At 41.7% G+C, this 121,896-nt stretch overlaps 3 protein-coding genes and 1 pseudogene across 13 annotated transcripts; 2 read left to right on the plus strand and 2 right to left on the minus strand.

Moving 5' to 3' along the window:
* The first annotated feature begins 32,452 nt into the window (after positions 1-32,452).
* Positions 32,453-39,086, plus strand: LOC110524010 (PEX5-related protein-like). The gene is made up of 5 exons (XM_090236685.1): positions 32,453-32,640; positions 34,432-34,650; positions 35,504-35,666; positions 38,375-38,664; positions 38,885-39,086. Exons 1-5 carry the CDS (start codon positions 32,453-32,455, stop codon positions 39,084-39,086), a joined length of 1,062 nt encoding a protein of 353 aa, XP_090092811.1.
* Positions 39,087-49,905: 10,819 nt separating this feature from the next.
* On the minus strand, positions 49,906-110,593 carry LOC110522967 (ubiquitin carboxyl-terminal hydrolase 13). Of its 9 annotated transcripts, none has more exons than XM_090235146.1 (21): positions 110,437-110,593; positions 101,789-101,914; positions 99,497-99,557; positions 95,396-95,517; positions 92,473-92,615; positions 88,680-88,864; positions 88,377-88,471; positions 87,957-88,162; positions 87,380-87,451; positions 86,937-87,009; positions 73,804-73,929; positions 69,094-69,247; positions 68,619-68,793; positions 67,614-67,702; positions 65,076-65,198; positions 63,862-63,885; positions 61,110-61,253; positions 55,762-55,931; positions 54,160-54,367; positions 53,353-53,437; positions 49,906-52,936 (listed from the first exon to the last, which is right to left on the minus strand). In XM_090235146.1, exons 2-21 carry the CDS (start codon positions 101,885-101,887, stop codon positions 52,840-52,842), a joined length of 2,451 nt encoding a protein of 816 aa, XP_090091272.1. In that variant the 5' UTR covers positions 101,888-101,914; positions 110,437-110,593; the 3' UTR covers positions 49,906-52,839. The 9 variants fall into 9 exon arrangements, with proteins under 9 accessions (XP_090091272.1, XP_090091271.1, XP_036833664.2 ...); XM_090235145.1 differs by having other exon boundaries at positions 86,916-87,009; XM_036977769.2 differs by having other exon boundaries at positions 86,904-87,009.
* Positions 110,594-111,580: 987 nt separating this feature from the next.
* LOC110524012 (NADH dehydrogenase [ubiquinone] 1 beta subcomplex subunit 5, mitochondrial-like) lies at positions 111,581-118,440 on the minus strand (annotated as a pseudogene). Its single transcript, XR_016496135.1, has 5 exons — positions 118,303-118,440; positions 113,071-113,157; positions 112,839-112,900; positions 112,528-112,634; positions 111,581-111,789 (listed from the first exon to the last, which is right to left on the minus strand). The product of XR_016496135.1 is annotated as an NADH dehydrogenase [ubiquinone] 1 beta subcomplex subunit 5, mitochondrial-like (transcript).
* On the plus strand, positions 118,365-120,698 carry mrpl47 (mitochondrial ribosomal protein L47). 2 transcript variants are annotated; one of them, XM_021603287.3, is made up of 7 exons: positions 118,365-118,756; positions 118,930-119,069; positions 119,189-119,249; positions 119,348-119,444; positions 119,584-119,714; positions 120,023-120,118; positions 120,255-120,698. In XM_021603287.3, exons 1-7 carry the CDS (start codon positions 118,626-118,628, stop codon positions 120,364-120,366), a joined length of 768 nt encoding a protein of 255 aa, XP_021458962.1. In that variant the 5' UTR covers positions 118,365-118,625; the 3' UTR covers positions 120,367-120,698. The 2 variants fall into 2 exon arrangements, with proteins under 2 accessions (XP_021458962.1, XP_021458961.1); XM_021603286.3 differs by having other exon boundaries at positions 118,599-118,756; positions 119,557-119,714.
* The last annotated feature ends 1,198 nt before the right edge of the window (positions 120,699-121,896 follow it).

Raw genomic sequence — 121,896 nt, forward strand, 5'->3', positions numbered from 1 at the left:
TACCATCTACTGCATCTTGCCTATGCCGCTCTGTACCATCACTCATTCATATATCTATGTACATATTCTTTATCCCTTTACACTTGTGTGTATAAGGTAGTAGTTTTGGAATTGTTAGCTAGATTATTCGTTGGTTATTACTGCATTGTCGGAACTAGAAGCACAAGCATTTCGCTACACTCGCATTAACATATGCTAACCATGTGTATGTGACAAATACAATTTTATTTGATTTGATTTGAAAGGTTGGTGGATCGAATCCCCGAGCTGACAAGGTCAAAAATCTGTTGTTCTGCCCATGAACAAGGCAGAAGTCATGTTCCTAGGCTGTCATTGTAAATAAGAATTTGTTCTTAACTGACTTGCCAAGTTATATATATATATATTTAAACAGTGTGTGTGCTAGAGGGGGGGCTGTGTTAAGGGTACCTGTACAAGGAGAGACAGGCCAGGGCAGACGGTGAACAGATCACCAGGTGGAATCCAAGCAGCAGTGCAGCAGGTAACGGGAGTAGGTGTCACTCCCATCTGGGAGAAGCTTTTATTTCTGGAGGCAGATTTCTTGTAAATAATGCCAGGGAATGGTCTCTGAACAGCGAGAGGGGGCTTCAATGGCCTCTGGATTTGGGTGGGGCAGGCTGCGAGAGACTCCTGCCACTTGTTGGGCCCCAAATCAAATCAAATTTATTTATATAGCCCTTCGTACATCAGCTGATATCTCAAAGTGCTGTACAGAAACCCAGCCTAAAACCCCAAACAGCAAGCAATGCAGGTGTAGAAGCACGGTGGCTAGGAAAAACTCCCTACAAAGGCCAAAACCTAGGAAGAAAACTTTTTGACTTTGTCTGGACCTAGTGCTAGCGCCTCATGAATTTGGATTTGTGAAATTAACGCGCAAACAAAAAGGAGCTATTTGGACATAAATTATGGATTTTATCGAACAAAATAAACATTTATATTGTGGAACTGGGATTCCTGGGAGTGCATTCTGATGAAGATCAAAGGTAAGTGAATATTTATAATGCTACTTCTGACTTCTGTTGACTCCACAACATGGAGGGTATCTGTATGGCTTGTTTTTGTGTCTGAGCGCCGTACTCAGATTATTGCATGGTATGCTTATTCCGTAAAGTTAAAAAAAAAATTGACACAGCGGTTGCATTAAGGAGAAGTAGATCTATAATTCCATGCATAACACTTATATCTTTTATCAATGTTTATTATGAGTATTTTTGTAAATGTATGTGGCTCTCTGCAAAATCACTGGATGTTTTGGAAGCAAAACATTACTGAACATAACGCGCCAATGTAAACTGAAATTTTTGGATATAAATATGAACTTTATCGAACAAAACCTACATGTATTGTGTAACATGAAGTCCTATGAGTGTAATCTGATGAAGATCATCAAAGGTTAGTGATTAATTTAATCTCTATTTCTGCTTTTTGTGACTCCTCTCTTTGGCTGGAAAAATGGCTGTATGTTTTTCTGTGACTAGGTGCTGGCCTAACATAATCGTTTGATGTGCTTTCGTAGTAAAACCTTTTTGAAATCGGACACTGGTGGGATTAACAACAATTTTATCTTTAAAATTGTGTAAAATACTTGTATGTTTGAGGAATTTTAATTATGAGATTTCTGTTGTTTGAATTTGGTGCCCTGCACTGGCTGTTGTCATATCGATCCCGTTAGCGAGATTTCAGCCGTAAGAAGTTAAAACATCCTTCCCAATGAATTTCCTATGTGATAATTTCCAGAACATTCTGACATTCCAAAAATATTTTCTACTCCAGCTGACGTGGAATCACACTATATAAGGGATGGACTATAAACTCTTAATGGCTATTGACTATTGGGCAAGTCAGGAGAATGTTTTGGTTGTCCGAAAATAATGATCTAAATTGGATGTTGGACCGCAACTAAATTTATGTCCGAAACCATGTTTAGTGTTCATTGTCACTCTGTAGTATGACAGAGCTGTTACGTGCAAGATTAAATGAGGTTCTCTTATGGACAATATTTATGTAGAATTTACTTTGTATCATGTCATCATGAATTTCATGACTACCTAATATGTAGATTATAAATCTGTAAAAATGTTCAGAAAATTATGTCAGGAACTGTATTAGCCTCATGTCCCCAGTCTCCTAAATGATTTAACAGACTTGCCTACCCTTAATGAAAAGTTTCCCCTATGAAGTTCAATGGAGTTGACCTTGTTCATGTTCAAGATGGTCCAAAGAAAGATCAGGCAATTGCCTGTAATGAACAGATCATCTTAAAATCCATTAAGAGGTAACAGACGATTAGTTTCCCATTAGCAAGTTGAGGAGGTTAAAGTATTTTACTCTTCAAATTAGTTCTAATTATGCGTAGCAAGTAATTCATGAAAGAAAGTTTAAGTATAACCCTGGGTATAATTTACAAGCAAAGTTCATGTCCCTCTCATGACTCTCGTTTTTTTCCCCTTAGCTGATTGTGTTGTATTGTACCCTGCTGTTAGCTGATTTCTCCATGATTGCTCTTCCCAGTCATCATTGCCTCTCCTTTGGAGAAATGGGAGGAGCTCAACCTCCACCCTGAAAGAAACGGCAGCAGAAAGTGGAAATTGGAAAGACAACATTCATCAAGAAACTCCTCCAGCGAACATCTGTGGTAAGAAACCTTCCTGCACCTGTTATATCTAAGTCAGTTCCAAATCTGTTAAATTGCAGTTTGTTCACACACATGCATTTCCATCCCTCCCCCCAAAAAAGACAAGTGAGCAGTTCATAGGAGCATATTATATTAGGTGTCTAATGAAAGCTAAGAGTCTATATTTTTGAGAAATTAAGCCATGCAGTGCATCTGGAAAGTATTCAGACCTCTTGACTCTTTCCACATTTAGTTACTTTGGTCTTACTCTAAAATGTATAAAATGATTTTCCTTTAAATGTTTCTACAACTTGATTGGAGTCCACCTGTGGTAAATTAAATTGACTGGACTGTGCGACCTTATATAGACAGGTGTGTGGCTTTCCAAATCATGTCCAATCAATTGAATTTACCACAGGTGGACTCCAATCAAGTTGTAGAAACATCAAGGAGGATCAATGGAAACAGGATGCTCAATTTCGAGTCTCATAGCAAAGGGTCTGAATACTTGGTATCTGTTTTTTACCTTTAATACATTTGCTAAACATTTTTGCTTTGTCATTATGGGGTTAATGTGCATAGATTGATGAGGGAAATAAACTATGATCTATTTTAGAATTAGGCTGTAACATAACAAAATGTACTTTCCGAATGCACTGTATATACATTTTCCAACCATTTTCCATCCCCAAAAATTTGGAATAAGCAAAGGCTTTGATTTCTGGTAAAACAGATGGAAAATGACAGCAACCAGGAAAAACTCTTAAAGGTATTATAAATACATAAAATCCCAATAATATTGAAGTAAAGACCCCTGCCAACTAATAAACACAATTATTTGCCTTCTGTAAATTAAACATTGCCTTGTGCCTTTAAGACATTTAAAAAATGTATGTCCCTCATGAGGGAAAAGGAAAGTTCACAGAAGTAATATGTAAAGTTAGACCTACCAATTAGTGTTTTTACTGATAAAGTTTGTTTATGGATTATTAAGAGATTAAAACTGTGGTTTGTAACTACAATGGTTTCCTGTAACAGGAAACCATTGTAGTTACAAACCACAGTTGGGTCAATTAATTGTCTTTGGAGTCACTTTGATTGTAAGTAAGAATATAATATGTTTCTAAAAACACTTCTACATTAATGTGGATGCTGCCATGATTACAGATAATCATGAATGTGTGAGAGTTACAGAAGCACAAATATCGTACCCCCAAGACGTGCTAACCTCTCACCATTACAATAACAGGGGAGGTAAGCATTTTTCTTGGGGGGGGAAATACTGTATTTGTGTCTAACTTTCACACATGATTATTCACGATGTATGCAGGACTATCCGTAATCATGGTAGTATCCACATTAATGTAGTGTTTAGAAACATATTATATTCTTATTTACAATATGTAGCAAATTCTGCATATTGCACCTTAAATTGTTTTGAGGGAGTAATGAAATGCAGAGTGGATCTTTTTTTTTTTTTTACATTTATTGTTGATTTAATTGTCCTTTCTCTTTAGGTCCATAGACTGCAAAACACAACCAGAGGCAACCTCCATGAACTCATTGGAAGGGAATACCAAAGCAGAGGCAGAGCCAGCTCTAGCATTTCAAGTAAGCAGAGTCCTGAGTAGTCATTGCAGACCATTATTGTCTGTTCTGTCTGCACTTGAAATCCACAGTATTTGGAGTTTAACGTTTTTTCCACCTCAAACGGATGGTTTTGATTAGAAGCATGTTAGGCTGCTCTGTGACATGTTGAGAGGACTCTGCTTTGTTGGATGGAAGGGTTTTGGGACGCATAAACCATAGCGGTCATGCCAATCTCCTGATTCCAGTCAATGTACTAGATCCCTGTGTTGTGACCATGTTTCAACCTGCCATCTTCTGCTAACACCTCATATTCTTCCATTACAGCTCAACAGACAGTATATTAGAGGAAGACATGTAAGCTTCTCTATGCATCCTTTCCTATGATATTGAAAGACATTTGCACTGAGCAGACATCACCACAGAATGTGATGTTGTAAATAGTGGCAGGTGCTCACACACGCAATGTATTGCGAGAGGAATGCTTTGTTTGAATGAATTTTTGCCTATTGGTCTAGAAAAGAACAAAAGCTGTCTGAAAAACTACTTAAACCCTTCACACCTCCCTACAGCTTTACTGTACCTTGACATATTGTACACAATAGCATGTGGAACTGCCTGGAAAGTTTGGGAAGAAACTTGACCATTTTTCTTTTGGCCCTTATAAATTGCTTGACATAATCGGTGGCATTAACCTGGGTAAAGTTAATTCTCTGGAGGCCATTAATATCTAGATAAGCCAACTTCAATTAGACCTTGCATAAATCAGGTCTTTCTAATGACCAGCTATGGAAAATATGATGTTACAGGTAATGGCAGAGCTGACATGAGGCCTTACAAAACAGATTAGTCATCAGAATGCGACAGCCAGGCAACTGTGGTAGTGGGAGCCAACTGACTTGCATTCTACCATAGGGCTATAAAATGGCTCTCTGTATAGTAGAGCATGTTCGTAAAGGATATATCCACCACTTTAACCTAATTTTCATTATCTCCAGCACAATACCATGTGAAAATTGCACAATTCTACGTTTTGTAGAAAAACAACAAGTCAAAAAGTTCTAAACGATTACATCAAAGTAAAATCATTTTAAGAATCAGTGATTTTCAAACACTGAGATTAGCGGCGACGTAGGGAGTAAGAAAATACCCTCCCCCTGGCTAGAAACTCATCGCAGGTTTTGAGATTTCACCGTTTTTCCTACTTTTAATCCGACCTTGTGATGTCACAGAGAAGCATTTCTTAGCACCTTATGTTTTTTTAACTACACAGATCTAGCACTGGTTGGGTGTCGGAAATAATGAATGAGGTTGAAGAGTGGCAGAATTGCCTTTTAATTCAATTCCTTGGCCATTGCTAATTACAGTTACTCTAGTAATTGTCATGACTCTCTCTCCTTGGTGAGGGTCAAAGGTGCGAGGTCAGCAACACTGTTAAAACCCTTTACAATGAAGATCTGTGAAGTTTTGGATTTTTACGAATTATCTTTGAAAGACAGGGTCCTGATAAAGGCACATTTCTTTTTTTGCTGAGTTTGATTAAATATGAGAATACTTTTGTGAAGATAGCGGTGTGATTTTAGCCTTCCAAATGGAAATAGTTTTTCATATAAACTTGTGCCCAGTCAGTGGCCACGCCCAAGTGAGCCTAGAGTTCGTGTCAGCATGACGTAATGCCCCCTTTGGCTAGAGCGCTTAAAAGGACTCGCTAAGAATTAACATACAGACCAGAAAGCGTGGAGAGGTGGCTACACCGCTGAAAATGGTTGGGTTATTGTCCATTTGGAAGACCCATTTGTGACCAAGCTTTAACTTCCTGACTGATGTCTTGAGATGTTGCTTCAATATATCCACATCATTTTCCTGCCTCATGATGCCATCTATTTTGTGAAGTGCACCAGTCCCTCCTGCAGCAAAGCACCCCCACAACATGATGCTGCCACCCCCATGCTTCACAGCTGGGATGGTGTCCTCCCCCTTTCTCCTCCAAACGTATTGATGGTCATCATGGCAAAACAGTTCTATTTTTGTTTCATCAGACCAGAGGACATTTCTTCAAAATGTCCCCATGTGCAAGTTGCAAACCGTAGTCTGGCTTTTTTATGGCAGTTTTGGAGCCGTGGCTTCTTCTTTGCTGTGCTGCCTTTCAGGTTATGTCGATATAGGACTCATTTTACTGTGGATATACAGTGCCTTGCGAAAGTATTCGGCCCCCTTGAACTTTGCGACCTTTTGCCACATTTCAGGCTTCAAACATAAAGATATAAAACTGTATTTTTTTGTGAAGAATCAACAACAAGTGGGACACAATCATGAAGTGGAACGACATTTATTGGATATTTCAAACTTTTTTAACAAATAAAAAACTTAAAAATTGGGCGTGCAAAATTATTCAGCCCCCTTAAGTTAATACTTTGTAGCGCCACCTTTTGCTGTGATTACAGCTGTAAGTCGCTTGGGGTATGTCTCTATCAGTTTTGCACATCGAGAGACTGACATTTTTTCCCATTCCTCCTTGCAAAACAGCTCGAGCTCAGTGAGGTTGGATGGAGAGCATTTGTGAACAGCAGTTTTCAGTTCTTTCCACAGATTCTCGATTGGATTCAGGTCTGGACTTTGACTTGGCCATTCTAACACCTGGATATGTTTATTTTTGAACCATTCCATTGTAGATGTTGCTTTATGTTTTGGATCATTGTCTTGTTGGAAGACAAATCTCCATCCCAGTCTCAGGTCTTTTGCAAACTCCATCAGGTTTTCTTCCAGAATGGTCCTGTATTTGGCTCCATCCATCTTCCCATCAATTTTAACCATATTCCCTGTCCCTGCTGAAGAAAAGCAGGCCCAAACCATGATGCTGCCACCACCATGTTTGACAGTGGGGATGGTGTGTTCAGCTGTGTTGCTTTTACGCCAAACATAACGTTTTGCATTGTTGCCAAAAAGTTCAATTTTGGTTTCATCTGACCAGAGCACCTTCTTCCACATGTTTGGTGTGTCTCCCAGGTGGCTTGTGGCAAACTTTAAACAAGACTTTTTATGGATATCTTTAAGAAATGGCTTTCTTCTTGCCACTCTTCCATAAAGGCCAGATTTGTGCAATATACGACTGATTGTTGTCCTATGGACAGAGTCTCCCACCTCACCTGTAGATCTCTGCAGTTCATCCAGAGTGATCATGGGCCTCTTGGCTGCATCTCTGATCAGTCTTCTCCTTGTATGAGCTGAAAGTTTAGAGGGACGGCCAGGTCTTGGTAGATTTGCAGTGGTCTGATACTCCTTCCATTTCAATATTATCGCTTGCACAGTGCTCCTTGGGATGTTTAAAGCTTGGGAAATATTTTTGTATCCAAATCCGGCTTTAAACTTCTTCACAACAGTATCTCGGACCTGCCTGGTGTGTTCCTTGTTCTTCATGATGCTCTCTGCGCTTTTAACGGACCTCTGAGACTATCATAGTGCAGGTGCATTTATACGGAGACTTGATTACACACAGGTGGATTGTATTTATCATCATTAGTCATTTAGGTCAACATTGGATCATTCAGAGATCCTCACTGAACTTCTGGAGAGAGTTTGCTGCACTGAAAGTGAAGGGGCTGAATAATTTTGCACGCCCAATTTTTCAGTTTTTGATTTGTTAAAAAAGTTTGAAATATACAATAAATGTCGTTCCACTTCATGATTGTGTCCCACTTGTTGTTGATTCTTCACAAAAAAATACAGTTTTATATCTTTATGTTTGAAGCCTGAAATGTGGCAAAAGGTCGCAAAGTTCAAGGGGGCCGAATACTTTCGCAAGGCACTGTATATACTTGTGAAGATGCTGGGGGAAACAGGTACACACGGTCCTTTGCTGTTGTTCTGGGATTGATTTGCACTTGTCACACCAAAGTACGTTCACCTCTAGGACACAGAACGCATCTCCTTCCAGAGCGGTATGACGGCTGCGTGGTCCCATGGTGTTTATACTTGCGCAATATTGCTCGTACAGATGAACGTGGTACCGTGAGGGGTTTGGAAATTGCTCCCAAGGATGAACCAGACTTGTGGAGACCTACATTTTTTTTCTGAGATCTTAGCTGATTTCTTTAGATTTTCCCATGATGTCAAGCAAAAAGTTCAGGGTAGGCCTTGAAATACATCCACAGGTACACCTCCAATTGACTCAAATTATGTCAATTAGCCCAGTGTAAACTGCCTGTTACTCCAGAGTAAACTGCCTGCTACTCAAGTCCAGAAGCTAATATATGCACATTTGTAGATTTGGATAGAAAACACGCTGAAGTTTCTAAAACTGTTTGAATGATGTCTGTGAGTATAACAGAACACATATGGCAGGCAAAAACCTGAGAAAAATCCAACCAGGAAGTGGGAAATCTGAGGTTTGTATTTTTTCAACTCATTACCTATCCAATATACAGCGTCTATGGGGTAATATTGCACTTCCTAAGGCTTCCACTAGATGTCAACAGTCTTTAGAACCTTGTTTCAGGCTTCTACTGTGAAGGGGGAGACAATAAGATCTGTTTCAATCAGGTGTCTGGCAGAAGGCCATGAGCTGGTCACTCGTGTGGCCGTGAGAGAGACCTGCGTTCCATTGCAAGAAGTTAAGCTTTAATTTGGTGTATTGCACTTGTGAATGTATGAAAGTTAAATATTTCTTTAAAATATTTTAGAATTTCGCACTCTGCCTTTTCAATGGATGTTGTTAAGGGGCCTTAAGAAGTTTTATAGGCACAGTCAACTTAGTGTACGTAAACTTCTGATCCACTGGAATTATATTATATATTATGATACAGTGAATTATAAGTGAAATAATCTGTCTGTAAACAATTGTTGGAAAAATGACCTGTGTCATGCACAAAGTAGATGTCCTAACCGACTTGCTAAAACTATAGTTTGTTAACAGGAAATTTGTGGAGTGGTTGAAAAACGAGTTTTAATGACTCCAACCTAAGTGTATGTAAACTTCCGACTTCAGCTCAACGAGGTGCTGGAGTCCAAGTGAGTTTAAATGATGCGCAGGTGCGCGTAACGATGGTGACAGGTGTGCGCCATAACGAGCAGCCTGGTGACCTAGAGTCCGGAGAGGGAGCACACATCACAAAGAGAGAAAAAGAGATGGAAATGCATGGTGGTGAGATATTCTGTAGCTAAAAGGTAATGTGTCAGCCTATTAATTATGAAAATATTTTTAAAAATAACCTATTACAAGGCTATTCAAAATCAAAATCCGCTATTCATTCACTCTTTACTCATTTTGTAAGCCGCCCTGCACAATCAATGAACCAACAGAATCGCCTAGGCCTGTACGTTCTCTCCCAGACTAATGGATTGAAGGTTTATAGTGTAGAACAAGGTAACCAATCCATTCAGTATGCATAATAACAGTCCACACTCAAAGGCGATTACTAGAATTTGTTACATTTTGGAGTACATTCTAGACCAATTATGTACCAAAGACATCTTAAATCTATGCATTTTTAAAATGTTTTTCTACTGTGTGTAAGCTGGAGGCTATTTGGCTATGTATTGTATAACAGCACAATCATTATTTGAATTCAGTTTTTTTTTTCGGCTTTTCAGGCTTTTCAGTATATAGGCCTATGCATATGCATAATATGCGTATGGGTGTTTTTGAATTAATCATCAACATAGAATGCTCTGTCCATTTTGTTGTGTTTGGCTTTGAAACAACATCCGCAACGTCCATGTTTTCCACTCAGTTTCACCCAGTTGTTGAACTTTCTTCAAATTGATCATCACAGTGAGGGGAGTTTTAAAAGCATGATACTGTGTTTGATGTCATTTTCGATTGCATCGGCATTGACGTTAGAGTGGTTTGAGGAACAATAGAGCGCTGAGTACCAGGCTATTAGCGACCTGATGTCATTAGCAAGTTGGGTACTACCAATGCATGTCCAAGGAGCGTAAGAGGAGATTACCGTGACTCAATGGTCACGCGGAATTTGACTGTGGTCAGGACTCAAAACTGCCGGTGTGGCGGTAATACATTAACCGAAACAGCCCTAAGCACAATGTACTGTCAGATGCTATAACCAAGCTACAATCAGCATATTTCTGAGTTATAATAGTGCATGGAAAGTATACAAAAGGGCATGCGATGTATGACCTGGCCAACAAAGAGAGGAATGAATCTGTAATCGAGATGAGATAGTGAGGTTGGAGAGAAGAGTGGCGCTGATAAGTGGGAAAAGTGTTAGAGGGGGCTGAGAGACGCTGACGGAGGCACTCCTGCCAGCCGCTGGCCTTCTTGAGCATGTCAAAGGCTTTGCCGAGGCAGTGATATTTGCCACTCCAGGGGAAGGCAGAGATGGCTGACACTGCACCCCTCTCTCTCTGTGTGTGTGAGAAACAGGGCCGTTTGTGTAAAGAGCGGTTCGGTGGCGGTCTCCTGTCCAGAAACCAGTCCCTGGAGGAAGAGTTTGAGCGCGCCAAGGCGGCTGTCGAGGTAAGCGGAGGGGGATTTCAGACACATCACACATGTATAGGGTCAGACAACTGCACCTGGGCCTTTTCAAGCGCTTAACTCTTGAATTGCTCCTAAAGATAGACACAGGGTGGCTATATTTCTCAATATTATAGCAGAACTAGAGGGCACAGATTGAAATAAGATGACTGAACTTTGTTAGTAATACAAGGCATTGCTTCATGTCATACGTTACTTTGCCTCAGACCCGAAGACTTCCCAGCGCTAATGCATGGACTTTAGCATAGTGTGCCAACAGTCTTATGGTGTGCACGATATCGGGTTTCAAACCCTGCCCCGTCACACTCAAAGTAGAGCTTCTTCACCAGCACTGTTGAGTCTCAGTAGTCTGTGCTAGCTTTCTGAAGTTCCAGGTTCCAGGTTCCAGCTCAGGTCAGTGCTATTGAGATGCAGCCCTTCGGTTCTGGATATAGGCCGATGGATTTGCTGATTGGTTCATTAAGGTTCAAACCAATAAGTGACAGCGATATCACATATTGCAAAAAACCTGAAAACATTGGCAGAAGAAGTTTCTAATATCACCTTTCAACTTCACTTTAAAGCCCATTATTCTAACAGTCTTTGATAATAGCTGTTATGACACCAAAAGCTGCTTTGAGGTAGATTTATTTTTGACTCATCAAGCCCTCCTATCTCTGTGCGAAATGATCTCTATTATATCTGAGACTGTGTGCTCTCACTCCGATGACACTCACTGACAGCTTAATAGTCCATGCTAAATGCACCAACTGGGGTTCATTGGGGGTTTGACCTCAAATTATGCACAACCAGTGGATTCCCTACCTGTTTAGCACCCCCAGAAATATGGTTTCTTTGGTCTTTATTCTGGCATTAATTCGTGTCACATGTCAGTTTGCAAACTATATATATATATATATATATATATATATATATATATATATATATATATATATATATATATATAAAATTATAGTTATTTAATAAAGCTGCATACTGTACCAACATGTAAGGCACATGAGTAAGGCAACTCCAAAATGCAGCTGTTTCATCCCAGCTCGGTACTTTCTGTGGTAGAGGGGCAGCCAGCAAAAGCACAGTAGGCGTTGGTAATATTCTCTAGTTGCGCCATGATTGGCTCAGTGTTCTGTCACTCATGGGGACTTTACATCACTACAGAATCTACAGGGAGAGCGAGGCAGTTCAAGCCCTCTTGGGTGCTGCCGTAGATTTACAGTAGAAGCCCCGTCCAGGCTCAAGGTCATTGCAACAGATCACATTTTTATCTACCGTAGCTTTGATTGGACTGATCATGTCAACATCCTACTTTCAAAATCTTAGATGGCTAGACAAGCATTCATCATCATGAATCGCATCGATAATCTACCCAGCAAATCCCATATCCAAAAATAAGTGGTTTGGAAGGAATCGTGGCTTACTGTGAGCGTCGCAAAGCAATCACTATTGTGCTCACAGTAAGCGACGGATTCCTTCCAAACCATTTATTTCCGAATTTGCGAGTGTGTGTCAGTGGAGAGTGTGTGTGGTCCAAGTCCGGGTTCAAGGATTAAAAACATCTGTCTGAAAGGGTCTCTTTTCCAAGCTTAGAAGGACAAACATTCCCGCACCATACCATGGGCCAGAAAATGTTGAATAGATGGACTGTGCTGTCAATCCAGCATGACTTCATCCAGAGAATACCAGACTTTGATGACATAGTTTGATGACAAAGTTTGCCCACAAGGACCGGCACGCCACCTTCCTGTTCAAGTGAGCACAGCACAACAACGGTGAGTCCAAAAAATATGTCTTGTATGTTACTGCATAAATTATGTAATATGTCAGGGAGATAGTATTACTTTCTCAGTTACAGTATACATAAGTGTATGTTGTGTAGTAAGCTGTTAGTAGCCCATGTGTCTCACCATAAGAATTGGGTCCCTCTAAAGTAGCCTACTGTTCTGACTTGGTGGTGCACATGTAGCCTATAACGTTTGCCTGTTTTAGAGAAATGTCATAATTGAATATTGTAAGAGCTTTCATTGTCTGCTTATATGCCGTTATTTATCCTACGGTTCTGACTTGGTATACAGGGAGAATATTGTAAGAACCACCCATGTTCTGAATTCTGTCGCTGTCAATTTCAAAAGCCCTGAACAAATAAGCATATCGACAACGTCCCTCTTAGCTCAACTCATTATTGTCTTGATCGAAATTACGGCTTGCCTCTTATCTGCTCATCGTTCCTCTATGCTATAGTTTGTACATCTCCATTGTTATATTGCTTATATACAGTGCATCCGGAAAGTATAAACGGAAAGCATATATAAACACATTTCTGGGATCTTTTTTTTCAGCTCATGAAACATGGGAACGGCACTTTACATGTTGCGTTTATATTTTTGTTCCGTGTAAATTGAACAGGGAAGATCTGAATTCATTTCCTGGATATCAAGAGCATTGTGGTGTTGGAATTTAATTCCACCCTCCAAATATGAAGTACATCAGTCAATTTACATGTCTGAAAGTGTGTTTGATGTTCTTCAAAGAGCTTCACACGTCCAATCCTTTATGGCTCTATTGATGTGCAAAATCCCAGTCACAACAGGAAGTGGTTTGACAGATACACCTGCAGGGCTGTCCTTGGAGCCATATTAAGGTAGAAACAGATGGAATTAAACACTGAAACATACTGTACCGCTGTTGTTTGTGTAATTAGACACTATGACTTACTCTAAAACAGAACACTTGATAGTTATCCGATAAGAAAAATGAAAGGCCCTCGCTCTTTCATGTCTGCCTGACTATGGTTCCTTCCGTTATCAAGCATAATTGTAAAAATATACAAAATAAATTGCACAACCATTAATGTTGGAGAAGAAAAATGCCAATGAAGTCTAAAACAAAAACTGTACAGTATAATGCACTAAGTTGTTTAGAGCTATAAAATTCTACATTATAGAGGAGACGGCAATCATTTGCTCTCAGGAAATGACCTAGACTGTGTATAAAAATCTATTTTGACTGTATGAATTACCTCACTTGAGTTGGGGAAAGCACTACTTGCAATTAAGGGCCAAACTATAAGGCTCTTGATCTGTTCCTTGGGCCAAGGACCAGTATCATCTCTGGCTGCATTTCCAAATGTACTTATACTGGCAATAATATATTAATGAAGTAACGAATGGATCTCCTAAATTAACTTATGTTGTTTTGGCAGGCAGCGAGCACAAGCCTGAATTCTGTGCGTTTCACATTTACACTTCACCCGAGCTAGTCGAATTAGAGTCGCAGGCAGAGGCTTGCTTCATTTATACATGGGATAAAAATGACCTTCCTCTCTCAATCTCATTCCCAGAAATGAAAATGCTGATCTGTGTGCAAAATACACCATTGTCTGTATTGCAAACATTTCAAATAATCAGAGTGTGTTTGATTCCTTAGAATCTGTTATAAACGGCCAAAGTGTCTTTATTTTACAGAGACTGCCATCACATTGTCACATTGTCACGCTATTGAGGATTGTTTCACCCTTCACAACCATTCCAGTACCGTGGCACATATCATAATTGGTGCATGCACTCATGAAAGTAACATCCAAGAATGTAATTAGTTTGTCCGATTTTGTGGTGATGACACACAGCAATAGGACACTCGTGCACACAAGCAGATCTTACGTCTTACACGCAGTCTTTCTCTAGCTACATGCTTTGTTAGCTCTGGAATTAGTTAGGATGAAGCCTCTGCAGGGTTACTGTCGCTAAATGAAATATTGCACCATTCCTAATTGCCTTTCTCCCAGATGTTGTAATTTTAATCATAAAATGGCCCCAGGTCTGTGCTTGTTTAATCAAGGAATGACGTATGGTTGTATGCATATTCAATCTTATCAAATTAAAACGTGTTCTCTCCACATTACCTTGACCGTTAAATGACTCATAACTCTGGGCATTTCCTTGTATAAAAGCTCCATGAGCACTAACATGTGAGGTTCATATGAGCACATCAAATTAGGTGTCAAATGAAAGCTAAGAGTGTATCTTTGAGTTAAGTTTGAATTAAGGCATACAGTGGCCTTTAGAAAGCATCAAAATTGATTAAATGTAATCTCACCCGTCTACACACAATACCCCATTAATGACAAATTGAAAACATGTTTTTAGACATTTTTGCAAATGTATTAAATTAAATACAGAAAGATCTAATTTAAATACAGTGCCTTGCGAAAGTATTCGGCCCCCTTGAACTTTGCGACCTTTTGCCACATTTCAGGCTTCAAACATAAAGATATAAAACTGTATTTTTTTTTGAAGAATCAACAACAAGTGGGACACAATCATGAAGTGGAACGACATTTATTGGATATTTCAAACTTTTTTAACAAATCAAAACTGAAAAATTGGGCGTGCAAAATTATTCAGACCCATTACTTTCAGTGCAGCAAACTCTCTCCAGAAGTTCAGTGAGGATCTCTGAATGATCCAATGTTGACCTAAATGACTAATGATGATAAATACAATCAACCTGTGTGTAATCAAGTCTCCGTATAAATGCACCTGCACTGTGATAGTCTCAGAGGTCCGTTAAAAGCGCAGAGAGCATCATGAAGAACAAGGAACACACCAGGCAGGTCTGAGATACTGTTGTGAAGAAGTTTAAAGCCGGATTTGGATACAAAAATATTTCCCAAGCTTTAAACATCCCAAGGAGCACTGTGCAAGCGATAATATTGAAATGGTAGGAGTGTCAGACCACTGCAAATCTACCAAGACCTGGCCGTCCCTCTAAACTTTCAGCTCATACAAGGAGAAGACTGATCAGAGATGCAGCCAAGAGGCCCATGATCACTCTGGATGAACTGCAGAGATCTACAGCTGAGGTGGGAGACTATGTCCATAGGACAACAATCAGTCGTATATTGCACAAATCTGGCCTTTATGGAAGAGTGGCAAGAAGAAAGCCATTTCTTAAAGATATCCATAAAAAGTGTCGTTTAAAGTTTGCCACAAGCCACCTGGGAGACACACCAAACATGTGGAAGAAGGTGCTCTGGTCAGATGAAACAAAATTGAACTTTTTGGCAACGATGCAAAACGTTATGTTTGGCGTAAAAGCAACACAGCCCATCACCCTGAACACACCATCCCCACTGTCAAACATGGTGGTGGCAGCATCATGGTTTGGGCCTGCTTTTCTTCAGCAGGGACAGGGAAGATGGTTAAAATTGATGTGAAGATGGATGGAGCCAAATACAGGACCATTCTGGAAGAAAACCTGATGGAGTCTGCAAAAGACCTGAGACTGGGACCGAGATTTGTCTTCCAACAAGACAATGATCCAAAACATAAAGCAAAATCTACAATGGAATGGTTCAAAAATAAACATATCCAGGTGTTAGAATGGCCAAGTCAAAGTTCAGACCTGAATCCAATCGAGAATCTGTGGAAAGAACTGAAAACTGCTGTTCACAAATGCTCTCCATCCAACCTCACTGAGCTCAAGCTGTTTTGCAAGGAGGAATGGGAAAAAATGTCAGTCTCTCGATGTGCAAAACTGCTAGAGACATACCCCAAGCGACTTACAGCTGTAATCGCAGCAAAAGGTGGCGCTACAAAGTATTAACTTAAGGGGGCTGAATAATTTTGCACGCCCAATTTTTCAGTTTTTGATTTGTTAAAAAAGTTTTAAATATCCAATAAATGTCGTTCCACTTCATGATTGTGTCCCACTTGTTGTTGATTCTTCACAAAAAAATACAGTTTTATATCTTTATGTTTGAAGCCTGAAATGTGGCAAAAGGTCGCAAAGTTCAAGGGGGCCGAATACTTTTGCAAGGCACTGTAAGTATTCACACCCCTGAGTCAATACTTTGTAGCACCACTTTTTAGCAGCGATTACAGCTGTTTTTTTCTGGGTAAGTCTAAGAGCTTGTCCAACATTTGCCCATGTAGCTCTGTCAAATTGGTTGTTGATCATTTCTAGACAACCATTTTCCGGTATTGCCACTGATTTTTCGTAAGCGTAAACAGGTTTTTAGAAATGTTTGCAAATGTATTAAAATAAAACAAATACCACATTTACAAAAGTATTCAGACCCTTTGTTATGAGACTCTAAATTGAGCTCAGGTGCATCATGTTTCCATTGATCATCCATGCAATGTTACTACAACTTGATTGGAGGCCACCTGTGGTAAATTCAATTGATTGGACATGATTTGGAAAGGCACACACCTGTCTATATAAGACTCTCAGACCATGAGAAGCAAGATTATCTGGTCAGATGAAACCAAGACTGAACTCTTTGGCCTGAATGCCAAGTGTCACGTCTGGAGGAAACCTGGCACCATCCCTACGGTGAAGCATAGTAGTGGGAGCATCGTGCTGTTGGGATGTTTTTCAGCAACAGGGGCTGGGAGACTAGTCAGGTTGGAGGGAAAGATGAACGAAGCAAAGTACAGAGAGATCCTTGATGAAAATCTGCTCCAGAGCTCTCAGGACGTCACACTGGGGCAAAGGTTCACCTTCCAACAGGACAACGACCTTAAGCACACAGCTAAGACAACGAAGGATTGGCTTCGGAACAAGTCTCTGAATGTCCTTGAGTGGCCCAGCCAGAGCCTCGAACCCGAACATCTCTGGAGAGACATGAAAAGAACTGTGCAGCCACACTCTCCATCCAACCTGACAGAGCTTGAGAGAATCTGCAGAGAGGATGGGAGAAACTCCCCAAAAACAGGTGTGCCAAGCTTGAAGCATCATACCCAAGAAGACTCAAGGCTTTAATCGCTGCCAAAGGTGCTTCAACAAAGTACAGAGTAAAGGGTCTGAATAATTACGTCAATGTGATATTTAAGTTGTATTTTTTTATTATAAATGTGCAAACATTGGGTTTCCCTTTGTAGTCCGTATTAGTTTGCAAGCCCTACCACATCTGACAAACATCAGAGCCGGTGCGGTAGGATTCAATGTTAGTCCTGCGTTGACGCTTTGCCTGTTTGATGGTTTGTCTGAGGGCATAGCGGGATTTCTTATAAGTGTCCGGATTAGTGTTCCAATCCTTGAAAAGCGGCAGCGCTAGTCTTTAGCTCGGTGTGGATATTGCCTGTAATCCATGGCTTCTGGTTGGGATATGTACGTACGGTCACTGAGGGGACGACGCCCTCAATGGACTAGTGATGAAGCCGGTGACTGAGGTGGTATACTCCTCAATAGCATTGGAAGAATCACGGAACATATTCCAATCTGTGCTAGCAAAACAGTCCTGTAGCTTAGCATCTGCGTCATCAGTCCACTTTCTTATTGAGCAATTCACTGGTAGTTCCTGCTTTAGTTCTCTTGTATACAGGAATCAGGAGGATAGAATTATGGTCAGATTTTCCAAATGGAGGGTGAGGGGGAGCCTTGTATCCAGACCTTCTCCCTCAGTATCTCCGTATTTTCTTAACGCGAATGACGGGATGTGGACATGTTCTCCGGATGGCAGTATATCCTTCGCGTTTGGACTCGTTGAAGAAAAAATATTTGTCCAGTTTGAGGCAAGTAATCAAGGTTCTGATGTCCAGAAGCTCTTTTCGGTCATAAGAGACGGTAGCAGCAACTTTATGTACATAAGTTACAAACAATGCGAAAAAAAAAGCAAAATAGCACAGTTGGTTAGGAGCCCGTACAACGGCAGTCATCCCCGTCCAGTGCCATTATTTGTATCGTGCTGCTACAGTAGGAATACAGACAGTACACAATGATTGCCCATGAAAGTCCTTAATAGTGTTGTCATTTTCTTACAGACAATACCGCTTGGTGGCCTACAGATGCTTTTTGGAGTTTGTTCTACGTGGTGGAAAAGCTAGGCACAGGACACCAAATGCCCTTGCCTGCATGTGTTGTTGGGGCCATTCAAGTAACTCAAGAGGAGCTCTGAAAGGTCCATAACAACAATCTCCCCTTGTACAAAAGTGACTTTGAACACTTTACTGCATCCCCCCAAACACACCATATCATATGCAAGTAGTCCCTTTGTAGAATTGTAGTATTTATTATAGTAATTAGTATACTTTTCTTCTACTGTATACATTGCCATAACTGTTCCTGCATACTGCTTTGAAAATTAACCTGTCTCCAGAGCAAATAAACTTTGACTTGAATACAAGCCATGTCTACTTATTGTATATTGACCGACTTATCGGTTTCTATTAAAACTCCCGCCATTATTTGTTTTAGCAGTAAGATTGTAGCTAGTTAATGCTAAATATATTTCATGAATATCACAATGAATTGATCCTGAAGTTAACGTCAACACTATTGGTTTCGGATGCAGTTGGAATCATTTAGACCAAGGGGGGGCGAAGGCCGGAAACTTCAATCTGGCCCGCAAGACATATTAATAATATTTAGTGGTAGCCAATTGGTAGTTAGTCTTGTCCCATCGCTGAGAGGCGAAGGTCGAGAACAGTGGCATCCTCCAAAACACAACACAGCCAAGCCACAAATCTCTGCCTGCCAAACCCTCTCCTAACCCGGACGACGCTGGGCCAATTGTGCGCAGCTTCATGGGTCTCCCAGTCACAGCCAGCTGGTACTGAACCCTGGTCTTTAGTGATGCCTCAAGCGCTGCAATGCAGTGTCTTAGACCGCTGTGCCACTCGGGAGGCCCCTGCAAATTGATTTTAACAAACAATTGGTCCCCCAAAAATGCGTCCCTCCTATGAATTTCAAAATCCTGATGTGGCCCTTGAGCCCAAAAATTTGCCCACCGCTGATTTAGACATTCGTCAGTACACTTGCAGAAAATAAAACTATATCAAACTCCATTATATACATAAATGTACAGAGCTAGCAATATCTATACCACAATGAAGTTGTGAGCACATTAGGCATTCTATAACATCAGTCTTACTGAAAATTAATGGTGTGTTGGCTTTGTTCCAGACCGGGTCTGGAATGTTCTTCAGCTAGTGAACCTCGTGTTGGGCAATGTCAGCTGGTCTGTCAGAATTTAATGCGCTCATGACCTTGGATTCAGACTATACACTTTTGCTCTTGCCAGCCCTGTGCAGTCTTTTCCTCTTCCAAGTCAGATTATGTTGAGCTTGTTCCCGGCTGAAAGCTTTCATCCAATGGGTCTACAGCACAGGTGTCAAACTCATTCCACGGAGGGCCGAGTGTCTGCGGGTTTTCGCTCCTCCCATGTACTTGAATGATGAAATAAGGTCACTAGTCAGGAACTCCCCTCACCTGCTTGTCTAGGTCTTAATTGAAAGGGGGGGGGGGCAGCAGACACTAGGCCCTCCATGGAATGAGTTTGACACCCCTGGTCTACAGGATCTGTATTACTAAAGCTGGTGTCGTGTTCATCAGCAGTAGCAAGATTAGTCTGTAGAGCATACACTTGTCAGTGGTTAGCCAACATTTTGACTATTTTGTCACCATCAATACACACTCACAAGGTACTATATCCACCCATCCCCCTCGTGTCAATAGAACATGCCGACTAACCTTCACACACACAATACTGACACCAGTCAGTCAGTCACCCACACCCTTTCCTCCCTACTAAATAACAGATTTTCTCCAACATAGAACACGCTTTGCTTAAACAATCAACGAGGCCTCCATAACACGAAGTTGTAGCCTACTTATAAACTCACCAACTATGACAACAAAACACGGACCATGTTTATGCCCAGCTCCAGTGTATTTATATTTATTCATGGTGAAAAGATTTAGCAAGATGACTTCCACTAGTTCCTGGTGCTGCGCTTGATGTTGATGTCGCTACAGATGTTGATATAGGCTTGTCACGTTAGCCTCTGGGTAGTTAGTTAGCTAACGGTTAGATATAGTCCAGTAGGCTGTAGCTAATGTAACCTAAGGTAGCTAAAGTTAGCTTGCAAAGTTACAAATTACATAGCCAGATAACAGCTGGCTAATTACATTAATTTGCTTTGGAATGTCTAGCCAGCATATTATGAAAGCTAGGTAGCTAGATTTTGGTTTAGATAAACAAATATAGTTTGTCAGCTAGTTACCTCTGCTCGACTTCTTAGTAAGCTAAACGATTAAATGTTACCCTAGCAGCCTGTGCTTGCTTGTATCTTGCACATCCAGGTACTAAGGACCACACCATGACTTAGCTGTTGTCAACACAAAAATATAAATAAATAGTTCTTCACAAGCCAATGTTCTATGAATGAGTGGCTGGTCCACTGAGTAACCTCAAACGGATCCACCTTGACTGGGGCGGTACTACATCCTGGAATCGCTATGAATTGGAGATGAGGAGGTCCTGGACTGCCGTGGTTACACGTCGTCTGCGGTTGTGAGGCCGGTTGGACGTACTACCAAATTCCCAAAAATGACATTGGAGGTGGCTTATGGTAGGGAAATGAACATTAAATTATCTGGCAACAGCTCTGGTGAACATTCCTGCAGTCAGCATACTAATTGCACACTCCCTCAAAACCTGAGACATCTGTGGCATTTGTTGGGTGACAAATCTGCACATTTTAGAATGGCCTATTGTCCCCAGCACAAGGTTCACCTGTGTAATGATGCTGTTTAATCAGTTTCTTGATATGCAACACCCGTCAGGTGGATGAATTATCTTGGCAAAAGAGAAATGCTCACTAACAGGGATGTAAACAAATTTGTGCCCAAAATCTGAGAGAAATGAGAGATACGTTTTTTGGGCGTATGGAGATTCCTGGGATCTTTTATTTTACATGTTGCATTTATATTTTTGTTTAAGTATAATGTATCAGTTCAAGTAGCCTATGTAGGCTACAGAGCGTCTCGTGTGAATTCTGATGTGAATAATAACACATTTACATTTTTTGTAGGGGGTAGATGTATTTTTCACTAGGTGAAAATCTGTTTCTTTACACCAATTGTTTTATTATATGTTCAAGGCAAGCATTAGGCTGAATATATGTGGTAGCTTCAGTGTCTGTGTGGTCCTCAGGTTACAATCTAAGTAACAGTATAGATTTTCAGTACTCTACACACCTCTGCAAATTATACATAGCCTAACTATAAAACGTGGGTGTGTCACGTTCTTTCAAAATCGAACCCAGAAGCAGACCAGGACAAGGAGAGTAGGAAGAAGGTGAGTATTTATTTACAAGTGAATGTGAATGGGTAGATATATCCAGGTGGCGTAGCGGGCAGCGGTGGTAAGTTGATGGGAGTAAATAGGTGGATCCAATGGGGTAGCGGAATCCTCCGACAACCAGGCGGGAATGGGGTAAATGATCCGGGTGAGTAACTGAAGACAGAACAAACGGAGGTAAGTTTAAGGCAAGCAATACGTAAAAAACAACAAAACAAATTCTATCCAACTTGAGGCTGATACTATGGCACAACATACTGTTCATGGCTAACGATCCGGCAGGGAATGGATGTCAGGTCAGAGCTTTTGAAGGGGAGAGGTGATGATCAGGACAGGTGTGCAGATTACTGATGGGATACAGGTGCGGGTGAACATCGATCTCCCAACAAGCTAATTCGCCCGGCAACCAAACAGGGTGCGTTCCAGGACACCGGAAACACACTCCAGGACAGAAACACAGGCAAACACAGACTCAGGAAGCGGGATTCGTGACAGGGTGAATGTACACTGGAGGAAAGTTTATCATTTTACAGTAGGCCTACAAACATCCTATTATCGGTTCACACCTTTCATGATGTGACAATGGTTAACGGGTAGCCTACAAAATGTAGACTATTGGAATATAATCAAATAACAAGGGCCCTATTGTGAACATCGAGTATCGCCAGCTGATATCTCGTTAAACAATCAATATGCGCTAAATTCACCCACAGCTGATCTCAATTGCAACCATTAATGGTCACATCATTACCGCTCCCTAAAAGATGATGTCGGTGTTACCTTAGTCAGAGATCTGAAGATAATGACGAAATGCTCATGTCTCCACAAGTGTAGGTCTGCATATTAAGCCCATATAAATGCATTGAGCTTATTCTGGACAAATTCTGGCGAGAATGAGCCATCTTGCTTCACCTCTTACTCCCTGCTTGCAACCAAAGTCTTTCAAGATATGTTCGCCCTCTGGTTGGTATCGTCATCGGAACAACTTAGTCCTTTTTGAACAGAAAGTACTTCCTTGTTTACCACGGTAAATCTACTGTGGCACTTTACCCGACACTTTGTATGAATGGAAACTAATGTTGGTGTAGCCTACTGTTATTTTATTTGTTTACTATTTATGCTATCCAAAAAGTTTATTGTATGGTCATTTATTTTCAAGATCGGGGGTAAAATATCCTTGGACTGTTCATATTTGAAATGTGTAACTAAAAGAAGTCATTTGGGGGATTGAGTTATTTGTTCCAGAAGGGCTTGGGCCAGAATCAAACCTATACCTACACAGTAGGCCTATGTGTGTCCCCTGAAGGGAGCGTCCAAACTGCTAGACCACCCCAGGCCACAATTAAACTAAATGTTGACAGTTCATGCATAAACTTAGGATACACTTTGCACTTGTATATCGTAGCCTAGTGGAGACTAATATCTAATCTTGTTATTAAGCTATATAAAACAATGATTGTTATGTATGGCTCCCTTTCAGATGATACATTTTTGTACTTTTAAATGTTGCAGTAATAGGACCTAGGCCTAGTGTTTGAGCAAGTGAGAGATAATATATTATTTTGATAGCAGGCCTGATCCCAATGACTCAACTGCCCCTGCATGGAGATAAAGAGAACTGCACATTTTCAAGGAATAGCAAGGCTCATTTGAATTTCCTGATGCCGCAGGAAAATTCTCCTTGACAAAAGAGTGATTAAGTTAAGATCTGACATCTGTAGCCTAAAGTGTCAAATTTGTCTAGGCAGGAATTTGATTGGCAAGTCATAGACATGTCAAAATGCACTCTATTTTCGGGTTTCTGGAGGTGTCGGAAACGTTTGCTCTTTGAAAGCAGATGACTTGCTCACTTTTCTCTTTGCTCACTGGCCCATGGAGTTATCGAGTGACATGCTTGGAGGTCTTTGGCCTCAGCTGTACCTTAGCTGTAAGGTGAGGGCTAATAGACATGGCCTGCATGCTTGGACAAAGTCAGACAAAAAAAGCAACAGCAGCACAACACTTCTCATGACCGGTTTCTGTCCAAATGAAGAGATTCGATACATGCCGCAATTTGTAACAAGCATTTGATGTAATTGGTGTTTTCTGACCAAGTATTTTAACTCTCATTTTGCCATGATACCAAAAAATAACTAGAAAGACAGTAGATCATGAGACACATAATGCACTATTTGCCAAATTCCAACTATAGGAGAGACACTAAAGTACAGATCTCACCAGGATGAAGTTCTCTGCATCCACTTGATTTTCATTTGACGGCACTTTACGATCCATAAAATAATTTAGAGAACCGAAAAAGAACCGAAAAATCGGCAATCCCTTGAAAGGTTGGACCATAAAACATGCTAGCAAGAATCACAACAGTAACAATCCGCACCTGGAGAATTACCCAGACCAGAAAGCTTCCCTCTTTCAAACATATTTCCCTTTATCTAGGAATGATCAAGCAATTGAGTTCCATCCTCCCAATCAAAACCATGACAAACAATTGGTCAGCATTCCACCACTACAAATGCAAGAAGGTGTGACCTAAGGAAAAGGTGTGGCCTCTACACCTGCTAGTTTGGCATCAAAGGATATGTAGTTATAACACCAATCGAGGTGGCTGTTTGTTGTGTCTAGAGCTTTGCACATACAGTGGAAATTCCTCAACATCAATCCATCAACTGAAAGGTCAAAGGTCTAGCAAATTTTTGACATTTGAACACTGCATTTACATGTAATGGTGATTAGTCACCTGAAGTCCATACGTTACACAACCCGCCAATGAAAGAGTGAGATGGAGGTGACATTTCTGTGGCAGGGAAAAGCAGCGTTCTCAAAGTATCAAAGCTACCAGTCCTCTGTTTACTAATACGCCCACCTTTCCCTTTCTCCCACCCTCAAAACACCATCCCTCCACAGTCAGACACAGAGTTCTGGGACAAGATGCAGGCAGAGTGGGAGGAGCTAGCGCGACGGAACTGGTTAACGGAGAACGAGCAGGCCCAGACCCCCTCCAGTGTGTCGCCTCACGAGAAGGTTACTATTTTTATCTTTGACCTCTGTTATCATAGTACGCTGTCTAAACACCCTGTTTAGATGCCAATTTTTGTGTTTCCTTTGCATGTGGACATGTTCTACTTAATGAAGGGAAATATAGCCTATGAACTTGATGATATACAGATTTACTGATTTAACCCAGTGCTTCCATAATGTTAGAGACAGGTCGAAATTTACTGGGGGGGCTAGTCCAACTCAAGGTGTCATAAAAAGAATGCATGACCCTCCACTTGTATTGTAAAATAAATTGAACACCCTCGACCCTCATAGAATTAACTCAAAATAAAGTTTATAAACACAGGGTCTATAAACACAGGGTCAAGATGGAGCGGGAGAACAAGGCGTATTCCTAACCAATTGTGGTTTTTTTTTATTGTTTCTTTGCGTTGTTTGTAACTTTTTTTTTTTTTTACTTATTTTGTTCATAATGTTGCTGCTACCATCTCTTATGACTGAAAATAACTTCTGGACTATGATTACTCACCACGGACTGGCAAAATCCTTTTTTTCCTTTGACGAGTCCGACAAGCCCGATGTGAGTGATATACTGCTTTCCCAGATCCCCGTAATTTGCGTGAAGAGAAGGCGGAGAAAAAGGGGCCAGAGGGCGGGCTGCCTTCTAAGAATTTGTAGACGATCGAATAAACCCCACTTCCTTCCATTCTGCTAGCAAACATGCAATCTTTGTAAAATAAAATCTATGACCTACGTGGAAGATTGAACTACCAATGGGACGTTCAAAACTGTAGTATCTTATGCTTCATGGAGTCGTGGCTGAACGACGACATTATCAACATACAGCTGGCTGGTTAAATGCTGTATCGGCAGGACAAAACAGGGGCATCTGGTAAGACAAGGGGCGGCGGACTATGTATATCAAAACAGCTGGTGTATGATATCAGAACAGCGGATGTACGATATCTAAGGAAGTCTCGGTTTTGCTCACCTGAGGTAGAGTATCTCATGATAAGCTGTAGACCACACTGTCTACCTAGAGTGTTTTCATCTGTATTTTTCTCAGCTGTCTACATACCACCACAGACTGATGCTGGCACTAAGGCCACACTGAATGAGCTGTATTCCACCATAAGCAAACAGGAAAACGCTCACCCAGAGGCGGTGCTCCTAGTAGCCGGTGAATTTAATGCAGGGAAACTTAAATCCGCCTGACCAAATTTCTATCAGCATCTTAAATGTGCAACCAGAGGGGAAAAACTACGGGCCACCTTTACTCCACACACAGAGACGCATACAAAGCTCTCCCTCCATTTGGAAAATCTGACCATAATTCTATCCTCCTGATTCCTGCTTACAAGCAAAAATTAAAGCAGGAAGCACCAATGACTCGATTAATAAAAAAGTGGTCAGATGAAGCAGATGCTAAGCTACAGGACTGTTTTGCTGGCACAGACTGGAATATGTTCCGGAATTCCTCCGATGGCATTGAGGAGTACACATCAGTCATTGGCTTCATCAATAAGTGCATTGATGACGTCGTGCCCACAGTGACCGTACGTACATACCCCAAACAGAAGCCATGGATTACAGGCAACATCCGCACTGAGCTAAAGGGTAGAGCTGCCACTTTCATGGAGCGGGACTCTAACCCGGAAGCTTATAAGAAATCCCGCTAAGAACCATCAAACAGGCAAAGGGTCAATACAGGACTAAGATCAAATCTTACAACACCGGCTCTGATTCCCGTCGGATGTGGCAGGGCTTGCAAACTATTACAGACTAAAAAGGGAAGCACAGCCGAGAGCTACCCAGTGACACAAGCAAACTACTATGCTCGCTTCGAGGCAAATAACACTGAAACATGCATGAGAGCACCAGCTGTTCCGGAAGACTGTGTGATCACGCTCTCCGCAGCCGATGTGAGTAAGACCTTTAAACAGGTCAACGTTCACAAGGCCGCAGGACCAGACAGATTACCAGGACTGGAACTGCGAGCATGCGCTGACCTATTGGCAAGTGTCTTCACTGACATTTTCATCATCTCCCTGTCCAAGTCTGTAATACCAACATATGTTAAGCAGACCACCATAGTCCCTGTGCCCAAGAACACTAAAGTAACTTGCCTAAATGACTTCCAACCCGTAGCACTCACGTCTGTAGCCATGAACTGCTTTGAAAGGCTGATCATTCCTCACATCAACACCATTATCCCAGAAAACCTAGACCCACTCCAGTTTGCATACCTCCCTAACAGATCCACAGATGATGCAATCTTTATTGCACTCCACACTGCCCTTTCCCACCTGGACAAAAGGAACACCTATGTGAGATTGCTATTCATTGACTACAGCTCAGGGTTCAACTCCATAGAGCCATCAAAGCTCATCAATAAGCTAGGACCCTAGCACGAAACACTTCCCTCTGCAACTGGATCCTGGACTTCCTGATGGGCCGCCCCCAGGTGGTAAGGGTAGGTAACAACACATCTGCCACGCTGATCCTCAACACTGGAGCCCCTCAGGGGTGCGTGCTCAGTCCCCTCCAGTACTCCCTGTTCACTCATGACTGCAAGGCCAGGCACAACTCCAACACCATCATTAAGTTTGCCGATGACTCAACAGTGGTAGGCCTGATTATCTACAATGATGAGACAGCCTATAGGGAGGTCAGAGACCTGTCAGTGTGGTGCTAGGACAACATCCTCTCCTTGGTGTCCACATCACCAACAAATGAACAGGGTCCAAGCACACCTAGACAGTCGTGAAGAGGGAACGACAAACCCTATTCCCTCACAGGAGACTGAAAAGATTTTGCATGGGTCCTCAGTTCCTCAAAAGGTTCTACAGCTGCACCATCGAGAGCATCATGACCGGTTGCATCACTGCCTGGTATGGCAACTGCTCTGCCTCCGAATGCAAGGCACTACAAAGGGTAGTGCGTATGACCCAGTACATCCCTGGGGCCAAGCTTCCTGCTATCCAGGACCTCTATACCAGGCGGTGTCAGAGGAAGGCCCTAAAAGTTGTCAAAAACTCTAGCCACCGTAGTCATATACTGTTCTCTCTGCTACCGCACGGCAAGTGGTATCGGAGTGCCAAGTCTAGGTCCAAGAGGCTTCTAAACAGCTTCTACCCCCAAGCCATAAGACTCCTGAACATCTAATCAAATGGCTACCCAGACTATTTGCATTTCCCCCCCTTGCCCCTTTTACACTGCTACTACTCTCTGTTGTTATCTTTGCCACTTCAGCATGCTTTTGTGGCACATTCGATGCCACGCAGGGCTAAGGTTCGCTGACCACCACAGACGAGCTAACTCTCCCTGCCTGTTTCATTACACTACGAACAGAGCCGGCCGCAGACAATGATCAGCTATGGGGGAATCAGATTTTCAACATTTATAAATTATATAAAATATATCTAACAAATTTTCCACCAACAGGTTTCTGTGCCGATGCACCACAACCAATATACAAAGGATACCAACTTTGGACACTTCAATATCATGGTTTGCATTTTCAACACCACAATTAATAGACTATGTCAATCTCGACAAACAGAAAATACTTCCCTATCCTACCTTGTAGGCTTACCCAGTATTCGAAGGCTTGGCAATCTCTGAATGTCATTAAACATTTGTGTTTTTTAACAGATTTCTTTCTTTACATTCATAAATTGGCCACTGCACAGTTTGGAATGATTGATTTTATTTGTCAGTTAAACAAATACATATATATACAAATATTTTGCACAATAACGTCAGGGACTTATTTTTTACATATACAATTGCATAGATAGACACATTACAGATATAGAGATGAAAAAATGCTCAACCTCCAGATGAGTATGAGGGGGGAGTTTAAGTACAATTCTTACAAGCTGGTTTGGCTGGTAGCTTATTCTTTAGATGTTTGGGGCTGCTGGTGAACCATGATGTCGTAGGCGTAATCAAAGTGACACTGGACTAGCGCACTTGCCCGAGTATTTAGGGTGTCTGTTAGCGAGGTTTCCATCCAACACTTTCCTGTGTTTCAATGTGTAGCATATGAAACACCTTGTAGCCTATTATTCTTATTGGTTTTTAGGCTAATTTCCTAAAACAATGATTGTCCACCTCATGGTTCAGCTGTCAGAGATTTGAGCACTGAATGTATCAGGGCATTGCATACATGGGCATATAGGCTTAGGTGTCCACTGCATGATATTAATATATTAATAAATATATAGCCTATATAAAAGGAAGAGAAGATTCGGCCTAACCCCAGAGAGATAGAGATATGCGACACCGACATGCTTTCCTTTTTTGACATATGACTACTGCGTCTGCTATACAGATGCAACGGTACAGAAGGCGGTAATTCATACATTTTCGATCGAAATATTTTGTGTAAAGATAAGCATGATATTCTTACATTATAGGAGTAACTCTGGTGGACCTGAAACAATCTTTGTCCCCTCAAGTTCAACTTTCGATGTCAGTTGGAGCGCCAGTGTGCACTATCATAGGTCTGCAGTAGCTAAAGCGTAATAATAGCCACACCGTACGAAACTTTCACAAACGTTTCTAAACTTTATTAGGGTAATATCAAAAGAAAGTAAAGGCATTGTTTATAGGGAAAATACGAACAGAAGAGCAAATGTAAACGAGGGGAAAAATGCACTAACCTCCCCTGATGTCTTCTTGGGCACCTGTATTTGGGGAGTTTCTCCCATCCTTCTCTGCAGATCCTCTCAAACTCTGTCAAGTTAGATGGGGAGCGTTATTTCACAGCTATTTTCAGATCTCTCAACGACATCCCTATGGTGAAGCATGGTTGTGGCAGCATCATGCTGTGGGGATGTTTTTCTGAGGCAGGGATTGGAAGACTAGTCAGGTTTGAGGGAAAGATGAACAGAGTAAAGTACAGAGAGATCCTTGATGAAAACCTGCTCCAGAGTGCTCGGGACCTCAGACCGGGGCGAAGGCTCGCCTGACAGCAGGACAATTAACCTATGCACAGAGCCAAGACAACACAGGAGTGGCTTCGGGACAAGTCTCTGTCTGAGTGGCCAGGCCAGAGCTTGGACTTGAACCCGATAGAACATTCCCATTCTTCTCTACAGATCCTCTCAAGCTCTGTCAGAGTGTCACTTCACAGCTATTTTCAGATCTCTCCAGAGAGATACGCCATCCCATCTGGTTTGCGCTTAGTGGGACTATCATTTGTTTTTTTCAACAGGACAATGATCCAACACACCTCCAGGCTGTGTAAGTGCTATTTGACCAAGAAGGAGTGTGATGGAGTGCTGCATCAGATGACCGGGCCTCCACAATCACCTGACCTCAACCCAGTTGAGATGGTTTGGGATGAGTTGGACCGCAGAGTGAAGGAAAGGAAGCCAACGAGTGCTCAACATATGTGGGGATGCAAGACTGTTGGAAATGCATTCCAGGTGAAAGAATGCGAAGACTGTGCAAAGCTGTCATCATGTCAAAGGGTGTCTACTTTGAATTATATAAAATATATTTAGATTTGTTTAACACTTTTTTGGTTACTACATGATTCCATGTGTTATTTTATATTTTTGATGTCTTCGCTATTATTCTACAATGTAGAAAATAGTCCAAATAAAGAGAAACCCTTGAATGAGTAGGTGTGTCCAACCTTTTGACTGGTACTGTATATATTTATTAAAATATTCATATCATACAGTGGACACCTAAGCCTATAGGCCCATGTATGCAATGCCCTGATACATTTAGTGCCCAAATCTCTGACACCTGAACCATGCGGTGGACAATTATTGTTTTCGGAAAGTAGCCTAAAAAAACAATACAAATAATAGGCTATAAAGTTTTGCATATGCTACACATCGAAACACAAAGTGGTTTTGTAATTTGTTTTTGGCTGTATTTAAGGACATGTAAATGTCACTCATTTGGCCAACATTGGCATTGGCTGCGCCAGGTTGAATCTGAATGTATATGGATGTCCATAAAATTTCTCAAATGTCCAGTAAAGGAAAATCTTCCCTAAAGCAAACTCTGAAATGGCATATTGTTTTTTGATGATTTTAGAATATTTGCATTGAAAAAATCTGTTGTTAACCTCGCTATAGACACCCTAAAGACTCGGGCAAGTGTGCATACTACTGCAAGTGCTTAGATTTACCATTAGGTTTGATAAAATAGTGCCCTGGGAGTTTTGCTTAAATATTGTATTCTAGAGGAAAGTTGCTCAGGTTTGCCATTTTTTTTTAAATACAGCGTCAGAGCGCTGACATTGCTGATGTTCCCGTTACTGTTATTTTTCCCCCCATTGGTGACAGGGCTACTACTTTCACACGGACAACCCCTACAAGGACTGGCCCAACGCATTTGAGGAGGGGTTTCGAAAGTCCAAAGAGGGAGATCTGCCCAACGCTGTCCTGTTACTGGAGGGGGCCATTTTACAGGATCCGCAGGACTCAGAGGTGAACAGGCACAAGGGGGTGATGAGACACAGGCACAGTAATCACACACATTTCCAGCATGACTTTCACACAGGACCATAATATACTGGCACCAACTGCCAATCAGCCTGTTCAGATAACACCATACTCAGAACTTCACAAATCATGTGTACGGTCAACACTCAGAGAGTGCTAAGTGGCCGTCGCTGATTGCTAGTGGAGGACTGGGAATTCTGTTAAATAGAGTGGTTTACTGTAGCAAAACTATGCTGTCTTCATCTCCCAATGAGAATTGTCAATTTTCCCAATGGGTTGAGTAATAGCTATTTTCTCAGCTTTTTCTCTCCTGCTCATTTCCTCTCTATTAACAGCAGCAGTAACAGCAGTAATCTCTTTACCGCCTCAGAGAGCCCACATTAATAGAAAACGGAACTCGGGAATGGCCTAAAATTATTCCACAGTGTATGGAACTAATATGATCACAAAAGTCCTCCTAGCGTGCTTGGTTGCTTATCGATCTGCTGCAGAGACCTCTGGATAGTTTGTAGCTAATGTCACCCTTACATTGATACTCACAAATTCAGTATCAATGTCAATTCACAAAATAAACCAGAATGCAGATTAACCTGCATAGATTATATGTTTCTTCAAAGAGGTCTGAAAGATGCATGTAAACAAGTCTGTTTGGATTGCAGATTCAGCTAGCTGTCCAAATGCAATCCTTGGATGGTATGGAGATTCAAAGTTGGGTTTCAGAACTTATCAGGTACACCTAATGAATTTGGTTGGTTGCCAAGTGTCTCGAGTGAGCCTTTGCAAAAGTAGTATGTGAAATATGCCCCGCAACTTGATCTCATTAATTCATTCTTATTGGCTCTTTAGAACAATACAATACCATGATGCATCATCTTAATAGGAAACCCCCAATACCAGAGTGAGGAGGAGGCTCAGCAATCCTAAATGAACTTGGCTGGCAGAACACTACTGTTTCTGTCAGAAGACAAACCTCAAAGCTATTCACCTTGCGATATTCATTTCGGCAATTGTATTTTGATGTGTCCTAACTTCACCTTAGACAAACTTCAGACAAAAGTTTGTATTGCAGAGACTGTTTGAGATACAAGATGCTTCCTGACTGTTCTGTTCTTTACCAACGGCAGAAGCGCCTGTGTGAGAGGTACTTAGAGCATTGACTGCGAGTGAGTCATCCTGTGAGTCATCCTATGAGTCATCCTCAGAGTGTGCTGACCTCTGCATCTGAACCACACCGTCTCTCCTTAGAGAGGGTGTTAAGCCCAGGTGATGACCCTGTTGTTCAATGCTCCCTATTGTCTCCCCAGGCTTGGCAAGTGTTGGGGACCACCCAGGCCGAGAATGAGAACGAGCAGGCTGCTATTGTCTCCCTCCAAAGGTAAGGAGGTGTTACTGCGCAACGTGGACCCATAGGCTTCACCACAAACACGGCAATACACTGCATGCTCTGTAGTTTCGAATATTCCTCAACTGTTTTAGAAATGTATAGCCATCTGTGGTAAACCGTGGGGTGTTGGGTTGAGCGTGCAGAGATCAACACAGAGACCGGGAGGTTTTAGTCAGCAAACACGACTTTACTAGGCCATAAAATAAACAAAACAAAGAAAATCACGTGGGTTTTGCTTGGTCCTTCTTCTCAGCTTTGGCTCTGTGGCAGTCTCTCCCGGTTCTCTGCCGCGGTGTGCCACAGTGCTCCTTTTATGTGGCCTCCGTGGCTGGTTAGCACTTTCCCCTAATTACCTCCATTTGGAGCCATCTGTGTCGGGGGTCTAGCTTGTGTACTCCCAGCAGAGGGAGCCAACGTTGCAGCACGAAACTCCCCTCTATTACCACCCCCACCCCCGGGGTAAACCTCCCGGGATGCCACATATCTTAGATGAAAACCATTTTTTATGTTAACGTTAGATATTGTATCGAAGGTATTCAAAGGCCTGTTCCTGGGCTAAGCTACTACTACATTTTATCAACTGGCTCGGTCTACAGGCATGAAAAAAATACATTTTAGTGGGGTTTTTCTCAAATATGTTCTAGTGGATTCTATCAGAGAGCCAAAGGTGTCGGGCTCCACAAGTGTAAAGATGGCCCATTTTATATTACCTTGTCAGAAGGCACGCTCGGTCTGTAGATAGGATAAGCAACGGATCAAACAACAGCTTGATCCATCTGTGAGAATGTAAACACTGACAAAGAAATCAAAAGAGACACAGAACAGCAACACAGACAGTACTTTTATGCTCAATGCACATTCACAAATTGCTGATCCAATTAAATGTGCATTTCATAAGATCCTAGGCCGGTGCTTGGATTTCATTCACTGCAGATGAATGCAACCATCTTGTATTAAGGAACTAAATTAAATCAAGTGCATTTGGGTTAATTAATCATTGGTGTTAAAACCAATGGTTTAAAACTAACGCTTTTATATAATCTCCTCAGAATGACTCATCTCCTGAAATCCAGCACTGTTCTGTTATTAATACCACACTGCTTTTACATTGTGTTTTTGCTGACTTTTAGTGTAGCCCCATTGTTGATGTGTATTCCCGAGAAGCCTGGATTAGAGAACTCTGAGGGGAAAAAAGGAAAGTTGTCGCAGATAACATGTTATTCTTAAAAGATGAACGGAGCTTCTGCCCTGTATACCAATTGTAAACTAACTTTGTATAACAGTCAGAGACCCATGGCACAGTAGCAAGTCTGCCATAAATTATTTGGTTTTCCTGAGAGAACAAGGAAGTTGTAGCACCGACTGTCACAAATCTCAGTGGAACATTTGATGAAAGCCAAATCTGGGTTTGGCTCTTCCCCGAGTGCTCGCTAATCCTTGTTGTTCCTCCAGCATAGCTCTTTTGATATCTCATAATAATTCATAATTCTAGTTCTGATGCAACAGCAAAACTGCGAGCAAGACAAAACTTTTTCTAAGTTGAGAGTAACAATGACAATTGCAAGCCCCAATGTAACTCCTATGAACCAAATGCTTTTTAAGGCAATATGTTAGCCTGGGATACTTGCATGTCACCCCAAGAGGGGACTGGTCCTTGCCACCTGACCCCAGCCTCCTGATGTTCCTTAGCTGTGGCCTGTCCAAATTAGTGTCCGTCAACCGCTTTGAAGTGCTCACTACCCCCATTCACCCGCTCTTCGCCCCCTCTCTCTGTATCTCCAGGTGTCTGGAGCTCCACCCTAACAACCTCCAGGCCCTCATGGCCCTGGCGGTGAGCCTGACCAACACGGGCATGAGGCAGGATGCCTGCGAGGCGCTGCTGTGCTGGCTCCGCCACAACTCCAAGTACAAGCACCTGCTGAAGGGCAAGAGACACCTGGCGGGCTCCCCGGGCTCCCAACGTAGGATGTCTCGTGTCTCTACTGTGGGCAGGAATGAGAGGTAGAATATAAGGACCGGATAGCACTAGCAAAGATCCCATAGGTGTAAGTGCATGCTCATGTTGTAGGAGAATCGTATAAGACTACAATATCCATATTTTCGCCAGAAAGAGGAGAGATGCAGGCCATTCAGGATTACACAGTTAACATTGGAGAAGTATGCTCCAGGGCACCTTCATTCAAGAGCACTAAATCTGACATCTATTACTTTAAAGCACATTGCTGGCACTCTCTCTCTCTCTCCTTTACAATCTCTTAGCCTGAGCACTGTGACAATATTACGGAATGGCTCATTCATGCATATTTTATGCTACGGTGTGCTTTATTCTCCTGCTCAGTTATGTTATTTTTAACAGTTTCGTTTTAGAAACTCAGGTTGTTTCAGTGCAATGACTATTACCTCCTTTCGTAAATGAAAGGAAACGTTATTTCAAGGCTTTTCAACCACAGCTGGTGTGGGTGTAATTTTCTTGCCGATCGAGCAAGCATGCTTTCACTTGTATTCAATGTTAAAACGACCACAATTCAGGGTGCTCTTTCCTTTTAAAGGCATACTTTAAGGTGTCACATGAAAATAATTATCATTTAGGAGCCTATATAATGAATTCTCCAATGTATAGGAAAAACATGACTATCAAATCCTCTATTCAACAGTGAGATGCAGGTGCAGCCCCCTCTAAATCTCTCTCTCTATCTTCTCCCTTCCCCTGCACACAATCGGTGTGGAAAATGAATAAAGTGGGCGCAGGGGGACGAACAGCGCTGTGGCAGGACTCTCTCAAGAGCATTACTCTGCTGGTTGCCAGTGTGTCTCCACTCCATTTAGGCTCTAAGCCAAGTTTGTCTGCCCACAGCTCCCTATTGCTGGAGGTCAAGGAGTTGTTCCTGGAGGCCGCCCAGCACAACAGGGATACCGACCCGGACCTGCAGACGGGCCTGGGCGTGCTGTTCAACATCAGCGCTGAGTTCAACAAAGCTGTGGAGGCCTTCAATGCTGCCCTGTCAGTGCGGCCTGAGGTAGGGGGGCAGTGTAAAGACTTTACACACAAACGTGCGTATGAACGCACCCACACACACACACACTGATACGCCTACTATGCGCATGCATGCACACACACACACACACACAGATGACTGATCAAGGTCACGAATCCCCCAAAACACGACCCAAGATAGCGAGAGAAAGGGAGAGTTCATGCAAACAGAATCACTGAGGCACACCAACCTGTCACACAAATCACTGAAGCACTTCATCCCAAACTTGAGAGAAATCCACTCTCATGAACTCCTGATTCACCCTCCCTGCACTACAGCCTCTGTTTGCCGCTCAAGCTCCTATCCTTTAACACTAGGAGAGCAGAGAGCTTTGACTCAAAACAAATGCACTTTATTAATTACTCTGCCATTTTGTTACTGTGCTTTTTTCCACATTGTTGTTGTGTTACAGCCTGAAATGAAAATGGATTAAATAGTGATTTTTTGTCACTGGTCTACACACAATACCTCATAATGTCAAAGTGGAATTATGTTTTTAGACGTTTTTACAAATTGGTAAAAAACGAGAAGCTGAGATGTCTTGATTCGATAGCATTCAACCCCTTTGTTATGGCAAGCCTAAATACGTTCAGGAGTAAAAATGTACTTAACAAGTCACATAGTAAGTTGCACGGACTCACTCTGTGTGCAACAAGTGTTTAATTAACATGATTTATTTTTTTTACGTCTACCTAATCTCTGTATCCCACACACACTGTACAATTATCTGTTAAAGCCCCTCAGTCGAGCAACGAATTTCAAACATAGATTCAACCACAAAGACCAGGGAGGTTTTCCAATGCCTCTAAAAGAAGGGAACCTATTGGTAGATGGGTAAAAAAAAAAAGCAAACATTGAATATCCCTTTGAGCATGGTGAAGTTATTAATTACATTTGGATGGTGTATCAATACACCCAATCACTACAAAGATACAGATGTCCTACCTAACTCAGCTGCCGAAGAGGATGAAAACCGCTAAGGGATTTCCCAATGAAGCCAATGGTGATTTTAAAACAGTTATGAGTTTAATGGATGTGATAGGAGAAAACTGAGGATGGATCAACTACATTGTAGTTACTCCATAATACTTACCTAATTGACAGAGTGAAAATAAGGAAGCCTATAGAGAATAAAAATATTAAAAAACATGCATCCTGTTTGCAACAAGGCACTAAAGTAATGCAACAAATGTGGTGAAGCAATTAACACTGTATTCAGGACAAAGTTATGTTTGGGGAAAATTAAATACAACACAGTACCACTGTCCATATTTTCAAGCATAGTTGTGGCTGAATCATGTTATGGGTATGCTTATAATCATTAAGGACTGGGGAGTTTTTCAGGATAAAAAATTTACCAAATGGAGCTAAACACAGGCAAAATCCTGGAGGAAAACCTGGTTAAGTCTGCAGATACTGGGAGAGTAATTCACCTTTCAGCAGGACAATAACCTAAAAAACAAGGCCAAATCTATACTGGAGTTTCTTACCAAGAAGACAGTGAATCGTCCTGAATGTTACAGTTTTGACATAAATCTACTTGAAAATCTATGGCAAGACCTGAAAATGGTTATCTAGCAATGATCAACAAACAATTTGACAGCGCTTGAATAATTTTTAAAATAATAATGGGCAAATATTGCACAATCCAGGTTTGGAAAGCTCTTAAGAGACGTACCCAGAAAGACTCACAGCTGTAATCGCTGTCAAAGCTGCTTATACAAGGTATTGACTCAGGGGTCTGTATTTAATTTTCATTAAATGTACAAAATTGTCTAAAAACACATTTTAACTTTGTCATTATGGGGTGTTGTGTGTAGATGGGTGAATACGATAGTGTTCTTTGAAATAAAATATGTTATATTCTAAGACCTTCATAGACACAATCAAATGATTTTTTTTGCAATACCATACCTGACTGTAAGAATGTTGATGTTAAAAAAACGAAGTGGGGTCCAATGAGGCTTTTCTTATGTCAACCCTGTCCTGCAGTGGTGAGCACATCAGCACAAAAGCCAAAGCGCACCGTATCAGGCCGTGTCCCTGTATACGCAGATATAGCCCCAGGTGGGAGACGCGTATTCAACGAGAGGACTGACTTAATGATGCAACTGAACCGTCCTCAAAGGATCCATGGAACTTCAGCGTTGCTCGGTTTTCACAGGGTGTTTTGCCATGTGAGGTAGAAATAATGTACCACGGAGCATACAAGCCCAATCACACCACAGTACCTAAATTACAGTCATTTACACACCAAAGATACAGTGGAAGAACAGGCGCATTATGTACTGCTCTCAAAAATCCTTTATTGTAGTGTCGAAATTGACGTTATATCACAGACAAAATTCTACTTAATTTAACTTGCAATACTTCTCTACCAAAGCAGGCACTGTTAGTTTCTGATTGGACTTCGCATTACATTACACAACAATCATTTGCAACAAATATGTTCCAATACTAAACCATTTTAGTGATGCAGTGCCTGATGGAGTGAATCACAGTGCAAAAAAAATCTGTGGTTCGTTGGCCCCAAATCTGCCAACAAACCACATACGCTCAGTCGACAGTTGCCATGTCTGACCATGTCTGACACTGTCTGAAACCAAAAGTCAAAACCAACCACTATACTTACTATGTGTCACCATTCTCCCCTCCGGTGTTGACTCCTTCCCCCTGTCTGTCTCCTCTAGGACTACCTGCTGTGGAACCGCCTGGGTGCCACGCTGGCTAACGGGGACCGCAGCGAGGAGGCAGTGGAAGCCTACACCAGAGCCCTGGAGCTCCAGCCGGGTTTCATTAGGTCCCGCTACAATCTGGGCATCAGCTGCATCAACCTGGGAGCACACAGGTGGGTGAGCAAGGGGGCAAGGGGTGGTGGTGGTGGTGGGGGGGGGGGGGGGGGTCGTCTAACTGAGAGCCAGCTGGTGCTCTCGGACACAGCACCTGGCACCGCAGCAGAAGGCTTTGAGTTTCTGCTCTGGTAGAGTCATTGGAGGGGAGTGAGGCAGAGACACTGAATTACATTGAGCCTAATAATGCTCTCTTACTCTTGAAGTTCAACCACTGTAATGTTACAAGTATCAGCAAAGTCCCTTTTAATATGTCAAACATCAGCCCTGAACCTAGTAACACTCGCTCTAATGTAATGATAGCAAACAAACACAAGGTTCTCTAATGGTCAAGTCTTCCTCATCTTTTAGGGAGGCGGCCAGTAACTTCCTAACGGCCCTGAGTCTGCAGAGGAAGAGCCGGAGTCGGCAGCTCTCGCACCAGGTCATGTCGGGGAACATCTGGGCCGCCCTGCGGATAGCCCTGTCCATGATGGACCAGCCGGAGCTCTTCCAGGCGGCCAACATCGGAGACCTAGACCTACTCATGAAAGCCTTCAACCTGGACATGTGAGTGGAGATGAGCCATGGAGACAAGGCTCTACTCTCCTATCAACAGCCAAGAATCCAAAGTGTACAGATGGAAAGAGCGGTTTTGTCCAGTTGATGACTAGTGTGTGGTCTGTTTTTGCACGCACTACAAGAATTTGCCTAAGTACCTCTGCAGTCTTGAGTACTGCATGTGCTCGAAGAAGAGACTATTTTGCGATGGATTTGCACTGCAATTTGTGATTTTTCCAGAAGATCACAAGGACGGGCAAAGATTGTCCAAGTAGGGTAGAGTGGGGTAAGTCATGCCAATGGGTTGGTTGAGCCACCCCTTGTTTCTAGGAAACCAGACACAAAATGAATCATGTGACCAAATATTTAGGACAGGGTTATCATCTCATGAAGTCTGTGAAGAAAGAAAACACATGGAACAAGTGGTAAGGAAGTTAGGTCCAAGAAAACGATTTTCACAAAGTCAAATTAATGTATTATTATAGGTTTCATGATGCTTGTATGTAAAACAAAGTAGATAGTTTTAAGACTGGTTTATACATCAGTTTGGGTCTCTATGAGCTACAATATGAGGTCCTTAACCTAGCATGAAAGTGCATCAACGTAGCTGTGTGGCCTAATATAGTCAAAATGGTTGCTTTGGGGTAAAGTTGAGCCAATGGCTAATCAATACATCCCATACAAATGATGCATAGTATTTTGTCAGTTGTATGCATAATATTTTTGCAATTTGTCATGCATATGAACTCGATTTCTATTGTTACAGAGCAGACATCATCATGCCCTGTGTATACAAGCGTTTTTTTTAAAAGCAGGGATCTGGCCCCTCGAGGTTCTTGAAAGAGCAGCCAAGGAAGTGAGAGAAGGGACGAAGTCTATTTGAGCAGCAGCAAGGGATGAAAAAAAGACACGTAAGACAAAAAAGAAAACAAAGATTTACCTGTGTGCTATGATAGAGTAGCAGAGGCACATAAAGGTCTTGCCTGATGACATGGAGTCTGAGCTTGCTAAACAGACCCATTTTATGGGCTTAGTAGCCTCAAATGCAGAGAACTTGCTTACGAATTGGTACATCGAAACAAAATCCCAGTCTCTGACAATCTTACCCCAAGGTGTTTCCACTCACCCTGTCCCCTTGCTAAATTTACCCCATAAGTTATGCCAAGAGACCATTTTTTTTTTACATTCTGTTTTCAAAACATACTGTATGTTTACATGAATTCAGATTTTTCTAGGGATACACAACATCCTGAAATATATAGATATTTTGACAAAGTGATGCTGAATGTAAAAAAATGGCTCAACATACCCCACTCTCCCCTAATGCCTTAAAGAACACCGAACACCGTGGCACTGAGCTAGAGAGAGAAAGTGAAATGCTGAGAATACTGTTGCTGAGCAGTGTTGAGGTTTGACAAAAACCTCCTTCCTCATCCAACTACAGTACTTTCAGAGTGTTCGGATTGTCACACCCATCGACCTACAGAAAGGATTTAGTGAGTAAAATCAAGACTACACCATAGGAGGACTCAATCCGTTTTCATCAGAAAATCAATAGATCCTTTTAAGAGGTGGTTTTATCCTCTTTTAATTAAGGGAGGGAAAGCACTGCATGGAGACTAAAGCATTTCCCCAAAAATAATTCACAAACAAAAGTTTTGAATTCTTTAACTTTTCTTGCACTTTGAAAACAAACTGATAATTTCCTCCTATCTTAATGAAATCTGCAGATTGTAAAGCCTTTACTCGAAACGCATGCTAAAACAATATAAACATTCACACATTTTTTGTAAGTCAATTTCAGATTAATTTTTTACTTCCTTTAATACTTGGCATCCTCCGAATCCTTCATGTTTTGTGGTGTGCTCAGCTCCTCATTATATTTGCCAGGTTTTCCCTTACTCTTTCATTGGTTAGATTTTTTTTTTCACTCAGAGCTGCATATGTACAGTACTTCACGTGTCAGAAAAACACATTCTGTTGAATTTGTTCAGGTTTGTGCTTATGGCTGGGATGACATTCAATCTATTCTCTCATGTCACATTGCTAAATCAAAAGATTAAGCTTTGTAGTGAATGGATTGGAGGCATTCCACAATTTTCTAGAAGACAGCATCTTTGTGTAACATCTTGTAACACCTCAAAAGGTTACTAAACATGACAACATCTCATGTTAATGTCAGGTTTATCGAAACACAGCAAAAAAAAGAAACGTCTTCTCATTGTCAACTGCGTTTATTTTCAACAATCTTAACGTGTAAATATTTGTATGAACATAAGATTCAACAACTAAACTGAACAAGTTCCACAGACATATGACTAACAGAAATTGAATAATGTGTCCCTGAACAAAAGGCGGGGTCAAAATCAAAAGTAACAGTCAGTATCTGGTGTGGCCACCAGCTGCATTATGTACTGCAATGCATCTCCTCCTCATGAACTGCGCCAGATTTTCCAGTTCTTGTTGTGAGATGTTACCCCACTCGTTCACCAAGGCACCTGCAAGATCCCAGACATTTCTGGGGGGAAAGGTCCTAGCCCTCACCCTCCGATCCAACAGGTCACAGACGTGCTCAATGGGATTGAGATCCGGGCTCTTCACTGACATTCCTGTCTTACAGGAAATCATGCACAGAACGAGCAGTATGAGGGAGGGGGATGTCTTCCCTGTAACGCACAGCGTTGAGATTGCCTGCAATGACAACAAGCTCAGTCCGACGATGCTGTGACACACTGCCCCAGACCATGACGGACCCTCCACCTCCAAATCGACCCCCGCTCCAGAGTACAGGCCTCGGTGTAATGCGCATTCCTTTGACGATAAACACAAATCCGACCATCATCCCTGGTGAGAAAAAAACGTGACTCGTCAGTGAAGAGCACTTTTTGCCAGTCCTGTCTCGTCCAGCGATGGTGGGTTTGTGCCCATAGGCAATGTTGTTGCTGGTGATGTCTGGTGAGGACCTGCCAAACAACAGGCCTACAAGCACTCAGTCCAGCCTCTCTCAGCCTATTGCGGACAGTCTGAGCACTGTTGGAGGGATTATGCATTCCTGGTGTAACTCGGGCAGTTGTTGTTGCCATCCTGTACCTGTCCCGCAGGTGTGATGTTCAGATGTACCGATCCTGTGCAGGTGTTGTTACACGTGGTCTGCCACTGCAAGGATGATCAGCTGTCCGTCCTGTCTCCCTGTAGCCCTGTCTTAGGCGTCTCACAGTACGGAAATTGCAATTTATTGCCCTGGCCACATCTGCAGTCCTCATGCCTCCTTGCAGCATGCCTAATGCATGTTCATGCAGATGAGCAGGGAGCCTGGGCATCTTTCTTTTGGTGTTTTTCACAGTCCGTAGAAAGGCCTCTTTAGTGTCCTAAGTTTTCATAACTGTGACCTTAATTGCCTACCGTCCGTAAGTTGTTGGTGTCTTAACGACCGTTCCACAGGTGCATGTTCATTAATTGTTTATGATTCATTGAACAAGCATGGGAAACAGTGTTTAACCCTTTTCATTGAAGATCTGTGAAGTTATTTGGATTTTTACGAATTATCTTTGAAAGACAGGGTCCTGAAAAAGGGACGTTTCTTTTTTTGCTGAGTTTAGTTACACAGTGAGATAAACATTTAGTTGTTTGCACATAAGCATTGTTTTGTGTATGAGGTAAATGCAGAGCTAGTAATGGTGCGTTGCTTTACTAATGAATGTGTTCCATTCTACTTAGTGTTTAGCGGCCCTATTATAAAAAGTGTTACCAAAATAAGCCCAAAAACATATACCCTCGTGTGAGATAATTATTTTCTACAAGATCAAACAAATATTATCCCTATGTGCGTACACTACCAGTCAAAGTTTTAGAACACCTACTCATTCAAGGGTTTTCATTTGTACAATTTTCTACATTGTGAAGACATCAAAACTATGAAAAAACACACGTGGAATTATGTAGTAACCAAAAAAGTGTTAAACAAATCAAAATGTATTTTATATTTGCGATTCTTCAAAATAGCCACCCTTTGCCTTGATGACAGCTTTGCACACCCTTGGCATTGTTATATCACCTTAGACGTACTTGTTATGTCCTATAATCCCAATCAAGCCTATTGAAAGTGGTTCCCTTATTGGCTAAATTTAATACAAAATGTAATTGTAAACCAGATTATGTAGCCCAATGTACTTGAAAAACAGATTCATTTGTTTATTTTGTATAAAATCTATTACATTCAAATGATCTGAAAATGTAATGACTAATTTTCCACATGGGGAAAGGGTTGGAACAGTGCAAATGCACGACGAGGAAAACATCAGACTTTGTGTGGAATCACTGCGGCCAGGATTTTTAGAATATCAAGGAACCAGAGGCAACTGCTGAGACACAGCACATACTGTATGTGCACACCACTGACAATCTGCATTGGAGGCTAGCTTTGAAGACCAGAAACACACAGGCAGACTGTACAATGTCAAAGGCAACTGGGCCAACACGTTATGGCATCCTTCCATTTACTAGTTGATTTAGTCAGTTACCCGACCACCCCAAATAGCTGATACTCCTTCACACACACACACACAACCCTTCACTCGACCCACTACCCTCAACCCACCCAGCGAGCAAATGTGTTTGAAATCCGGTTGTAATGATGTAATTTCAGTCAGTTCTGCCCGCTAGGCCCCATCGGGCCCCCATCATGATTAGCTACTCCTTGGTGTTTCATTCCAACGTTAATAATTTACATGACATGTTTCTGTCCCCATGCCTTCTAGTTGCCCTAACTGTCAGCAGCATATGCACTGTAGTACGATAATACACCGCCGAAACCAGGATTTTCTGAACCTTGTGATTTCTTCAAAATCAATGATTTCTTATGGTCTAGTAGGCCTGATTTTTGCCTGACTATTCAGACCACTTGACTTTTTCCAAATTTTGTTATGTTACTGCTTTATTCTAAAATGTATTACATTTGTTTTTCTTCACTAATCTACACACAATACCCCAATAATGACAAAGCGAAGACAGGTTTTTAGAAATTGTTGAAAATGTATTAAAAAAAAAATTTTAAACACAAGTATTCAGACCCTTTGCTCTGAGACTCGAAATTGAGCTCAGATGCATCCTGTTTCCATTGATCATCCTTGAGATGTTTCTACAACTTGATTGGAGTCTACCTGTGGTAAATGCAATTGATTAGACATGATTTGAAAAGGCACACACCTGTCTATATAAGGTCCCACAGTTGACAGTGTATGTCAGAGCAAAAACCAAGCCATTACTTCGAAGGAATTGTCTGTAGAACTCAGACAGGTTTGTGACCAGGCACAGATCTGGGGAAGGGTACCAAGAACCTGATGGTCACTCTGACAGAGCTCAAGAGTTCTTCTGTGGAGATGAGAGAATCTTCCAGATGGACAACCGTCTCTGCAGCACTCCACCAATCAAGCCTTTATGGTAAAAGGCACTGACAGCCCGCTTGTAGTTTGCCAATTGGCACCTATAGGACTCTCAGACCATGGAGAAACAAGATTCTCTGGTCTGATGAAACCAAGATTGAACTCTTTGGCCTGAATGCCAAGCGTCACGTCTGGAGGAAACTTGGCACCATCCCTATGGTGAAGCATGGTGATGACAGCATCATTCTGTGTGGATGTTTTTCAGAAGCAGGGACTGGGAGACTAGTCAGGCTCGAGGGAAAGATGAACGGAGCAAAGTACAGAGAGATCCTCGATGAAAACCTGCTCCAGAGTGCTCAGGACCTCAGACTGGGCCGAAGGTTCACCTTCCAACAGGATAACGACCCTAAGAACACAGTCTAGACAATGCAGGAGTGGATTCAGGACAAGTCTCAATGTCCTTGACTGGCCCAGCCAGAGCCTGGACTTCAACCTGATCGAACATCTCTGGAGAGACCTGAAAATAGGCGTGCAGTGACACTCCACACTGCTTGAGAGGCTCTGCAGAGAAGAATTGGATAAACTCCCCAAATACAGGTGTGCCAAGCTTGTAGCGTCCTACGCATGAAGACTCAAGGCTGTAATCGCTGCCAAAGGCGCTGCAACAAAGTACTGAGTAAAGGGTCTGAGTACTGAGTAGGGTGTGTGTAGATTGATGATAAAAAAGGATTTAATCAATTTTAGAATAAGGCTGTAACTTAACAAAATGTGTAAAAAGTCAAGGGGTCTGAATACTTTCTGAATGCACTGCAGTTACTTACAAGATTTGAAAAAATAACAATCATGTAATTATTGACTTACCAACTGTATACACTACTGTTGAATATATATTACTGTGTGTTGAGTTTGGATGCCCAATGACAAAGTCCTTTTTCTAGAACCATTTACCTTCTCAGGTGTGATGACCTATCAAAACCTAGCATGCTCCAAAATAACTTGAGGATGTTCGCATGCTAGATCTTCTATGATTAACTTTGAATGCCCTTTTATTTTTATGCATGCATAGCGACTCATTAAGTGCTTTCTTTCCACCCTGCTTCTAAAAACAAAACATATGTTACATTGCAATATTTCTACAATGCACTTTTGATCGACTGCATTTGAAGTAAACCTACAGGTAACTGCCAAAATAAAGGAAACGCAAGTAAATGAGGGATACAAAGAATATTGAAAGCAGGTGCTTCCACACAGGTGGATCCTGCCTTAATTAAGCAACTAACACCCAATCAAGCTTAGGGCTATGTATAAAAAAGCCCAGTTGCCCATTATTTTGGCTACCATAGCTAGAAGAGATCTCAGTGACTTTGAGATCCCTCTTTCAACGGAGCATAGGGGGTTTAAAGGGTATGCGTGTGTGTCTGTCACCAGATCTCAACCTAAATAAACACTTATGGGAGATTCTTGAGCAGTGCCTGAGACAGCGTTTTCTTCCACCATCAACAAAACACCAAATTATGGAATTTCTCATGGAAGAATGTAACGGTTTTCTTGGTGAGAAGGAGAGTCGGACCAAAATGCAGCGTGTAGATTGCGATCCATGTTTAATGAACAGCGTAAACACGAATTAACACAAACACTACAAAACAAAAGAACGTAATGAACGAAAACCGAAACAGCCTATACTTGTGTAAACAAACACAGAATAAGGACATCGACACTAAGGACAATCACCCACGACAAGAATATGGCTGCCTAAATATGGTTCCCAATCAGAGACAACAATAAACACCTGCCTCTGATTGAGAACCACTTCAGACAGCCATAGACTTAGCTAGAACACCCCACTAGCTACAATCCCCATACATACAAACCACATACAAAAACCCATGCCACACCCTGGCCTGACCCAATACATGAAGAAAAACACAAAATACTTAGACCAGGGCGCGACAGAACCCCCCCCCCCCCTAAGGTGCGGACTCCCGAACGCACCTCAAAACAATAGGGAGGGTCCGGGTGGGCGTCTGTCCATGGTGGCGGCTCCGGCACGGGACGTGGACCCCACTCAGTCAATGTCTTAGTCCCCTCTCCTCGCGTCCCTGGATAGTCCACCCTCGCCGCCGACCATGGCCTAGTAGTCCTCACCCAGAACCCCACTGGACTGAGGAGCAGATCGGGACTGAGGCAGCTCGGGACTGAGGGGAAGCTCGGGAGTGAGAGGAAGCTCAGGAGTGAGAGGAAGCTCAGGAGTGAGAGGAAGCTCATGCAGGTTGATGAATCTACCAGATCCTGGCTGGCTGGCAGATCCTGGCTGACTGGCAGATCCTGGCTGACTGGCGGTTCTGGCAGATCCCGGCTGACCGGCGGATCTGGAAGAGTCTGGTTGACTGGCAGATCTGGAAGAGTCTGGTTGACTGGCAGATCTGGAAGAGTCTGGTTGACTGGCAGATCTGGAAGAGTCTGGAAGAGTCTGGTTGACTGGCAGATCTGGAAGTGTCTGGCTGACTGGCAGATCTGGAAGAGTCTGGCTGACTGGCAGATCTGGAAGAGTCTGGCTGACTGGCAGTTCTGGCTGCTCCATGCTGACTGGCTGCTCTGGCTGCTCCATGCTGACTGGCTGCTCCATGCTGACTGGCAGCTCTGGCTGCTCCATGCTGACTGGCTGCTCTGGCTGCTCCATGCAGACTGGCTGCTCCATGCTGACTGGCTGCTCCATGCTGACTGGCAGCTCTGGCTGCTCCATGCTGACTGGCTGCTCTGGCTGCTCCATGCTGACTGACAGCTCTTTAATGAGTACAAGTGTTTTCAGCTGTGCTAATATAATTGCAAAAGGGTTTTCTAATGATCAATTAGCCTTTTAAAATGACAAACTTGGATTAGCTAACACAACGTGCCATTGGAACACAGGAGTGATGGCTGCTGATAATGGGCCTCTGTACGCCTTTGTAGATATTCCATAAAAAATGAGTTGTTTCCAGCTACAATAGTCATTTACAACATTAATGTCTACACTGTATTTCTGATCAACTTGATATTATTTTTAATGGACAAATAATGTGCTTTTCTTTCAAAAACAAGGACATTTCTAAGTGACCCCAAACTTTGGAACGGTAGTGTGTGTATGTATGTATGAATATATATATATATATATATATATATATATATATATATATATATATATATATATATAGTATTTTTTTTATTTTTAGCAGTATATATTGTACACAAGATACAATGAACAGAACATAAGAGTAGCGAGCTCAAACTGAGAGCAGGCATTTCCCACACCAACTGTTTTGCTAAAGGATTCAAACACTTTGGTGACAGACAGTTGTATTACCTTTAACTCACTCACGCATGTGTATAACTGAACGACCACAAACCTCCCTGGTCAGTACAATAGCATAAGACAAAAAAGTTTGTGATTGCTCTGTATCTTGTGTACGATACATTTGTTAATTATCGCAGTTTTGACCAACCCATTGTACCATGCTGGTTTACTATGGTTTATTTCTGTAGCCAACATACAAGTTTGAATAGAACAAATAATATTTTGATGGAAACAAATGACCTAAAAATGAAATAATGGAACACTTTACAGTGTACTTGCAATGCATACTACTCTACCGATATACAGTACCAGTCAAAAGTTGATACACCTACTCATTCAAGGGTTTTTCTCGATTTTTTAAAAACTATTTTCTACATTGTAGAATTAGTGTTGACATCAACTATAAAATAACTCATGGAATCATGTAGTAACCAAAAGTGTTAAACAAATCAAAATATATTTTAGATTCTTCAAAGTAGCCACCCTTTGCCTTGATGACAGCTTTGCACAATCTTGGCATTCTCTCAACCAGGTTCACCTGGAATGCTTTTCCAACAGTCTTGAAAATATAACATATGCTGAGCACTTGTTGGCTGTTTATTCTTCACTCTGCGGTCCAACTCATCCCAAACCATTCCAATTGGGTTGAGGTCGGGTGATTGTGGAGGCCAGGTCATCTGATGCAGCACTCCATCACTCTCCTTCTTGGTCAAATAGCACTTACACAGCCTGGAGGTGTGTTTGGTCATTGTCCTGTTGAAAAACAAATGATAGTCCCACTAAGCGCAAACCAGATGGGATGGCATATCGCTGCAGAATGCTGTGGTAGCCATTCTGGTTAAGTGTGCCTTGAATTCTAAAGAAATCAGTTTTGCCAGCATAGCACCCCCACGCTTCACGATGGGAACCATACATGCGTATATCATCCGTTCACCTACTCTGCGTCTCACAAAGACACAGCGTTTGGAACCAAAAATCTTACATTTGTACTCATCGGACCAAAGGACACATTTCCACCAGTCTAATGTCCATTGCTCGTATTTCTTGGCCTAAGCTAGTCTCTTCTTCTTACTGGTGTCCTTCAGTAATGGTTTCTTTGCAGCAATCGACCATGAATCACGCAGTCTCCTCTGAACAGTTGCTGTTGAGATGTCTGTTACTTGAACTCTGAAGCATTTACTTGGGCTGCAATCTCAGGTGCAGTTAACTCTAATGAACTTATCCTCTGCAGCAGAGGTAACTCTGGGTCTTCCTTTCCTGTGGTGGTCCTCATGAAAGCCAGTTTCATCATAGCGCTTGATGGTTTTTGCGACTGCACTTGAATAAACTTTAAAAGTTCTTCAAATTTTCCGAAGTGACTGACGTTCATGTCTTAAACTATCGGACTGTCGTTTCTCTTTGCTTATTTGAGCAGTTCTTGTCATAATATGAACCTGGTCTTTAATAAAACAGCCCTATCTTCTGTATACCACCCCTAAGGAAATAAATTCCTCAAATTAACATTTAACAAGGTACACCTGTTAATTGAAATGCATTCCAGGTGACTACCTCATGAAGCTGGTTGAGAGAATGCCAAGTGTGCAAAGCTGTCATCAAGGCAAAGGGTTGAAGAATCTAAAATTAAATATTTTGATTGGTTACATGATTCTATGTATGTTATTCCATAGTTTGTAGTCACTATTATTCTACAATGTAGAAAATAGTAAGAATAAAGAAACCCTGGAATGGGTAAGTGAGGCCAAACTTTTGACTGGTACTGTACTTAAACTAGTCAAGCATTAACACCTTTCAGACATACCATATATGAACGTTCTATTAAAATAAACTGTAATAGTCAACTAATAGTCAACTTGTATATATTTTATCATTGCATGCCTACCAAGGTTTGTATTCCATGGTCTTTATGGGTACTTTATGCTGCAGCTCTCCCTTCCTACCACATAACTAATCAAAAAACAGTCTTCAATTAAAATGATACATTATACTTGCTTTTCTACTGTTTATCGAGTAAAGAACTAGAGACGCCATGAAATTGAAAACCATTGAGGAATTGTGATGAGGAACCATGGCCAAGCCACACTAGTTCCTCAGTAACAATGCACTAAAATACAGAAGTGTCAAATGTCAAGAAAATGTATAGTTTATTGAACTATGCAAACATACATTACAAAAGTCAACTTTAAATAATCCCTTCAGGGAAACTGTATGTAATAAACTACAGAATGGGAACAAACTTGTTTGCAAAAAAGGCAAAGAAAAATCAAGTAAAAACAGGTGAAGTATCATTGAACATTTAGTTAAATGAAATAAAAGAAAATACATGTATTGTACAGACCAAATGTCAACTTTTAGTGCACATGCTCACAGTAGGAAGGCGTTTTGTGACAAAAGGTAAACCACTACCTTTCACAACCTCAAGAAATAGTGGTGGAGAGGAAGTGACAGATGAAGAGAGAGCTGAGAGAAGACAACACAGACGTCCTCCATAGCGATCAATTCCACAGTAAATGGAGAGCAAGAAGGTGAGCGGGCACCCTGCCAGTCTAAAACAGCCAGAGTTGACCAGATGGGAGGAACCCGGGTAGAGGACAAAACGGTATAGAACTAGAATGCATAGAACACCCACCTCTCCTCAGCAATCAGACCGTTGTATAATAAATGTAACTACTACACTGACCCGTCAAGGACCAGTAATGACAATCTTAGAATGGAACAGAGGGATTCATTCTATTCTTATTGAATAATAAAGTGTGGAAGGAAGATGGCAAAAACAATACTTGCAAAGAGACCATGAAGAATTGCATAGGTAACAGAAGCAATTTATCAAGTAGTGTCTGACAAGGATGGGAGATCTTCAGGGATCGATTTAAGAGGGGGAATTGTAATCTTCCCCAAAACAACTAAGGGCTCTAGTAAATCAAAACCATTATCTGGTTTCCCATTGTGGGTCTAAAAACATGATTCATCCTGCGCAGCAAGAAAGTATGTTTGAGTTTATATGCAGTTTTAGTCTCTGAAAACATTTGCATTGCGGAGTACATGAAACCGAAGGTGCATTATTGCAATGCAAGCACAATCATGTTCTTGACTCTTCCAGGAAACCTGCTTTGATGGAATACTGCCCGGGTAAGTATTCAAAAGACAAGAGAAAAAAGTAAAGGGTTTTTGATATGCGACATTGCAATCCACTACCTTGTCGATATGTAACAACCATACAATGAACTCTAGGCAACACTGCAGCTGGATTTTCTACTACAACCGGTTGATGAACTGTCTTTGATAGAGTGGCTGTATAGGGTCATGAGAAGAAGACATAGAAGTGCAAACAATCTAAGGTGTGACTGTGCTGGACACAAAAATGAACAGTGAGAGAATGAATGAGCAGCGAGTATGAGTAAAATGCTGAATACAGTATTAACATACACAACGGTTGGATGCACGAGTAGGGCCAGTGTTGTCTCTGATATGTGGGGGGGGGGGGGGTTGGTTGCAGTGAGCACAATAAGGAATACATTCAGCACAGCACCACGTCCTAAAGTACGAGAACACATTCTGAAACAAGTTGTAGGTCGTAACCTACAGTACGTGGTGTATGCTCAAGAGAAGAGATTCTGTCTCAGTGCATATTGCTATAATAATGAGGAAAACACAGATGGCTGTGTTCAAATGCATACATTCTACATTAAAAAGATGGCGGCATATCGAATATTAAAATGCGGTATTACTCAGTGTTTGAGGACTACAATAATTGGCAAACATTTACCTAATGCATTGTCTGTCCTTCCACAAAATGTAATCATATTAGGCGCGCAAACAAATGCCAACCAATACTGTATGCATGCATACACTATGTGTAATCAACATGGTCTGAGAAACACTTTGAAAATAGAAAGGTGATATAACATTAGTCATTTTTTGGGTTACAACCACATTGTCACAGGCTTTTACCATATTGAACAAAATAAAATATCAGTTTAGGGTATCTGATTCAATTTATGCTCATGGTTCTATTTCTATGTGAAAAGGCAGGGATATAAAAACAAATCTGTCAAAGTGCTTTCAGATATTCAATAAAAAAATGACAATCTCCTGGCAACTGAAACTTGACTCGTCCAATTGTCACTGTACAGAAAATAGTTTGCCCAGAAAAACCTGCAAATTAAAACCAGACATATGACTAACCTCATTACAGGACATCGGACCCTCCAATAAGGGTATTACTTATTCAGTATCCAATCCCTATTCTGACACTTGCCTATGCTGGCTATTTCTCTGCATTCAATGCCATAATTTTCTATCCTGCATCACATGTTAAGGGTTCCTGATATCCTTTAAATTCCCTATAGATGCAAAACATTCTCCAATATTCCGTTCTGCATGGCACATGCAAAGCTCCCAGCAGCATTGCGTTTTCTTTTTATCGAGTTCTACTTTCAGGGCTAGCAGTGATTCGTGACCACTTTTGGACCATGCCCGACGTTTATAAAACATACCACTTCAATAAAAATACTGGCACAGTAGCTTAAGGCATAGAAAATGTATAGTAAGATCTTATATGCTGATACTAGAACTGTGGAGCACTCCGATAACTGAAATTGCACACATCCCTCTGTACCTACGCCGTAGACCAGGGGTGTCAAACTCATTCCACGGAGGGCCTAGTGTCTGTAGATTTTTGTTTTGTCTTTCAATTAAGACCCGGACAACCAGGTGAGGGGATGTCTTTACTAATTAATCAAGTACAAGGGAGGAGCAAAAATCCGCAGACACTTGGCCCTCCGTGGAATGAGTTTGACACTTGCCGCAGACAAATGACACGTTTCAATACACACAAGCACACGGGAATCACAGAGACATACAAAAAGCTAATTGCTTTCCCTTTTGACCGCACTTTCCGGTTGCTCTTGAGTGACTTGGCTGAGTCGAGCGGTTCCTATCTTTTTTTGGCTGGTCTGGGGTGCGAGTGTTTCCATAATTTCCACTGTGGTCATCTTCCGGTCTTCTGGTTGTGAGGATGTGGTTCTCTAAGGTTGGAGGGTGGGGGGGCGCTTGGTCTAGCTGCTAGACAGTCGACGGTAAAAGTAGATGTAACCCAAGTCTTTTGGAGGCCTTTCTGACAAACACACTTTGTGGTCATTGAAGATCACCCATCTGACGGGGGGGGGGGGGGGGGGGGGATAACATGGGTAACACATTGTGTTAAAACCTCATCTATACATTTAGTTTCGTCTTGATTTGCAAATGCCACATTGTAGACCACTAATTACAAAATGATCTAAGTAGTCTCTTAGGACAGTGATTCCCAATCTGGTCAGTGAAGGCAGCTAGCCGATCGATCAAAGATAATACTTGATTGACTCCAACACTAGCAAACCCAATTCAACTCGTCAACTATGATCAAGCCCTTGATTAGTCTAATCAGGAGTGCTAGTGTTGGAATAGATCAAAAATGTGCAATGCAACGGCTGGTGGAAACAGTCTGTCTATATAATTCATTTTTAATCCTTCATTGTGAAAGGGGATCTAGCAGAGATAAATGTAGAGTATGTACATTGTGACCGACTTACCTTCCTTCCTTTTTGATGTGGCATACATAATGACCAGACATCGTGGACGCTCCGATGTGGCTGATGAAAGCAAAAAGCTCGTAACCTGTAAAACAGGAAGTCAAACCAAATCGTTACACAAAACTACAACTCCCTTGTGAACAGAACAGATGCATTTTGCCTACAGTATACCCATGAGAACAAGCTAGTAAAACTATCTAATCCCTATCTGATCATATTCAACCAATGCAGGTTGTAGTTGGAGAGACTGTGGTGCATGATTTGCATTTCTGAGTTCAAAATCATATAGGCTGAGACCCTGAATAGAATGAGTCTCCTCAAACATGAAATCCTAAGACAAACATGTGACATAGAAACTGTGTGCTGCCTTCCTTTAACAGGATTGTGTCAGAATGGAAGTGGAAAGAGAAGCCTTTCACAATTGGTGAAAGGATGGTTTTGTTCCAAATGTACCTGCAAACAGCAATTGTTGCATCATATGGGTGCAGCAAGCAGTGAGCGTTATATTCAAAGCAGCTAAATAACTTTTTACCCAGCTCCTGTACCACATTTGTATTTGTGTAATTCTTCTCCTTTTGTCATTTCTGTCTTTATCGTTTTGCCCATAATGGTTATGGTTAGGACTGGGGATGGTGGAGCTGACTCTAGATCAATGCATTTAGCCCAATGGTTATGGTTAGGACTGGGGAGGGTGGAGCTGATCCTAGATCAGTGTCTCTAGATCATAATGGTTATGGTTAGGACTGGGGAGGGTGGAACTGACACTAGATCAGTCTTAGAGGTCAGAGGTCATGCAGAGTCACTCACGCCCGGGTCCGTCTTTGATCTGGGGGCCTGAGGCGTCCTGGTCTGGGGACAGTGTGGAGTCGCTGTGCGTGTTGGCATTGGAGAAGGCGCTGTCGTTGGGCTCCGTGGTATCGGCCATGTCAGACAGGGCATCGCTAGTCTCCTCCTCCTCCTCCTCCCTCTCCGTGTGGGTGAAGATCCAGTCCAGCGCCCGCTCCAGGTTGTTGTTCTGAAACAACGAATGTTGGTGACACATCCTTTCACAGACCTATTTCAGTGGTTGATTACTGACAGTACTTTCTGGTACTGGTATTTTTTTTTACACTACTACCTGCTTGTTTCGATGAATCCGAAAGAACCAAAAAGTCATAATTGGTAGGCTAAATTGTCATGTAATTACCATTATCAGTGACCTTGTGTTATGAAGACACAGTAGAATATGCTTCCTCTCTCCCCTAAGTCTTCTCAAATTCAGAGGTCTCAGAAGATGGACAATTGTGACTGGCATGCTTCAAGAGAATGTAACAGGATTGAGAACATCAAGAGAGCACATTGGGGGGAATAATCTGATGCTGTCAGTCAGACAGACAGACAGGCCAGTGAGGTTGAACACTTCCTGCGTGCTCACTGGGCTATTATTAGAAGACCCTGGAGACCCTCTAATGTTTCACACGCCTACATAACTCACGAGGACCCTGGGCTTTTTCATGAGAAGAAAATGGATGGCAAGGGGTTTGGAGGTGTTAGGAATGGTAAAACAAGGAAATCAGAGGGTCTGTTTTCGTAGAGAACGTGGGATCTATTTTACGCTGACAAGGGCAGGTGACTGATGAAAAAGAGGAGAAAAAAAGGCACCATCTTAAAATAGCAGCCACTATAATGGAATTCAACGTTTATACAATTCATAACGGAATTGAATGAATTAGTGGTTTCATTCGAGGTACATTGGAGGAACACACAAACAAATGCATAAAAATAACTGTGCTAAAATGACTGTGCGCGTATGACACACAACGATCTGACTCATAGAACTGAAAAGCTGAACGAGCCTAGCTATGCACCATGTTGGGCTCGATGCTTGGACTATTTGTAAACAGCATGTAGAACAAGGATCTCAAGCAACCAAGGACATGAAGGAGTTATTAAAACTGCAATATATCAAGTAAACAAGCAGGCCATCCAAGTTGTTAATAGCTGAGAGGGCATGATTCTCCAGCACGGTTTGGCACTATAGAAAGCCACTCCCCATCATTCTTACATCAATGGCCCAAATATAAATAGCAGGCCAAATGTCTGACAGAGAAATAAAACATCTTGGTGAAAAGTTTTGGGGGATATTAACCTACATGATAAGTCTCCCTTTCCATCTTTGCAAGGTTTTAGCTACAGAACAGGCTTTGGAAATATGTTTTTTTTTCCATATTCCACAACACAGTGTATATATATATATATATATCTCTATATATATATATATATCCACGATAATTCAAATCTGAAAAAGTCAAATTAAAAACCACCAAAGCACTACTCCCTACTGAATGCTTCCTAGACCAGGACAATATCATTTTTGTGTTGTTTCACCAGAGTGAGTGTGAGCAGCAGGAGAGAAAGAGAGCCACTGACCGTGGCTTTTAGGGCCTGGACGGTGTGGCGGCGGGGGAAGCCCATGGAGGTGAGGATGGCGATGCTCTCCTCTGGAGGATGGTTGTCCAGGGGGGTGGCAGCCAGGCCCGAGCTGGCCACGGAAGGGCCGGGCTCCATGAAGGTTGGCAGTGCCAGGGGCTCAGCAAAGTCTGGAAAAGAGGAAAGAAGGAGAAAGCTCTACTATAAACATGGTACATAAATCAGTAAATCACCCATTCAAACAAGGGTCAAATCAGGAAGAGCACAATTACACAAGGATGTGTTCCTAAGGCCTCATCAGCCTGGTTATTTTTGGGTTATCATAGTCACCTAATTAATATAGGTAATTGTTAGTACAAGTATGGCATGTTCAGCTTAAGAGAGCCTGTTTGTGACGGTCTGCCTATTTGTCCTTGGATCTCTTGGCGAGCTGTAAAGGAGGGGCTTGCTCACTGGGTTGTGTTTGTGAGAGAGAAAAAAAGCCTCTTAATTAGTAACTTTCCAACAATACCACTCTGTATGCAGAAGTGGCTATAATATTGTTTAAGACAAACTTATAAATCCACTTTAAAAAATATAACAAACAGGGTACAGAAATTAAAAGGAGTAGTTCACAATTTTACAACTAGATTTTAGACGATTCCTTAACCTGAAGGTAGTCTATGGGCCAAGAGAATCTGTAATCGAGGTTTCCATTTTCTTTAAACAGACACTACAAACTTCAGCTAACTTTAGTCACCACAAGCTAACAATCAATGGAAGTTAAGTAAGCATGTTTGAAAACAATTATGTTCAAATAACCTGAAATCAACTCCATATTTGGTTTGATGTTACTTAAAAGGTGATTTGGCCATTTAAAAACAAAACATGTACACATGCCCCCATCACTTCCATTGATTGTTAGCTTGTGGTGACTAAAGTTAGCTCAAATTTGTGGTGGCTGTTTAAGGAGAACTGAACCATGGACTACAGTTTCTCCTGGCCCATAGACTACTTTCAAGGTGAAGAATCATCTAACATCAAGCTGGAAAATAGTGAACTACTCCTTTAATACAGAGTTTATTAAACAACTGTAATAAAGCTGGATTTCAGGGAGAGTGCAAAAGAGACTGGCTGATGCCTCATGCATATTAAAAAGCTGATATGTGACTTCCTAACTGCACTTCCACACAAGCAATTAAGAATTTAGGAGGGACTAAAACAAAAACAGATGGCAGTTTTAAAAAGTTACTATGGCAATACAACACCGTTCCTCCCTCGTTTTGACCTGATTGGGCCTTAATTGACACAGTTGTTACACACCTGTACAATTTGACTGTGTGTGCTAGTGTTAAACCACATTACAGTCAGGTCCACAATTATGAATAAAATAAACACTGACCTATATTGTATCCAAAAAAGGGAGAAATTATATTATACTAATACAATTGCTCAGACAAAGAGAATTCACAAGTAATACTTCTTGATGCATTAAAGCTGGGAAAGTCCGGGAAAACTCCAAGGCTGGATGACATACTAGTTCAGGTATAGCAACCCTTTTTTTATGTACTCAGAGGACAGTTTTTAGCATATAAAAATGGTAGATTATCAGATACTCAACCACAAGGTCTGATTTCATTATTACTGAAACAGGACCCAAGTGGTAAATATAAGGATTCAGTCCATTGAAAAAAAATGGCTAAAAAAAATAGCTAAATACATAGTGCATATAATTCAAAAATGTATTGTTGGAGATTATTCATCCTACTGTAAACAGACAGGTTTTTTTTAACATGGACGATACATTGGAGATCATATAAGACAAGTACTGGAAACAATAGAACACTATGAAAAATCAGGAAAACCAAGCCTGGTATTCATTGCTGACTTTGAAAAGGCTTTTGATAAAGTACAACTGGAATTTATAAATAACATTTACATTTTTGAGAATCTCCTATAAAATTGGTTAAAGTTATGTATAATAACCCTACAGTAGGCATAAAACTGTAAATAATGTCTACTTCTCAGAAAGTATTAAACTATCGAGAGGAGTAAAACAATCGACATATCCATTTATTATGGCTATCGAAATGTTAGCTATTAAAATCCGATCCAACAATAATATCACGGGGCTAGAAATCCAGGGCTTAAAAACAAAAGGTTTCATTGGGATTCATGTTTTCTTTTAAATCCACAATTTGGATCCCTCCACAGCCTCAGAGGATCTAGTTCATTTTTCTAACCTCTCTGGATTACATATTGGATCACAAAATAAATATATACAACTTCTACAAAAGTGATATTTTAATCAGAACTGGTTCTCTAGCAGATTAGTAAGAATATATATTTTTTATTTTACCTTTATTTAACTAGGCAAGTCAGTTAAGAACACATTCTTATTTTCAATGACGGCCTAGGAACAGTGCCTGTTCAGGGGCAGAACGACAGATTTGTACCTTGTCAGCTCGGGGGTTTGAACTTGCAACCTTCCGGTTACTAGTCCAATGCTCTAACAACTAGGCTACCCTGCCGCCCCATATCTCACCCCATGTTCAAGAATGACCTTTTTCCCTTTATTCAGATTATAACCTTCACTTTCGGTTATTATAAAATGAAATCTCCAAAATAAGCCATAGAATGTTGGTTGCAATTTCTGTTTAATCCACCAGAAAAGACAACAAATATTACAAGAAATATTATGGTTAAACTCAAATATACAAATGGACAAAAAAAAATGTTTTGGGTTTATTTATTTTTTAAACGGTGTAATCTATGTAAATTATATCATAAATAGGACACGTGGAGTTATGAAACACATGCAGCTAACAAACATGTATGGAAATGTTTGCTCGACTTAAAATTACAACAAACTAAATCACAGCATTACCGCAAAAAAATGTAAGAGGCAAGTGGAAGGGGGAGAAATAATAATTCTCAAAAAGATGGGGATCAAAGATATTGGCACCCCTGTTTTTAATACCGTTCAATGCCTTACCTTGCGAGGATAATGGCACAGAGCCTTTTTCTAAAATGTTTTATGAAATTGGAGAACACATTGGGAGGGATCTTACACCATTCCTCCATACATAATCTTTTCAGATCCTTGATATCCTTCGTCTGCGCTTATGGACTGACCACCTCAATTCAAAACATGTTTTCAAGGGGTTCAAGTCCGGAGACAGATGACCATTGCAAAATGTTGATTTTAATAGTCACTTAACCATTTATTTGTGGATTTGGATGTGTGCTCTAGTTTATTGTCTTGCTGGAAGATCCACTTGCGGACAAGTTTCAGCCTCCTGGCAGAGGAAACCAGGTTTTTGACTAAAATGCCATGGTACTGGGTTCATGATGTTGTTGACCTTAACAAGGGTGCCAGGACCAGTGGAAGCAAAATTTCCCCATAACATCAAAGATCCACCACCATATTTTATAGAAGGTATTTCTGCATATGCATCTTTCAATGCAAAACCCACCACTGGTTTGTGTGGCCAAAGACCTCTATTTTCAAGTCATCTGACCAAAGCACTGGTTCCAATCCAAGTGCCAATGCCGTTTAGCATACTCAGGGCATTTACATTTGTTGGATGACATGAACATTGAGCTCTCTACTTGTCCTGGGACCCTTGTTAAGGTCTGGCTTTAATTCCAGTTATTCTACAAATTAAAAAATCTAAGATTTTACTGATTTACATTTCATATAAAGAAATCAGTCAATTGAAATAAATAAATGAGACCCTAATCTATGGATTTCACATGGTTGGGAATACAGATATGCGTCTGTTGGTCATAGAAACCTTAAAAATAAGGTAGGGGCATGTATCAGAAAACCAGAAAAGTCAGCGGGACATCTCCTTCACATAGAGTTCATCAGGCTGTTGACGGTGGCCTATGGAATGTTGTCACACTCCTCTTCAATGGCTGTGTGAAGTTGCTGGACAGTAGCAGGAACACGCTGTCATACACATCCTGTATGTGTAAGGGCCTGTCCTGTTGAAAAACAAATAAGCTCAATCCAGCTGGGATGGTGTATCGCTGTAGAATATTGTGGTAGCCATGCTGGTTAAAGTGTGCCTTGAATTCTAAATAAATCACTGACAGTGTCACCAGCAAAGCACCCCCAGACCTTCTTCTCCATGCTTCACGGTGGGAACCACACATGCGGAGATCATCCGTTCACCTACTCTGTGTCTCACAAAGACACAGCAGTTGGAACCAAAAATTTCAAATTTGGACTCATCAGACCAAAGAACAGATTTCCACCGGTCTAATGTAATTTGCTTGTGTTTCTTGGTCCAAGCAAGTCTCTTCTTATTATTGGTGTCCTTTAGTAGTAGTTTCTTTGCAGCAATTAGACCATAAAGGCCTGATTCACACAGTCTTCTCTGAACAGTTGATGTTGAGATGTCTGTTACTCTGAATAATTGATTTGGGCTGCAATTTATGAGGCTGGTTACTCCTCTGAACGTATCCTCTGCAGCAGAGGTAACTCTGGGTCTACCTTTCCTGTGGCGGTCTTCATGAGAGCCAGTTTCATCATAGCGCTTGATGGTTTTTGCGACTGCACTTGAAGAAACTTTAAAAGTTCCTCAAATGTTCCCCATTGACTGACCTTCATGTCTTACAGTAATGATGGACTGTAATGTCTCTTTGCTTATTTGAGCTGTTCTTGCCATAATATGGACATGGTCTTTTTCCAAATAGGGCTACCTTGTCACAACACAACTGATTGGGTCAAATACATTAAGAAGGAAAGAAATTCCACATATTAACTTTTACGAAGGCACACCTGTTAATTGAAATGCATTCCAGGTGACTACCTCATGAATCTGGTTGAGAGAATGCCAAGAGTGTGCAAAACTGTCATCAAGGCAAAGGGTGATTACTTTTAAGAATCTCAAATATAAAATATAGTTTGATTTGTTTAACACTTTTTTTTGTGTGTTATATGTGTTATTTCGTAGTGTTGTCTTCACTATTATTCTACAATGTATAAAATATAAAAAATAAAGAATGAGTATGTGTGTACAAACTTCTGACTGGTACTGGATTAATTTTTCTTTTAAGCTAGCTAAATACAATTTATGTTGCATGCTAACACACAAAAGCGCTTTAGTAATGGACATTAAAACAATCTATTTACATTGTTTGCATAAGAAACATGCAGTTATAGCATGTAATTATGAATTACTCATTGAAAATTATGCAAATGTATCAGTCCTTAGACACACAAACACCCTCAGGAGGCAGCTGGGGACTCCTCCTGTGACACACATGTCACTTTAGGGATGTTTTAGAGCATGCACTGCCCACATGTGCCCAGAAGAGGCTGAGGAATCAGACTTGAATAACATCCATGTGACTCTTACCAGGCTCCTCCATGTGTGCTATGATCCAGTTGAAGGCCATCTCGGGGCCCATGTTCCCAGTGTAGTAGATGGCCTTCCGGCAGGCCTCCAGAGGGAAGCCCATCTCCGCCAGCTGCATTGCGGCCGACTCGTCTATTTCTGGGGCTGAGGACAAGCAAAAAACAACCAATAAACATCAGTGCCGCCGCCCACGCTCTTTACAAACCTCACAGGTTCTAAAGGTGGTTTTGTTTTCTCTTTGGGCCTCATTAAAGAGGGACTGGAGAGGAACCGCGCAGGGACATGCTGTACTTACCCAGTGCTTACTAATTAAAGAAAAACAGGCTAAAACAGAAAGTTTTTGTAAGTAGGAAAAGTTACTCGGCAGTTGCAGCAGCTGTTGGTTTTGCGACGTCAAACTTATTTTCACAACTGCAAAACTTTTGCTCCATAGTGGTAAATCTTTGTAATGTGTTAGGTACAGTGCCTTGCGAAAGTATTCGGCCCCCTTGAACTTTGCGACCTTTTGCCACATTTCAGGCTTCAAACATAAAGATATAAAACTGTATTTTTTTGTGAAGAATCAACAACAAGTGGGACACAATCATGAAGTGGAATGACATTTATTGGATATTTCAAACTTTTTTAACAAATCAAAAACTGAAAAATTGGGCGTGCAAAATTATTCAGCCCCTTTACTTTCAGTGCAGCAAACTCTCTCCAGAAGTTCAGTGAGGATCTCTGAATGATCAAATGTTGACCTAAATGACTAATGATGATAAATACAATCCACCTGTGTGTAATCAAGTCTCCGTATAAATGCACCTGCACTGTGAAAGTCTCAGAGTTCCGTTAAAAGCGCAGAGAGCATCATGAAGAACAAGGAACACACCAGGCAGGTCCGAGATACTGTTGTGAAGAAGTTTAAAGCCGGATTTGGATACAAAAAGATTTCCCAAGCTTTAAACATCCCAAGAAGCACTGTGCAAGCGATAATATTGAAATGGAAGGAGTATCAGACCACTGCAAATCTACCAAGACCTGGCCGTCCCTCTAAACTTTCAGCTCATACAAGGAGAAGACTGATCAGAGATGCAGCCAAGAGGCCCATGATCACTCTGGATGAACTGCAGAGATCTACAGCTGAGGTGGGAGACTCTGTACATGGGACAACAATCAGTCGTATATTGCACAAATCTGGCCTTTATGGAAGAGTGGCAAGAAGAAAGCCATTTCTTAAAGATATCCATAAAAAGTGTCGTTTAAAGTTTGCCACAAGCCACCTGGGAGACACACCAAACATGTGGAAGAAGGTGCTCTGGTCAGATGAAACCAAAATTGAACTTTTTGGCAACAATGCAAAACGTTATGTTTGGCGTAAAAGCAACACAGCTGAACACACCATCCCCACTGTCAAACATGGTGGTGGCAGCATCATGGTTTGGGCCTGCTTTTCTTCAGCAGGGACAGGGAAGATGGTTAAAATTGATGGGAAGATGGATGGAGCCAAATACAGGACCATTGTGGAAGAAAACCTGATGGAGTCTGCAAAAGACCTGAGACTTGGACGGAGATTTGTCTTCCAACAAGAGAATGATCCAAAACATAAAGCAAAATCTACAATGGAATGGTTCAAAAATAAACATATCCAGGTGTTAGAATGGCCAAGTCAAAGTCCAGACCTGAATCCAATCGAGAATCTGTGGAAAGAACTGAAAACTGCTGTTCACAAATGCTCTCCATCCAACCTCACTGAGCTCGAGCTGTTTTGCAAGGAGGAATGGGAAAAAATGTCAGTCTCTCGATGTGCAAAACTGATAGAGACATACCCCAAGCGACTTACAGCTGTAATCTGTTAGGGAAGATTCAGAATTTGTTGGTAACATATGTAAGATGTTTTATATTTATCAAATGTGTGTAAGTTAATTCTCATCAAAATGGTATTTTTGTATAATACTGTGGGCAGGGTTGAAGTATCTGTTCTATGTCAAGACTAAGTTGCATGGCCGCTGAGAGGGGAGAGGTCAAAGTGTCATCATGTGTAAACATATATTTTACTCCCTACGTTTTCTAGTGGGGAAAGAAGGGTTGCAGTGTTGTTTCTATCTTAAACTATAGCCTCACCCTCCTCTCCGTGAGTTTGTCCAGGAGTTTGTATTTAGAGTGGGTTGTATCTAAATGACAATTTGATATATGCCTGTTGTATTAGAGGATTGGTTTATGGTTCTGGGTTTGGGAAAGGAGACAAAGCTGAACGATGAGTTATGTCTATGCTGTCTGACTGTGTGTCTTTGCTATTAAAGGAACTCAGTTGTATTGTAAGGGGGCTCTCAGAGAATTCATGGTTAGACACTGAATCGATCTGAGAGTCACAGGGTTGTGATAGAGCTCATATAATTAAAGATGGACTTTTATAACTAACTCTGACTTGTGTGTGTGGTTTGCTCCCATGATTTGGTAAATAGAGGACATTTCCACGACAAATCGCAGCAAAAGGTGGCGCAACAAAGTATTAACTTAAGGGGGCTGAATAATTTTGCACGCCCAATTTTTCAGTTTTTGATTTGTTAAAAAAGTTTGAAATATCCAATAAATGTCGTTCCACTTCATGATTGTGTCCCACTTGTTGTTGATTCTTCACAAAAAAATACAGTTTTATATCTTTATGTTTGAAGCCTGAAATGTGGCAAAAGGTCGCAAAGTTCAAGGGGGCCGAATACTTTCGCAAGGCACTGTATATATAGCGGAAGGATAGGAGAAACGGAATACTTACAATCTGAGGAGTTCATCGAGTTGTCTGAAAGGTAAAGAAAACTAGTGATTATTTCCAAGGAACAACAAACTTTTTTTTTTTATTAGTTAAATTATATTCATGCTATAGCTACACTTTTTGATGATCCTTACAGTTCAAGTCACACTTCAGTTTTAAAACAAGTATTTACTTATGGATCAAGGTGGTAAACTTAATTGTAATGTTTTTCTATAAAAAAAAATTAAAACTCAGGTTCCATATGCCAAATCAATACTAAATCCATAAAGATAATTGATGGGAAATGATGCATTTGAAGGATAATTTGCTTAAAACACGGAAATCAAATCAGAATTCATCAGGCGTTGTCCGATTCAGAAATGTAATTCATTGCTGTAGTGATTCAGGTCAAGGGACAATGGGCTGGTGTTTAATTTAAGATTCATGGAGCTCATCTGAAAAATGTTTTATAAATCACAAATGCATTATTAACACTGAGAACTAAGATTTACATTACTGTATGTAGGTGTTGTACCAGTAATTTGATTATGAGAGAAAACAAAAATGGCCAACTGCTTTGTTACTTTTTCAGGAACAGTCCTTGAGAGAAATCATAAAACTTTAATAAAATCGCTCCATTGAAAACACATTTACAACGTCTAAAATCGGGCAAATTTCTAGTGTGAAAGTTTTGTTTTGGCCGCTTAGCATTTACCCATGAAGCCTCATTTTAGGAAGGAGGAACACGGTAATTATGTTATATTAGTCTTCTAAAATAAAATTGTTGCATTTCAACCCCGAGTTGTAGCTTAACAAGGTTGAAGCAGCTTCTACAAGACAACCATTGTGTCAATGGAGCACTACAGGGTACCAGGACAAGCTTTATTGCTTGCCTAGAGCACATATCAAGTGTTTTTAGGTCTAGGACTGTATAGAACACGATGTGCCTAATGGCTGCTAAACTATTAAAGAGGTACACGGACAAACGCACTGTAGTCACACTACAGACGCACTGTAGCTAAATCCATCCAAGCAACCGCCTCTGAAGGAGGAACGGAGATTAGGGGAATGCTAAGCATATAAGCTACAAACAGTACCACTTCTATGTTGCTCAGCGTTAGGCACAGAACGTTACTCGTTAGGCGTGCTAGATTTAGCTTGGCCCAAACGCAAACCCCAGCTGTGGGTAGATTGGTAAAGGTTTGTCAGTATCTTCGTTCTAAAGAAGCCCTTCTTACCTCTGGTGTCTTCAGGGAGGACGATGGGGGGTGTGAGGTCTGGGAGCTCTTGTTCTCCCGCCTGCAGTCCTGTTCCCCGGAGCCGAGACAGGTCCAGGAAGTCTGGCATGTCTATGGACAAATCTGTTGAAAAACAGGTCAGGGTCATGTTCAGTTCGAAATGGAGAAAAGGCTCCAAAATTGAGTGAAATAGGGAAGCACGGCATCCCGGGTGGCGCAGTGGTCTAAGGGCACTGCATCCCAGCGCTAGCTGTGCCACCAGAGACTCTGGGTTCGCGCCCAGGCTCTGTCTCAGCCGGCCGCGACCGGGTGGTCCGTGGGGCGACGCACAATTGGTCTAGCGTCGTCCGGGTTAGGGAGGGTTTGGCCGGTAAGGATATCCTTGTCTCATCGCACACCAGCGACTCCTGTGGCGGGCCCGGGCGCAGTGCACACGACCCAAGGTTGCCAGGTGCACGGTGTTTCCTCAGACACATTGGTGCAGCTGGCTTCCGGGATGGATGCTCACTGTGCGGCTTCATTGGGTTGTGTTTCAGAGAACGCATGGCTTTCGACCTTCGTCTCTCCCGAGCCCGTACGGGAGTTGTTGCAATGAGACAAGATAGTAATTGCCAACAATTGAATACCACGAAATTTGGGAGAAAAGGGGGTTAAAAAAGAGGGAAGTACAATTGGGACTTGTCCAATAAGAAACATGTTTCAATCCCTATTGCAGAATGTTTTGCGATATGTGCCCTAATGAATAACTAATGAGTTTTTTTTCCTTACAATTTTACCCCTTTTTCTCCCCAATTTCATGGTATCCAATTGTTGTAGTAGCTACTATCTTGTCTCATTGCTACAACTCCCGTACGGGCTCGGGAGAGACGAAGGCTGAATGTCATGCGTCCTCCGATACACAACCCAACCAGCCTCTGCTTCTTAACACAGCGCGCCTCCAACCCGGAAGCCAGCCGCACCAATGTGTCGGAGCGCGCACTGCGCCCGGCCCGCCACAGGAGTCGCTGGTGCGCGATGAGACAATGAGATCCCTACCGACCAATCCCTCCCTAACCCGGACGACGCTAGGCCAATTGTGCGTCGCCCCACGGACCTCCCGGTCGCGGCCGGTTACGGTTATATTTTTGGAATTGTTTGTAGAGCTCCGAGACAGGATTGTTTCGAGACACAGATCTGGGGAAGGGTACCAAAAAATGTCTGCAGCATTGATTGTCTCCAAGAACACAGTGGCCTCCATCATTCTTAAATGGAAGAAGTTTGGAACCACCAAGACTTCCTAGAAATGGCCGCCCGGCCAAACTGAGCAATCTGGGGAGAAGGGCCTTAGTGAGGGAGGTGACCAAGAATCTGATGGTCACTCTGACAGAGCTCCAGAGTTCCTCTGTGGAGATTGGAGAACGTTCCAGAAGGACAACCATCTCTGCAGCACTCCACCAATCAGGTCATTATGGTAGAGTGGCCAAGCGGAAGCCACTCCTCAATAAAAAGGCACATGACAGCCAGCTTGGAGTTTGCCAAAAGGCACTTAAGACTCTCAGACCACGAGGAACAAGATTCTCTGGTCTGATGAAAACAAGATTTAACTCTTTGGCCTGAATGGCAAGCGTCAAGTCTGGAGGAAACCTGGCACCATCCCTATGGTGAAGCATCATACTGTGGGGATGTTTTTCAGCGGCAAAGACTGGAAGACTAGTCAGGATCGAGGGAAAGATGAACGGAGCAAAGTACAGAGAGATCATTGATGAAAACCTGCTCCAGAGTGCTCAGGACCTCAGACTGGTGACAAGGTTCACCTTACAAGAGGACAATGACCCTAAGCACACAGCCAAGACAAAGCAGGAGTCTCTGAATGTCCTTGAGTGGCCCAGCCAGAGCCTGGACTTCAACCTGATCGAACCTCTCTAGAGGGACCTGAAAATAGCTGTGTAGCAACGCTCCCCATCCAACCTGACAGAGTATGAGAGGATCTGCAGAGAAGAATGGGAAGAATTCCCCAAATACAGGTTATTCCAAGTTTATAGCGTCATACCCAGGAATACTCAAGGCTGTAATCGCTGTCAAAAGGTGCATCAACAAAGTTCTGAGTAAAGAGTCTGAATACTTTATTTGCAAAATAAATTCTAAAAAACAGTTATTGCTTTGTCATTACGGGGTATTCTGTGTATTTTCATGCTAAAAATACATATTTTAGAATAAGGCTGTAACCTAACAAAAAGTCAAGGGGTCTGAATACTTTCTGAATGCACTGCATGTATTTATTGTCAGTGGACCTCAGTGATTCACTGTGTGGCATTGCCCTCTGCTGGAGATCCACAGTACTGACTTAATACAATTATCCAGGGATAAAGAGAAAATCTGAAAAATAGAATGCATTTATAGGCCTTCAATGAAAAAGACCATTCGATCCCGTAATATGATTTCAGTGTTTGTTGACATGTATCAAAGTTAAAACAGAAATCAGCATCCTCTTGGTACTAGAGAATCATGGGTCCAGACAAGCCAAAACATTTGTGGAGAGACATCAGTTCTCTTACTCACCTACTTTCTTTGGAACCCAGTCCACCACAAATGTGAATTTCTTTATTTGCACCACCAGATACTCTGGGAAGGAGGCGAAACGGGAAGTCCTGGAAAGAGAGGGCTACACTTTAGAAAAATATGGATCACTTATTTAAACTCAACAAAATTATAAAACGCAACATGTAACAATTTGTAAGATTTAAATAAGGAGTTACAGTTCATAAGGAAATCAGTCAATTGAAATTAATGATTTAGGCCCTAACCTACGGATTTCACATGACTGGGAATACATATGCATCTGTTGGTCATAGAAACCTTTTTTTTAAGGGTGTGGATGAAAAAACAAGTCGGTATCTCAAATTCTCAAAAATAACGTTGAATGCGGCTTATGGTAGAGAAATAAATATGCAATGCTCTGGTGGACATTCCTGCAGTTACCATGACAATTGCACGCACCCTCAAAACTTGTGGCATTGTGTTGTGTGACAAAACTGCACATGTTAGAATGGACTTGTATTTTCCCCAGCACAAGGTGCACCTGTGTAATTATCCTGATGTTTAATCAGTTTTTTGATATGCCACACCTGTCAGGTGGATGGATTATCTTGGCAAAGGAGAAATGCTCACTAACAGGGACGTAAACAAAGTTGCACACAAAATTTGACAGAAATAATATTTATGTGCATATGGAACATTTCTGGGATCTTTTATTTCAGCTCATTAAACGTGGGACCAACATTTTGTTTATATTTTCATTCAATGTACAAGATCAGCTTTACATTCATCTTTTGTCGTTTGTGTATGGGTATTTAAAAAAAGTTAAATGGTAAATTTTTCCTACGGTTAATTCATCATGTAGCCTAGGGCTAGACATATTATGGTGCAAAATAACTCAGGTGCAGGATTCAAAAAGCCAAGTCATGAAAGAAAGATAGATCCCCACACACTGTTGAAACTGCGGAAGAATTCAACAATGTAGGATGTCGATCTTTCTTCCCAGCCTTAGATCAGGACCTTGCTTACTTGACTCCAGCTGATTTGGCCTGCAGCTCCGAGCTCCAGAAGTCGGGGACGTTCTCTGGCTCCGTGAAGGCCTGCAGGCACGCTGTGAAGGGGATCCGGGCCCTCACAGGCTCTGGAGGGGCCCTCATGTTCTCCTCTGCTTCGTTTCGCTTGGCCTCATACGCTATCAGCTCCTCTGTCACATACACACGTCAAGCCATTTAACCTCCTAAAATACTGTTGCGATTGTCGGACTCTCAGATGATTGGGATTTAGTGATTGTATAATGGACATTTGAAGTAACTTATTTTCCAAACAATTAGGTAATTCAGCCAAGAGTCACCAACTACAGTATGCATTTAAAAACACAAACTCCCAACCCACTTTGGCATTCAGCGATATCGATCCTCCATGCCCTTTGAAGAGGAGAGCTGTGGGGGAGCCAGCAGCCCTGCTGGTTCTCATGGGGCTGGGCCAGCTGCCTGTGGGATCTTACCTCTGTTGGAGGCGGCCTCGATGGGGGCCGGGAGCTGCATGAGGTAGTCCACCTTCTGGGTGTAGCGCACCTTCTGCGTCTGGCAACACTGCACGCGCTCCTCCACCAGGTAGCGGAAGGCGTTGTTGGGGTTCTCCAAGCCCACACAGTTTCTCTAAAGCGAGGGACACACAGGGGAAGATGCAGAGAATATACTGAATACTTACGTCGTCTTCATGGATGCAATTTAATTTACCAGTTAAAAAAGTGTTTGGAAATGTAACTAACTGTTCCCATCAATTAGAACATTGAGACTTTCATTAATTGCATGCATGTTTGAACCTTAGCAACACACACACAAGTCAAAAGTTTGGACACACTACTCATTCAACAGTTTCTTTATTTTTACAATAATAGTGAAGACATAAAAACTATGAAATAACATATGGAATCATGTTGTAACTAAAAAAATTAAAAAGTGTTAAATCCAAATGTATTTTATAATTGAGATTCTGCAAAGTAGTTACCCTTTGGCTTGATAACAGCTTTGCACACTCTTTGCATTCTCTCAACCAGCTTCATGAGGTAGTCATCTGGAATGCATTTCAATTAACAGGTATGCCTTGTTAAAAGTTCATTTGTGGAATTTAATTTCCTTCTAAATGTGTTTGAGCCAACCAGCAGTGATGTGACAAGGCATGAATGGTATACAGAAGATAGCCCTATTTGGCAAAAGACCAAGTCCAGCAAGAACCACTCAAATAAGCAAAGACAAACAACAGTCCATCATTAATTTAATAGGGAAAATTTGAAGAACTTTGAACGTTTCTTCAAGTGCAGTTGCAAAAACCACAAAGTGCTGTGATGAAACTGCCTCATGTAGACCGCCACAGGAAAGGAAGACCCAGAGTTACCTCTGCTGCAATGGATACGTTTTTTTGAGTTACCTGCCTCAGAAATTGCAGCCCAAATAAATGCTTCACAGAATTCAAATAACAGACACATCAACTGTTCAGATGAGGCAGTGTGAATCAGGCCTTCGTGGTCGAATTGTTGCAAAGAAACCACTACTAAAGGACACCAATAAGATGAGATTTGCTTGGGCCAAGAAACAAGAGCAATGGACATTAGACCGGTGGAAATCTGTCCTTTGGTCTGATGAGTCCAAATTTGAGATGTTTGGTTCCAACCGCCGTGTCTTTGTGAGTAGGTGCATGGATTATCTCCGCATGTGTGGTTCCCACCGTGAAGCATGGAAGAGGTGGTGTGATGGTGCTTTGCTGGTGATACTGTCGGTGATGTATTTAGAATTCAAGGCACACTTAATCAGCATGCCTACCACAGCAATATGCAGCGATATGCCATCCCATCTGGTTTGCGCTTAGTGGGACTATCATTTGTTTTTCAATAGGACAATGACCAAACACACCTCCAGGCTGTGTAAAGGCTATTTGACCAAGAAGGAGAGTGATGGAGTGCTGCATCAGATGACCTGGCCTCCTCAATCTCCTGACTTGTCATCAAGGCAAAGCGTGGCTACTTTGAAGAATCTCAAATATAAACTATATATTTGAATTTGTTTAATACTTTTTTGATTACTACATGATTCAATGTGTTTTTTCATAGTTTTGATGCCTTCACTACAATGTAGAAAATTGTTTGTTTTTTAAATAATAATAATATATATTTTTTAAACCTTGAATGAGTAGGTGTCCAAACTTTTGACTGGTACTATATATACACGCTACCGTTCAAAAGTTTGGGGTCACTTAGAAATGTCCTTGTTTTTGAAAGAAAGTTAAATGTTTTGTCCAACAAAATAACATCAAATTGATCAGAAATACAGTGTAGACATTGTAATGTCGTAAATTACTATTATAGCTGGAAACGGCTGATTTTTTATGGAATTTCTACAAAGGCATACAGAGGCCCATTATCAGCAACCATCACTCCTGTGTTTCAATGGCACGTTGTGTTAGCTAATCCAAGTTTATAATTTTAAAAGACTTATTGATCATTAGAAAACCCTTTTGCAATTACGTTAGCACAGCTGAAAGCTGTTGTTCTGATTAAAGATGCAATAAAACTGACCTTCTCTAGACTAGTTGAGTATCTGGAGCACCAGCATTTGTGGGTTCAATTACAGGCTCAAAATGGCCAGAAACAAAGAACTGTCTTCTGAAACTCGTCAGCATATTCTTGTTCTGACAAATGAAGGCTATTCCATGCGAGAAATTGGCAAGAAACTGAAGAGCTCACACAAGGCTGTGTACTACTTCTTTCACAGAACAGCGCAAACTGTGTCTGACCAGAATAGAAAAGGGAGTGGGAAGCCCCGATGTACAACTGAGCAAGAGGACAAGTACATTAGAGTTAGAGTCTCAATGTCAACAGTGAAGAGGCTGCTGGCCTTCTAGGCAGAGATCCTCTGTCCAGTGTCTGTGTTCTTTAACCCTTCTTAATCTTTATTTTTATTGGCCAGTCTGAGATATGGCTTTTTCTTTGCAACTCTGCCTAGAAGGCCAGCATCCCAGAGTTGCCTCTTCACTGTTGACGTTGAGACTGGTGTTTTGCGGGTACTATTTAATGAAACTGCCAGGACTTCTGTTTCTCAAACTAGACACTAATGTACTTGTCCTCTTGCTCAGTTGTGCACCGGGGCCTCCCATTCCTCTTTCTATTCTGGTCAGGGCCAGTTTGCACTGTTCTGTGAAAGTAGTAGTACACAGCGTTGAATGAGATCTTCAGTTTCTTGGCAATTTCTCACATGGGATAGCCTTCATTTCTCAGAAAAAAGGCCTGTTTTATTGCTTCTTTAATGAGCACAATAGTTTTCAGCTGTGCTAACATAATTGCAAAATGGTTTTCTAATGATCAATAAGCCTTTTAAAATGATCAACTTGGATTAGTTAACACAACATGTCACTGGAACACAGGAATGATGGTTGCTGATAATGGGCCTCTGTATGCCTGTAGGCCTTTCAGGTTATGTCGATACAGGACTCGTTTAACTGTGGATATAGATACTTTTGTACCCGTTTCTTCCAGCTTCTTCTCAAGGTCTTTTGCTGTTGTTCTTAGATTGATTTGCACTTTTTGCACCAAAGTACGTTCATAAAGGAGACAGAACGCGTCTCCTTCCTGAGCGGTATGACGGCTGCGTGGTCCCATGGTGTTTATACTTGCGTACTATTGTTCGTACAGATGAACGTCTGAGGTCTTGGCTGATTTCTTTTGATTTTCCCTTGATATCAAGCAAAGAGTCACTCAGTTTGAAGGTAGGCCTTGAAGTACTTGCATAGGTACACCTCCAATTGAATCAAATGATGTCAATTAACCCATCAGAAGCTTCTAAAGCCATGACATTTTCTGGAATTTTCCAAGCGGCTTAAAAGGCACAGTCAACTTAGTGTAAGTAAACTTCTGACCCACTGGAATTGTGATACAGCGAATTACAAGTGAAATAATCTGTAACTGACTTGCCAAAACTATAGTTTTAATGACTCCAACCTAAGTGTATGTAAACTCCCGACTTCAACTGTGTGTGTGTAATAAATGTATATATACACTGTATATATCACAAGGGGGCCATGCCAAGCATCCTGTTGTCATGTGGTCAATTACACACAGTCAAAGATTGACCAACGAAGAAAGACAGGGGGAAGCAAGTATAACTCAAAGAGGTACGCAGATGTTTATTGGGGGGGGGGGGGGGGGGGGTCATTGGGGACGAAACTTGTTTAATTTATTTGAGGACTCATGGGGAAATGAGTCTTAAATTAAAACCGTTTGGCTTGTATGGAGTGTCACATCAGCAGCTTTTCTATTCTAAGAGACTGCAGAAAGTCTCAGGTTATAGCTTTACTCCCAACTCCAGTGACGTATTCTAACTGGCTGGCTGGCAGGCTAAACTTGAAGGCTACTGTTAGAGTCTGCCTATCTCGGTCTAACCAACTCAGTTCCTCCACACAGGCTAAGGACCGCTGATTATGCCCACAAATTATTCACTCAATTAAAATTAAAAAAGGTAAAAACATAGGGCCCCATTTAAATTAGAAAACGTACTCTGAAGCTAAGAAAAAAAAACTGTTGATTTTTTACTTATATTAACATGAAGTTGACTTTTGACAACAGATAAATCAGCCATGCAACTGAGTCTAGTAAACTGATTTTTGGCTCGATTGTTTTGGTCAAGGACAAGAGCAGAGAACGTGTCTAGTCTGAGCATGTATCTGTGTTGACTTCAGGCAGAATAGGAAGCATTATCTGGCCAGTGTAACCGACAGGGGCAGTCTAAATTTAACCCGGTTGAGAAAGTCACTTCAAAGCACAAGTGTGTGTCTGCCGGCCCGGGGACAGGGTGCTGCATTTCGTCAATAACAGTCCCGCTTCCTCTCCCCCAAGGTTCCGATTGACCACGTGTGACAAGAGTCAGAGATTCACCGACATGCCGGAAAAATGCTTCACGGTAGCCATTTCATGAAAGTTTTTATTTTTATTTTATTAAGGCCATCACTGAAAGACAAGCTGAAAAGCCAGTGCCATTAGATACCATCTATGTTTATGAGCCTTTTATTGAACACCAGTGACTGTTTGCCAATTGTTGTACCTCTGCAACAATGGCATACTGTATTCATCACTACGTGCCTTTTAGTGTAGTTTTTATTATTACAAGTACACCGTAACACGCTCCTACTTATAGAAAACACGTATGAAGCCATACATGCATACCTCCACCAGGTTGATGAGATGCAGGAAAAACTTCTGTGCGTCTTGCTGTCTGTTGGAGGAGAACTCCGGGTGGCCATTGCTAACCAGGGCTTTGAACATCTTGAGAGAGATACCCTTTGGCTGGTGCTGGAATGAGAACAAGGGGTCACACACACACACACAGTGAATGATTTGTCACCTGTCTAAGGGTGCAGCAAGACAAGACGCCAAACCAAAACCATTGAAATGTGATTGGTGGTACTTCAGGAAAAAAATCTGATTCTGCTAATAAACATTCTGAATATCATTTCCAACTTGAGGCGATTTCAGCTACTCAAGTTAGGATTTGTTTCGACTTGAAAAGGGCTTTTCCGTTTTCTTTTTTCAATAGAAAAACAAAGTTAATCAAGCAGAAACAAGTACAAATTATCCTTGAGATCCTTTCCCCACAAAAACAAGCAGTCAATCTGCAGACAATCATGACGGTCTTTTTGGCTGTGTGATATTAATCATAAATCTCACAACAGCAGGTGCTGTAGTGTAGAGCCTCTATGTCGGTAATCTGTATAGTAAATACTTGAGGATTCAAGGCTGTATTGTACAGATTGGATTAGCAACAATTCACACTGCTCAAGCAAGACAAGTTGATATGCAGCAGCTAGCCATCTAGGCAATGAAAAATGCCAAAATGGCACATTTGTTAAATGAGAGCACATTTAACCCTTGTGTAGTCTTAACATTATGTATACTACCTTGTACCAAAGGTAAATAAATGACCCGCCTTCACTAAACCCCTAAAATAAAGCAGCTTAATTGAATTTAACCTCAAATCTATTTTGCATGAAGAACCAACCTGTCATTCATCACAAACGTTGTGAATATCTGGGTTTTCCCTCTTCACAATGCAGAAAGACTGCATTTAAATCAGTGGACACCACTCTGTTTTTTTAACAAGAGATAGCACTTTCATAATCTAAGAAAGTAATATACATGTGCATAAAGTAGTTTTGAATGCATTTTATTGAAGGTTTTTTGGCAACATAATGATATATTCTTACATACACTGTACAATGAGGAATTAAACTACAAAATACTAGTCTTCTCCCATTTTTTAAAACATTTCCCCCACTCACATGAAAAAAAACAATCAATAAGAATAAAACAAGATAGATACAAAACAAAAACGTGAAGAACATAAATCAATCAACTCTAATTAGCACATGTAGGCCAATATGCAAGTGTGTGTGCATGGACTTTTCAGATGCATTTCTCACATGTGCAGCATATAGTATTTGTTTTACAGTCCTACTTTGGGGGGCGGAATTGGCATCAAGACAAGATTCAGCCTCCCGAACAGCTTTCACAAGCGCTGCAAAGGCTGCTGTGTGGGGGAGGCCCTCCCTTCTTTGAATGTGTGGGGTTGCAAGTGCCTTTCCCAGCTGCTCCAGGAACACCCTCCTCTTGTTCCGCTTATCAGGCATCCAGGTAGGGTTGATCTTGTTCCATATAACGAAGGCATTATATGAGGACATATCAATGATGTTATGGAAGATGACCAGGGGCCAGTGGGCAGTAATCATCCAGCAGCTGTAAGTTCCAATCACCTTGTCCAGGTTGTCCACACCTCCTTTGTTGTGGTTGTAGTCCAGGATGATGGCTGGCTTCCTGTCCTCACAATCACTGATCTCAGCCATTTTGTGCAGTGTGCTCAGGAAGACCACATTCTTCCTCCTCTTTGGGAGTTAAGAAACTAGAGGGGTGGTGGGGGCGAAGGCAAACTTTGATGAGAAATTAATTTAGACATACACACAGAGAGCGTGAGATTGCCTAGAAACCCGATGTTGAATTGCACGTTGGGCAAAAATTAGCATTTTAATTAGGAAAGTTCCCTCTCACGACCTCTACATGCCAGAATGTTGAATAAAATTATATTTTAAACGTACTTTACCTGTTGTCCATGCGGTTGGTCCTTTTGGCGGTAGGAATGTGAGACAGGCCTCCCGAGTGGCGCAGTGGTCTAAGGCTCTGCATCGAAGTGCTAGCTGTGCCACTAGAGATTATGGGTTTGAGTCAAGGCTCTGTCGCAGCCAGGAGACCAATGGGGCGGCGCACAATTGGCCCACTGTCATCCGGGTTAGGGGAGGGTTTGGCCGACAGGGATGTCTTTGTCCCATCGAGCACAAGTGACTCCTGTGGCGGGCCGGGCGCAGTGCGTGCTGACACGGTCGCCAGGTGTACGGTGTTTCCTCCGACACATTGGTGCGGCTGGCTTCCGGTTTAAGTGGGAATTGTGTCAAGAAGCATTGCGGCTTGGCTGGGTTTCGGAGGATGCACGGCTCTCGGCCTTCGCCTCTCCCGAGTCAGTACGGGAGTTGCAGCGATGAGACAAGACTAACTACCAATTGGATACCACGAAAATTGGGGAGAAAAAAGGGGTTTAAAAAAAAGGGGGAGTGAGAATTGATCCACAGGATTTTCAAAGTGCTGGTAATGCGTTCAGATTTCTATTACCTGAAGCATGTGCAGAACCATGTAAACACGTGCACGAGCTCGGCTAGAATGCATGCGTCTCGTGCATGGATTTTTATCTTATGCACATGCTTCAGTGATAGAAATCTGAACGCACTACCAGCACTTTGAAAAAAGTTTGTAATTAAACTTTCCTGTAGGTAGCGCATTTGGAAAGTATGCAGACCCATTGACTTTATCCACATTTTGATACGTTACAGCCTTACTCTAAAATTGTTTCCCCTCAATCTACACACAATACCCCTTAATGACAAAGCAAAAAGAGGTTTAGATGTTTTTCCAAATTCATTACAAATTAAACAAAATATTACAACTAAGTCTTCTTGGGTATGATGCCTCAAGCATGGCACACCTCTATTTGGGGAGTGTCTCCCATTCTTCTCTGTCAATCCTCTCAAGCTCCATCAGGTTGGATGGGGAGCATTGCAGCTATTTTCAGGTATCTCTAGAGATGTTCGATTGGGTTCAGGTCCAGCCTGGCTGGGCCACTGAAGGACACTCAAAGACTTGTCCCGAAGCCACTCCTGCATTGTCTTGGCTGTGTGATTAGGGTCATTGTCCTGTTGGAAGGTGAACGTTCTCCCCAGTCTGAGGTCCTGAGCGCTCTGGAGTAGGTTTTCATCAAGGATCTCTGTACTTTGCTCCATTCATCTTTCTCTCGATCCTTACTAGTCTCCCAGTCCCTGCCTCAGAAAAACATCCCCACAGCATGATGCTGGCACCACCATAAGGATGGTACCAGGTTTCCTCCAGGCGTGACACTAGGCATTCAGGAGAGAGTATTGTTTCTCATGGTCTGAGAGTTCTTTAGGTGCCTTTTGGCATACTCCAAGCGCGCTGTCATGTGCCTTTTACTGAGGAGTGGCTTCCATCTGGCCACTCTAGCATAAAGTCTTGATTGGTGGAGTGCTGCAGAGATGGTTGTTCTTCTGAAAGATTCTCCCATCTCCAAAGAGGAATTCTGGAGCTCTGTCAGAGTGACCATTGGGTTCTTGCTCAGTTTGGCTGGGCAGCCAGCTCTAGGAAGAGTCTTGATGGTTACAAACTTCTTCCATTTAAGTATGAGTAGGCCACTGTGTTCTTGGGAAATGTTTTGGTACCCTTCCCTAGAGTTCTGTCTCAGAGCTCGACGGACAATTCCTTCGACCTCATGTCTTGGTTGATCTAGCTAACGTTAGCTAGCTACATGGTTGACACTGCAGCTAGCTAGTGACAACCTAATGTAATAGCTAGTTAGTTATTGCCACACACACACACATCTGATTAATTTGATCACTCTTTATGCCAATGCCAAGCAGAGACCATATGGGGAGCTAAAAACACATTAAACTTTGTCTGTCAGATTCTGGGTTAGCCAAAGTTGGCCATTTGATTTGCACTCGCCCTCAAAAACACAGCAGAATTTTATCTGAGAAATACTTCTTACTCCAGAAATAGACAATATTACAAAAGGCAGAAAGTAATTAAACTTCTGATCGCATTTGGCTAAGAACCCACAAACAAAAATATCCTCAGGCATGAAGACGTACGCTTCACTTCAAGAGCCTTGGTGGAGATACAGGGTTTGATGGAGTTTTGATGACAAACTATTTTGAATACATTTCATTGGTCAAGGGGTTGTGAAACATTCATACAGACGTAAAGGGCAAAGGGGAACCAATAGCATCGATTCATGTAAAAATCACTAAATTTGGAGGCTTTCCTCCGACAGTGATGACATGAAATATCTATCAACCTTCGTAACTGAAGTGATTTGGTAAAATGTAACATAGTAAAAAAAAATAAGTTACTTCCCTCAGAAATTACTTGAGTAAGAGTACAAGTACAAGTACAGAGAGTAACTTGAAAAGTACTAGTTCCTCCAAAAATTCAAAGAGCAATGCAAGAAGCCTACTACATAGACTACTTGAACTGATGCCAAGTGGACCTGCAGTCTAAGTTAATGTATAGCCTACAAACACAACTTCCAGCTGACCCCTGCCTGGCTGTGATTCTAAATATAAAAAAATAATTCATTCAAATCCTCCTGCTGCAGGATTATGTTTCTTCTGCAACAAAAGGGGGCAAATTAAGATCCAACATCTAGACAAACCAAAAATAAATTGGGGACAAATATTGGGTTATAATATTGAAAATATATTTTTTTAAAGACATGCAACACAGCCTTACATTTTTTTTAACTACAAGTTAATCAGACGGAGAAATAGTGAATATTGACAGAGGAGAATACATATTTCTGCACAAGTCCCTTCCTTTTTCCATTCTGCCAGGCAACGGTGTTCCACTCAGCTGTCTGAGTCCAAAACTAGCCGTGGCCTCAGATGAAATGCAGAGCCACATTCCTGCCCTATCCATTACTGCTGTGGCTAATAAGGGCTAAGAGAAGTCAGGGGTCTAAAAAAAACATAGGATGTTTTAAAATAGGTGTTTAGTGCTTCATTTCCTTATTTCATAGCCTTTTAGTGTACACAGAGCCATCAGAAAGTATTAACACCCCTTGACTTATTCCACATTTTGTTGTGTTACAGCCTGAATTCAAAATGGAGAAAATTTATTTTGTTTCCCATCTACACACAATACCCCATAATGACAAAGTGAAAACATGCAAATGGACTGAAAACGAAATACAGAAATATTGCATTTCCAAAAGTATTCACACCCCTGAGACAATACTTTGTAGAAGTACCTTTGGCAGCGATTATGGCTGTGAGTCTTTCTGGATAAGTCTCTAAGAGCTTGCCACACTTGAATTGTGCAACATTTGCCCATTATTCATCTTTAAATTCTTCAAACTCTGTCAAATTGGTTGTTGATCATTGCTAGACAACCATTTAAATCTTGCCATAGATTTCCAAATGTCAAAACTGTCACTCGGCCACATTCACTGTCTTCTTGGTAAGAAACTCCATTGTAGCTTTGGCCTTGTGTTAGGTTATTAGGTTATTGTACTGCTGAAAGCTGAATTAATCTTCCAGTGTCTGGTGGAAAGCAGACAACCAGGTTTTCCTCTAGCATTTTTTTTTTAGGATATTTTTTATCCTGAAAAACTCCTCAGTCCTTAATTAACAATTACAAGCATACTCATAACATGATCCAGCCAGCACTATGATTGAAAATATGAAGAGTGGAATTCAGTAATATGTTGTATTGGATTTGCCTCAAACATAACACTTCATATTTAGGACAAAAAGATAAATTGCTTTGCCACCTTTTTTGCAGTTTAACTTGTGTTGTTGAATGTTTTTATTCTGTACACGCTTCCTTTTCACTCTGTCAATTAGGTTAGTATTGTGGAGTAACTACAATGTTGTTGATCCATCCTGAAAGTTGAATGACTTTGATTGGTGACTTTAAAACAGTTCTCTCCTATTTTCCAAAAATCTCTGAGTGGTTTCCTTCCTTTCCGGCAACTGAGTTAGGAAGGACACCTGTATGTTTGTAGTGACTGGGTATATTGATACACCATCCAAAGAGGAATTAATAACTTCAATGCTCAAAGGGATGGTCAAGGTCTGTTTGTTTTTTTACCCATCTACCAATAGCTACCCTTCCTTGCGAGGCATTGGATAACTTCCATGGTCTTTGTGGTTGAAATTCACTGCTTGACTGAGGGACCTTTCAGATAATTGTATGTGTGGGGTACAGAGATGAGGTAGTTATTTTAAAAAAATCACGTTAAACACTATTATTGCCCACAGAAACTTGAAACTTTAGGCTTGCCATAATAAAGTGGTTGAATACTTATTCACTCAAGACATTTTAGCTTTTCATTGTTTTATAACATTTGTCATATATTCTAAAAACATAATTACCCTGACATTATGGGATATTGTGTGTACACCAGTGACAACAAATCTCAATTTAATCCATTTTAAATTCAGTCTGTAACATAACAAAATGTGTAAAAATGGGTGTGAATACTTTCTGAAGGCACTGTAACCACATAGGTTAATTTGAAACATGCTGCCCTCACCTATTAAATCCAATCAGATTATTAACTACGAGGTAAAGGAGCCAAAAAGGAGAAGCCATGTTCGACATGAATATAGAATATCAGTTGTCATTTCGGAATAAGCTAATATCAGAAACATTGACAAGCGATCAGTAGAGACAACCAAGTGTTTCCTGAGGAACACTTATGGACTTCACCTATTTTAAGGCTCAATTTTAAAATGGTCGTAGAGCTGTAAAATTTCACATTGAGTACGTTTACATGCACACTAATACACTGAACAAAAATATCAAATGCAACAATTTCAAAGATAAGGAAAATCCGTCAATTGAAATAAATGAATTAGGGCCTAATTTCACATGATGCATCTGTTGGTCACAGATCCCTTATAACAATTTTAAAAATAAGTTGGGGTGTGGATCAGAAATCCAGTCAGTATCTGCCTGCTGTGACCACCATTTGCTTCACGCAGCACGACACATCTCCTTCGCATGGAGTTGATCAAGCTGTTGATTGTGGCTTGTGGAATGTTGTCCCACTCCTCTTCAATGGCTGTGCAAAGTTGCTGGACATTGGCGAACCGGTTGTCATACATATAGATCTAGAGCATCCCAAACATACTCAATGGGTGACATGTCTGGCGAGTGTGCAGGCCATGGAAGAACCAGGACAGTTTTACAGTTTATACAGAAATTCCTCGGTTGTGCAAATCTGCAGTTTCATCAGCTACCCGGGAGGCTGTTCTCAGACAATCCCACAGGTGAAGAAGCTGGGCTGGCATGGTTAAATGTGGTCTGCGATTGTGAGGCCGGTTGGACGTACTGCCAGATTTTCTAAAACGACGTTGGAGGTGGCTTATGGTAGAGAAATTAACTTTCAATTCTCAGGCAACAGCTCTGGTGGACCTTCCTGCACTCAAAATGCCAATTACATGCTCCATCAAAACATCTGTGGCATTGTGTTTTGTGACAAAACTGCACATTTTAGAGTGGCCTATTATTGTCCCTAGCACAAGGTGCACCTGTGTTTAATCAGTTTCTTGATATGCCACACCTGTCAGGTGGATGGATTATCTTGGGAAAGGAGATATTCTCACTAACAGGGATGTAAAAAATGTGGGCACAAAATTGAGAAATTAGCTTTTTTTGCGTATTCTGGGATATTTTATTTCAGCTCATGAAACATGGGACCAACATTTTACATGTTGCATTTATATTTTTGTTCAGTATAATTCGATATTAAACTGATTACGACAGTAGGCCGAATATGTAAATAGTCATGTGAAAACCTTACTCTGCTTATCTTAAAATCGGTATAAGGTCAAAGCATGCGTCGATTAAAACGCCTGGTTTTCTGAGCTATCTTTCTAATTTTTAGGACATGTAAACAGCTTTTCAGCAGTGTATTTGATCTGCGCATTTGCCAGCACCAGCAGAGTGAACCTCCCCTTCTTATCTGAAAAACTCAAAGTATGCATCTTAAAAATGGTTCACATACAAACTTTATATGTCCGTACTCAGAATCAAACTTTATATGTCCGTACAAATAGACTTCGCAAAAATAAGCCACTGCATTTATCTGAAGTCCCATCAAGTAGCCTGATTTCAGATGTGCCCATGTAAACAAATTAGGAAAATCATTCTTCTTGTAAAGCATGTAAACGTTTTAAACAAACTATTATATTCATCTTACCAGCCACAATAATGGTATTATTGTGTCCATAACCGTGCTCACTGTGTCTTAGAGGCAGAGTTCATACTCATCATGATTCCATGTCTGTTTTTTTTCTAGTGACTATTCCGCAGCTTATTTTTATACACTGCTCAAAAAAAAGGGAACACTAAAATAACACATCCTAGATCTGAATGAATGAAATATTCTTATTAAATACTTTTTTCTTTACATAGTTGAATGTGCTGACAACAAAATCACACAATAATTATCAATGGAAATTTATCAACCCATGGAGGTCTGGATTTGGAGTCACACTAAACATTAAAGTGGAAAACCACACTACAGGCTGATCCAACTTTGATGTAATGTAAAACTTGTAAAACAAGTCAAAATGAGGCTCAGTAGTGTGTGTGGCCTCCACGTGCCTGTATGACCTCCCTACAACGCCTGGGCATGCTCCTGATGAGGTGGCGGATGGTCTCCTGAGGGATCTCCTCCCAGATCTGGACTAAAGCATCCACCAACTCCTGGAAAGTCTGTGGTACAACGTGGCGTTGGTGGATGGAGCGAGACATGATGTCCCAGATGTGCTCAATTGGATTCAGGTCTGGGGAACGGGCGGGCCAGTCCATAGCATCAATGCCTTCCTCTTGCAGGAACTGCTGACACACTCCAGCCACATGAGGTCTAGCATTGTCTTGCATTAGGAGGAACCCAGGGCCAACCGCACCAGCATATGGTCTCACAAGGGGTCTGAGGATCTCATCTCGGTCCCTAATGGCAGTCAGGCTACCTCTGGCCCCCCACAGACACTGGAGAGATGCTATGGGAGTCGGTGCAGCCAGCTGGTTTCTCCACGCATCGCGCCGACAGAAACAAACATCTTTCTGGTAAGAAGAGGGGCGGGGGCGTATGCTTCATGGTTAACATGACGTGGTGTGATCATAACAACATACAGGTACTCAAGTCGTTCTGTTCACCTGATTTAGAATTCCTTACAATCAAATGTCGACCGCATTATCTACCAAGGGAATTCTCTTCGATTATAATCACAGCCGTATATATTCCCCCCCAAGCAGACACGTCGATGGCTCTGAACAAACTTTATTTGACTCTGTGCAAACTGGAATCCATTTATCCGGAGGCTGCATTCATTGTAGCTGGGGATTTTAACAAGGCTAATCTGAAAACAAGACTCCCTAAATTTTATCAGCATATCGATTGCGCAACCAGGGCTGGAAAAACCTTGGATCACTGCTATTCTAACTTCCGCGACGCATATAAGGCCCTGCCCCGCCCTCCTTTCGGAAAAGCTGACCACGACTCCATTTTGTTGATCCCTGCCTACAGACAGAAACTAAAACAAGAAGCTCCCGCGCTGAGGTCTGTTCAACGCTGGTCCGACCAATCTGACTCCACACTCCAAGACTGCTTCCATCACGTGGACTGGGATATGTTTCGTATTGCGTCAGACAACAACATTGACGAATACACTGATTTGGTGAGCGAGTTCATTAGAACGTGCGTTGAAGATGTCGTTCCCATAGCAACGATTAAAACATTCCCAAACCAGAAACCGTGGATTGATGGCAGCATTCGCGTGAAACTGAAAGCCCGAACCACTGCTTTAAATCAGGGCAAGGTGACCGGAAACATGACCGAATACAAACAGTGTAACTATTCCCTCCGCAAGGCAATCAAACAAGCTAAGCGTCAGTATAGAGACAAAGTAGAATCTCAATTCAACGGCTCAGACACAAGAGGTATGTGGCAGGGTCTACAGTCAATCACGGATTACAAAAAGAAAACCGGCCCCGTCACGGACCAGGATGTCTTGCTCCCAGGCAGACTAAATTACTTTTTTGCCCGCTTTGAGGACAATACAGTGCCACTGACACGGCCCGCAACTAAAACATGCGGACTCTCCTTCACTGCAGCCGACGTGAGGAAAACATTTAAACGTGTCAACCCTCGCAAGGCTGCATGCCCAGACGGCATCCCCAGCCGCGCCCTCAGAGCATGCGCAGACCAGCTGGCTGGTGTGTTTACGGACATATTCAATCAATCCCTATCCCAGTCTGTTGTTCCCACATGCTTCAAGAGGGCCACCATTGTTCCTGTTCCCAAGAAAGCTAAGGTAACTGAGCTAAACGACTACCGCCCCGTAGCACTCACTTCCGTCATCATGAAGTGCTTTGAGAGACTAGTCACCCTAGACCCACTCCAATTTGCTTACCGCCCAAATAGGTCCACAGACGATGCAATCTCAACCACACTGCACACTGCCCTAACCCATCTGGACAAGAGGAATACCTATGTGAGAATGCTGTTCATCGACTACAGCTCGGCATTTAACACCATAGTGCCCTCCAAGCTCGTCATCAAGCTCGAGACCCTGGGTCTCGACCCCGCCCTCTGCAACTGGGTACTGGTCTTCCTGACGGGCCGCCCCCAGGTGGTGAGGGTAGGCAACAACATTTCCACCCCGCTGATCCTCAACACTGGGGCCCCACAAGGGTGCGTTCTGAGCCCTCTCCTGTACTCCCTGTTCACCCACGACTGCGTGGCCACGCACGCCTCCAACTCAATCATCAAGTTTGCGGACAACAACAGTGGTAGGCTTGATTACCAACAATGACAAGACGGCCTACAGGGAGGAGGTGAGGGCCCTCGGAGTGTGGTGTCAGGAAAATAACCTCACACTCAACGTCAACAAAACTAAGGAGATGATTGTGGACTTCAGGAAACAGCAGAGGGAACACCCACCTATCCACATCGATGGAACAGTAGTGGAGAGGGTAGTAAGTTTTAAGTTCCTCGGCGTACACATCACAGACAAACTGAATTGGTCCACCCACACAGACAGCATCGTGAAGAAGGTGCAGCAGCGCCTCTTCAACCTCAGGAGGCTGAAGAAATTCGGCTTGTCACCAAAAGCACTCACTGTCGGGCTGTATCACCGCCTGGTACGGCAACTGCTCCGCCCACAACCGTAAGGCTCTCCAGAGGGTAGTGAGGTCTGCACAACGCATCACCGGGGGCAAACTACCTGCCCTCCAGGACACCTACACCATCCAATGTCACAGGAAGGCCATAAAGATCATCAAGGACAACAACCACCCGAGCCACTGCCTGTTCACCCCGCTATCATCCAGAAGGCGAGGTCAGTACAGGTGCATCAAAGCTGGGACCGAGAGACTGAAAAACAGCTTCTATCTCAAGGCCATCAGACTGTTAAACAGACACCACTAACATTGAGTGGCTGCTGCCAACACACTGACTCAACTCCAGCCACTTTAATAATGGGAATTGATGGGAAATGATGTAAAATATATCACTAGCCACTTTAAACAATGCTATCTAATATAATGTTTACATTATTCATCTCATATGTATATGTATATACTGTACTCTATATCATCTACTGCATCTTTATGTAATACATGTATCACTAGCCACTTTAACTATGCCACTTTGTTTACATACTCATCTCATATGTATATACTGCACTCAATACCATCTACTGTATCTTGCCTATGCCGCTCTGTACCATCACTCATTCATATATCTTTCTGTACATATTCTTTATCCCCTTACACTTGTGTCTATAAGGTAGTAGTTTTGGAATTGTTAGCTAGATTACTTGTTGGTTATTACTGCATTGTCGGAACTAGAAGAACAAGCATTTCGCTACACTCGCATTAACATCTGCTAACCATGTGTATGTGACAAATAAAATTTGATTTGATTTGACCCACCGCCAAACCGGTCATGCTGGAGGATGTTGCAGGCAGCAGAACGTTCTCCACGGCGTCTCCAGACTCTGTCACGTCTGTCACATGTGCTCAGTGTGAACCTGCTTTAATCTGTGAAGAGCACAGGGCGCCAGTGGCAAATTTGCCAATCTTGGTGTTTTACTGGCAAATGCCAAACTTCCTGCACGGTGTTGGGCTGTAAGCACAACCCCCACCTGTGGACGTCGGGCCCTCATACCACCCTCATGGAGTCTGTTTCTGACCGTTTGAGCAGACACATGCACATTTGTGGCCTGCTGGAGGTCATTTTGCAGGGCTCTAGCAGTGCTCATCCTGCTCCTCCTTGCACAAAGGCGGAGGTAGCGGTCCTGCTGCTGGGTTGGTGCCCTCCTATGGCCTCCTCCACGTCTCCTGATGTACTGGCCTGTCTCCTGGTAGCGCCTCCATGCTCTGGACACTACGCTGACAGACACAGCAAACCTTCTTGCCACAGCTCGCATTGATTGATGTGCCATCCTGGATGAGCTGCACTACCTGAGCCACTTGTGTGGGTTGTAGACTCCGTCTCATGCTACCACTAGAGTGAAAGCACCGCCAGCATTCAAAAGTGACCAAAACATCAGCCAGGAAGCATAGGAACTGAGAAGTGGTCTGTGGTCCCCACCTGCAGAACCACTCCTTTATTGGGGGTGTCTTGCTAATTGCCTATAATTTCCACCTGTTGTCTATTCCATTTGCACAACAGCATGTGAAATTTATTGTCAATCAGTGTTGCTTCCTAAGTGGACAGTTTGATTTCACAGAAGTGTGATTGACTTGGAATTACATTGTGTTGTTTAAGTGTTCCCTTTATTTTTTTGAGCAGTGAACAGCGGAAAAAGTAATGAAGACCGTGCAGAACAAACATTCAGGAGAAAGACATTTTTACAAATGCTTATGCATTGTTCACACTACCAGCATAGTTATTTTTGCTTGTTCATGTAATGAGGACAATCGGAAACCAATAACATTCTGTTTTGACCTGAATGCAGAAGTTGAAAAAACTAGCGGCTGAAAAATGGCCGGAGAGGAAAAGTACAGTACACTAGTTAACCACAGCTCTTTCGCCTACTTATCTGGAAACCACAAAACAAAAACATTCTCCAAATTGCCATTTGTCAGTCTGTAATTTTGCATGCTCACATTATACCCAGATATCGAGCTGGACGTACCCAGTCTAATACCTTGTATTCTTCTTTCATCACCTGTTCAATGAGCTCGGATTTCATTGGTGGTTTGGAGTACAGGCCTGAGAGGAGTCCGTGGCCCAGTTTAGCCCTTGTGGATAAACAAAAACAAACCAAAGGATTAGTCACAAACCAACATGGGCTGTCCTATTACACAAGCTTGCATTGTAATACAGTAGCTTCTCAAACCTGACTAAGAAAAGCTCTTTGCCAACACCATCAACATACAAACAAAAAAGTAAAGAAATTGGTCAAGAGTGTAAACTGGCAAACACATATGACCCATTACACATGCTTGCATTGTAAAAGCTACTCAAACTACTAACAGCTACTAAGAACAAAAGAGACTGGGCAATACCAGTGGTAAACAACTTGCTGATTTATGTGACGAGCTAAATCAAATCAACATGGTGAGGGTCATAAACATGATAACTACGTTATTTAACTGTGTATTGACTTACATTTGTGTGCTGAAGTCCGTGCTGGGGTCAAGAGGTGAGTAGTCATATATCCTCTGTAGATTTCCAACATACCTAGAGATTAAAAACAGACATCGGACAATATGAACACTACATTCATCCACCTGTACAAACCTGCCACTTACAGTACTGTAGGTATTGTTTTGCAACTATTTTATTTATTTATCCATTATTTTACCAGGTAAGTTTGACTGAGAACACGTTCTCATTTGCAACAACGACCTGGGGAATAGTTACAGGGGAGAGGAGGGGGATGAATGAGCCAATTGTAAACTGGGGATTATTAGGTGACCGTGATAGTTTGAGGGCAAATATTGAGGGCAATTATTATCCAATAGATGCGTACAAAACATGTAATAAGACCTTTAGGTCAAGTAACTTTCCTTTCATAGTCATCGTTGTATGAGGGCGAAACATGACGACCCCCCCCCCCCCCCCCCCCAGACCCCCACGCCCAACGTCCTGATTTACTATGTTTATTCCGGTCCATCCTGGAGGCCTCGCTCTCGATCTCCCTGTATCCCTCTCCCACACCATCCCAGATGCTAGTAATACTTACGCCCTCTGGAACTCAGGGATGCTGAAGAGGACCTGCATGATGGTGCCCAGGTAGCAGCTGTTGCCCAGGTTCTTGATGCCCGTGAAACCCGAGCCGTACACTGCCTTCAGCTTCATGCCCGACTCCTGGATCACCTCCCACTCGCTGACTCGCGGCCGCATGCCGTTTGTGTTGTCTGTGTTGTGGTGGCCATTATCTGTTCCATTCTGTTCAAATCAACAGAATAAAAAGAGGGAGTCCCCATTCACAATGGGGGTCCAGCCATACCCAGAGACAGTTGATATTATTCCAGGGGGGGACACATTCCATTCTATGTGAAATGGAAATGGCTGTTTGATACAGGTTACTTTTGGTGACATTGACAGACAGTAGTTGTTGAAAATCATCTAATTGTATTCCTACAATGACGGCAAGACGTACCCGCTGAATCGGTATAATGTCTATTCCAAAGTGTTGCAAGTGTTCGGATATTTGCGGGTCCAAGACTGCTTCTTCTTCGTCGAACGAATAAATATCTGAGAGAGAAAATCAAAACAGTTAAACCTAGTTACAAGTTAATTGCTACTCGTAACGTCACGAACAACAAATTGAAGTAGGTTTATTGTCAGTTTATACACAACACAAGGGACAGTTTAGTAGAGACGGTCTGCTTTATACTAATGGAAGAATTAAAACACTGAAATCAGGCCAGTTTTTTGTTTTCCCCCAATATGTGTCACTGACCTGCTATGTCTAGGGTGAGGTTGTCCAGCTTGACTGCCAGGGGGAAGTTAGTGTCCTTGAAGTGGTCCAAGGCATGGCCGTTTCCTCCGGAACCATCAAAGAACCACTTCCCACAAAGCACCGCTCCGTCCGACAGGTTCAACCACAGGTTCTCTTTCATCTCACACTTCTGACATTTCCATCCACTGAGAAGAGAGGGGACAGGGGGGAAACATTGAGTCATATCACATGTTGCTCTTACACATTTGTTTCAGTGTCGTTTTTCCTTGCAGGACAAAATGGCAAGAATGTCCGAAAAGCATTCCCTCTCATTGGGGTTAATTTGTTGACCTGAATTATGTTCAACGTTTCAATGTTTCTCATTACAAAGCACTTCTTAACACTAGTGCTTTATAATGCTAAATAATAGGAGTAACTTCCATGTCAGGCAAAAGGCACTGTAACGTTACAGAGTACCTTGGCTTCAGACACATAAGAAAACACCTGTTGATTGGAGAGCTGCTGAGAAATGGGTCTGCCAAGTTAATCCAAGTGCTCTGGTGTGTCCCATCATGTTTTGTGCACCTCAAAGAGTGACAGAGTTGACGCAGCTGCACATGGGTGTCCGCTTGGGGTTATATTTAGTGTGGTAACCTTCTCTCTCATCTACAGAGTGGCCCAGCCACATTCGGACCAATCTAAATTCGCTACCGTTCATAATTACCATCCTTAGCACAGGAAATTGATTGTCCAGTTGCTGAGAAGTCTACCTATGACAAGCATGCCAGTATAATACATCTGAAAGAGAGCATATTCTTTCTGCGTATGTAGGCCTATGTGATCTGACCTTGGGAATATTCAACCAGGAGAGAGATTCCTTGATATGGGGGCAGAATCCCACAAGTAAAGCGGAGGTACGCGCAAGTAAATTAATTGTTCTCAAAGTGGGCTCGCAGAGGTACTGCAGGGGTCCAGACCTCAAAATATATTTTTTTAAATACAAATTACATTTAATTGTCTTAATGCATATTAAACACATTTTGAGATCCGTGGAATAAGTTAAGAGGGTGCAATACAATGTAATATTAATTTACAATTTACATTAACCCTGCGCAACATGGGCCTGGGAGGATCACAGGGATATTGGTATCCACAGTCCTCCACAAATTATAAATTTTTCAACTCAATACCTCCTGTATTCCCCACCCCAATGTATTTACTTTTACATAAATGCACTGTAATTCAAGCTGTTAAAAAGGTCCAACGCAGCCATTTTTTATCTGTACTTAACAAAAATATAAACGCAAAATGTAAAGTGTTGGTCCCATGTTTTATGAGCTGAAATAAAAGATCCCAGGAATGTTCCATTGGCACAAAAAGCTTATTTCTCTCAAATTTGGTGCACAAATTTGTTTACATCCCTGTTATTCAGCATTTATACTTTGTCAAGATAATTCATCCACCTGATAAGGTGCAGCATATCAAGAAGCTGATTAAACAGCATGATCATTACACAGGTGCACCTTGTGCTGGGGAGAATAAAAGGCCACAAAAAATGTGCAGTGCCACAGATGTCTGAAGTTTTGAGGGAGCTTGCAATTGGTATGCTGACTGCAGGAATGTCCACCAGAGCTGCTGCCAAATAATTGAATGTTTCATTCTCTACCATAAGCCGCCTCCAACGTCGTTTTAGAGAATTTGGCAGTACGTCCAACCGGCCTCACAACCGCAGACCATGTGTAACCACGCCAGCCCAGGACGTCCACATCCAGCTGCTTCACCTGTGGGATTGTCTGAGACCAGCCACCCGTACAGCTGATGAAACTGAGGAGTATTTATGTCTGTGATAAAGCCCTTTTGTGGGGAGTTGGTGGGCCTGGCTCCTAAGTGGGTGGGCCTATACCCCCCAGGCCTACCCCTGCCTAGTCATGTGTAATCCATAGATTAGCGTCAATAATTAATTTATTTCAATTGACTAACTCGTTGAAATTGTTGCATGTTCCAGTTATATTTGTGTTCAGTATAAATACAAAATAATTTCTGGGTAACAACTTTACTGTGAATATTTTTTATAAAATATTCTAAAATAAACAAAAATTCTTCAAGCAATCATTTTGGTAAGAGTGTCTGGGAGTGGTCTGAGTGGCGACGGGAAAACTGAAAACAAGCCGTTATTGGCAGAGGTTTGGAACTCTAACCGCCTGGTGATGTCACCGATTCAGGCTGAAATTTCAGCCAGTCTTTTCAGACAGCTCTTACGCTGAAGGGCACTATCATTTTCACAATATTATTCCAACCTCACTTGGTATATATTTCCACACAATACCAAACATTAGGAACACCTTCCCAATATTGAGTTGCACCCCTCGCTTTTGCACCTCAACTCGTCGGGGCATGGACTCTACAAGGCGTCGAAAGCGTTTCACAGGGATGCTGTTGGCCCATGTTGCCTCCAATGCTTCCCACAGTTGTGTCAAGTTGGCGAGTTGTCCATTGGGTGGTGGACCCTTCTTGATACACACAGGGAACTATTAAGTGTGAAAAATGCAGCAGCGTTGCAGTGCTTGACACACTCAAACCCATGCGCCTGGCAGCTACTACCTACCGTACCCTATTGAAAGGCACTTCGATTTTTTTTGTCTTGCTCATTCACTCTCAGAATGGCACACAGACAATCCATGTCTCAATTACCTCAAGGCTTAAAAATCCTTCTTTAACCTGTCTCCTACCCTTCACATAAACTTATTGAAATGGATTTAACAAGTGAACATAGCTTTCACCTGGATTCACCTAGTCATGGAAAGAACAGGTGTTCATAATCTTTTGTATACTCCTGTAACGAATCTCTTCTTCGTCTGAAAAGGAGTAGGAAGGATCGGACCAATATGCAGTGTGGTAAGTGTCCATGTTAATTTATTAGACTGAACACACAAAAACAAAATAACAAAGCGAATGGAAGAAACAAAACAGTTCTGTAAGGTGACATACACTAAAGAGAAAACAACTACCCACAAATCATAGTGGGAACACAAGCTACCTAAGTATGGTTCTCAATCAGAGACAACGATTGACAGCTGCCTCTGATTGGGAACCATACCAGGCCAAAAGCAGAAATACAAAACATAGAACAAAAACATCAAATGCCCACCCCAACTCACGCCCTGACCAAACTAAAACAGAGACATAAAAAAGGAACTAAGGTCAGGACGTGACAAGTCCATGTTTATAAAACACAGAAAATCCAGTTTTTGACTACACTGGGCCTTTAAAAACACCAACTTTTTGTCAATGTCTCATGGCAAAATGTGTAGTACTGCAGGATATTAGCTTTAAAGCTGCAACCAAACAGCTCTCTGCCACATGACAAAAAGCGTAGAATTGTAGGAAATTCACTTGAAAACCGCAAAATTCTCTCTCCAATGCCTTTAAAAATGTTCCTTCCTAGGGACAGAGACTTGGTTCATCCGGCCATGCACTGCCAAAGTCATAGTAAAACTCCTTGTATGCTATTTCATGTATCACTTCGGTTGTTTTGATTATGGAGGGGTCCCTGATGAATTTGCTATCACAAAAGTGGTAGACAGACCCAAAGAGTTTGAGAACTCCCTGCATTATTAAGTAACTCAGAAGGACCCCCTAAACCACACCAGAAAGGACCCACAAACTAGCAGCAACACAAGAAACACAAAATGACAGACATACATATTCTACAGATGGCTGACGGGGACGTTGTTCTTAAGCCACCGTCCACCATAATGGCGTATCTACATTATTGCATAACAGTTGTTAGTCCAATCAGTAGGCAATTCGTTACCTGGGTGGGATCCTCACGCCGTTGTCCTGCTGTCGAAGACTCCTGGCATGTTTGGAAACCTGGATCTCCTCGTCCCAGGAGTCGGGCTCCTGTTTTTTGTAGGCTGACGCAGTGTTGAGCACGGCATCGCAGGCTATTGTCACCTGGGAGTCACGGGACACACATGTGAATGTGATGTGATTGTGATTCACTGACGTGAAACACTGAATCACTGACATAATAAGACGAGGACTAGTCACAGGTCTAGGACTGTGGTGCATACAAGAGGATATATAACCTGATCCCAGTTAGATCAGTGAGGATAAGAGAGAGGATATGTTCCTGAAACCGTGTTAATAATATAGAGTATCATGGTAATGTCTCGCTGATTTGTCTTTCACCATCCCTGGTAGGGGTGTAAGCCTGTAACAGGGGATAACGTAACAACGCCAAATAAATGTCACTTTTAAATCATGTAATAAGTGTTTTTTTATATATAATGGAACAAATGGATAACGTAGTAAATCTCCAGACATTTTATTAAAACAGTTGAATGATAATCTAATAGTTTCCCAAAGATAGAGTAATAACCTATTACATTTTCCATTGGCTATTACATTATCAGGTGTGTAAAAATGTTTATTAATCATGTTATTACATTATTCGTTGAAGTTATTACATCAAAATCCATATTATAATGTAGATAGACATTGGACAGACTAAATTGTTATTACAGTACCAATACTACTATCTAAGCTACTGTTAGGAAGTCCTGCCCATTATACTATATACATGATTAACACAACACAGGTTAAATCATATACATACCAGGTTTGGGGTCAATTTATTTTCCAGTTAATTCAGTCAAGTAAACAAAATTCAAAATTATCCAAATTGAAAAGCATTGAAGAAAATTGGAATTTCAGTGTACCTCCTGAACTGACTGGAATTGAACCCAACCCTGGTTCGCACCACTGGAATCCCCTCTGCAATTGTACCACTGTAATAACCACTGCTATATACACCTTTTCTATTCATATACTGTCTTTACACACTATTACTGCATATACACACTGAGTGTACAAAACATGACAGACTGACCAGGTGAAAGCTATGATCCCTTACGGATGCCACTTGTTAAATCCACTTCAAAATCATTGTAGATGAAAGGGAAGAGACTGGTTAAAGAAGGATTTTTTTAAAGCCTTGAAACAATTGCGAGCGACATGGATTATGTAAGTGAGGTTTTCAGAGGGTGAATCGGCAAGTGCCTTTGAACATGGTATAGTAGTAGGTGGCAGGTACACCGGTTTGTGTCAAGAACTGCAATGTTGCTGGGTTTTTCCACGCTCAACAGTGTCCCGTGTGTCTCAAGAATGGTCCACCACCCAAAGGACATCCAGCCAACTAGACAACTGTGGGAAGCATTGTCCACATGGGCCAGCATCCCTGTGGAACGCTTTCGACACCTTGTAGTTTCCATGCCCCGACAAATTGAGGCAGTTCTGAGGGAAAAAGGGGTGGGGGGGTGCAACAATATTAGGAATGTTTGATATACTCAGCGTAAATTAATATACATTATATGTATATTTATATTGCGGTCTCTGACATTTATTACATTTGGATTATATGAGTATCGTTTATTTTGTTGGAGCTAGAAACAAGCACTTCGCTACACTTGTGATAACATCTGCAAATCTGTGTACGCAAACAATAAACTTTGATTTTACTTATTGGTAACACTTTTCTTGACACCCAGCGTTATACCATGTCATAATATCAACTGATATAACTTGTCATAAGTTATAATATGGTCATATTTTGACATATTTTATGGCAGGTTATGACCCCTACATGAGTGTAAAAACCCACAAAACTGAAAACATTATATTAGACCATAGCCTGTGTCAACAGTGTTTTTGTCATATACTTTAAAATATTTTTATTATTGACCATATTAAATTATCATTGTAATTGCGCACACATTGATGTCAGATATGCGCGCCTACCCCAATGCTCTGTTGTTGATGACTGGGGTGAATGCAAGAGCAGGACAAGACACCCTCTTTTTGACTGATGACTGATGTAAGGGAATGTACGTAATAGGCTTAAGATGGTCATAATGCTTCGACAGTGTCATAAAGTGTATTTTCTTAGTCCGAGTAAAGTGACACAGGATGGTCATAATGCTTCATGGCAGTGTCATAAAGTGTATTTTCTTAGTCCGAGTAAAGTGACACAGGATGGTCATAATGCTTCGACAGTGTCATAAAGTGTATTTTCTTAGTCCGAGTAAAGTGACACAGGATGGTCATAATGCTTCATGACAGGGTCATAAAGTGCATTTTCATAGTCCGAGTAAAGTGACACAGGATGGTCATAATGCCTCATGACAGTGTCATAAAGTGTATTTTCTTAGTCCGAGTAAAGTGACACAGGATGGTCATAATGCTTCATGATAGGGTCATAAAGTGTATTTTCTTAGTCCGAGTAAAGTGACACAGGATGGTCATAATGCCTCATGACAGTGTCATAAAGTGTATTTTCTTAGTTCGAGTAGTGACACAGGATGGTCATAATGCTTCATGACAGGGTCATAAAGTTATTAAAAGGAAGAAAAAAAACATGACTAAAGAATTGATTATAACAAAGGATTTAAGAAAAAAAAAACTTTCAAACGAAAGGAAACTTCTTGGCAGGGAAAAAAAACGAATTTGAATAAATGTGAGTCGACACTCTTATGTAGGTGTAATAACCAGTACATGCACACAATGGCTTTCACAACCATAAGACCCTGTGGGGAACAAAATAACACAGCATGCAAAGAAAAGAAAATCACAGGATACCCACGGCATCGGAAAACATGATATGCAAGGCAAAGGACGGTGCGTGAACCACCGTTTCCCTTCAGAATGCATGAGGGCACGGGCACACACTCACTGACCAGTGCAGGCAACTCCTCAATATTTGGCAAGGGGATCTCGAAGTGGTCTGGAAATATGACGAGCTTGGCCTCGTCTTCACAATCGTACTCATCTCCGTTAAAATCGCGGTTTAGTTCTAAATCTGCAAGAGAGGAAGCAGACATTGACATTCAGTTACCATAAAACAGTGAGTGGTGCCTTTCACGAAGCATGTGTCTTGGCTAGATAGGATAAAAGTGACATGATAGGATCAAATAAATATGATAGACTATGGTAGGCGTTTCAGATGATTAATGCATTTCAGATATCATGTAATTTGTTAGAGGGTAACTGACATGTGGGTTATCCAATACAAAAATGGGGTGTGTACTTGCATTTCTTGAACATTTGAGCTTCCATTTTAGCTGGATTAATGAGATGTACATCTAGTAAGTGATGCTAACCCAGACTAGGGTTTAGGGTTAGATGTCACAGCTGCAGAGCTGTGGAGTTCAACTGAGAATAGTATGAAGCAAAGTCCTCGTTTAAAAATGCCACAATATAATGTCAAGAATTTCATAGAATACTCAGGGGTGAAAGTAAGCGGGTATGCCGTACCGGTAAAATGTGAAATCACAATATTTAAAACAAACATGGCAAGACATCTGCAGGTTATTATACCATCATTGTGGTATACGCTCCAAAAGCTAGTGCTGTTCGACGTGAACACAAAATATTTGCCAAGGCAGAGATGACTGGCCGGGACCGAGACGCCCACGGACAGATCAATCGATGTAGAATACAATCGCTGAATGTCCTTACACGTTTTGGTGTTTGAATAGACGTCTCTTTCCATTCATCAAAAGGCGGGTACAAAGTGCACCGTTTTAGAATCGGTTATTATTTGAGTGGACAAACGTGGTGCACAGCACCTTATTTTTGAAGTGATTTATTGTACAATCAGACGGAGACATGCCTGGTTGTGGCCATCCCACGAAAGGTAATACATTTTTACAGTTAAATGACGTCTTCATTATTATGTCACACATAGGAGGTCCCCGACCTTGTGGGGAACAAAAAGGTTCTGTCTGAGACGTCCCAAATACTGTACATACAGTGCCTTGCGAAAGTATTCGGCCCCCTTGAACTTTGCGACCTTTTGCCACATTTCAGGCTTCAAAACATAAAGATATACAACTGTATTTTTTTGTGAAGAATCAACAACAAGTGGGACACAATCATGAAGTGGAACGACATTTATTGGATATTTCAAACTTTTTTAACAAATCAAAAACTGAAAAATTGGGCGTGCAAAATTATTCAGCCCCCTTAAGTTAATACTTTGTAGCGCCACCTTTGGCTGCGATTACAGCTGTAAGTCGCTTGGGGTATGTCTCTATCAGTTTTGCACATCGAGAGACTGACATTTTTTCCCATTCCTCCTTGCAAAACAGCTCGAGCTCAGTGAGGTTGGATGGAGAGCATTTGTGAACAGCAGTTTTCAGTTCTTTCCACAGATTCTCGATTGGATTCAGGTCTGGACTTTGACTTGGCCATTCTAACACCTGGATATGTTTATTTTTGAACCATTCCATTGTAGATTTTGCTTTATGTTTTGGATCATTCTCTTGTTGGAAGACAAATGTCCGTCCCAGTCTCAGGTCTTTTGCAGACTCCATCAGGTTTTCTTCCAGAATGGTCCTGTATTTGGCTCCATCCATCTTCCCATCAATTTTAACCATCTTCCCTGTCCCTGCTGAAGAAAAGCAGGCCCAAACCATGATGCTGCCACCACCATGTTTGACAGTGGGGATGGTATGTTCAGCTGTGTTGCTTTTACGCCAAACATAACGTTTTGCATTGTTGCCAAAAAGTTCAATTTTGGTTTCATCTGACCAGAGCACCTTCTTCCACATGTTTGGTGTGTCTCCCAGGTGGCTTGTGGCAAACTTTAAACGACACTTTTTATGGATATCTTTAAGAAATGGCTTTCTTCTTGCCACTCTTCCATAAAGGCCAGATTTGTGCAATATACGACTGATTGTTGTCCTATGGACAGAGTCTCCCACCTCAGCTGTAGATCTCTGCAGTTCATCCAGAGTGATCATGGGCCTCTTGGCTGCATCTCTGATCAGTCTTCTCCTTGTATGAGCTGAAAGTTTAGAGGGACGGCCAGGTCTTGGTAGATTTGCAGTGGTCTGATACTCCTTCCATTTCAATATTATCGCTTGCACAGTGCTCCTTGGGATGTTTAAAGCTTGGGAAATCTTTTTGTATCCAAATCCGGCTTTAAACTTCTTCACAACAGTATCTCAGACCTGCCTGGTGTGTTCCTTGTTCTTCATGATGCTCTCTGCGCTTTTAACGGACCTCTGAGACTATCACAGTGCAGGTGCATTTATACGGAGACTTGATTACACACAGGTGGATTGTATTTATCATCATTAGTCATTTAGGTCAACATTGGATCATTCAGAGATCCTCACTGAACTTCTGGAGAGAGTTTGCTGCACTGAAAGTAAAGGGGCTGAATAATTTTGCACGCCCAATTTTTCAGTTTTTGATTTGTTAAAAAAGTTTGAAATATCCAATAAATGTCGTTCCACTTCATGATTGTGTCCCACTTGTTGTTGATTCTTCACAAAAAAATACAGTTTTATATCTTTATGTTTGAAGCCTGAAATGTGGCAAAAGGTCACAAAGTTCAAGGGGGCCGAATACTTTCGCAAGGCACTGTATGAGGTTTTGATTGGCCAGTTATGGACTGATGAGTATTCTCAGATTAAAGTAGATTTAATTTAATTAAATCTACTTTCATCCGGGATAAATCTACTTTTACCCGAGAATACTCATCTGCGCATAACTGGCCAATCAAAACCTCACATGTACAGTATTTGGGACGTCTCAGACAGAACCTTTTGTGTCAAATAAATTATTATCTCCCACTGTTCCTATGATTTCCGAAACTGTAAAATAATGGATGAATTGTTCAGTCATGTAAATAGTCAGATTAAGGTTACTGCATACATAGACCCTCGTCTACCTTTCAACCCCGCTCCTCTAGTAACAAGATGATGACTTGGCTGGGGGGGCTGATGGTCGACTGATTAGATCATCAGACTGGTATGGAAATGCCAAAGCACAATTTTGTTTCAGCTTGGATTCCAATGGGAGTCAAAGCCGAGAGGAGAGTGGGAGAGAGAATGCAGTTCACGTCAGGCTAGAGGGACCTTTGGGTCCACGAGGCTCCAAAATGGGGTCAGGCCTGCAGAGCGAAAGACGACAATCGAGCATGTCCGATAATGGGAGCGTGACGCTTGGAGCCTAGCGCTTCAGCGTACGTAAACTACAGAGGCAAAGGCGTAAAGTGGCTGGTTATCCGGCTTCAGTGGATAATGGGAGATAAGGGAATGGAGGGTAAGGGAATGTTGGTGGGGCGGTTAAACAGGGGAGGTAACTAGCAAACGTTGATGTTTAAACGACAGTCAGCTAGGGCAGGAGGAGCCAGCGCCACCTGGCCCTCCCTTGCCCACGTCATTGTGGCCAGTGGCATAAGTGTGTCAGCTGGTAGGGTTGACAGGGTGCAGCAGCTGAGGACGGCTGAGCGACATGCAGGGGCAGCCCACTGTAAACTAACCCCCCTGCAGGAGGGGAGGAGGCCAGGTCGGGCATGTGGCACTTTGGATTTAGAACGGTTACTAACTGCATAAACAAATAAATTAGCTAAATTTAGAGTTGCACGGCAGTGAAGGACTGGGGGCCCGGGCCTCGACTTTGGACATGGGAAGATGTCCCTTTAGGCAAAATAGTGTGGGACCAGTGTAGGGCTACTGCCATATAACCAAATGAAAACAATAACAGCATGATACGATAACATACACTATCCCCTAACAGCTGCACCCAGCCAGTGCGCAAAAACGACTTCAATTAAGTACACTGATATTTGAAACGCCACCAGGTTGCGATTAGAAAGGGGAAATGTAGAGTCTTGTCCTACTCTTCAGGAATGACTGGGTACAAACAGACTACTGAGAGAGAAATGTGACTGTACTGTAAATAAACCATCAGGAGATTGAGTTTAAGGGGAACTCCCCATGATGGTAGACAAGTCGTTTTTAGGACATAACAAGTATCAGGCTTACCTAGGAATACTTTTCCGTTTCTTCTTCTGGGGATGGCACCCCCTGCGGCACCTGTAGCTTTCTGTTGGAAACACAAGTCAACAGGTAGAAATTATATTCATGGATCAAGATATAGGTCTTGATATCTCAAAGCAAGCCATGAAACATCCCCGTCGTTTTCAAAAAAACAATTCATGACAAATAAGAATACCAAAACTGTTTTGGTAAACGTAACGTTGGTTTATCAACACTAATACAACAGTCTAGTGTTGGCTGACAAACTGTCAATCATAACAGTATCAACCATAGAAATCCACACGTGGATAAATCAATCAATATGAAACCAAGTGCTTTTTTTTCTTCTTTTTTTTTACAATCAATAGAGTAGTCAGTAGACTGTCAACATTCCAAGTCGCTAGCTAAGGCTACAAGCCCTTTCATTGTTAACGGACTGGGTCCTTCTGATCCAAATCGGGTTCAGGTGGATGCCCATCATTTGCGCAATAGGGCAGGGAGGCGGCCACATCGAACAGACAGAAAGAATGCCGACGCACTCTGGGACCAACTGGCCACACGGGAAAACAGCAGACACAGGAGAAGGCGGAATGTGGCCAGCTGTTTCTGGACAGACCCAGGCATGGAAATAGAATCACTTGCAGGGGGGCTTATCTGGGGTCAATTAGAACCAAGAGGAAAACGGTAGCAGCTAAGGTTGTCGTTTACAACTGAACCTCCAATTTCTCCTACTGATTCTAAATAGAGACCGGCATTCTGACCTAGTTGATCTGTTGCTGTAAAATGGAGGAAAGAACTACATGGCTATATCCATTTGTCAGGAAAACAGAAAAGTGAGTGATATTAAGTGACCATTTAAGTGATAGTAATATATACAGAATATATCAAATCAAATTTTATTGGTCACTTACACATGGTTAGCAGATGTTAATGTGAGTGTAGCAAAATGCTTGTGCTTCTAGTGCCGACCGTGCAGTATTATCTAACAAGTAATCTAGCAATTTCACAACAACTACCTTATACACACACAAGTGTAAAGGAATGAATAAGAATATGTACATATAAATATATAGACGAGCGATGGCTGTGCGGCATAGGCAAGATGCAGCAGAGGGTAATAGAGTACAGTACATACGAGATGAGTAATGTAGGGTATGTAAACATTATATAAAGTGCCATTGTTTAAAGTGACACATTTATTACATCATATTTCTAATTATTAAAGTGGCTAGAGATTTGAGTCAGTATGTTGGCAGCAGCCACTCCATGTTAATGATGGCCGTTTAACAGTCTGATGGCCTTGAGCGGGTTGCTAGCAATAAAATACGCATTGCGTATTTTTTTTTTTTTTAAGGTTGTATCAGGATCTGATGTAGATCAATATGTTTGTAGTATCACAACAATAACGAATTGTAGAGTGCAGGCTTGAGGCTTCCTTCTCTCACCCCAACTACGCATTTCTAACTTATTACTACCACATAGCATTTCTCAGGAGGCAGTTTAAATCGATGAGGATTATCAGAGTGACAGTCTCAATGAAAATCAATGGAGGGAAAGAACATGATCAAAAGGGTCAAACATAAGGAAGAGGGATGGAATACACTTGCATGCAGAACTATGATAGGCTTACATACAATGATCCATCACTGACTAATCTGAAATCGCACCAGCAATGGTGAGGTTACAGTGTGCCTATCCGTGCAATTATTCACGTCAGAAGACGCGCACGAAGCAGACCACTGTGTTGGTTGAACCTAAACAGATCTGAAGATAAGGGACTTCCAAATGAATATGTACATAGGACCAAAAAAAGTATCCGTTTAAAACAAAATGTCAAGTTCATAATCTCCAGGGTCACCACGACGTCAACATATGTGAGGGTTTATATGTTTTGTCGCCAAAAAGAGGCACACCAGATGACGTCAGATTTTAACCAACCAACCAGTAGGCAACGGTTAGTAAAGTACCAGATCATGTCAAAAGTGTTTAAGGGTGAGGTCATTGGAAAACACGTTTCTTCCTCTGTTTTCCTCTATCTTTTTGCCTCGAAAACATAGAAACGTGCCGTTTTCACATGCGTTGATGTTAGGGCGGTGCTGGAGATGACGAAGTTGCCATTTTTGTAAATGTCTCCTTAAAATCCCCTAGAAAACTTACAAGCCAGCCTCTTATCAGTTCAATAGATATTTTCATTCAATGTTTTTTTTTTGCCAAAACTGAACACAAAGGTGCAGTACGTACTGTTTGCACTGTAAGCGTAGACCAATATAGAATTAAGCACATGGTATGACTCCTTACCTCTTTGACATGGCGTTTGAGATGCATGTAAACGCTCTGTCCGGTTTTACGGTAATGCCTCTCCACATGTTCTCTGCCAAAGCCCAGGAATGTGTTCATACACACATACAAACCTCCCTCAGACTCCTGTGGACAAAAACAACATGTGGTGAATAACATGCAAAACACACGCAGTCTAGTGTTGTCAGCCAACAGACTGTTGGCTCAAAGTGGAGGAGAGATTGACTTCATCACTACTTGTTTTTGTAATAAGTGTTGACATGCTGAATGCACAGAGGTGTCTGTTTAAACTAATAGCACACAGCTCGGAGCCCCATGCATACCCCACATGACATGCCACCAAAAGGTCTCTTAACAATCCCCAAGTCAAGAACAGATTATGGGAGGAGCACAGTACTACATAGAGCCATGGCTACTCTCTTCCACATCAGGTAATTGACGCAAGCAGTAGAATCAGATTTTAAAAACCATAAATACACACCTTATAGAACAGCAGGGACTGTGAAGAGACACACAGTAAGACACGTACTCTACACACGTACACATGGATTTTGTATTGTAGGAATGTGGTAGTTGTGTAGTGGCCTGAGTGTTATGAAATGTAATGTCATGTAATTTTAGAAATAGTATAGAAATGCCTTAATGTTGCTGGAGCCCAGGAAGAGTAGCTGCTGCCTTGGCAGGAACTAATTGGGAGCCATAATAAATACAAATTAACACACACCCATTTGAGGTAGCACTTGTCAGGAGCATCTGAAATGCTTTAGATGTACTGTAGGGTCCGACATTATTGACACCCTCGATAAAGATCCGAAAAAAATGACTGTATAAAATAAATTATTCAAATACTGAGCTAATATATACAGTGTAAATACATTGTATTTTTTTTTATTTTTATAAAATTGCTAATAACCTATTTCCGCTTTGTCATTATGGCTTATTGTGTGTAGATGGATTAAATAAAACATTTAATTTAAAGTAACAAAAAGCTGGAAAAAGTCAAGGGGTGTGAATACTAGTCGAATGCACTGTATGCTCAAATTTTTTATATTATTTTACACTTAATCAAATCAACCTTTTATTGGTCACATACACATGGTTAGCATATGTTATTGCGAGGGTAGCGAAATGCTTGTGCTTCTAGTTCCACAACAACTACCTAATACACACTAATCTAAAAGGGGTGAAATAAGAATATGTACATATACATATATGGATGAGCAATGACCCGAGCGGCATAGGCGAGATGCAATAGATGTATAAAATTCAGTATATACATATGGGATGAGTAATATAACATGTAAATATTATTAAAATTGGCATTAATAAAGTGACTAGTGATCCATTTGTTAGAGTGGCCAATGATTTCAAGACTGCATGTAGGCAGCAGCCTCACTGTGTTAGTGATGGCTGTTTAACAGTCTGATGGCCTTGAGATTGAAAAGTAGCTTCGGTCTCTCGGTCCCAACTTTGATGCACCTGTACTGACCACGCCTTCTGGATGGTAGCGGGGTGAACAGGCAGTAGCTCGGGTGATTGTTGTCCTTGATGATATTTTTGGCCTTCCTGTGACATCGGTTGCTGTAGGTGTCCTGGAGGGTAGGCAGTTTGCCCCCCCGGTGATGTGCTGTGCAGATCGCACCACCCTCTGGACAGCCCTGCGGTTGTGGGCGGTGCAGTTGCCGTACCAGACGGTGATACAGCACGAAAGGATGCTCTCAATTGCGCATCTGTAAAAGTTTGAGAGGGTTTTAGGTGACAAGCCAAATTTCTTCATCCTCCTGAGGTTGAAGAGGCGCTGTTGCACATTCAACAAACTGTCTGTGTGGGTGGACAATTTCAGTTTCAGCCGAGGAACTTAACTTTCCACCTTGTCCACTGCTGTCCCGTTGATGTGGACAGGGTGATGCTCCCTCTGCTGTTTCCTGAAGGCCACGATCATCTCCTTTGTTTTGTTGACGTTGAGTGAGGGGGTTTTCCTGACACCACACCAAGTGCCCTCACCTCCTCCCTATAGGCTGTCTCGTAGTTGCTGATCAGGCCTACTACTGTTGTGTTGTCGGCAAACTTGAGGATCGAGTTGGAGGCGTGCATGGCCACGCAGTCATGGTGAACAGGGAGTACAGGAGGGGGCCCTAGTGTTGAGGATCAGCAAAATGGAGATGTCCCTACCTTAACGACCTGGGGGCGGCCCTTCAGGAAGTCCAGGACCCAATCGCACAGGGCGGGATTGAGACCCAGGGCCTCAATGATGAGCTTGGAGTGTACTATGTTGTTGAATGCTGAGCTGTAGTTAATGAACAGCATTCTTACATTAGTATTCCTCTTGTCCAGATGGGATAGGGCAGTGTGATGGCGATTGCATCGTCCATGGACCTATTGGGGCAGTATGCAAATTGCAATGGGTCTAGGGTGACAGGTAAGGTGGAGGTAATATGATCCTTGACTAGTCTCTCAAAACACTTCATGACAGAAGTGAGTGCTGTGGGCGATAGTCATTCAGTTCAGTTACCTTCTTGGGTACAGGAACAATGGTGGCCGTCTTGAAGCATGTGAGGACAGCAGACTGGGATAGGGAGAGATTGAATATATCCGGAAACATCAGCCAGCTGATCTGAACATGCTCTGAGAACACGGCTAGGGATGCAGCCTTGTGAGGGTTAACACGTTAAATGTCTTACTCACGTTGGCCACGGAGAAGGAGAGCCCACAGTCCTTGGTAGTGGGCCGTGTCAGTGACACGGTGTTGTTCTCAAAGCGGGTAAAGAAGGTGTTTAGTTTGTCTGGAAGCAAGATGTCAGTGTCCGTGACGAGGCTGATTTTCTTTTTGTAGTCCGTGATTGTCTGTGGACTCTGCCACATACATAGTGTCTGAGCCGCTGTTGAATTGCGACTCCACTTTGTCCCTATACTGACATTTTGCTTGTTTGATTGCCTTGTGGAGGGAATAACTACACTGTTTGCATTCAAACATATTCCCTGTCATCTTTCCATGGTTAAATGAGGCGGTTCGCGCTTTCAGTTCTGTGCGAATGCCGCCATCTATCCACGGTTTCTGGTTAATTGCTCAGAGAAATTGATTTTGTTTAACAATAAAATAGTTTTTTTAATTAGGTAGGGTCAAAATTATTGACACCCCTTTTTTCAATACCTTTCAAAACCTCACCTTGCGAGGATAACGGCACTAAGCCAGATCCTTGATATCCATGTCTGTGCTTATGGGCTGCCCTCTTCAAATCAAATCAAATGTATTTATATAGCCCTTCTTACATCAGCTGATATCTCAAAGTGCTGTACAGAAACCCAGCCTAAAACCCCAAAGAGCAAGCAATGCTGGTGTAGAGGCACAGTGGCTAGGAAAAACTCCCTAGAAAGGCCAAAACCTAGGAAGAAACCTCTTCAATTCAAACCACAGGTTTTCAATGGGTTTCAAGTCTGGAGACAGATGGCCATTGCAAAATGTTGATTTTGTGGCCAATTAACCATTTATTTGTGGGTTTTGATGTGTGCTTGGGGTTTTTGCCTTGCTGGAAGATCCACTTGTGGCCACGTTTCAGACTCCTGGCAAAAACAACCAGGTTTTTGGCGAAAATATCCTGCTACTGGGTAAAGTTTATGATGCCCTTGCCCCATAACATCAAAGATCCACCATATTTTACAGTAGGTATGGGGTTCTTGTCATTTCAATGCCAAACCCACTATTGGTGTTAGTGGCCAAAGAGCTCTATTTTCAAGTAATCTGACCAAAGCACCGGTTCCAAGGCAAGTGCCAATGCCATTTAGCAAACTCCAGGCGTTTACCTTTGTTGGATGACATGAAAATAGACCTCTTTGGCCATGCACACCAGTGGTGGATTTGGTGTCAGAAGTTGAACACATGAGCAGAAAAGAAGATATTGAAAACACGGGTGTCAATAATTTTGACCCTTACCTTTTTGAGAATTTTTTTTTTACTTGTTAAACAAAATCTTTCTCTGAGCAATTGTATTTGTATAACATTTCCCATTTTCTGTGTATATAATATAGCTCAGTAGTTGTATCCTTTATTTTTGCTCACCTTTATAAAGGGTGTCAATCATTTAAGACCCCACTGGCATAACAATGTCAATTCCAAATAGGTGGATCAAAAAATCTGAACATCAGATACCCAGGGGGCGGAGAACCAATAACATTGTGCCCCTGCCACTAGCATCTAACCTGCCTTGCATCACCCCAAACACACTAGAAAACAAAAATGGGTTCTAATGGTAACTCACCAGATGGAACCATTAATAAATTAGGAACAGGGCATACTCAGTACATGGACAATGCAATTCGCTCAGTTTGTACTGATATTTTCTTATATTGATGTTGTTTCAAGGTGTAAAAACATTTGGGGTCAATGCGCAAAGGATGTCAAATTTTCAAGGATATTGGAATTCCAGGATATTGGGATTTGTCAGCAGGGTTGTGTCAATAAAATGTCAGGCAATTTACATTTTGGCCTAAATCAAGTGTTTTTGCATTCAGGATGTTATTCTCTGAAATACGCCTAGAACATGGTTTCATGTTTGAAACAGTGTAACTCCAGTGTGGCTTTGCAGACCGTGCAAATAGTTCAACTTTATTTAACTAGGCAAGTCAGTTAAGAACAAATTCTTATTTTCAATAATAGCCTAGGAACAGTTAACTGGTTAACTGCCTTGTTCAGGGACAGAATGACACACTTTTACCTTGTCAGCTCTGGGATTTGTTCTTGCAACTTTTTGGTCACTAACCCAATGCTCTAACCACTAGGCTACCTGGCAGCCCTAACTAACTGCCTACCACCAGCAAAATTCCTTGCTCAACTGACACGCAACTTCAATGCAGAGGCCTACAAGAGCCTCATTTCCACACAACGACGGAGGCTTTTAAGGTTTAACAAAAATACATTCACATAAATAACCATGCCTGATGATTAAAACAGAGTTATTCCGCTGCTCTATGATCGCTACATACCTCAGTCTGAGACTGCCATCGTTTAAGTCGTTTGTGGTGAAGTCAAAATGTGGAGTGTTGTACAAAACAACGTCATCGATTGGCTCACATCTCTAACCAATCAGAGTACACTACATGGCCAAAAGTATGTGGACACCCACTTGTCGAACATCTCAATCCAAAATCATGGGCATTAATATGGGGTTGGTCCCACCTTTGCTGCTATAATAGTCTACACTCTTCTGGGAAGGCTTTCCACTAGATGTTGGAACATTATTGTGGGGGACTTGCTTCCATTCAGCCACAAGAACATTAGTGAGGTCAGGCACTGATGTTGGGTGATTAGGCCTGGCTCGCAGTCAGCATTCCAATTCATCCCAAAGCTGTTCAATGGGGTTGAGGTCAGGGCTCTGTGCAGGCCAGTCATTGTTCTTCCACACCGATCTCGACAAACCATTTCTGTACGGACCTTGTTCTGTGCACAGGGGCATTGTCATGCTGGAACAGCAAATGAACCTTCCCCAAACTGTTGCCACAAAGTTGGAAGCACCAAATCATCTACAATGTCATTGTACGCTGCAGAATTAAGATTTCCCTTCACTGGAACTAATAGGCCTAGCCCTAACCATGAAAAACAGCCCCTAACTATTATTCCTCCAACACCAAACTTTACAGTTGGCACTATGCATTGGGGCAAGTAGCGTTCTCCTGGCTTCCACCAAACCCAGATTCATCCGTCAGACTGCCAGATGGTGAAGCGTGATTCATCACTGCAGAGAACACATTGCCACTGTTCCAGAGTCCAGTGGCTGCCGCTTGGCATTGCACATGGTGATCTTAGGCTTGTGTGCGGCTGCTCGGCCAGGCAAACCCATTTCATGAAGCTCCCGACGAACGGTTCTTGTGCTGACGTTGTGTCCCTAGGCAGTTTGGAAATCGGTAGTGAGTGTTGCAACCGAGGACAGACCATTTTTACGCGCTTCAGCACTTGGTGGTCCCGTTCTGTGAGCCTGTGTGGCCTAGCACTTTGCGGCTGAGCTATTGTTGCACCTAGACGTTTCCACTTCACAATAGCAGCACTTACAGTTGACCGGGGCAGCTCTAGCAGGGCAGAAATTTAACGAACTGACTTGTTGGAAAGGTGGCATCCTATGATGTTGCCACGTTGTCAGCAACGGTTGTGGCTGAAATCGCCGAATCCACTCATTTGAAGGGGTATCCACATATTAATTTTCAAAATGCCGGTTTACCAACATGTGATTTGGCTTTGGGCCAAACCATAAATTTCTGGGACTAATAACGGTTAGAATGTGTTGGCATTCTAGAAATTGTCAGGGAGGTACTCAGATCCAGTCTCGTTACAGAGAAGAAACAAACTTCTGTGGGTGTGGCATAGTGTTTGGCAGGAGCAAGGAGTTTGGGTAGCAGGGCAACAAATAACCCTCCATACTAACTATCTGTACTTGGGAGTATAGACCCTCATAAAACTCTCTGCGACATACCTTAACGTAGCTCGACACACAAGCTTCAAGCACAGGGATAAAAATAACCAACCCAAGTCTCCAGTCTGACATGATGAACTCCAGATAGATGAGTCACTTTCAAAATGGCAATTCTCATTAATAAAATGTTTGGTAGCAAAAAGCCAAACACTTGGGAGCCACAAGCTTCAGCGTTAAAGCCTGTAATAACGTGCGTGTGTTTCAGTTAATCGGTCTTGTGAAGTAAGTACCCCAAGATGGCTCTATTATTCCTTTTACGTCCGACTAATGTATTAAGCCAGCAACACACTTGTGTCCCCCATGGGCCGACTCGTACGTAAAACATCCTCCATTCAAGGCCGTAAAGGTGTCAGTTGCCTTAACTCGATTGAATGGATTGTTGGTGTACCAAAAATAAAAAAGTAAGATATGTGTACCATCTTAATAAAACTATTTTACACCACCATTTTACGATTTTCGGCCAGCTTCCAGATGTTGCACATCGCATTAGTGTTGTTTAGTGGTTAGAGCGTTGGGCCAGTAACCAAAAGGTTGCTGAATCGAATCCCCGAGCTGACACGGTAAAAATCTGTCATTCTGCCCCTGAGCAAGGCAGTTAATCGACTGTTCCACGGGGGCCTAACACATGGATGTTGATTATGGCAGCCCCCCGCACCCTCTCTCATTCAGTTTAAATGCATTGTTGTACATATGACTAGGTATCCCCCTTCCCCTTACCCCTGGCTTAATGTGTACCACAACCTCATGAAGTAGCATTAGCAACCCTAGCAAGGTGGTAGAAAATTCTTTCCCCCGTTTTTTTATGTGTTTTTTGCCATTCCACTTATACCGCTCCAGCAATTACCATGAGCCCGTCCTCCCCAAATAAGGTGTCACCAACCTCCTGTGGAGCCGGTCCATGGGGGACCCAAATGTATTACAAGCTACACTGACTGCTCCACACCTAGAGGTAAGACATCAGGAAGAACTGCCCTCAAGAGGTATTGGCGCTCCTCAATGAAGTGGCAGGTGACAAGTCACTCACATTGAAATAAATGGATGGACCACCATTTCTAAGAACTCCTATTTTTCTCAAACACAAAACCGTGAGCAATAACTCCCATGTCAATATAACGCTATTCTAGTGATTTTACGTGTGTGACTTTGAAATAGCGCCTTTTCAACAAAGGAAATCCCCTTCCACGGGATGTAAACATAATTATTTATGTTTCAAGTTCAAGAGAACGGTGGTCATAGAACTCCCAGGTCCAGACACAAAACAGCGCAACGTTTGCTAATTCACGTGTGTTAGCGCAGTTTACAAGACAGCCTGGAACACACAAACACACCATAATATTGGGAGACTTACGGGCGAATCGTAGGAAAAGGCACATTCACTCTTGAAAACCCTGTCTCCTGTTTTGGGAACTCTGATGGTGGGCATATAAGGGACCAGCAGCTCTCCTAGATCTGCAGCCATCCTCCCATTCCTACTTCTCGCACTACAATGCTACGGGAGTCATTCGAGCAGGCTGTCAAGAGGAGAGATCCTATTTTTAAATCATTCGGTCTCGACATTCTTCCAGCGACTGGGGATATGACGCTGAAAACATAACGAGGGAACTCATTAAAAAAAACACCAAAAAGGTCTTGACAGGTGCGAGGGCTACCAAATTGCGTGTGTAATAAAGAATTGTATCGCTCTATTTACCATGAAGCACACTGAACGGTGTAACTCGAGCGGTCACACCACCCAATTGATTAAACCAAACACAAATGGATACACCACCAATGTTTTCTCTGACTATTCTCTTTTCAAATGTTAATAGGCTACACATTCCACCTCTTGACTTTTGTGCCGCAGGCTACATGCAACATAAATTCGGGCAATTAAAAGATTTTTAAGATTCTATTTTTGCCCAAATGCTGAAGTCCATATAGATTACTTAAGATACTTGAGGCAATAGTTTATACTGTCTATGATACTAGTTAACAGTATTACTTTAATAAGACTAAAGAATACAGTAAACAGGTGTGGTCCTTTTTGACACCTTTATTTGACCACACTGACACACTGACTTTTCATAATTGCTACTAAGTACATAATCGCCGAAATAAAGTTGTTACATACATTTGAGTGCATGAATCTGTTGTTAATTTTTGTACCACAATTCTGCATCATATCAATATGCGTACACACACGTTTACCCTGGTCTGTTTCCTTTCTTTTAATTTGACCAACACTTCTGTAATCAGTCCAAGTATGCACCTCAATAGTCCCAAGTGGCTTCACTCATCTGCATTGATATGAAAATGGACAAGTAAAGCAAATATACTGAGTATCGATGTTGCTTTCACTCAGACTGTTTCCATGACAGTAAAGAATGAAGGAGGGGGCAATGTCATCACAGCACTGCCATCTAGTGGACATTATGACAAAGACACTACTCTTAGGTTTGACAATAGAATAAAGGAATCACAGCAAAAGTAACAGCAACGGCTGCTACTTTTTTTTTTTTTTACTGCTGTCGGGAACGTTGTAATTACATCATAACATGCCACTGCTGCCAAATGGGAGAAATAGAAAGTTGTGCACCACTGCAAGAGAATGGGTCATTCAGTACGTACTATTGTAAAACATTTAGCCAAATTAACGTACCCCTGCTAAACAACATTGTAATTGTGAAGCCCATTTGGATACAATATTAGATGTCTAAAGATGGAAAACAGCATTTCAATGTATAGACAGATACTTTATTTTAGTCATGAAGAAAATAATATACAAACAGTGATCCTGATCACCAAAGTACTGTAAAGTACTTAAGTAAAAATACTTTAAAGTAGTACTTAAGTCGTTTTGGGGGGTATCTGTACTTTACTTTACTATTTATATTTTGGACATTTACTTTTACTTCACTAAATTCCTAAAGAAAATACTGTACTTTTAACTACATACATTTTCCCTGATACCCAAAAGTACTAGTTACAATTTAATAATTAGCAGGACATGAAAATGGTCCAATTCACACACTTATCAAGAGAACATCCCTGGTCATTCCTACAGCCTCTGATCTGGTGGACTCACTAAACACAGATGCTTCATTTGTAAATTATGTCTCAGTGTTGGTGTGCCCCTGGCTATCCATACATTTAGAAAATTGTGCCGTCTGGTTTGCTTAATATAAGAAATTTGAAATTATTTACTTTTGATACTTAAGTATATATTAGCAATTACATTTACTTTTCATACTTAAGTATATTTAACCACACACTTTTAGACTTTTACTCACGTAGTATTACAGAACTCACTTTTACTTTCAGTTTTACTTGAGTAATTTTCTATTAAGGTATCTTTACTTTTACTCAAGTATAACAATTGAGTAATTTTTCCACCACTGCTGATCGCTGACAGTTTATACTGGGTGGTGGGACTGGTTGGTTTAATTGTCAGGCGTTGATTTAATGCTGTAGTCGACCAGATTCTTGTCTAGTGTCTCAATCTAGAACCAGGGTCCATCTCCCTTCGTTCTCATCTGCTTACGCACCTCTAACTGTTGCAGTCTGCAGATACAAAAACATAGGATTTGTTGGCAAATTAATGTGTACAGATTAAAGATTTATATTGTCGACATTGTCTGTTTTCTTTTATATTTTCCTTCTGTTTTGCTCACACACAAAAAGGAATGCAAGTTATGTTTTTATTTGTCATATGTACAGGATACACACAGTATACACCATCCATTCAATTAAATGCATACATGCAGATTCCTTCTCAACAATGCAACAATAAAAAATAATAAAACATAAGGCACTGTTTCAAGTAGATGTCCTGGATGGGTGGCAGCACGGTCTCAGTGATGTACTGGGCCGTCTTTAACACCCGCTGGAGGGCCTTGCAATCATGGATGTAGCAATTCCAGTACCAGGCTGTGATGCAACTGATCAGGATGCTCTCGATGGTGCAGAGGTAATATTTGGAAAGGACTCTTCATCCACCTTAGAAATTAGAGACGCTGTTGTGGCTTCTTAACAAGAGTTGTGGTGTTATTGGTCCAGGTTAAGTCCTCTGTGATGTGGACGCACAGGAACTTAAAACTGATGACTCTCTACTGCATTACCATTGATGTGAATCGGGGCATATTTCTGTCCTATGCTTCCTGAAGTCAACAATCAACTCCTTTTTTTTTGCTGACGTTGAGGGAGAGGTTGTTGTCCTGGCACCACAATGCCAGTTCACGTACCTCCTCCCTATAGACTGGCTTGTCATTGTTGGCACTATGTTCACTGTGTGACACTCACCTTATCTCGCCCTTCTCAGACTCAATCTGAATCAGGGCCATCATTTTCTTATAGTCTTTCACTGGGGAGTCATAGAAGGTCCGTGAGATCCACCTGGTGATAGGATGCTGCAAATATAGGGAAAACAATAGGACTCAAAAGTTACTTTGCCCAAGTCTGATTGTAAGCAATCTCCAGAGGATCGCCTATGTGAGTAACTCTGTTTATAGATGATTTCCATTTAATGTTCTGATAAAATGTTTAGTCACTTTTTCCAAAAAAGACATGGACTGTGATAAGAGGAAACAACTGCGACAAAGGGCTCGAAGTACCTTGTAATACTCTCAATGCTCAGGCTCATACCCTTCAGAAATCTCAGCCAGTTCAGCCTCACCTTAAAAAACAGAATAATATATTCAGTTTAATTCCTCATTTACCATGTTTCTCCATAAACATTCATAAAAAAGTGGCCGTGCTTGTATTGGAGTGCTGTCATTGTAATCCTGTCACATATAAACATTGGAATGTTTCTGTACATCAATGGAAACATCTACACATACGTACCGACAAACACATTCACAGATGTCACAAAGACTGCAACTGGGATTCCAGCAAGCATCGGCTTCCCATGGCTTCCCCAGAGTACTGCCACTGCAAAGCAAAGTTCAGGGATGTTAGGCATTGCAACACATTATTTAGGTGGGAATCACCATATTGTTGCACCAAATAAGGTACAGGTAACTGCCAAAATAAAGGAGACACCGACATAATGTGTCTTAATGGGGTGTTGGGCAACCACGAGCCAGAATAGCTTCAATGTACCTTGGCATAGATTCTACAAGTGTCTGGAACTCTATTGGAGCAAAGCGACACCATTCTTCCACGAGATGTTCCATAATTTGGTGTTTTGTTGATGGTGGTGGAAAATGCTGTCTCAGGCGCCGCTTCAGAATCTCCCATAAGTGTTCAATTGGGTTGAGATCTGGTGACTGAGAGGCCATGGCATATAGTAGACATCGTTTTCTAGTGTCACAAGAGAAAATATAATTTGCCCTTATTAAACTCACCAAATCATTTTCCATCAATGGATGTTGATTTAACTTGTTTGACTGCTATAATTTAGCAAAACGGCACAAGGGAGTATCGTATATGGTCAATATACCACAGCTAAGGGCTGTTCTTAAGCATGAAGCAACACGTGACTAGATACAGCCGTTAACCATGGTATCTTGGCCATATACCTCAAACCATCGGGGAGGGGGGCTTATTGCTATTATAAACTGGTTACCAACATAATTAGAGCAGTAGAAAGTATTTTTTGGTCATACCCGTGGTATATGGTCTGATATACTATGGCTTTCAGCCAATCAGCATTCAGGGCTCGAACCACGTTTATAATTGTAAATAAATCCCCTTTGCACATGTGCATAGCTATAGATACATTCGACCGGAGAGTTTGAGTGATGAAAGTTGGACAGCGGATTTTGAAATCTCTGAGCAAGAAACACTTGGACGAACATAAAAAACTAATGTTAGGCAATTTTCAGGCAATTGTGCTGTTATTATATATCCGTTGTTAAGACTGCAAACTGTTATAAATGGCCCATTTGCAAGATTGACTTGTCATTTCAATAGGCATAGGCTACAGACAAAAATCTGGGTTTATGATTGTAATTCAACTTTGCCATGGTTTTCTTCGATAAAGGCAGGTAGTCTATAGGCCTACATCTCATTTCAGATAGTCTAGTAGCCTAGACAAGATGTAGGCAAGATGTAAACTGAACAATTTCGTTCAAATTTACAGACACATTTATTCAATATGAATAGCGAGGCGATTTCGAGGTAAGAAGTGCTTGTTTTTCCCAATAGCCTGCTGGAAAAAGCTACTGAGGATGGGGTCATCATTTCAATCACTGAATAAAATATTAATTATATGTATATAAACTGAATATGCTTGACAACAACAGCCAGTGATTATTACCTGTAGCTTAATCTGACTACTGTTACCGTCAATCTAATGAGTTCTAACAACTGATCGGCAATTGCGATAGAGCTTTGATAACTTCCAATTTAATTAACTAAACATGCCCATTAATAATTTCATAATAACATAAAAGGCTACAACAACAATAAACTGATGTTATATGGTATTTATAAAATTGGTTTGCCTGCTCCAGGTAGGCTACAGGGATATCAACATTTCAACATATTTATTGAATTAAATGGTAGCCTACAATGACAATAAATTACAAGTCAATCTCGGAAATAGGCCATTTATAACAGTTTTTAGTCTTAACATCTGGCATATAATAACAGCACAGTTGCCAGAAAATTGCTTAACATTCGTTTTTTATGTTCGTCCAAGTGTTTCTTGCATTTATCTACAGTTATGCACATGTGCAAAGGGGATTTATTTACAATTATACAGTGCCTTGCGAAAGTATTCGGCCCCCTTGAACTTTGCGACCTTTTGCCACATTTCAGGCTTCAAACATAAAGATATAAAACTGTATTTTTTTGTGAAGAATCAACAACAAGTGGGACACAATCATGAAGTGGAACGACATTTATTGGATATTTAAAACTTTTTTAACAAATCAAAAACTGAAAAATTGGGTGTGCAAAATTATTCAGCCCCCTTAAGTTAATACTTTGTAGCGCCACCTTTTGCTGCGATTACAGCTGTAAGTCGCTTGGGGTATGTCTCTATCAGTTTTGCACATCGAGAGACTGAAATCTTTTCCCATTCCTCCTTGCAAAACAGCTCGAGCTCAGTGAGGTTGGATGGAGAGCATTTGTGAACAGCAGTTTTCAGTTCTTTCCACAGATTCTCGATTGGATTCAGGTCTGGACTTTGACTTCGCCATTCTAACACCTGGATATGTTTATTTTTTAACCATTCCATTGTAGATTTTGCTTTATGTTTTGGATCATTCTCTTGTTGGAAGACAAATCTCCGTCCCAGTCTCAGGTCTTTTGCAGACTCCATCAGGTTTTCTTCCAGAATGGTCCTGTATTTGGCTCCATCCATCTTCCCATCAATTTTAACCATCTTCCCTGTCCCTGCTGAAGAAAAGCAGGCCCAAACCATGATGCTGCCACCACCATGTTTGACAGTGGGGATGGTGTGTTCAGCTGTGTTGCTTTTACGCCAAACATAACGTTTTGCATTGTTGCCAAAAAGTTCAATTTTGGTTTCATCTGACCAGAGCACCTTCTTCCACATGTTTGGTGTGTCTCCCAGGTGGCTTGTGGCAAACTTTAAACAAGACTTTTTATGGATATCTTTAAGAAATGGCTTTCTTCTTGCCACTCTTCCATAAAGGCCAGATTTGTGCAATATACGACTGATTGTTGTCCTATGGACAGAGTCTCCCACCTCAGCTGTAGATCTCTGCAGTTCATCCAGAGTGATCATGGGCCTCTTGGCTGCATCTCTGATCAGTCTTCTCCTTGTATGAGCTGAAAGTTTAGAGGGACGGCCAGGTCTTGGTAGATTTGCAGTGGTCTGATACTCCTTCCATTTCAATATTATCGCTTGCACAGTGCTCCTTGGGATGTTTAAAGCTTGGGAAATCTTTTTGTATCCAAATCCGGCTTTAAACTTCTTCACAACAGTATCTCAGACCTGCCTGGTGTGTTCCTTGTTCTTCATGATGCTCTCTGCGCTTTTAACGGACCTCTGAGACTATCACAGTGCAGGTGCATTTATACGGAGACTTGATTACACACAGGTGGATTGTATTTATCATCATTAGTCATTTAGGTCAACATTGGATCATTCAGAGATCCTCACTGAACTTCTGGAGAGAGTTTGCTGCACTGAAAGTAAAGGGGCTGAATAATTTTGCACGCCCAATTTTTCAGTTTTGATTTGTTAAAAAAGTTTGAAATATCCAATAAATGTCGTTCCACTTCATGATTGTGTCCCACTTGTTGTTGATTCTTCAAAAAAAAATACAGTTTTATATCTTTATGTTTGAAGCCTGAAATGTGGCAAAAGGTCGCAAAGTTCAAGGGGGCCGAATACTTTCGCAAGGCACTGTAAATGTGGTTCGAGCCCTGAATACAGCCTGGTATACAGTCTGATATACCACGGCTGTCAGCCAATCAGCATTCAGGGCTCGAACCAACCAGTTTATAACAGACCATATACCACGGGTATGACCAAAAAAAAAAACTTTTACTGTTCTAATTACATTGGTAACAATTTTATAATAGCAATAAGGCACCCCGGGGGGTTGAGGTATATGGCCAAAATACCACGGCTAGGGTCTATATCCAGGCACTCCGTGTTGCGTCATAGTTAAGAACAGCCCTTAGCCATGGTAAATTGACCATATACCATCCCCCCTTGTATGTAGCCAATAAGGCTATTGCTTTTAATCATAACAGTCAAACAAATTCAATCGACATCCATTCATGGAAAATTATTTGGCGAGTTAAAAGCTAATTATTTTTCTCTTGCGACATATAATAATTCTTATTATTTTGAGGAAAACCACATTTTGCTTCTAATGTCATGACAAGTTACTATGATATTCCTTCTTAATTGGCTCGATAAGGTAATGTAAAAAGGTTTTATTGCATAAATATGGCAACTATATGGGCCAGTTTTCAGTCCCTTGCCCGAGTTTTGATTAGTCATTGGACTATTAATTTTAGCTAGACCTGGCAACCCTGTGAAACATGCAGATACCTTATCAAGCTCAGTGCCTCTCAAATTTTGTAACAATGCGGAGGGCTCCGCATATAGCTCGGCATTGACATGATTGGTTGACAGTAGGTGGGGGCGGGAGGTCCTTTATAAACACAAACTCACTTCCTTGACAACAGCTCTGCAAAGGCCCCCGAGTGGCGCAGCGGCATATAGTGACGCTAGAGGCGTCACTACAGACCGTAGTTCGATTCCAGACTATATCACAACCGGCCGTGATTGGGGGTCCCATTGGGCAGCGCACAATTGGCCCAGCGTCATCCGGGCAAAAACTATGGTCGCTCTGACTTCTGCGGAGTAAATGCTGTACTGCAACTGCAGACTGACCATGCAAAGCTCTTTAATGTGCAGACCGAGAGTCAGGGCTCTTAACTAAACTCCCCGAACAGAATACGCCTTCGTCCAATGATTTTTTTTATTTTTATTTTATTTCACCTTTATTTAACCAGGTAGGCTAGTTGAGAACAAGCCAATATAAAGCATAGCAGTATGAGCAGACAACACAGAGTTACACATGGAGTAAACAATTAACAAGTCAATAACACAGTAGAAAACAAAGGGGGAGTCTATATACAATGTGTGCAAAAGGCATGAGGAGGTAGGCGAATAATTACAATTTTGCAGATTAACACTGGGGTGATAAATGATCAGATGGTCATGTACAGGTAGAGGTGTGCAAAATATTGGTGTGCAAAAGAGCAGAAAAGTAAATAAATAAAAACAGTATGGGGATGAGGTAGGTGAAAATGGGTGGGCTATTTACCAATAGACTATGTACAGCTGCAGCGATCGGTTATTTAAGTGTAACGTTAATGTATGGAACTGAGAGTCATGATCAAGGGCTAGTCAAGTTAATGAGTACCACGAGCGAGTCATGTAAACTATGGAGAAAAATGTAAAATGTAAAATGAGACGTGTATGTTGTTATTTGCAGCGGCAAGAGACACTTGAAAGTAAACTAGCAATTTGTGACAGCAGGAAGCTAGCCAGCCACAGGACTGGTCACAAGAAATTGCCAAAAAAATAACAATAATTAATAAGGTAATTGTAGACCAGGCAAGCGTTAAATTGCCATTTACCTTGATCCGTGCATGCTGCAGTTCTGCTGAGCAAGTTCAACGCATAATTCTCCTATTTTAGAGGATTTAGCCAGAGCAGACCAAAGAACACCATCGCTGCTGCGGTCAGGCATACCGTTCTGTGATAGGTCCGTGACTACAATGTGAAGCCAAAACAGCCATATTTGCGAAGGGAAACAAATATGCGAATAATAAAGTAAAGATTTTATGTTAACATTTTAAAAAAAACTTTTGTTCATGATTCAAATTACCAAAAGTGTTTCGAATGAGTTTTTGTTTTATTTATTTTAATGATGCATTCTGGGTAGGGAATTATAGCAAAGATGGCGGCGACCTCAGTAGGACGCGTTTTGACACTTTGCAGACAGTTTCAAAACGCTTTTAGGATTTCTACATCATTAGCCGTCCAACAGTCTGCTCTCACTTTGACCAAATCTCAGTCTTATCTTGATAGGTAAGAATCTAATACCGAATATAACCGTAACGTTAGTTCGTTAGCTTCAGAACCTTAGTAACTAACATTTCATAATAATGGCACAGACAAATAATGAAATGGCGACTGGCGAGGATGCTGCTGAATAGATAACCATTCAGTACTTGAATCTGCTGTCTTCCCCTCTTTGTTAGGTTAACGTATCCACTTTTGAGCTCAAATTGGCACTGTCATGTTGGCCAGTGTCGGCCTCTGCACACTACCATCAGCAGAAGAGGACTTGAGGAGTTTTTCGACATACCTGAAAACTGGGGGGAGGCAACAGTGAAGTCAGGTAAGACTTTTTGCCAGTATATCTACTGATCACCAAATCAACGTTTTTTTATGAATTCCTCCTAAGGTACTGGTAAGTAGCTGAGTGTAACATTTATTATTTTAATGATTTAATTGTAGGAGCACCATGGACTGCCAAGCAACTAAGGACGAAAAGTAATGAAGACTTACATAAGCTCTGGCAAGTAGTGAAGGTTGACATTGAATGAAGACCACTGACCTCCAGAATGAATGTTCATAAACTAAAAGGTGAAAATCTTGATTTCACTGTTCTCACAGGTATGTGCTCCTGAAAGAGAAGAACATGCTGCTTACCATTGAGCAGGAGTCCAAAAGGCAAAGAATTCAGATGCCAAGTCCAGAGCGCCTAAAGAAGGTAAATATGACACAGGCCTATGTTTTCTGACCAGGTTCATTAATATTGAACATTGAGATATTCCTAGTAGAGCACAGTCATTTAGTGACCGTCTACATCCGTCCACACACAGAAATTGAGACAACCCTTATCTCTTCAGATCGAAAGGTCCATGAAGAGACTAGACACAGTGGTGAAGGAGAGAGAAGACGCCCTCCGCCTGCTGCAAACAGGCCAGGAGAGAGCAAGACCTGGGGCCTGGAGAAAGGACATCTTTGGACGGGTCTACTGGTATGTAGCTTCCATACACAATACACCACTATGATACATAGAAGTATCGCCTTCCACAATAACCAAATGTTGCTTTTACCTTACTTGTTTCCCATTCAATTTTTAAGCAAATGTTCAAAATGTAGCATGTTAGCCTGGCCTAGACTGAGTGAAGTGTTGTTGAACCGTCTTTGGAAAACTATCGGGGGAGAGGAATTACCTGCTCGAAGCAATCAAAGGCAGTTTCCCTAAAATATTCAGTGTTACTTCACGTGTCAAATGGTAAGATTGATTGTCATTGCTAACTGCGATCTTAAATGTTTTTCTAGGTACCGGTTTAGAGAGCATGCCCTTCCTTGGTACATGAACAAGAGATACAAACGCAAACGTTTCTACACACCATTATTTGTCACCCCCCACATAAGGTAAGGAACATCGTTCGTGCATTCGTTTATAACCATACCTCCAAGCAGAGCACTTAATCATATCACATCTTGCATAACACTTTCACAAGGGCAAATGCAATCGTCTGTTGTCACAAGTTGTCTTTCTTTTTTCCAGGCTTCGTCTAGAGAAACACCTCCGTGCTAAGACCAGAATACAGAACAAGGAGAGAGAAAAACAAACCGTACTCCAGGAGAAGTTTCCCCAAATTAAGGCCCAGTCATCATAAAGACCTTCATTGACCAAGAAACATTCTCCCTCCTGCAATTCACATTGGAGCATGTGACTGTATCCCCTGTTTTTTGCATAAACGTGTCTGTCATCAGCATTTATTTAATGTACTTTTTCATGTTGGTAAACTGGCATTTATGTCTTCCTCTGTATCATGATGCCTTGATTATGGTTATTCCTATTAAAGTGATGTACAGACACTGTGTGCCATATTTTAAACCACAGAATTCAAAATGTGTCCTTGAACATAACAAAAATTGTTTAAGTCGAAAGATAGCTCCAACAATAAATTGTAGGTAAATAAATATTCTGGTATACCAGCAATTGTCACAGCAGGTATTCTGAACATTATTGTCTGTTGAATAGGATTGTCTTCATAATTTTTGACTGCTCAGACAAGTGTGGCAAAAACTAATTATGAAAGTGAACATTGTCTAACATCAAAGTTCGAGTTGTACACCTTCAACACTTATCGACATTACGCCAAGACAGATCTTGAACTTCCATTCCAGGTATGGTCAATGGTTAAACCACTAGGCCAGTGATATAGAAACATTAGAAGAGGTTTGTTTTGGACTTATTATGAATATAATTAAATGTATAAAATCAATTTAACAGGGACAAATAACCAGCTGGCTTTGTGATGTCACAAATGTAGCTGATGTAATAAAAACAGACAGTTAAATGTGTGTGTAGCATGGTAATCCATTTTATATGGAAATAATGACCACAACTAAATCAAATAAAAGTTTATCTGTCACGTGCGCCGAATACAACTGGTGTAGTAGACCTTACAGTGAAATGCTTGCAGGCTCTAACCAATAGTGCAAAAAAAGGTATTAGGTGACAATAGGTAAGTAAAGAAATAAAAACAGTAAAAAAGACAGTGAAAAATAACAGTAGCGAGGCTATATACAGACACCGGGTAGTCAGGCTGATTGAGGTAGTATGTACATGTAGATATGGTTTAAGTGACTATACATATATGATAAACAGAGAGTAGCAACAGCATAAAAGAGTAGTTGGGGGGGCACACAACGCAAATAGTCCGGGTAGCCATTTGATAACCTGTTCAGGAGTCTTATGGCTTGGGGGGTAAAAACTGTTGAAAAGCCTTTTTGTCCCAGACTTGGCACTCCGGTAGCGCTTGCCATGCGGTAGTAGAGAGAACAGTCTATGACTGGGGTGGCTGGGGTCTTTGACAATTTTTTGGGCCTTCCTCTGACACCGCCTGGTGTAGAGGTCCTGGGTGGCAGGCAGCCTTAGCCCCAGTGATGTACTGGGCCGTATGCACTACCCTCTGTAGTGCCTTGTGGTCGGAGGCCAAGCAATTGCCGTACCAGGCAGTGATGCAACCTCTCGATATTGCAGCTATAGAACATTTGAGGATCTGAGGACCCATGCCAAATCTTTTTCGTTTCCTGAGGGGGAATAGGCTTTGTCGTGCCCTCTTCACAACAGTCTTGGTGTGTTTGGACCATTCTAGTTTGTTGGTGATGTGGACACCAAGGAACTTGAAGCTCTCAAC

Source organism: Oncorhynchus mykiss, chromosome 5 (genome assembly GCF_057628025.1).
Source record: "Oncorhynchus mykiss isolate SJ-2025 chromosome 5, ASM5762802v1, whole genome shotgun sequence".
NCBI lineage: Eukaryota > Metazoa > Chordata > Actinopteri > Salmoniformes > Salmonidae > Oncorhynchus > Oncorhynchus mykiss.

Excerpts from the sequence above, each read along its gene's own strand:
- LOC110524010 (XM_090236685.1), top strand. The coding sequence starts at position 32,453 with ATGAGTCATCCTCAGAGTGTGCTGACCTCTGCATCTGAACCACACCGT. Across the intron at positions 35,667-38,374 it reads CCCTGTCAGTGCGGCCTGAG|GACTACCTGCTGTGGAACCG; the intron begins GTAGGGGGGCAG and ends TGTCTCCTCTAG. Across the intron at positions 38,665-38,884 it reads GGCTTTGAGTTTCTGCTCTG|GGAGGCGGCCAGTAACTTCC; the intron begins GTAGAGTCATTG and ends CTCATCTTTTAG.
- LOC110522967 (XM_036977766.2), bottom strand. The coding sequence starts at position 109,708 with ATGGCTGCAGATCTAGGAGAGCTGCTGGTCCCTTATATGCCCACCATC. Across the intron at positions 99,558-101,788 it reads TCAAACGCCATGTCAAAGAG|AAAGCTACAGGTGCCGCAGG; the intron begins GTAAGGAGTCAT and ends TGTTTCCAACAG. Across the intron at positions 63,886-65,075 it reads CCTCCCTGAAGACACCAGAG|ACAACTCGATGAACTCCTCA; the intron begins GTAAGAAGGGCT and ends TTTACCTTTCAG.
- mrpl47 (XM_021603286.3), top strand. The coding sequence starts at position 118,626 with ATGGCGGCGACCTCAGTAGGACGCGTTTTGACACTTTGCAGACAGTTT. Across the intron at positions 119,250-119,347 it reads GAAGACTTACATAAGCTCTG|GTATGTGCTCCTGAAAGAGA; the intron begins GCAAGTAGTGAA and ends CTGTTCTCACAG. Across the intron at positions 120,119-120,254 it reads TTTGTCACCCCCCACATAAG|GCTTCGTCTAGAGAAACACC; the intron begins GTAAGGAACATC and ends TCTTTTTTCCAG.